Source organism: Portunus trituberculatus, chromosome 35 (genome assembly GCF_017591435.1).
Source record: "Portunus trituberculatus isolate SZX2019 chromosome 35, ASM1759143v1, whole genome shotgun sequence".
Taxonomy (NCBI): Eukaryota; Metazoa; Arthropoda; class Malacostraca; order Decapoda; family Portunidae; genus Portunus; species Portunus trituberculatus.
Genome location: NC_059289.1, coordinates 17,403,304 through 17,547,482, shown reverse-complemented (window position 1 = coordinate 17,547,482; position 144,179 = coordinate 17,403,304). Strand labels below are relative to the sequence as shown.

Below are 144,179 nucleotides of genomic sequence, written 5' to 3'. Positions count from 1 at the left end.
TTATTGTTCTCATTTCTCTTCCTACCAAAAGTCTTCCATCCATTTTAGTAAACTGCCATGCACTCCTCCTACCATTTCAAGTTTCCAGATCAGTCTCCGTGTGGTACCTTATCAAAGGCCTTTTTAAATCCAGATATATTCCATCAGCCCAACCATCTCTTTCCTGTATTACATCTATCACCCTCGAATAGTAACATATCAGGTTTGTCGTGCATGAACGCCCTTTTCTAAAACCAAATTGACACTCACAAAGTATGTCATTTTTCTCCAAGAAGTCTGTCCATCTATTCTTCACCACCCTCTCACACATCTTAGCTACCACACTTGTAAGTGACACTGGTCTATAGTTCAATGGGTCTCTCTTGTTACCTGATTTATAAATTGGGACAATGTTAGCTCTTTTCCAGTCTTGGGGCACTACACCTTCCCTTAATGAGGCATCAATTACTTCACAAACTTTTTCTGCCAGTTGCTCCCTGCATTCTCTTAAAATCCATCCTGATACCCCATCAGGTCCCACAGCTTTTCTCACTTCTAGACTCCCCATCATATTCTTGATCTCCTCCACAGTTACTTGAAACTCCTTCATAATCCCTTTCTGTTCCATTACCAGTGGCTTGTCAAAAGCAGTCTCCTTTGTGAATACCTTCCGAAAGCATCCATTCATAGCCTCTGCCATTTCCCTGGGATCCTCACTGCAAACTCCATTTACTTCTAAACTTTCAATACTTTCTCTATTTTTGATGTTGTTGTTCACATGTCTGTAAAAAAGCCTTGGTTGGTGTGTGTGTGTGTGTGTGTGTGTGTGTGCTAGGGTCTTGCTCTCAGTAAATGCCTTAGCCTTGGTCAGCTTGGCAGCCTCAAGGTCATGATGTGGGCAGACAATTCACGTATGACTGAAATGGGCTGGTCTTGAAATAGCAAGAAAAAAATATAACTTCATGAAGGCAGCATATGACTAGAGAATTAACATTGTGTACTGCAGGAGGAATTACTGTAAACAGTTTATAATTTCAAAATGCATACTGTGATAATGTTTATGCTGGTGATGTTGACAATGTGTGATGATAAGGAGGAGGAGGATGATAATGATAATGATGATAATGATGATGAAAGCAGAACTGTGATGATGATGATGATGATGATGATGATTATATATGACATACTGGGGCAGAAGGATGCTAATGCTAAAAACAATGATGATGATAATGATGATGATATATGGTTATGAGCTTTGTAAATGTAATGATGTACACCACAGACCAGTTTTAGTATCATAAATTTCTAATCATTTGGTGTGCGTTCATTAGGTAAGGTCCAAATGCACACTCTCCCAACCAAATATAACTTCTGCATGCACTCTGCTTACAGAAATCATTGAGGACACAAAGATTAGGAGAGCTCAAACCCTGTATTGCTATTGATGGCATAGCGAAGTTTGTCTCTCAGGGTGCTCTTCCTCTGGTAGTTTGGGAGCTTGAGGAGGTTGAAGCAAGTGGATGAGGTTGGAAGTCTGTTGACTGGATCACGTTTCCTTATTGCAAAGAATCCTCTAATGACACTTCCAATAGTATCTCCTGAGAAAAATAGGTATATCAAGTTAGTCCTCTCTATAACTTTTACTTGTATTTCCCCCAGCTGTTGGAATTAAAGTGAATGAAAATGTGATCAGAATTGCCCAAAAAATTGATTACTTAAGAAAATAAATAGGCCAACAAAATCATCAATTAATAACTAAACACAATTCTGGCACATCCAATTATCAGGTAAACAAAATCCCACTTGCCTGTATCTTCATCATCACCAACTTCAACACATCGGATGGAAAACGGAGGCTCCAAATTTGTAAATCCTAGAAGTGGTGGCTTAGAGCAACTTGTCACAAACTGGAAAAATACCAAAACATCAGATTCTTTGACATATTCATTTAAGAAAAGTATGATTTGAAAAGAGAGAGAGAGAGAGAGAGAGAGAGAGAGAGAGAGAGAGAGAGAGAGAGAGAGAGAGAGAGAGAGAGAGAGAGAGAGAGAGAGAGAGAGAGAGAGAGAGAGAAATATTATAGTAAGGAAGAAATTACAGGAAAATATATAAAAATTTCTTTTATCTGCAGCCTGTAGGTAACTAGAAGAGTACTGGAAACGCTGTTAAGCAACCACCCATTAGTGGCGCAGGCAATTTTATTTATAATGGTACCCATGTTAGGGCCCATATCACCATCCAAGGGCATCTTTGGTGTAACCACCTATATCCTGGGTATCACGATGACATGTAGGTAACTTTAAACCATTCAACAAATGGCAAAGTATCAAGATGATACGTGGTGGGATTCGAATCTAAGCATGGATATCTGCCTGATTCCACACTCACCACCTTATCCACTATGTCACCACCTTCATCTGATTCACCTTCAGGAAAAGTGCCCGTTCTTCCTCCTTAAAGTCTCTCTCAAGGATGTCCCACAGCCAGCAGACAACGCGGTGCTTGTCGTGAAACCCTCCATAGTACAAGGTGTTTTCTCGGAGATCCTTCAAGTCCACAGCTATGTTATCGCCAGAAATCAAACGCTGGAACTGGTTAAGAGAAAATATTAAAAGAATCTCTACTGCACTGTTCTGATTCTCATTCCTATACTGGGACATGTGACCTTCCTACAGAGACCCCTGAAGCTGTATTCACCACAAGGCAACAGAGATTACTACTGCCCCATACCAAAAATTCATTATCATGCAAGAACATAAATACTTCTTACCTCAGGAACTGAAAACAATGAAAGCCACTCAGGGTTAATGATAGATCTGAAGCCTCGAATGAAGGCCTTGGTCTGATCCCTTATCTGTACGTGCATCTTGAAGTGAGCCATCAGGTGAATGTACACGATCTTGTTGTCATTGGTTACAGGGATGGACTTGCCTCCTGGTCTGAGCTCATGAGTAATGATCTCACCCAGGTAGTCCTCATCATATGAGAAGGTTAGATCCAAGTCACTGACATCTCCTTCATAGTGCTGAGGAAATAATAAAAATGCTTTAATCTTGTTTTAAATCTCGAAAAATTATCACATATCGAGGCTCACAAGTTGCAAATTATACTCATTTTAAAACTTTAAACTCTCATTCACATTCCATTGCTGAGCAAAACAGCCCAATAAAATGAAGTACATAGTATTATAACTTAATTTACGTCAGCACATATGTAAAAATTCCACCAACACTACAGAGACTTATATATGTACATTGTATACTAGTATACATGTAAACAAAAACTTCACCCACCTTTATGTAGGTCAATGACTTATACAATTCAGGATCCAATGATGGCAGCTCATCAATGGAAGAGTAGAGAGATGACTGCTGTTCTCCAAGTACTTGACTAAGGAAGAATGAAGCAAATGGGCAGTCAACAACAATAGACTGGAGAGAGAGAGAGAGAGAGAGAAAAAAAAAAAAAAAACATCAGCATCATGAGGACTCTCCTTGCCTTGAATATCTCATCTAGCACCTTCTATACTACATCATGCAATCTTGCAAAGCTCAAAATTATACTGTGCTGTGACTCCTTTATATCACATACGGAAAATATATGAAATTATGAGTTTCAGCAAAGCATTAATTTTGTGAAGAGAGCCACACTAATATTAATGCAAATTACTGCAAAAAATATGTAAACCACAATAAACTTAGAATAGCATAACATTACTTTTGACAAACCTCATAAACTGCCTTCCCTAACATTCCTCCAACAAATTCAAAAAGCTGCAAATGATTCTCTGTCATGAAGGAAGTTGGTGACGGGTAAAGCCGCTCTTCACTTGTCAAGCGGAACAAATTCAGAGATGGATCAAATACCCTCTTCAGTGTCTCTTCAAGGAACTCTGGAATAAAATGTAAAAGAACGATAAAGAAGACTGTTTCTCATAGACTTTCTTATTTGTTTTTCAATAAATATTTTTATATAGCCATCTCCTGTCTACAATGACAGTGACTGAGTGTAAGCAGGAAGTATTTCAACAGGTATCTAAACAAACAGTACTTAAATGTAGATGATGAATTATTGTATGTGCATTGTTATGTACTAAGCCTAAAGATGCCATGAGATCATTTCTGCCTTTTTCAATATTTTCAGATATTCAACCTATTCATTCTCTTTAAGATAAAAGTAAGAGCATAGCTTCTAAAGTGACTAAATATTGGAAGAAGGGCTTGGATATCTTGTGGACAATAAAGACAGAGTAAATAATTGGTAATGATGCATCAGTATCAGTAACCTCACCTTTAAAGACACCATCCTGATCAATGCCAGCCTCATCCAAGCCATGCTCATTGATGAACCGAACTCTGATCATGCCCTTCAAAGCCAGTGGAGAAAGTGAGGCCAGCTGCTGATAGCCATTTTCAACAAGACGAGACCTGCAATACCATGTGAGCCTTCTCATTTATGTTTTCTTCTTTCATCAACTTGTACTGATTTATGGAACACAAATAAAGTATGATGAGGTGGTTAACTATTGGATTAACTGTATTCTAACCTCATCTCTCTGTAATCGGACAAAAGCACTAGACCGGTATCCTACAGGTGATATGATGCCAGATTAGTATTTGGCAAACTGGACTAATGTCACACAATTTTTTAAATATGTAAACTAATCCCTATACACCTAACCCTCCGTTATCGCACCCTTCCGTTATTGCATTTAGGCGTTATCACACACTTATGAAAATCTGCAAAATTCAGTTCTGGCGCATCTGGAAAGTCGTTATCACGCACAAGGAGGAGGAGGAGGAGGAGGAGGAGGAGGAGGAGGAGGAGGAGGAGGAGGAGGAGGAGGAGAGGAGGAGGAGGAGGAGGAGGAGGAGGAGGAGGAGGAGGAGGAGGAGGAGGAGGAGGAGGAATACAAACAGCAACAAACCTCTTGATCCTTTCGAGGCTGTTTGGTAACTACTTCTAACTGGCTACAGATAAGAGAGACAAGACAGTACAGGAGAAGGCTCCTCCCCACCCACCACTCCCTCCAGCTTTTGCTGGCATGGAAAATAGCTTGGAAAAGTACCATGCAGTATGGAAAAACTGACATGGAATTTTCACAGGAAAGGATGAAAGGAGATTCTATTATTCACCCTATAGTGAACTCTACATATCTATCTATAAGAAAGTTACACACAATAATTGCCATACTAATATAATGTTTAATTATTTGGACAAGAAGAGAGCTTGTTGGGGGTTATTCTTTAAATATTTATCAATTTTGTTTTTGAATGATGCAATGGACATAGTTTACTATTTCTGAAGGAAGCTTATTCCAAATGTTAACAATTCTATTAAAGAAAAAGTGTTTTGCCTTGTAGGTTTTGAAGCGTTTTGGTGTAATTTTAAATCCATTATTCCTTGTTATGGTGGAATGATCAATAGTAAAATATTTATTTACATCAAGGTTGTTGTATCCCTGAAAAATTTTGAAAACTTCGATTAGGTCTCCTCTTATCCTGCGCTTTGTTAAGCTGAATAAATTTAATGCTTCCAGTCGTTCCTCATACGGCTTGTTTCTCAATCTCGGAATCATCTTGGTCACTCTACGCTGGATCTTTTCCAGTTTTTCAATGTCTTTTCTGTAATATGGTGACCAGAACTGCACACAGTATTCAAGCTGAGGACGCACCAATGAGTTATATAAAGTAAGGATAACTTTTTCTGATTTGAATTCAAAGGTTCTTCCAATGAACCCAACTAATTTATTTGCATTCTTCACTGCTTCTGTGCAGTGTTTACTCGGCTTGAGATCTTTAGACACCACAACACCAAGATCTTTTTCATTCTCAGCACTTGCCAGAGGTACATTATTCATTACGTATTTTGCATGTACATTATTACTTTACACTTTTCTATATTGAATTTCATTTGCCATTTTTCTGCCCAGCGTGTCAGTTTATTTAAGTCACACTGTAGTTCTTGCCATTGTGACGTTGATGTCACTTTGCTCATTATTTTGGTGTCGTCCGCGAATTTGCTTATTTTACAATTGATTCCTTCATCAATATCATTAATATAAACAATGAAAAGAACTGGTCCTAATACAGAGCCTTGAGGAACACCACTTTTTTACATTGTGCCACTCTGATTCTTTTCCATTTATAACAACACGTTGCTTTCTGTCAGAGAGCCAGTCTTCCAGCCATTTCAGGGTATTTCCAGCTATGCCGTGAGCTTTTACTTTGCTGATTAGCCTCTTGTGAGGGACAGTGTCAAAAGCTTTCTGGAAATCAAGATAAATAACATCCACTGCTTTTGTCTCGTCATACGAGTTAAAAACTTCATAAAAGAAGTCTAGTAAGTTTGTTAAGCAGGATCTCTTGTTTCTGAAACCATGTTGTGAATCTTTCATGATCTTATTTTCTTCTAAAAATTTGACAATCTTATCTCTGATTATCGTTTCCATCAGCTTGCACACTACTGAAGTAAGGCTGATTGGTCTGTAATTAGCTGGGAGTGATTTATTTCCTTTCTTGAAAATGGGCGTGACATTTGCTAGCTTCCACTCCTGGGGGACTTTCCCTGCTTGTAAAGTTTTATTGAATATAATCGTGAGTGGTTTCACGAGCTCATTTTTCGCTTCTTTGAGAAGCCTGGGTGATATCTTGTCTGGTCCAGGCGTTTTGTTTACGTTCATGCTGTTCATGACTGTGAGGATTTCATTTTCTGTAACCATGAAGTCAGGCAGTGTTTTGCCTTGTGCCTGAGGCTCTGGCATGGGCAGGCTGTTCTGGACATCTTCAGTCGTGAAGACTGTTGAGAAGAATCTATTTAGGACGTTTGCCATTTCAACTTCGTTATCTATTTGGTTTCCGTTTTCTGTTATCAGTGGACCAATTGTTGCTTGTAAAGTTTTATTGAATATAGGTAATCGTGAGGGGTTTTACGAGCTCGTTTTTCGCTTCTTTGAGAAGCCTGGGTCTGGTCTGGTCCAGGTGTTTTGTTTACATTCATGCTGTTCATGACTTAGAGGATTTCATTTTCTGTAACCATGAAGTCTGGCAGTGTTCAGCCTTGTGCCTGAGGCTCTGGCATGGACAGGCTGTTCTGGACATCTTCAGTCGTGAAAACAGTTGAGAAGAATCTATCTAGGACGCTTGCCATTTCAACTTCGTTATCTATTTGGTTTCCGTTTTCTGTTATCAGTGGACCAATTGTTGAGGCTAAGACTCTTTTGGATTTTACATAACTGTGAAATTCCTTTGGGTTCGTTTTACAGGAGTTTGCGATCTGAGCTTCTACAGATTTTTGCTGCTTTTTATCAACTTTTTTGCTTCTCTACGCAATCTGTCGTGCTCTAATTTATCATTACTATGTTGTTAATTTGTATTTGTTGTACGCTTCTTTCTTTGCTAGAAGACAGCTTCTAATTTCATTATTCCACCATTTCGGTTTGGTGTTTAGTATTTTTCTTCTGTTTCTTAGTGGTATACACATCTTAGCTGTATCATTTATCTTTTCAGCAAACACCTCCCATGTCTTATCTACATCTGGTGTTTCCAGCAGTATATTCCAGTTAATGGATGCAAGCTGCATACGGAGTCTTGTGTAGTTTGCACGCCGATAGTCTGGCACTTTTTCTTTACTTTCGTTCACTTTACCTTTGTCAAAATTTATGGTGAATTTTAAGGTGCGATGATCGCTGGAACTGAATTCTGGTCCAATTTCAACATCTTTGATAGTATTTTCATCATTTGTTAGTACAATATCAAGGATATTGTTACCTCTTGTTGGATGCTTGATGTGCTGGTGGAGAGCTTTCAAGTATGCTATTGTACAGCTGCTGGCCAGCATGATCAGTCAGTGGTTTGCCCCACCTTGTGACTGGAAGGTTAAAGTCCCCCATAATTATGCAATTGTTTATGCAGCAAATGTCCGTGATTTGTTCATACAATTGTTCATCTGTGGCGGGTGACTGGGCTGGAGGATGATAGACGAGACCTAACTCAGTCTCACACGTGGTATTCTGTTGTTCAGAGCTGGTTTTCATTCGTTTCAGATTGTCAAATGTTAATAACCTACTCCAGTATTAATGGTAGTAAATTTAGGATAACAGGAAATTTTTTTAGGAAATTTTTAGGTTGAGGCACCAATTAATTTCTTTCCTAATTATTCTTCACTTCCATTATTGCGTTTTCCACTATTGCACATTTTTTTAGGCACCAATTTCGTGCGATAAAGGAAGGTTAGGTGTATACATATTAGAACATTTCATTTGGCATTTCACCTTACCTGTGTACAGTGATCAGAGTTGAGTGAGGTGAAGCACAAGCAGCATCACTTAGCCCCAACTTGGCTTTGTTATTAGCTACATACTTTTTGAATAGTAAGACCCGCTCCGTGTGAGGGATGATGTGTGGCATCTTCTGTATCAGTACCTACAAAACAAAACCATCTTCATCACTCCAGACTGTAACTGCACATCCATCAAAGCCATGAATTCCAAATTTAAAAAATCAACAATAAATGCCAACTGGAGAGAAAATATTGTTCAATAAAATGAGCAACACACATATCATCCAATATTTTTTTCTATTGCTGGTGTTTCATACCTTAACATAGGATGTAATTCTGAGATGATAGATCCTACATGATGTTCCATTGTCAAAAGCAAAAGTTTAAAAGATCTAACTTTTAATAAACTGAATCAATTAAAAACAACCAGTTAATTTTATTTCAACTATCACTCCCATTCAAAACACCCACAAAATGTTGTTCTCATCATCTCTTAAAAGTCTTCTAGCTTATCAGCTCCAAGCTTTAGTCACTGAGTTTAGTCCTAAGAATCTACAATACCTGAGCTTGAGCATCTCCCTGCTCCAAATCTGACATGAAGGTTGATATCCGCACTTCTTTGATAAGCCAGTGGGTATCAGGAACATAGTTTCTCCGCGAATTTCTCTTGTACAAGAGAAGTAGAAGTGTATGCAAAGATACAAAGAGGGGACTTCCTTGCACATTGCGTACATCTATCAAACCATTGTGAATCATCTGCCGAGTACGAGAAACAAAACATAAGAGGAAGTTCATGGCACAAATAGCATAACAATCAAATTTACCAACTTTACAAAACTGATTGTTGACTTAAATAAATCCACTACATCACAAAGTTTGTAAAATGACAACTCATGACAATAATGTCCTTCTATAAGCATTGCAGATAATACAAGATAAAATAAAAATTATGGCAATTGTTGAGAAAACAAATTAAAGCTAACCCAAATTTGAAGACATATTACTATACCTTGTAAGTAAAACTATTCAGGAATGATGCCATTATGGCATAATCATGGAGAGAAAATGGCTTCTGCTGTTCATACATCTCCAGGTCATCCAAGACTCTGTAAATAGTGACAGTTATGTGATAAACATGTAGTACATCAATTCAACAATAGTACATAGAATAAAGAAACACCAAATTACTGATATACTCTCTGAATGAGAAATGTTTGACAGAGTGCTAACATTATATCACTACTAATAGTGAAAGCTGAATAAAATAATGTATGTATGACTACTAACATTACTACTAATGATGAAAGTTGAATATGATAACAAATCTTGTGATAAGGTGTGAAAGTGAGTCTATTTTTCTTTTTTCTTAATAATACTGAAAATTATAATGAAATCTTAAAGCATTATATGACAAAAAGTATAATTAAGTGTAAGTAATTATGACAACTCATGCCTATACTACACACTGAGTGACATGAAGACATACGTGACAAGGAGAGTGGTGGCATCACAAAATAGCATCAGCATGTGGAACTCTGGTGCTGTGGCCTTTGTGGAAGCTGAGAGAAGATCTAGAAAACTCTTGAGCCCACAGTTAGGGCCCAACGACTGGAACACTTGCCAAAGTTGTGACACCATCTCGCTTTTGTAGCACAAACCTGAATACATTTTTGCAAATCATTCACATCATTAACCTTTACATGAATGGAATAGTGGAGCTGAAAACAGATGAGTATCAAACATCAAGTACAGAATAAATGAAAGAAAAATGCAGCATTAGTTATTGATACTAAAACTAGCTCCTTGTGATAAGGTGCACTACAAAGAGAGGTTGTCAGATAGGGCAAAGGCAGCTAAAATGCAAAAGTATTTCTTAAACAGCTGAGAATAATTTTATATAACCAGTTACCTTAGAAACCTGTATATATATATATTTTTTTTTCTTCTTAACATTAAGGCCTATAGCGCCTGTAGGCTCACTTGAAGAGTGTGTAGGAAGCACTGTTCAGCTTCCGCCCATTAGTAGCACAGGCAATTTTATTTACAGTGGTACCCATATTAGGGCCCATATCACCACCCAAGCTCATCTTAGGTGTAACCACCTAGAACCTGGGTATGATTGTGACATGTAGGTAACTTTAAACCACTCAACAAATGGCAAAGTGTTTAAGGTTGTACGTGGTGGGATTCAAACCTACGTGTGGACGTCTGCCGAATCCCACGCTCACCACCTTATCCACTGCACCACCGCAATAAGCAAACTGAGGTAGTCAAAATGCAAAATACACTGTATTTGATGGCTCTTTAAGATGCATCTTTTCTCCCAAAAAATAAAAGTTTCAGGAAATGGGCCTGCATCCTATGAGGCAAAGGTTCAGTATTGAGATAGTGGTTGGGGGTCAGTCTATGGCTACAGAGGCTATAAAATCAAATCTCTGACATCCTTGTACATGTAAACAAAGCGGTGAAAGATAGTAGGTACACTACAAAACAACTCTTTCTTTAAAGGTAACAATATATAGGTCATGCATACCAATAATTCACATAGAATGACACCAGTCAGAAAGAATTTCACAGTGCATGTGCTGTTACTCCAAGAGGTAAGACACACTTTCATACAATTGAAATTGCACCTATCTTTTAACATTCTTACTTTTCATATATGTATAAAAAAAAATTTATGGTAAACAAAGAAAAATTATGATTATTAGGCCTGTGGTCTCTCACAGTCAGTGCTAAATGCTAATGCCATATGCCAGATACATATTTATATCTCAGAACAAGATTGGTACATAAGCTACTAGGGAAGCGGTGGCATAGTGGATAAGGTGGTGAGCATGGGATCGGGAAGACGTCCACGCGTAGGTTCGAATCCCACCACGTACAGCCTTAAAACACTTTGCCATTTGTCGAGTGGTTTAAAGTTACCTACATATCACCATGATACCCAGGTTCTAGGTGGTTACACGCAAGATGAGCTTGGGCAGTGATATGGGCCCTAATATGGGTACCACTATAAATAAAATTGCCTGCGCCACTAATGGGCGGAAGCTGAACAGCGCTTCCCATACACTCTTCAAGTGTGCCTACAGGCGCTATAAGCCTTACTGTAAAAAAAAAAATAAACAATAATATATATATATATATATATATATATATATATATATATATATATATATATATATATATATATATATATATATATATATATATATATATATATATATATATATATATATATATATATATATATATATATATATATATATATATATATATATATATATATATATATATATATATATATATATATATATATATATATTAAAGTTTTTAAAAGGGATCTAATAATGATCTAAATGCATATGACAGTCTTCAAATGTCAGGTGAAATCGTTTAACTCATATTCAGGGCTTAAATCTGCTCATTTATCTTTTTTCATTTCAATGTTTGCTAAAAGTGAGTGTCTTATGAACCCATGCGTCTTATGAGTCATCAAATATGATAAGTAAAATCAATAATTATATAATTGAAATACATAAAACTTGCCAGTGAGAATATCCATTTTCAGTTGCGAGAGAGTGGTGATGGCAGAGTAGTACATGGAGCAAACCATTGCCACAGTTGACACCTCACGAGAACCAAGCTTGCGACTGCCCCCGCCTCTTAATCCCCCCGAGCCAGTAGAGGTGCCAGAGGTGAGTCTGCGATCTAGTGCTCTCCTAACTATATTAGATGACACATAGGACCCAATGCTGGCTAAAGAGGAAGCCGTAGAGGATGATGTAATTCCTGAAGTGTTTGATTCACTCGGTGATGGTTCCTGTAAAATAGTTTCAATTCATAAATGTAAAGTTGGTAAATGAATAGTATTTTACAATGCTGAAGTGTATAAATCATTACCATATTCATCTTGCAAATATCTTTGATGATAAACTAAAAATAAGTGTAACCTATTGAAGAAAATACAAAATTAGATTTAAAGAAAAGGGGATCTACATTAACACACATCAACATATCCACATACTGGCAGTTCCCAAAAAAACATCATCATAATAGGATTACAATAATGATTTCCTGATAAGGTGTCTTGCTTAAAAAAAATATCAAAAAAACAATTATATGCAAAAACTTAGACAACACTGACCTGTTCAGCAATCATACTGGTAAGAGCAGAGAACATTACTTTGAGCACAACTCCACACCACAGAAGCTGCAGCTGTGACTTGACTAGAGCCATGGGTTCATTAAGGTGGTGGTCAAGGGGCCGGGAGAACCAGCCCAGCACTGGATGCCATTGGGTCAGGTTGCTACTCTGCTTGGTTGTTACATACTCTCCGCACTTTTCCAGCAGACGCTTCACTACAAACTGATTCAAAGAGACAAAACATAACAATGACCCATTTACATTTCAATCTATTTATAATGAACAGGACTGTAAGAAGAATGCAGGAAAAATAAAAAAGTAAATAAATATTTAAATTAATAAATCTATCTCCAGTGCAGTTTTTTGTTCCTTTTATAAAGTTCATCTGATTTTCTTCCAGAATCTTTATCTATATTCCTTTGGTTATATTCTACCATATGTTCAAGAGCCCTTAGACCAATGAAGAAATATGATCATAACTTTTGAAATAAGGGACACAGTATATAAAAGTTTAATACTTACATTAAATTCTGGGAATGCTAATCTTGGCAGTGCTCTGTCACTCTCTTTGTGAGCCAGATGGACAAGGTTTGCCAGGAGACAGAGTGCATAGGATCCTTCTAGTGTATTGAAGATAATGCGCAAATTTTGTTCTGTTTGTACAAACTGAACAACTTTTTCAAATATTTCATTAGTCTGCAACATTTGTAGTGCCTGTAATAGACATATTTTTAGTTTTACAGCTATCAGGGTTGCTAAAATAACTATTTTTAACAAAAAAGATGGATTTGTCCCATTCTCATATCTTAAAAATCTAAACAAATTATATAACTATCGTGATATGAAAAAACAAAACCCAAACACCCTACAATGAGATACAAATATTAATGTGATGCATTACCAAAAAATGTAAACACCTAGGTTATACAAACATCATGATCTCAGGCTTTTCTAATCCTGATCACAGTGAATACAGAGCACACAGTTTTGGTCATTATATACTTGTCTGTATCTAAATACATAGCATGAAGGAAGCCAGGGGTGTGGAGTCTGAGTCTGAGTCTGAGTCTGAGTCGAGGAGTCGGCTACTTTTGGCCGGAGTCGGAGTCAGAGTCGGAGTCAGAATTGGAGTCAGAGTCATAGTCGGATTCGGAGTCGGTAAAAATACGAGCGACTCCAACTCCTTTATGTGATAAATTTTCGAGTAAAGATTCCACTACATAGAGATTCCTACAAATTGGGAGAAATGGATTTTGTGGAGGATGTGTTCAATCAAGCATTACATATAAAGATAATTTTTTATTAATTTATGATAATTATATAATCGTCAAGTACACTTTTATTATGGATTGACTCGAAAATATGTAAGTATTGATTCTCTTAACTTTCGTCTTTTTTGGGTGTGGCAACTAGTGGGCTTTTTGTTTAATCTTTTCCCTTGGCCACCATCCCTCATGTAAAAAAAAAGTAGACTATATCGTTGTACTGAAAAAAAAAAAAAAAAAAAAAAAAAAGCGAAGTTGGAGACGGAGTCAGAGTCGCAACCTTCAAATTTCCTGGAGTCGGAGTCGGAATCAGAGTTACAACATTTAAATTTACTGGAGTCGGAGTCGGAGTCGGACTTTTGAAAATCCGACTCCACACCCCTGAAGGAAGCAGCACGGAACTATAACATATAAGACTTCACACCACACTGATGTAATTTTTCACCTCAGTGAGTCTGTACAATACACATATACATACCTCAGGAGCTAAAGCATCCAGGTGGTGGATGAGAGCTGGAACACTTAATACATGTATGGTCATGAGGGAAAGTAGTTTATCTGAATAGTTGGCAGCCATGAGGGGACGTTGAGCTAGTGTTATTATGGTAGTGATAGCTGGACCTCTCAGGGCTGCCTTTCCTCTGCACAAACCACGGACAAGAATGTGCTGCAAAAGAGGTCATGTCCTTTGAATATCCTATACATACTCACACCTCCTATGCTAAGCCATGCTGAGCTTTCTTAAATTGACTTTTTTTATTAACACACTTGCACTTTTTTTTTTTCCACCATTTACCAACGGTGTGGCAAATGAAACTTCTGATGTAAAATTGACTAACACTTACTCACATGAGTAAGTTTCTGTGATCATAATAAGCAATATTTGTTTTATAATTTATAATGATCCAAGTTACTAAAACCTAGTTGCAATTAATTGATGAATATTAAAATATTCTTTATATTTAAAGATATTGCATTACACAGACTGCATAATAAATTGGGTACAATTACCTTTAAAGTACTGTAAAGGCCTCTGGATACTAAGTCTCCCATTACATTATCAGTGAGCTTGTTAAGTGATGGTTTGAGTGGCTCAAAACTCTGCACTCGTAAGATTTTCCATGTGCTGGTGCCAGTGAAGGTGAGGAGCAGATGCAAGTACAGTAATAGCAGGCGATTCTCCTTTGATATTTCAGGTTGTAGCTCTTCCAAAATTCCACAACAAGCAAATAAAAGCTGTGAAAGGAGGCAAATTTCATAAAATCATAGCTGCACTAAAACAATCTCAATTCTGATCAGATAGAAAATTTGTGATTGAATTTTACTTGCAAAGTTGAACAGTATTTATATTATAAACATTCTCAGTTACTTCAATGAAAACACAAAATTTTATATGATTTATACACTATCTACAAAGGAACCATCATCTGTACATAGAGATGAGCTCATTTTTATCTATTTCCACTTCAAACTGTTCCCTCAAACTGTTAACTTTTCATTCTGATAAAGAGTTACTACATGCAGTGTCATTCATAGATATTACCTGAGATTTGCATTCCTATCTAAACACAAAACACAAGATGGCATGGATTATAATTATCAAATTTGATAAAATTTCAAATAATTTCTTTTGACCTCAAGACCTAATAGGATAAACTCTGCTTCAGCTCTCTGTCTACCACAGTCCACTCACATCTTTTATTTGATGGATCCACTGCAGTGTTAAATCCTTATTCATTCCACAAGAAACATAGGTTAGCTTTATATTATCACTGTCCATACTTGCCAGCAAGTACCTACAGATAAAACAAAACAATTAGATAAGCATATGGAAATTCTTTGGTTTTGGAATAAATGTACATTTTTGCTTAATACTGAAAACAATCAGAAAATTGAGCTAAGTTTGCACATTAAGTCTATCATGAAATTGTGAAAACTATTTAGTAAAACACAAAAACAAGAATTGCAATTACCTTGTAAGGATTTCAAATCTCTTTCCATCTGTTTTCAATCTAAATATTTTTATGAACTCTGTGATTCTATGAAAAGCATCTATGGCTGGTGGTAAATTAGCTGTCTGGTCCTGACCCATGGGTTCTGTGCCAAAGAGCTCATCAAATTTGTCCCTGAAATGTTTAAAGAGGTAGGTTGTCATGATTAGCAAAATATCAACCATAATTCATTGATACAAAATTTGCTACACACTTTACACTAAAAATAAATAAATAAATAAATAAATAAATAAAGTAACAAGAGTCCATGAAAGCTGCATTTTATAATGATCAAAATAAGCCTTATTATGCCTTTATTACAAAATTAGCTAACAGAGATACCTTTCAGAAGAAATCCACTTGTATTCGAGTGAAGATGTACATCATTGTATATGCAGAGAGTTTTAATAAAGTTATAAATGCCTCACTTGAAATAGAAAAAAAATCATGACAGCTACATGTGAAATCCTTTAAGCAGATCACACTGTATATCATCATGACAACAATCATTCTCACCGGGTCTTTCTTTTGTGTGCAGCCCGAACCAGCCAGCTCCGAATCGCCGCTTGCAATTTAGTGGCAGCTTCATCCCTCCTTCGTTCCGCTGCTCGCTCCTCTCTTGCTTCCCTTGTTGCCTCAAGAAATGCACCTCGGTTTGATTCATTTGTCCCAAACATTGCTACAAACTGAAATCTGTAATACAAGTCAATTGTATTTCCATGATGTTCTGCAATACATCTTTAAGAGTGATCAGCTTCTCATTGTTCATTAATTCCATATATTTTGTATTAGTTTGTCCATTTTTTCTTACTTAGATGGGTTTTTTAACTTTTCAGTGAAAAATACACTCAACCAGTCAGTCAGCCATGTATAACAGTGCAACCAGTTAGTCTGACTGGATTATATGTCTACAGATTCTGGACCTATCTCTCCCTCGCCTAGTCTTGACTGGACTCACGGCAGTAAGGCTCTGCCACTCACAGGTGAGTTACACAGGAAGTACAGGATAACAGATTAACATTATAACAATTTCCACTAAACTCATCAAAATAAAGAACTGAATTCGTACCTGCTTCACTAGGACAGTGACAGAGGTCACACAGTTTAAGGTCACAGACCTGCTGGTGACATACGCAGGGCACACAGGACCCCATCAAGGCACCACAACATTCTCTGTACTAAATTGGCACCACAGTCGCCACATTCCATCCATCCTGCAATTTCTAAACGATGTTCTCTACACCTCAATCATCCTCCTCACGCAGGTGATGGTCAGTGGTGAATAACTATGCAGAAGCAGCGATATGCAGGAATGAAAGACGAGGAACTGATCACGCACTTCACTTTGTTTACGTACTGCGGTGGTGACGGCCTGGAGGAGGGACCACTGGGTCTGTCATTGGTAAGGTGCTTCGCTCCTGTCAGGCTGTCATTGCTGTCTACATCAATACTTTTAGGGGGATTACGAAAATAGTCTTAAAATACTCATTTAATTACTAAGAACTTGATGCTTTTTCAAATTGTAGTTGACAAAACGATGAGATCAGTCTAAAAAATAGTATCAATTAATAAAAAATTAACTAAATTGTATCTAACCTCTCTACTGGATGAAAACACGAATGGTACTTTCTTGAATATCCGTTATCAGTGTGAGAAGGGCACTTTCACACTGGCTGTTTGGTCGCGCGACTCCGCAGCGCGACAAACAGCTGCAAGCAAGACCTGCGACCAGATCCCATCAACGAGCAGCCCCTATGAAAAAAGGCTCGTTGTTGAAACTGGAGAGTTGTTGCAGGGTACTCAGCTTGGTTCATTTGTAATATGGAGTCTGATGAGGAAGCTGTTACCTCTACTTCTCTTTTAATGTCGCCGTTGCCGTCAGCGACTACGATCAGCCAGCTATATATATATATATATATATATATATATATATATATATATATATATATATATATATATATATATATATATATATATATATATATATATATATATATATATATATATATATATATATATATATATATATATATATATATATATATATATATATATATATATATATATATATATATATATATATATATATATATATATATATATATATATATATATATATATATATATATATATATATATATATATATATATATATATATATATATATATATATATATATATATATATATATATATATATATATATATATATATATATATATATATATATATATATATATATATATATATATATATATATATATATATATATATATATATATATATATATATATATATATATATATATATGTTCCCTCCTACTTGCTCTATCCTCATTTTCAATCCAAAGCTGGATGTTGCGCATACGTGCGTAACGACACCACTTGCTCTCGTGCCCACAATCTTGAATCTTCAGAATTTTCTACCATCTGGCTAAGACTTCAATGTCACTCTCTAACTAAATTCATCTGTGCTGTATACCTCTCACCTAATTCCTCTGACTATGTAAAATTCTTTGACTATTTGACTTCCAAGGTGGAGCACATCTTATCTCACTTTCCTTTTGCTGAGATCTCCATTTTAGGGATTTCAATGTTCACCACCAGCTTTGGCTTTCATCTTCTTTCACTGACCAACCTGGTGAACAAACCTTCAACTTTGCTATCCTTCATGACCTAGAGCAGCTAGTGAAGTTCCCTACCCGTATTCCTGACCGCCTTGGAGACACGCCCAACATTCTTGATCTTTTCCTAACCTCCAACCCTTCTGCTTACTCTGTTAAACTTTCCTCTCCGTTGGGCTCCTCCGACCACAATCTAATTTCCGTTACCAGTTCTATCACTCCAGTGCAGCCTCAGGACCCGCCTAAGCGGAGGTGCTTCTGGCATTTTAACTCTGCTAAGTGGGAGGAACTAAGGCAGTACTATTCTGATTTCCTTGGGATGATTATTGTTTTCATGTCAGAGATCCTTCTCTTTGTGCCGAGCGCATAACAGAGGTGATTATCTCTGGCATGGAGCTATACATTCCTCATACTTTCTCTAACCCTAAAGCTAAAAAGCCTTGGTTTAACTCTGCTTGTTCTCGTGCTGTCAATGATAGAGAGGCGGCTCACAAACGGTTCCGTAGCCATCCAACTGCTGAAACTCATGCCCTATATATTTCTGCCCGTAATCATGCCAAATCTATTCTCCAACTTACTAAAAACTCTTTCATCAATAGAAAATGTCAAAGTCTTTCCAATTCTAACTCCTCTCGAGATTTCTGGCATCTAGCCAATAATATCTCTAACAACTTTACTTCTTCGTCTTTCCCTCCTTTACTTCATCCAGATGGCTCTACAGCTGTCTCTTCTTTTCTAAAGCTGAACTCTTCGCTCAAACCTTTGCTACCAACTCAACTTTGGATGATTCTGGGCATATTCCTCCTACTCCTCCACCCTCTGACTACTTCATCCCTAAAATTAAAATTCTTTATAAAGACGTTTTCCTGGCCCTCTCTGGCCTTGATTCTCGGAAGGCTTACGGTCCGGATGGAGTCCCTCCTGTTGTTCTCAAAAACTGTGCTTCCGAACTCGCTCACTGCCTGGTCAAACTCTTTCATCTGTGTCTCTCTACTTCTATTTATCCTTCTTGCTGGAAGTTTGCTCACATTCAACCTGTCCCTAAAAAAGGTGACCACTCCAATCCTTCTAACTACCGCCCTATAGCTTTGATTTCCTGCCTTTCTAAAGCCTTTGAGTCTATCCTTAATAGGAAGATAATGAGGCATCTATCAGCTCACAACCTTCTCTCTGATTGCCAGTATGGTTTCCGTAAAGGCAGATCTACTGGTGATCTTCTTACTTTCCTAACTGAATCTTGGTCATCCTCTTTAGGGACTTCGGTGAAACCTTTGCTGTCGGCCTTGACATATCGAAAGCCTTCGATAGAGTCTGGCACAAATCTTTAATTTCTAAACTACCCTCCTACGGATTCTATCCTTCTCTCTGTACCTTCATCTCCAGTTTCCTTTCCGATCGTTCTATTGCTGCTGTAGTAGACGGTCACTGTTCTTCCCTAAAACTATCAACAGTGGTGTTCCACAGGGTTCTGTCCTATCACCCACTCTCTTTCTATTATTCATCAATGATCTCCTAAATCTGACTCAATGCCCTATCCACTCCTATGCTGATGATACCACCCTGCATTATTCAACAGCGTTCAACAGACGCCCAACCCAACAACAATTAAATGACTCAAGGCGAGATGCTATAGGACGCCTAACTTCTGATCTTTCACTTGTTTCTGATTGGGGCAGAGAAAACCTGGTTTTGTTCAATGCCTCAAAACTCAATTTCTACAACTATCTACTCGACATAACCTTCCAGACAACTATCCTCTCTTCTTCAATAACACTCAACTTCCCTCTCTGATCGACTATGGAGTATGGATGTATATCCCATAACGCCTCAAGGGTTGACAGTGTATATCTTCTATATACTACTGAATTATCAAATTGTGTTCCTTCCTTTCCTTCCACCCTTCTTTATTTTATTTAATTATGCCTTATAACTTCACAATATAACATTCCCTTCACCACTCTCCCATTAATCCATCTCTTTCCTTCCAGTCGCGCGTTCGAGCGGCACAAAATCGGCCGCTGCCCGTGTGAAAAAAGGCCTCATGAACCAGTGTTTCCAATCTCAAAGAAAATTTTCTTGTTTTCAAGAAATTTGTATATACAGAAAGAAATTTCTAAAGAAAATGTAAAAAAATCTAAAGAATTCTAAGGAAATCCGGCGACGCCAAGGAATTATTCTAAGGAAATACCAATGTATGTATGTATATATGTATGTATGTAAGTAATTTTTTTTTCTTTTTATGTTGTGGCCTATAGCGCCTGCAGGTTTACCTGAAAAGTATGGGAAGCGCTGTTCAGCTTCCATCCATTAGTGGCACAGGCAATTTTATTTATAGTGGTGCCCATATTAATTAGGGCCCATATAACTACCCAAGCGCATATTTAGTGTAACCACCTAGAACCTGTGTATCATGGTGACATGTAGGTAACTTTAAACCACTCGACAAATGGCAAAGTATCAAGGCGGTACGTAGTGGGATTCGAACCTACGCATGGACGTTTGCCAGATCCCACGCTCACCACCTAATCCGCTAGGTCACTGCCTCCCTTAATGCATGTATGTATGTATGAGTCGAGCGTGAACCAACTCGAGCGTGACAAGTCGAGCTCACTGGAGACAGGTCGAACGTCAATACAATGGTAGACTGGTAGCTACAATTTAAGGAACTTTCCCTAAACAAAACAGTAGTCGACGTACGTGATAACATTCGGGGAAAAATTCTCAGACAACATAATCAAAGCTGATATTTTTGTGAATCATGATATTGTTGTGTCATGCTTTCGAATGCACTATAGAAGAACATCAAATAAAGCTGTACTACCGTAAAGTAGTACATCAAATAAAGCTGTATTCATCCTCTATAGAATAGTGAAAACTGGAATGGAATGGAGAAAAGGAATGAATGGAAAATCGTCTAAAGATTACAGAAAAACTGAGCTCGGTAAGAGGGAGAAAAGGAATTAATGAAAAATCAAGTCTGAAGATAGCAGAAAAACTTAACTCGTTATGTTAAATGAGGCGTTTTCAGTAGCACTTTGTGGAAGGCGAACGGTCCAGAACCGTTCGCCCACGGTCCAGATAATATACAAGGTTGGCTTATTTTGGTCTCGGCCGCGCATATACGTCACGTGAGCCCCAGTCAACGTTCGCCTGTGGCTGGTGTGCTTGAATTTGAATTTTCATTCAGCTCCCCCTCCTCACGGCCCTTTTTTTGTGGATGAGTGAGCTTACCATTCTGCCCTGTTACTACCTATTATGGGACTTAGAAAACTAATTAGTACACTTAACTCTCGACTATCGCGCGGGGCCGAAATAGCCGCGCTATAGCCGAAAACGCGATAGCCGAATTGATCTTGGCGGGAAGGCGGTATGGCCAATGAGCGCTCAGATATCCCATAACGTCATGGCTGGGCGCGCGATAGCAGGCATCTGAGGTCGCGATAATAAAATTTTAGCAGCTTTTCATGGGTGCGTGATAGCAATAAAACGCGATAGCGGAAGTCGCGATAGCCGAGGGTTGACTGTAATTATAAAGCCCAAATCTCAGTTATTAGTGCCTTTGTGAGGGAGAATAATTGTATTATGGCAGCAACACAGCACAACTATTGGCATTATAAAGAGAAAATCAAAATTGGTCTCAAAATGGCGAGGTCAGATTATGGCTTGGCACATGGATGCTTGGGCGCGTGCGACACGGGAAGAGGTTAGGGTCTGACTGGCTAGCTGGGCCCCTGCATCACACCGACCCAGGGCCCACATGAGTCATAGACACGTGACCATAGATGCGCGGATGGAAGACCTTAAACATTTTCAGTAGCGTCACCACAAGGCTAAACATGTTTGAGTTCACGCTGAACAAGACGGTGCTGGGGACACTGTCGGTGCTGCCAGACTGTGATCTTAATCCTTGGGAGAAGGTATGGTACACATCAGTCGCCTGAGCCAGAGCTGTGGTCAAGACGTAAACACAACAACATAGTGGAAGAGTTTGGAGATTTATTCCTTGATAGGGAGTATTATAGATCACCTGTGTTTCATCATTTGTATATGCCGAGTGCCGAGCAACACAATACTCCTCAAAAACAGCAGGTCTTCAGTCCTTGGAAGACGAAAAGTGATTTGATCTCCACGGGCTTGTTTTGAAGGTGTTCCATTGGAGATGTATGGCTGCGGTTTTCTGACGCTGTAAGGTTGGCCAGGGGTAAGTAAACACGAAGGCAGAGTGGCGGTTTACTAGGTTCTCTCAGAGATGGTGTGGGGATGTGACTGCCTCATGGGTCCACACTGGGCTCCCTTGTTGGTACCGCCAATCCCGGGAAAACATATTGAACAGCAGACGAGTCTTATGAACCCTTACAGGAAAACATATGTACCCACTGACAAAGTAACAACCCTTAACCATCCTTAAACCGTTACACATATGAAACAACCCTTAACCATCCTTAAACCCTTACACCTCCTCTCCAAGATTCAAACAGTATAACAGAATCTTTAACATCAAGAAAGATAAGCAAATCAAATCAAATCATGAAGCCAACTGGGTTGCCGGTGGCTCCTGACAGGGCGCCACTGTGTTGCCTCCTCAGCTGCTGGCGGGTTGACATCCGAAGGTGTGGGAATGGGTAGAGCCTTCCTCACCGCACGCAAATGCCTCCTATTTTTGTAGGATGTCTTGCTGCTGCCATCCAACCGCACCAGATACTGCCGGTGGGGAAGGGCCCCGACAACCACGCCAGTCCTGTTCCACTGCAGTGATGCTTGGTCCTGGATCCTGCCTGCCTGCCCAATATCCAAAGGTGGAAGATTCCTCTTGCCCGCTTCGCAAAGCTGTACCTCCTCTTGATGGGACGCCCAGCGCAACTCCCGTTTGCGTAGCAATGATTTCCAGTGCCGATCCACCATGTAACGTTGTCGGAGAGCGGGTACGCCATCTTGCAGCTGCCTGCCAGTAGCGAGTTGTGCGGGAGACTTGTTGCTACCATGAAGAGGAGTGTTGTGATACTGTAGGAGTGCTTGCGATACCTTGTCTGTTTTTAAGCTTCCTCCCGCACCTGTGTTGCCACATTGTATCCTCTTTGCAATTTTTAACCGTGATCTCAGCTCGGCCATTAGATTGAGGATAGTGGGCCGAAGACTTACGCACGGTCACCACCCACTTTCTGAAGAATGCAGACATCTCTTCGCTGACGAGATTGGTGCCACCGTCTATAGACACTTCCTCAGGAGCATCCCAACGTGTGAAATAGCTCCTTAGCTTCGGCAAGATCTGACCCGACGTGGTGCCACTAGGAAAGTGGGCGATTTCTAGCCACTCTGTCAGTCTGTCTGCGTAGGTCATATACTGTTTGCCATCTAGTTGGAACAGATTCAACACAGATTTCTAGAATGGATATTCTGGTGGTGGCGTGAGGGTGATCGGCTCCTGAGACTGGGAGGGAGCGTGTGTCTCGCAGGCGAGGCAGGTGGAACTGTGATGTTGTAAGTCGCCCTCCATACCAGACCAGTACACTGACTGCCTGGCCCTCCGCAGCATCGAGTCTAGTCCTTGGTGGCCTGCATGTAGATTAGCAGCAACCTGATCCTGCAGCGACTCAGGAATGACCAGCCTAATGCTGCTGTGTCCAAAGGTGTAGGTGACAAGTCCCTCCGTTTTGGCTAGATGGTCCCTCACAGCGTAATAGGGACGCAAACAGGCAATTTTCTCACCCCAGTGTGCCTTTGGCTAGGACTCTCATTAGGAGTAGCTGGTAGCTCGGGTCCGCTACAGCTGCCCGTTGAACAGTCTCTTGGTCCATCGTAATGCCCTCCTGACTGAGTGCAACAGCAACAGCAGACACCATGGCCGCCATCAGGTCCTCCTCCATGTTCAGGTCTTCAGCGTCTGGAAACGCTGCCAGGGCTGGGTAACAGGATAGGGCATCCGCAGCACAATTTTTCTTGCCTGGAAGGTATTTGACATGGAAGTGAAACTGGAGGGTTTTCTCTTTTAATCTGAAGAGTCTTGGGTTGCTGATATCCTTGAGGGCCCTGTCTTTAAACAGCCCCACTAAAGGGCGGTGGTCATTCACCAGCAGAAGATTCGGGCACCTGAGGAGAAAGAGCCTGGCCTTCTGTAGGCACCACGCAACTGCCAACGCCTCCCCTCCACTGCCGCGTAGTTAGCCTCAGCAGGTGAAAGATGCCTGCTTCACACAATGTAAGTCGCCAACCCCCACGGCAGCAAAATGGTGTATTGGCGGACATGCAGGAGCAGTACTGCTGGAGGATGATGAAGCCTAAGCCTTCCTTACTCCAGTCAGTCACAATCGCTGTGGGCCTTGAATAGTCGTAATACACTAATCCGTCACCCACTAGCCGGCAAATGGTGTCCTTGGCCAGCTCGAACTTTCGCTGCAATTGAAGATCCCAGTATATTCTCTTGCCAGCTGGCTTCTTCAACAGCTCCCAGAAAGGTTCCATGGCCGGCGCCGTGTCCATGAAAGGGGCCAGCTGGTTCACCAGTCCAAGACCGGATGTCAGTGATGGTGGGTTGGGACGGCATGGGGAATTGTTTGACGGCTGCCAGCTTGTCATCCAAGTGCTTATACTGCCGAGAGAAAAACCCACAAAGTCCACCTCCCTCTTGGCAAACGGGAACTTCTCTGGTTGCAAGGTTATTCCCCGTTTGGCACACGTCTCCAGGAAGTGGTATACGTGCCAGAAAGCCTGTTCCATGCTTGAGTCAAACAACAAAGTGTCGTCCACACACTTGAACCTGCGGGGAATATCTTCGATAGCATCATTGAAACGCTTAGTATAGGCGTCAGAGGCGGCATAGTGCCCCATAGGGGTGTGGATGTAGCGATATCGTCCACAGAGGATAATGAAGGTGGTGAGGCAGCTGCTGGCGTCGTCAAGCTCTACCTAGTGAAAGCCCAAGAATGCATCAGCCACCATTTTGTAGGAGTGGGACGAAACACTGGAAACAATGTCAAAGGGGTGTGGTGAGTCTCACGGAAGTAGCAGGCATTCAGGCGCTGATAGTTGACTGTCCTTTGAGGACAGTCCGATTTCTTAGTGACAACCACCATCCGCACACACCACTTTGTTGATTCGCCTGCGGGGACAGGCACCAATATCCCTTTCCGCACATCTTCATCAAGTTGTTTCTTGACTTCGTGTTCCCAGTGTTGGGGCACCTGTGCTGGGGTGTGACAGGCGAAGGGGCGCGCGTCTGTGTTCAGATGGATATGGTGTGGTGCACCAACCATAGCCGGGAGTGGTGACCTGTCCGTGTTAAATGTTGAGGCAGAGAAATGTTGTTTTAGTCACTCCTGCAGGCGTTCCACGTTCTTCTCCAGTGGTGGATACGGCATGACCTTGGGTGTAGGTGGTAATCCTGGGTCCGAGACAGGCTCCAGCCCCGTTCCTGCTGCCGTGGGGACGTGAAAGGGGAAGGTGTCGGGCACGAGTCCCAGCTCTTTACACGCCGTCAGAGAAATAAATAAATTCCTGGCAGTCTTCACCATGAACACTTCCTGTCGTGTGCTCCTTCCGTCCAAGGCAAAGCAACACTCAACCGTCCCTAGGCAGGCCAGTGGCAGGTCGGCGACGTCCCTCAGTCCTCCTTTTTTTGGGTAGGCCTGGATGCACTGAAGACCCAGCTTGGCGAGTAGAGCTGGCTCTGCCACGCACACCTGAGCTACTGTATCTGCCATAGCCATGACCGGACATCCCTCCTTGCACCCACGGTGTGATGCCATGACAGCTTCGATCGAGTGGTTGTGGGCCGCATCGCACCTCACCCACATATGACATCGCGCAAGACGATGATAGTGTTTCTTGTCTGGCCGCTTCCTGCTTTTACACATCTGCTTGTAGTGTCCTTTTTTCTGACAGTGGTGACAAGGTACATCCTTCGGAGGACACAAGGATTTCCCCGTGGCGTGGTGGACCACAGTTGCTGCATGGTGGGCGGGAGGCAGCAGCATCAGCGCTGTGTGCACCTACATCTGGCACACAAGCCGCGAGAGACCCGGTCTCCTCACACCACTCTTCATAGCCAGCACCGGCACCACGAACACATAGGGAGTCTCGCTCTGCTGCTTTGTATGACAGACACGAGGCTTGTCTACATCGGAGTACATGGCATACTGCAGGAAAAGCTCTTTTTTCAGGGTTGGGTTGCTGAGGCCCACAATAGCTTTTCTCAGAATCATGTAATCAGACAAATCACTATCACACTCTGGACAACGTAAGTTACAGTCCAAGGCCTGTTGTGTGCATCTCTGAAAATATTCCGCCATGGGTTCAGCACGGCCCTGCTCACCACTGAAAAAGTCACTCCACAGCACTGCCTGGTTCACGGCGCATTGGGGAACGCTGCCAACGGTGTCCAACGCCTCGGATGCACTCAAGACCTCCCACTGTCTTAATGAGTATCTTGCGTCGAGGGCGCTCTGCAGAGAGGGAACACACAGCAAATGGATGTGTTGAACGCACACCTCATCAGGCCATCCATGGAGAGACAGCCACGTATTCACGGACCTCCTCCATGTGCGGAAGGATGCCGATGACATCTCTAGCTCGCACTTCTCCGGTGAAACCGATGATTGTACTTTCACTGTCGTTGCCAGTTGACTCCTGTCCACCAATAGAGAGGCCAAGCTCGGCAGAAGCGCTCGCCATGTTGGGGCTGCAGCACGGCCTCTAGTTACTGCCAGACGTCCCCCTCCTCCTCAGGTGTCTCCCCGTGGCCCTGGGGGTTTCGTCCATCTTGTCGGTAGTATCCTACTCACTGCGCCATGTAGGGTTGGCCAGGGGTAAGTAAACACGAAGGCGGAGTGGTTGTTTACTAGGTCCTCTCAGAGACGGTGTGGGGACGTGACTGCAGTGCTTCCATGAGTTGATGAAATCTTACCCTAGATTTTTGTCAATTTTACCCTAGATTCGAGTGTTTTACCATAGATTGTCGAAGTTGCCCATTAATTGTTGATTAATGCACTCTTATCATACATAAGTTTAAATATTGCCCCCCCACCCCCAAACACACACACACAGGACTACACACTACAGCTACTACTGCGGCTGCTCTGTGTGTGAACTGTGATCTAACCGCGTAGTAGACGGGTGAGTGGAGACTGGGGAGAAAGGGGATGGAGTGGGGGGGTGAAGGGATGATACAAGTCACGGGGATGATTGTGTACATGAATCGAACATGAAAGAGAACCAGCACTGCCACTCCCGGGAAAACATATCGAACAGCAGACAAGTCTTATGAAACCTTACAGGAAAACATATGTAGCCGCTGACAAAGTAACAACCCTTAACCATCCTTAAAGACACCTATATAATTTAATTACGTCAATACTTAGCAGATAATGTATTTTACTATCATTCATTACTTTATGATATAAGTATTTGCAACAATATTATCATTTTACCCACATGATAATATAAAAGTTACTCCACTATTGTATCGAAGTCACGACTAGAAGAATGGAATCAGACAACACCCACAACAAGGACGGATGGATGCGACATGTCACCAGCTACCATCAGCTCATTAATTTATTTCACAGCGTATTTTTTATATCGGTTCTCTCTAGTATGCCACACAATATGTAAACTTAAATCTTCATCTATAGTACCCACTTCTATGGCTTACCACACGTCTTACTATTTAGTTTTATTCGAATTGTAACTCCTTCTTGATCTCATTCCCTGAGATTGGTGGGGTTGTTCCATGCTGATTGGCTGAAAAGCGTTTGCCAAACGCGAGTAAACGCTTTGGAAAGACGTTTGCTTATGTTTGCAAAAACTTGCCTCAGTTTGACTCCGTTTGCCCCAGCCGATCCGCAACTGAAAACGCCTCTTATATATCTGGACCAAGAGAGGAAGTTGTGGTATGGGTTTAAGTTTGGAGGACAGCGATGGTGCTGCCATCTGTTAGAAGCGAGTACTTTCATAGAAAACGTTTTCAGGAGTAACTTAAGATTTCTCTCATGCTTCCTCCAGACCCCTTAATTTTCCCTGCATTCTCTCGTGGTTATGAACTTATAAAGCAAATAAAACATGTTTATACACACACACACACACACACACACATATATATATATATATATATATATATATATATATATATATATATATATATATATATATATATATATATATATATATATATATATATATATATATATTTTCTGCCCGCCTCCGCCTGGGCCACACCATACTCCTCACTTGGACCGCTTATTACGTCTGTCTCATGACCCCTTCTTGTCCCTGGTGTAGGACTACCCCTGATGCTATGGAACATTTCCTGCTTCAATGTTCATGCTTCCACTCTTAACATACTGCACTACGCTCCCGGCTCTTCGTCCTGGCCATCATAACACTGGACATGCCCACCCACCCTCATGGCGGCCTCAGTAGTCCACCCCTCCTGGCAACCTGCTGTCCTTCGCCTTACTTGTGCCTTTTGAGGAAGACCGGCCAGCCACCACACCTGTGATACCCACACAAGACTACCCCAGGGCTCATAAGGATTCAAGAGGCCACGAAGATCTATGGATCCTTATGAGCCCTGAGGTAGTCCTGTATGGGTATCACAGGGGTGGTAGCTGGCTGGTCTTCCTCAAGAAGGCATCAGTAAGGCGAAGGACAGCAGGTTGCCAGAAGGGTGGGCAGGTCTAGTGTTGTGATAGCCAGGGTGGAGAGCCAGAAGCGTTGTGCAATATGTTGAGTGGAAGCGTGGGCATTGAAGCAGGAAATGTTCCATAGCATCAAGGGTAGTCCTACACCAAGGGCAGAAGGGGTCACGAGACAGACGTAGGCGATGCACGTGAGCACCGACTGTGGTGTGACCCAGGCGGAGGTGGGCGATGGCCGATATACCTTGCGCTCCTTCCCGTGACTGACTGACTGTTTGAATCTTGTAACGGCGCTCATCCACCGCTGATGGATCACCCTATCCCTCACCCCCTTACTACCTGAGATCTGCGCGCCATCTGTTAGAAGCTAAGCTTCCTAATCAATTCCTCCAGCCTGCTTATTGAGCCCGCATATCCTTATACTATACAATCCTTGATCTGGACCGTGCGTTCGCCCATACATGGGAACCCCTCTACTGAAAACGACAGTAACACTGCCAGACGAATCTCCCTCGTCACTCGCCGGAAAAACTATACTCTTTAGTCGCAGGATCACGCCAAGCTGAGACAGCCTCATTCCACCATAATATAAAGATATTATTATGGGGATGGGATAACTGAAGGCAAGGCTCAAATAAAACATTACACATTTAATTTCTGCAGGGTATATTTTCTGACGGCCCTGGTACACGCGGCAGAAGCTGGATGCACATGTCCAAATTATTTTTGTAGTACAGATTTGCGTCTACCTTGTTCAAAAACATCTTGTCACAGACGTCACAGGTAAATCTGTTAAGTGTAAAAAAAACTGTTGGTAATTCTTTATAACAAGTCTGTCCATCCCCTCCATCCCCCCCACTCCCCCCAAACAAGCTTGGGGGGCCTGTGTGGAATCGGGAGTTTAGGTGGGGAAAATAAGCACAATATGGGCATCAAAGAAAACAAAACTGGAAATTTTCTATAATATTTCATGTTTTTCCAACCAAGCATAACCTATTCTAACCTAACCTAACCTAACCTAATGTAACTTAACTGGACCCGCCCCCTGCTAGTGCATTAACCTAACCTAACATAACCAAACCTAATGTAACTTAGCCCCTGTGGACCCCTCCGCTAGGGCATTAATCTAACTTAACATAACGTACCTAACCTAATATAACCTAATCGTGGGGGCTGCGCCTCCCCTGGACCCCCAACACTAGGGCATTAACCTATCATAACCTAACCTAAGCTAACCTAAATGGAGGGGGCTTACGGCGTCAACCTAGCGTACCATAACAAGCTAACAAGGAACCTAAAAAATTATAACGTTATGCTTCTTGAGTGGCAGCTCATGATTGGAGGGATTAGCTCTATAGATACCATGAAATCCTTATATGCTGCTACCCATAAATCCCTGTTTATACCCACAAATCTGTTAGAAACAACTGAAAACCATTTCAGTGTTTACTCTTGACTGGTGCAGAGCTAGCTGGACTTAGAAAAATTCCTACTTCGCTGAACTCTCAAGCACTATTACAGCCAAACTAGACGCTTGTTGCTCAATTATTTTTGTTTACGGCAAGGTCACCAAGTCTTCTACATATGTGAGTTTCTTGTTGGACGTGACACAGACTTTTTATAAAGATTAACTAAATTGTTTTTATAATATGGGAGCGCCTATGGCGGTGTTGAGACCAAATAACAGAGGTGAATAGAGCCCTTAAGATCCCAGGTATCACTTCCCATGTCACATTTTCCTACTTTTTAAGGTATTACAGGTAATATACCCAGTATCCATTAATACACAATATGCCAGACAAGATGTTACACCACTAGTGACTGCTTGTCATTCAGTAGTTACATTGGCCGAGACATTTTTGTTGTGTATTCCTTCAAGTTTTTGCACTGGTAGAAGAGGCCATGATGTTGTGTGTTCGTTTGCCCAAAGTTTTCAGAGCACCACCATTAAAAAATATACCCAAATCTTCCGCAATATTGCTATAGCTTTATGTCATTATCAAGCAACAGTGCAAATATCCTATCATCTTTATATTTTACAAGTACTTTCCTTAGATGCATAACCTATGACATTCTCACATAACTGGAAATCAAAGTCGGAGTCACAAGCTTTGAAACGAGTAGCATGAGCTAGAATGCACCCAGCTCCAGCAAGAGTGCGTAGTCCCAGATGTATCGAGAGTGCAAGACTCTGTTTTCATTTAATTCAAACCGCAAGGCCGAGAATTCTTATGAATTTCAATATCACTAAAAAGTTGCAAAATTTATTTCCTTTACATAATAATACTTATCATATCTTCATGTGCCTCATAATAGTGATTTTTATTGATTTATAACTTACAAAGTTGGCAACTCATCTCGCAACCAATCAGCGTCAGTGTTCGCTATCACGTGACTCTGAGGACCGAACAGAAGCAAACACCCTTGAAAGGTGTTCGCCTATGAGGGTGAACGGTTTTGGACCGTTCGCCTTCTGCAAAGTGCTACTGAAAACGCCCATGGTTTACTCTAAAGAGGTTGAATAATGGAAGGCGGCATGCTGTCACAAAAGTGAAGCCGATGCACTTTTTTGGCTCCTACCCCTCTTACATCCAAAATATTATCAGCCACCCATTGAAAATACATAGGAATGCCCAAGTATACGCTCCTTATTTTCTGCCTTGTCCATGTTTTAAGGCCGCCTATACAAGTGACCTTAGAATACTGTTAATAGTCATGGCATACCATGCCACGAAGATTTAAATGGTACATCATACATATAAATTAGATAATACAGTGTTTTTCTCAGCTTTGGTGGACTTTGAGGAAAGGTGGGAAGCTGTCTTTGGGGCAAATGTATGGCTAGACCAGGTCCTGTACACATGTAAATATACATAATTTGAAACATATTCTTGCGATGACGCTGAGTAGGGTAGATAGCGTTGGCAGCGCTATCACGTTGGTAGCATTGCTTTTGTTTGCAGAGGTGGTATTGAGGCTACCTGGATGTGCCGTGACCAGAAGCAGGTGGATATTCCAGCTGTGATTGGCTCGTGGATGAGCCAATAGGAGTGGAGCAGGGGGTATAAAAACTGGTCGCAGCCTTGCTCTGGGGCAAGACGTTGCTAAGACAATACACGACAAGATGCTGTCCTGCCTCCAGTCCCTGCTAGGCTGTGAGATGAGTACTTCCACTCGCCACTGCCCACCACTGTCATTTCACTGCACTTGCATATAACTGTATAATGTAAGTACTCTGTGTGCCACCTTGTACTGTATTATTTTCTGTGCCATTAAACTAAAGGAATTGTGCCAAGTGTTTCCTGTTACCCTGCCTCTTTGAGTAAGTCTGTCTAAGTCTGGGGCAAGTACTTGTGCCTCACTCCCCTTGCTAACCACGAATCTTCACCTAGAAGTATCCCTGTGTCTGTTGCCGTCCTGTCATGTGCGCTCCTGGGCTGCCACTGAGATAAGTGAGTTCCTGTCTCGGCTGTGGTCCTGTGGAGGCTGTGAGGACGTGGGGGCAGTGTAACAATATTAATTTGTGAGGAAATGGAAGAACCTATTATACCATCAATCAGGGAAAATTTTTTGAGGAAAAAGATTGGTTGGTTAAGCTGATGCTTGAATTGGTATGCTGCTCGAGTTGGTGTGCCGCTTGAGTTGATGTGCGCTCAGTGCTGCCAGGTCGAGTTGCCAACTTTACCCTAATTCACCCTTAATATTACCCTGTTTGCTTTAAGATTACCCTATTTACTACTAACCTATTTTTTAAAGATGATTTATTCGCATATATATGTAAGAGATATCAGCATAATATATACAGTGATACAAAATTATACTCACGTGTACTTGCAATGCTACTTACTCGTGTTGCCAGTGTCCATAATGATTACTCCTGCTGGTCGTATATGCGTTCCGTCATCAGGTTCACGTGTGTTGATGTAATTTTGAAATTGTCTGATGTTGAATTTTCAAATGTTCTCTTAGCATGAAGCATTCCAATTAATGTGTCTGTGTTAAGTGAATTTCTTGTTTTTGTTTTCAAAAGATTTATTTGAGAAAAACTTTCTCGACACTGGCGCTTGAATGAGGCAAGCATAGCAAGTTCGTCATGAAGTTTCCCACCTTTGGAAACAAGGGTGTGTCATCACCTTTCTTAACTTTCTTTACTTCCATCCAAAACTTCCAAACACTACTGTCGCTCTGAACATTAATTTCTGTGTTCCGTAGCAAACGCCACTCATTGTCAATGGTGTTCAAGTCATTCTCAGGGACAAGATTTGGAAATTGTGATGCTAATGGGGCAATGGATGGGACGGTTTTCTTCAAAATACACTGAGGATCCAATGCTTTGAGAGATTCAAGTAATGGATCAGTCAGATTAAATCTGTGTAGAAGCTGTGATGCACTCTCAATATAAAAATCAAGACATCTTAACCTGAAGTTTGTAAGATCCTGTTTCTCGATACCATGGCACGAGTGTAGTGATGCAGTTACTCGACCACCCAAGTACATATCTTCTAAGGGAAGAAAATTAGCCGGGTCTCTGATTTTCACGTTTGCTAGTGCTGTTGACTTTAAGTAGCCTGGCTTCAGGTAACACTCGAGTATAGTTGCCAAGACTGCAGAGACTCTACTGCTAAGAGCATAAATCTTTGGATCCTCGGCTTGCATTTCTTTATTAAGATCATTGAAGAAGGGCAATACATAATCTAGAAATTCTAGATATAGTTTATTTAGAGGATCATTAAGTTTTTGTAAGATGGACTGAGATGCTTGCAGTCGATCCTCCATCAGTGCTTGAGCAAAAAACAGCTTCAAAGCTGGGAGTTGTTCTAGAAGTCTTTTCACTACACTGTGCAGCGATAGCCATCGTGTTTGGGATGGATGTAGAATCTTGTGGGGTTTCACATCAGCGAATTCCTGAAACTCCTTGAAAGCCATGGACTGCTTAGGAGATAAGAAGTAATTGTGTATGTCACGTGCCAGATCCTCAACTGACCTAGGTAACTTTTTGCAAGCGTACGAAGCACAGAGATGAAAAGAGTGACAAATGCATTTCATCACAAACAAATTTGGAATATCTTGTTTAAGGAGAGTTGAAAGGGGAATTATTTACCCCCCATCATCACATTGGCACCGTCAGCAGCGAATCCAATCATGTGTTCCTTATATGGTATGTCAGCTTCTCTGAACACAGACTTTATGTGTTCATGAAGGCTGGATGCAGTGGCACTTTCCAAAGGAACAAGCGTTAGAAACATATCCTTCACACCTTTCACAGTTACCACTCTGGCTACAAGAGCTAGATGTTTAATGCAGCCACGGTCAGTTGATTCATCCACTATCAAAGAAAAACAGTTGTTCCTTAGTAGATCAAGCAAATCATCATGCTCCTTCTTACCTAATACATTCTTCACAATTGCTGAGCATTTTGTTTTTCCACACTTCAATTTTTTTGCTATTTCTGAATCTGGACACATTGCCTTTATCACAGGAAGGAGACGATCAACGGCTGAAAAGGGAAGATTCAGCTCACTGACAACAGCCGCTAACCGTATTTCGCCTTCTTTCACCAGTTTTTCTTTCTTGCTGTTTCCACTAACGGATGGCATGTCCAATATGCTCCTTGTGTTTTTCAGGGTTTTCACATTATTCACATGCTTCGTTGTTCCCGCATGTCTTTCAATTTCTGATTTACCTGCTTTTCCATCATAATTGCAGACTTTGCAGTGATAAAAAGCGCACCTTTACTGCTTTTACTCAGCCAGCCCTTGAAGTTCGCATCATCCTCCCACTTTTCACTATACTTTTGCGTGTAGGGTGAACGCTTGCGTTTGGCTGGGGTGTAGTGTACGGAGAATCCATGGTTGTAGCACGTCAGTACGTAAGTCAATCAATCCAATCAGCGCGGGCAGTCGCACCACACGCGTCGCTGAGTAATTACTGACTGCGTCATAGGCCCACATGCTCGCCGGCACCTAGCAGAGGTTGCTAGGCACTCAGTCATGTTCATGGTATTCAACATTATTTAACGGAGCTTTTTTATAGTTTTCTTCCACAAGAAATTAGGCAGATTTTATTGTTTATCTGTAATTTCTAAAATATGATGCCCAATTTGTCACAAAATGCCATATATGACATGACCTGGCAACTCTGGCATGCTGGCTAGGCAAGCGACGCCGCCGGTCCCGTATAGTACACGTCCGGTACAGGTTGATACATACTTTACACGTTCTTGACGAACTTTGAACAGACAACAGTACGCGGTACCCGACCCCCCTCTCTCTCTCTCTTTCTCACACACACAACAAAATGGCTGTCTCAGAGAGTTTACAGTTTAAAGTGATGAAATTACCCTAAAAATAGTTTTTTTTCATTTTCTACCCTGTTACCCTGATAGCGCTCAGATTACCCTAAAACAGGGTAATTACCCTGTAACAGTGCGCTCGACTTGTCCAGGTATGTATGTGTTACACCCCGTTTGTGAAATTGCCCATTTCATGAAGCAATTACTGCAAATACATATGCTATGGCCTTATGTCATTAAGTTACCTCCTTTTGTAAGGTACATTGTGTAAACAGCACATGGTGTAATTAGTTTGGTGAATTGTAGCACAAAATATTTTGGCAATGTTATTTTAAATTCAGCCTCACAAACTTGAAATAATTCATTTGAATGCATAACTTCTTTGCATCAGGAGGCAATGGAGTAGCGAACAAGGTGGTGAGTGTGGGATCAGGCAGACATCCACATTTAGGTTCGAATCCCACCATGTACAGCCTTAGAAACTTTGCCATTTGTTGAGTGGTCTAAAGTTACCTACGTCACCATGATACCAGGTTCTAGGTGGTTACACCAAAGATGTGCTTGAGTGGTGATTTGGGCCCTAATATGGGTACTAATACAAACACAATTGTCTGTGCCACTAATGGGTGGAAGCTTAACAGCACTTCCAATACTCTTCAAGTTACCTAGTCACTATATAGGCCTGGATAAAAAAAAAAAAAAAATATGTAGAACATATGTACTTGCACATTGTATGATTTTTAAAAATGATTTTGTTTACTAATAAGGTATAAAGTAGCCTATTGGCATTACACTTAAGCTACATTCATTGATTACAACACCCATTTTTATTACTGATAAGCACCCTCAGGAAAATGAGTCGGGTAGCTGTTTGTTTACATTCACTTCCCGTCAAGACACCAGCTAGTTGATGCTTTCCAGGTGCTACGTGTGACACTTTCTGACTAGAAGGGATGAGCCGGAAACTCTACATATGTAAAATTTCAGTCGGGAATTGGCATGTGTGAACCTGCCTTAAGTAACAAAAATTCTGAACTGTGGAAGCACTGGCTTCAAGTGGCCAATCACTGTGATAAGTCATTTGCTACCTCAGTTGAATGTTGGTGTGGAAACTGAAAACCCACTGATGAAAATAATGGAAACGTTATGGGCAGCCACTAATTGGTGCCTCAGCAGTGCTGCCGAGTCACGGGTTATTTTTTTAAACACCCGTACACGTAAAGGGGATACTCTGATTATCCTGTACCTCATAAATATTATTCTTTGTTTCCATGAAATCCCAATTACCAGAGAGAGAGAGAGAGAGAGAGAGAGAGAGAGAGAGAGAGAGAGAGAATATGCTAAAGCATACTACTTGTATCGTGCAAGTATTTATTTCATGTTACATATAATACGAAGACAATAAAACTTTTCAATCTTCAAAAGTTGTATCTTATTAAATACATGCCTTTAAAAAATGCTATAATGGTTGCTGCACTTTCAAAATAAATCTGGTTTCACTGTCCCCATACTATTTAGCTCCTGGCACGATACTCAACATCACTCACAATGAAATGAGGCTTGCATTAGGAATGAAAATAAGTTAAACTATAAAAGCTAGAATCCATATTGAAACTCACATTACTGTAGCTTCATGGATAATTGAATAAATAGAGCAAATCAAACATAAAGATAAACTGCAATTTAGAATAAAAAGAATCAAACGTTATTACTGAGATTTGACTTCAATGTGTACATTCCTTACTTGGTGAAATACTACACTTCAAAATACCAAGTAAATGAAGTCACTTCTTAGTAAGAATGTAATAAATATATATATTTATATAAATAATTAAAATAATAATAATAATAATAAAAGTAATGAGACAATGTTAATTATAATAATAATGATAGCAGACTTACAAAATTACTAGCAATTTGCAGAAGCAGATGCTAAATGAAACAAGGTAACTCTTATATTTTCGTGGGGATTTTATTTTTAAACATACGTAAGTATGAGATATTGAAATCCAGCACCCTGATATCCTGCATATTACAAACTGCATCATATACAACTTTATACATACATTCATTGTTTTGTCAACTCTATGGACCCAGTAGAACACGATGTTGGCAGGAGAGAGAGAGAGAGAGAGAGAGAGAGAGAGAGAGAGAGAGAGAGAGAGAGAGAGAGAGAGAGAGAGAGAGAGAGAGAGAGAGAGAGAGAGAGAGAGAGAGAGAGAGAGAGAGAGGGACTATGTATGAGACTTCCTATCATATCACATACAGGGCATCATCAACCAAAGTAAAGTAAATATACAGAAGATTTTCATGCTATGGGACAATGAACCTGAAGAAGTCATCAAAGCATACCAGAGATTATACTCTTTTGCCATACCTCAATGACAAAGTAATTGTTTGTCAAACTGATATGAAGTGAGATAAATTACTTATAATGTAACACTTCAGTTGTGAAATAATTATTAACTCAATGTGAATGACAGAAAATGCTTAAATAAATCAACAGTGCTTAACAATAAATTGTATGCATTATTTTGATCTTTAGAAGAGATTTGGATGTTAACTTGTCTTATCTGATTAAAATTATTCCAACCATACATGTAAGATTTGAAAGAAGTAGTAGTAGTATACTGATGCCCAATCTCAACCCTGTACATACTTACACTCCGAAACCTGTTTTCAAAACTTTACTCTGGACTCACGAGGACTAATATATATATAATATATATATATATATATATATATATATATATATATATATAAAACAAAAGGTGTTTAATGCATGTATGCATGGCATGTAGTAGCACACAGGACATATTTTAATCACTATCTCTGCAATCACTCATACTTCCATTCTATTATGATATCTTATCAAAAGAAAAATAACTTAAATAAATCTCAAAGGAAAGATAACTTATATATATATATATATATATATATATATATATATATATATATATATATATATATATATATATATATATATATATATATATATATATATATATATATATATATATATATATATATATATATATATATATATATATATATATATATATATATATATATATATATATATATATATATATATATATATATATATATATATATATATATATATATATATATATATATATAATCTTAACAAAATAAATTACTGAACTTTTGTAAGAAAGGAAGAAAAAAAAAGTATACTCCATACAATACAAAGCTTCACAGTTCCTTAGTTGCGTACCTTAGTTATCTTCATTGCTCATTACACTCTCTCCTTTGCAAGGTTTGATTTTTCTTTGTATAGATCTTATAAATACAAAACATCTTCCACACTACAGCTGAATGCTGATTTTCACACAACAGCAAAACAGATACAACCATTAGCTTTCCATTGAAGTAAATTCTAGGATTATGCTTCGACAACTTTCATCTCATTCAAATAATTATCCCCAATCACTTTCAATTAATCACTCTGCAATATTTCTGCAACACTTGATGCGTCACATTTGTATTATCAAGGATAACTGTCATTTTCACTTGTTCGTTCTATGATGCCTGTATATATTGAAACACGTCAAAATACAAGAAAAGTTTTCTCTATAAACTTCCCACTTTATTCTAACCAAGTTTTCTGGCCTAGTTTGGGAGGTGTCACAATTTCCTGACCTTTTTTTTTTTCCTGCTTTTTGGGGGGATGTTCTTCTCAAACAAATCCAAAATTCTTTGTCTTGATTGCTAATAGGAGCTTAGAGCGCAAAATAGCACGTGTGGAGTACAATGGGATGTAGAGGCGGCTGATGCAGGTATTCGCAGTGGGCAGGTGAGAGTCATCTGCAGGTCTGATGGTTACTGATGGCATGGGCTGGAACCCTTCTTCTGATGCAGGCAAGGCAGGTGAACCCGTCCAGAAGTATACCTATCAAATTAAGAGAGTGTTAAGTAAGAAATGCTGATACCTAAGCAACCTTGTAAATACAATCATAGGCATTCCCTCACACCTTTGGTTTCTACAGTGTATAGGAGTTAAACTTAAGGACAAACCATAAGGATAAAAGTAAAATTAGAGGACTGGAAGAGTACTGTAAGTCCTCATTATACGGTACATATGCGTTCCTGAAAACCTTACCACAAATCAAAATTACCGTATACTGAACCCATTATAACATGTAATAATAAGGGATGTGTTCCAGCACGTTGAAAGTCATCCCTACAGATGTGAAAATACGTGAAAATAGTCATAAGTAAAGTAGTGAGCAAAAGAAATTAACAAAATGTTTTTATTTACCTTTCACTCGCCAAGTATTCTATCAGATCATGTCCCACGTCCCTCCCGAGGCTAAGGGACAGTAGGGATATCAGCCCTTACTCATAATATCCACAAAAAACACGCCATAAGGATTTCACTTAGTGTTCAGCAGGAAATGTGGGAAGAGACCAATTGTTGTTGAGGTGGCCGCGTGGCATGGTGGCGCTACAGTACATTGTAAACAAAACATAAGCAGATAACGTATCTGTGAATTTTTCTTACCGTAAATAGAATCAAGGGTAGTAATTATCAAACACCGTAACTGTGAATTTACCGGATAACAAAGTACCGTATAAGGAGGACTTATTGTACTGGAGAAAGAAAGGCAACAAGCAAGGCAAGACCATTCAGTGAGGAAATGCTACAACATGGAAAGATGGAGTCTCTTCTGAGGTGGACAACCCCTAATGGGAAGTCACTAGAAGGGGATGAGCCATAAGAGATAGAGATTTATGTCAATGTAAAATTACAATAACTCATCACAAGATAAAATTACAGGTGATGCACCAAGTTAGTTTTTAATGACATACCAGGTCTTGTTTCTCTTGATTGGTCATCTTCTCCACAATAGACCAAAGCCAGCGCTTAAACTTATTAAGGCGATCATTAGATTCAGCACTTTCATCATTAAAAGAAGTATATGATATCAAGGTTGCAACATTAATATCTCCAACACCATTCAGGAGCAGTCGCAGATCTTCAGCAGTGAGAGAGTCAAGGGATCCACCAGGGATGACATCAAATACCCCATCACGCACACTCTGTAACACAATGAGAACAAGAAGATAAATTAACAAAAAATAAATATACACAGTAATTACTTTTCAGTTTTGTAAAATATTACAAATTCTAATAAACAAGACAAGCTAATGTGAAGCAGTGATGAGCAGCTGTATGACTTACCTGCAGGGCCTTTTCCTGTGACTTTACCATTCGATACTCTGCATACTTGCGCACGTAATCATACACATTGCTGGTGGTCACTTCAATGTTGCGGCCTCCACTAATCAGTTCAACATTTGTGCCACCCTCCTCGGAGATTACATCAATGCTGTGAAATACAACAATATCCATAAAAAAAAGTCACACTGATCCTTTCATATGATACTGCTTCGTTTTAAAAAATTTTTATTTAGCAATTCCCTTTCATCACATATTCATCAATTTTGTGTGAAGCATAGACTATTTCAGTCTTTTGTGTCAAGTTTTCTTTACTTACAAATATGTAAACACACACACACAGAGAAACATATAATTTGCTAAGGAATATTGGAGTAGCATTTCACTACATGGACAAAGAAATGATGAAGAAATTGATAAGTACTATAATAAGACCCAGATTGGAATATGCAGGAGTAGTATGGACCCCTCATAAAAAGAAACACATAAGGAAGTTGGAGAGACTACAAAAAATGGCTACAAGAATGGTTCCAGAATTTGAAGGGATGACATATAAAGAGAGACTAAAGGATCTACCAACCCTGGAACAAAGAAGGGAGAGAGATGATCTGATATAAGTTTATAAATTGATCAACGGAATGGACCAAGTGGATAATGAGAAACTGATCCTGAGAGAAGAATATGAAATTCGAAGCACAAGATCGCATAGTAAAAAGCTGAGAAAAGTCTGAGAGATGTTAAAAAATAGTTTCCTGCAAAGATGTATTGAGACGTGGAACAGTTTAAATGAAGAAATAGTGTCTGCAACGAGTGTGCATACTTTTAAAGTAAGATTGGATAAGTGTAGATATGGAGACGGGGCCACACGAGCATAAAGCCCAGGCCCTGTAAAACTACAACTAGGTAAACACACACACACACACACACACGACTATAATGATGGGAGATTTTAATTGTAAAGAGGTGTGTTGGGAGGACTGGTCAATGGAAGGATCAGAGACAACATGGGGAAATACACTATTGACACTGGCAATGGAAAATGTGTTAACTCAGTGGGTCAAAGAAGATACTAGGTTTGGAGGAGAGGGAGCATCGTCAAGACTGGACTTGGTCTTTAGTACAGAGCCAATGGTCATTGAGGAGATGAGGGTGGAGTGCCCTTTAGCAAAGAGTGATCATGCAGTTTTGGAGTTCAAGGTGATAGATGAAGAGAAATCTAGAAGAAATGAAGAATATAAAGTGGGAAGATGGAATTATGCCAAGACAGATTTTGGAAACCTAAAGAAATTCTTTCAAGAGACAAATTGGATGAAATTCAAGAGTGCTAAGGAGCAAATGAAAAGTGGAAGGAATTTATAAAAATATACAAAGAAGGTGAGAAAAATTTGTACCAATAAGACAACATAGAAGTTGGAAAGCAGGACTGGTTTAACGATAGATGTGAAAAGGCTAGAACAAGAAAAGAGGATGCATGGAAGAGGTGGAGAAGGAAAAGACGGATTAAGCAGTGGGAAAGTTACAAAAGAGCAAGAAATGAATATGTGTTGATTAGAAGAGAAGAAAGAAAGAAACAAGAAAAGGATATAATTGATAAATGTAAAGACCAACCAAGGCTTTTTACAGACATGTGAACAACAACATCAAAAATAGAGAAAGTATTGAAAGTTTAGAAGTAAATGGAGTATACAGTGAAGATCCCAGGAAATGGCAGAGGCTATGAATGGATGCTTTCGGAAGGTATTCACAAAGGAGACTGCTTTTGACAAACCACTGGTAATGGAACAGAAAGGGATTATGAAGGAGTTTCAAGTAACTGTGGAGGAGATCAAGAACATGATGGGGAGTTTAGAAGTGAGAAAAGCTGTGGGACCTGATGGGGTATCAGGATGGATTTTAAGAGAATGCAGGAGCAATTGGCAGAAAAAGTTTGTGAAGTAATTGATGCCTCATTAAGGGAAGGTGTAGTGCCCCAAGACTGGAAAAGAGCTAACATTGTCCCAATCTATAAATCAGGTAACAAGAGAGACCCATTGAACTATAGACCAGTGTCACTTACAAGTGTGGTAGCTAAGATGTGTGAGAGGGTGGTGAAGACTAGATGGACAGACTTCTTGGAGAAAAATGACATACTTTGTGAGTGTCAATTTGGTTTTAGGAAAGGGCGTTCATGCACGACAAACCTGATATGTTACTATTCGAGGGTGATAGATGTAATACAGGAAAGAGATGGTTGGGCTGATGGAATATATCTGGATTTAAAAAAGGCCTTTGATAAGGTACCACACCAGAGACTGATCTGGAAACTTGAAATGGTAGGAGGAGTGCATGGCAGTTTACTAAAATGGATGGAAGACTTTTGGTAGGAAGAGAAATGAGAACAATAATTAAGGACAGACCATCAGAATGGGGATTGGTGGAGAGTGGAGTTCCACAGGGATCAGTGTTGGCACCAGTAATGTTCGCAGTCTACATAAATGACATGGTGGATGGGGTGTCCAGTTATGTGAGCCTATTTGCAGGCGATGCAAAATTGTTAAGAAAAGTGAGATGTGACAAAGATTGCGAACTACTCCAGGAAGACTTGGACAGAATATGGAAATGGAGCTGTACATGGCAAATGGAGTTCAACACGACAAAATGCAAGAAAATAGAGTTTGGCAAGAGTGAAAGAAGAATCAGGAGTATGTACAAGATAGGAAATGAAGACATAAAACCAGTCATGAAGAAAAAGACCTTGGGGTGACAATTACCAATGACCTATCGCCAGAGAGACATATAAACAAAATAATTGGAGAAGTATTGAACTTATTGAGGAACATAAGAGTGGCGTTCGTATATCTAGATGAAGAAATGATGAAGAAAATAATTACTGCAATGATAAGACCGAGGCTTGAATATGCAACAATACAGTGGGCTCGAACTTAAAGAAACACATAAGGAAACTAGAGAAAGTACAGAGGGCTGCAACGAAAATGGTGCCTGACTTAAGAGATTTGACTTATGAAGACAGACTGAAAAGAATGCAACTTCCAACCCTGGAAAACAGAAGAAAGGGAGACCTGATAGCAATATACAGAGTGATGATTGGCATGGAAAAAATGGATAGGGAAGATCTGTGTATGTGGAATGGAAGAATGTCGAGAGGGCATGGGAAAAAACTAAAATGGCCACTTATAGGAGAGATGTGAAAAATATAGCTTCCCTCATAGAAGGGTGGAAGCATGGAATAGTTTAGGCGTGGAAGTGGTCAACGCAAGGAATATTCATGATTTTAAGAAAAAGCTGGACATTAATAGATATGGAGACGGGACAACACGAGCATAGCTCTTTTCCCGTATGTTACAATTAGGTAAATACAATTAGGTAAATACACACACACACACACACACACACACACACACACACACACACACACACACACACACACACACACACACATGGTAGCTCAGTGGTTAGAGCGCTGGCTTCACAAGCCAGAGAACCGGGGTTCAATTCCCCGGCCAGGTGGAGATATTTGGGTGTGTCTCCTTTCACGTGTAGCCCCTTTTCACCTAGCAGTGAGTAGGTACGGGATGTAAATCGAGGAGCTGTGACCTTGTTGTCCTGGTGTGTGGTGTGTGCCTGGTCTCAGGCCTATCCAAAGATCGGAAATAATGAGCTCTGAGCTCATTCCATAGGGTAACGTCTGGCTGTCTCATCAGAGACTGCAGCAGATCAAACAGTGAAACACACATGAGGCACCATGCTGACAAGACATCTCTGAGCCATAGGTTCTCCTGCCTCCATAATAAATTAGTTGTGGATCGCATAGACAGATAAAAAAAAAAAAAAAAAAAAAAAAAAAAAAGAGAGAAAGATGGAACCGAGTAGTGCTGCTAGATATATGACAATCAAAACATACGCCATCTTGTGAAAACCAGCAGTACATTGAAACACCTATTGGACTAAGGAAACTAACTGAGGATATGGCCAAAGATTTTCTTGGAATTAGAGACAAAAGAGGTAGTATGAGGAGATTGATCAACGTAGAAAGGGAGTTAAGGGACATGAAAGATGTGATGTCGAGTTTAATGGACAAGCAGGACAGACTGACAATGGAAAACACAGAGCTGAAATTCAGATTAGTAGAATGTGAGGAGGTCAATGTAATCAATCATCAGGGATTAAAGGAGGAGATACAGGAGATAAAGAAACAAATTGATGTATTAAAAGCCACATGTCAAGACTATGAAAACTCCTTAAGGAGCTTCCAGGTAAATGTACATTACAGGGTGGAAGATGTAATGGGTAAAAACAAACTGAAGCAATTATGAAATGCATGGAAGCAGAATAGGAAAAGGAAAAAAGTAAAATCTTCAGAGGTAGTAAACAGACAAATTTAAGAAAACACAAAAGTCGCTGTAATACAAGTTATTAAAGAGAAAGATCTTGTGCAAGATACAGTAAATAAGAAAAAAAGTTCTGTGATTTTGAGAGAGAGAGAGAGAGAAAAAGAGAGAGAGAGAGAGAGAGAGAGAGAGAGAGAGAGAGAATTGGCCAAAACTATTATCAAACAAGTTCAAGACAGCCTATAAGAACTGGACCAAGAGGTGGAGGAAGTGATCAGGTTAGGAAGATACAGTGAAGGGGATAGAAGACCAATGAAAGTGAGAATGAGATCCCAAGTGGCAGTAGGAAATTATGGCTAGGAAAGGGAAGCTGGCAGATGATACTGAACACAAAGATATATGGATAAAAAGAGATATGAACATAAAGGAGAGGGAAAAGGAGAAAGTGCAAAGAAATGAAGCTAAGGAAAAAAAAATGAAAAAGAAAGATCGAGAAAAAGATTTTCTACTGGAAGGTTCTAGATATGAGACTAAAGAAGTGGTACCTACGGAAGAAAGAGGAGATTATGGAAGAAGCAAGAAATAAAGAGTGACATACTAATATAGATGGATTGTTATTTAGTATATTGGAGGTTAGGGATTATTTGAAAGAGAAAAAGCCGGATGTAATGTACATCGTTGAAACAAAACTAAGAGAGCAGATCCATGTTAACTTTAAAGAGGGATATAATAGCTGGAGGAGACACAGGAAGGATAAAGGGGAAGGAGTGCTAATAATATACATATGTGTGGAGGATTTGCAATATGGTGAGGACAAAGTGGAAGTAATTGGAGTAACAATCAAAACAGAGGAATTGAAGAAGAGAAAAATCATAGTTACATATGTACCACTTAAGGCAAATACATGTGGAAGTGAAAAACAAAGTTATGCAGAGAGGTGATTAAGTGCCTAGATAGCATGATAAGAAGAGATGGAAGAATACTTTTAGTTGGAGGCTTTAACTGTAAAAAAGTAAATTGGAAAGAGATGAAAGTAATGGATAATGCTGGACAGTGGAGCTAGGAAGTGTTAAAGTTGGCTACGGTTAATACAATGAATCAGTGGGTAGAAGAGTCCACAAAGTACAGGGGGAAGAAGAACCATTGTTTCTTGACCTAGTATTCACAAAGAAATCAGAGCCCCCTCCAATCACACAATACCTTAGTCCAATGGGAAGAAGTGATCATGGGACATTAGAGATGCAAATACAAGACTAGGATGGGATAAGTTACAAAGATGACTACAAAGGAGAGAGCAATTAAATCATGCAAGAGCAGATTTTGAAAAGTTAAGAATCTTTTTTGCTGATATTGAGTGGAGAAATATTATGTACAAAAAGACAATACAAGGGAAATATGAAATATTCTTAGAAATATAATGAAGAAGTAAAAAAATATGTACCTTTTTATAGAGTAAAGAAAACAATACACACTTGGTACAATACTAGATGCATAGGAGGTAAAAAGGGAAAAGATAAAGCTTGGAAGAAAATCATAAAATAGAGAAATGACAGTAACAGACGGCAATATAGGGATGCGAGAAATTAATATATGAGTAAGAAGAGAGGAAGAAAGAAACTGAGAAAGACGTGGTGAATAAAAGCAAAGACAAACCCAAACTTTTCTACAAGTTTATAAATGGCAAAACGAAGAACAAGGAAACAATAGAAAAATAATTAAAGGAAGGAAGACATACCAAGCAGAGAAAGAAATGTGTGAAATAATGAATGAGACCTTCAAAATGGTGTTCACTGCAGATGATGATTTCACAGAACCTAATAGGACATTGAATTGCCAAGGATTACAGGAAATCACAGTGCACAAGGAGGATATTGGAAGATTATTGGATAAGTTGGATGTCAGAAAAGCAAGCCAGATGGTGTATCAGGCTGGGTGTTAAAAGAATGTAAAGAGCAACTACTGGATCCAATTTGGGAAATAACTACAAATTCAATAAATGAAGGGAAAGTTCCACTAGAATGGAAGAGAGCCAACGTAATGCCGATATCTATAAGAAAGGCAACTGAACCACTAAACTACAGACCAGTGTCACTTACAAGTGTTTTGGGGAAGTTGTATGAAACACTTATCAAAGAAAAACGGGTTAAATATCTAGAAGAGAACAAGTCATATTGAACAGATAATTTGGGTTCAGGACAGGGCGGTCATGTGTATCATACTTATTAAGCTTCTACTCAAGAGAGTTATTGCAGGACTGGAGAACAGAGATGGTGGGGTGGACACAGTATATCTGGATATAAAAAAGGCTTTAGATGAAGTCCCTCATGGAAGACTACTTTGGAAACTAGACAACATAGGAGGACAGCGAGGAACTTTGCTAGAATGGACAAGAGATTACTTGAAGGATAGGGAAATAAGAACTGTGATAAAAGATACATACTCATCTTGGGGTAAAGTAACAAGCAAAGTGCCACAAGGGTCAGTGTTAGCCCCCATTATGTTTCAGATTTATGTAAACGACATTCACATTGGGGTAAACAGTTATATAAATTTATTTGCTGATGATACAAAGCTGCTATGAGTTATCAAACCAGGGAGGACTGTCTGCTGTTACAGGATTATATAAACAAAATCTATGAGTAGAGTAAGAAGTGGAAATTGGAGTTTAATGCCAAAAAATGTCACATAATGGAACTAGGAAAGAGCAAAAGAAGACCAGTATGGAACTATTTGATGGGAGAGGAACAAATAATGAAGGCTAAGGAGAAAAAGATCTGGGAGTGATTATACAGGAAAATATGAGCCCCAAAAAACACATAAGCAAGATATTTAGAATATCATATAAAATGTTGACTAATATAAGAATGGCATTTCATTACATGGACAAAGATATGATGAAAAAATAATCACAAGTATGATACGTCCAAAGCTGGAATAAGCAGCAGTGGTGTGATCTTCATGCTCTAAAAAGGATATAAGAAGATTAGAAAGGATACAGATGATTGCTACAAAGATGGTGCTGGAACTAAAGGACCTAACATATGAAGAACAACTGAAGGAAATGGAACTATCAACCTTACAAGATAGAAGAGAACATGGGGACCTAATAACAATGTACAAGATAGTCAATGGCATTGGAAAGATAGACAAGGAACACCTGGTGCTGGTGACAGAAAAAGATAAAAGGACAAGAGGACATGTAAAGAAGATCAGGATGAGGCAGTGTGTGAAAGATATTGGAAAATAGTTTTCCACACAGAACGGTGAAGTGGAATGCATTGAATAATGAAGTTGTTACAGCACATAATGTGCATAACTTTAAGGAAAAAATTAGACAGATGGAAACATGGAGACAGGACACTAAGAGACCCGCTCAAACCTTGTACAATACAACTAGGTAAATACACACACACACACACACACACACACACACACACACACACACACACACACACACACACACACACACACACACACACACTGTTTTGCAAGTTATCCTATTCCACTTTTATTTGTCACTCATGCATCTTAACTCCTATACTTTCAGATAATATTTACAAAATTATATGGACACACAAAAATAAAAAATTACAAGCTGCCACTGCCAATGTTACCTAAATGTCAAATCCAGTGCTTTGAAGACATCAGTACCAGTATCTTTGTTTTCTGCATCCAGCACCAGCTTACGTAGACTCTCATACATCACAGGATCAAAGAAGGCCAGGTCATGGAAGCGGATTGGTCGTCCAAGAATATACTTAAGGACATGACGGTTCAAGTAGATGGGGCACAATTCATTTTGTAGCAAACACAACCCAAGAAGTCTGTCAGGATAAAAAGAAATATATAAGTATTTTGAGAAAGAGAGAACTGAGAAAATGTTCTCCCAACCTCAATTAAAGACTGACACATAAATAAGACAGAGCAATCAAAAGTGCATGGTATGGAAATGTATTATTTCAGAGGGACATAAAGAAGGACAACAGGAAAATGACAGCAATGAGGCATAAGCACCTATACAATCACTTAATTATACTAACCTTCCAACGTTACGGAATGCATTAAGTCTTTCGAGGCCTGGGCGGCTTTGCCTTGGAGAGTAGAATCCCCTCTTGCCAGGCTGATAGAATAAAGGAGCACTGGCATCCTCAGGCTCTTCTCCACCTTCATCTGTATCTGAATCAAAGGAAAGAGTTTGCTATGCAATCTGAATTTATAAAACCTGCTTGAAAATTTTCCACCATTACACCTTTTAGTGCATAATTCACAAAAATTCTACTGTAAAGCAGGATGTGCTTCAACTTACCTTGATGTGAAGGGGAATATTCTGGTGTGTGATCTCGACCCTGGGCAAGTATCAAGTCCACTGCTTCATCCACTTTTTGGCGTAGTGCATCTTCACTGGCAGACAGCAGCAGCAGTTGTGCATGAGTCAACTCCAGCAACATTCCAGTGATCTTACTGGCTAATGACTAGAGAAAATGGGGAAAATAGGTAGTAAAGGTAGTTGCTGTCCCTAAAAAAAACAATGTGTTTCTTTGTCATTGCTAATATTTATGATCAATTGTGAAAAATAATTGTTAGAATACATAATATGCCTGAGGAAGTCTTCAAATACTCACTGGTCTCAGGTTCTGAACTTTAGGGAAGAGAGCCTCTCCCAGCTGCAGCACATTGGAAGGCAGGTGCTCATTGCTTGTTCCTTCCCCAGTCATGTAAAATGGCCGAGCATCAACAGAAAGAGTCTTTCGGGACTCTCTTCTCTGTAGTAATCGAGACGATGATGCTCCCTGACGGCGATCTCTGTCCCGTCCTTTGTACTGCCCATATAAGCTGTATCTTACCACAGATAAACCAACCTGATGAAGAGCATTTGCTAAATTCAATTAAAGAAAACTTGAACAATGCACATGTAGCAACAGTAATCTAAGATCAAACCTTCATTCAAAGGAATAAAGCTCGGAACAAAAATCTACGGTCAGAAATGTAACTTTTGTTTCAGTAATAATCCTGCACATGTCAGCTAATTGAGTCTAATAAAAAATTACTTAAAGAAAATATCAAATATCTCCATATATATATATATATATATATATATATATATATATATATATATATATATATATATATATATATATATATATATATATATATATATATATATATATATATATATATATATATATATATATATATATATATATATATATATATATATATATATATATATATATATATATATATATATATATATATATATATATATATATATATATATATATATATATATATATATATATATATATATATATATATATATATATATATATATATATATATATATATATATATATATATATATATATATATATATATATATATATATATATATATATATATATATATATATATATATATATATATATATATATATATATATATATATATATATATATATATATATATATATATATATACTACCTTTCACTAATTTGAATCTAATATTGAGACATGAAAAATCCAAAAAATATCTTATAAACTTGGTGTCATATACTTTCCCCTCAAGAATTCTAACTCAGAATAAAATAATACTCATAAAGGGTTATACTATTATTGAAAATTGAAACTCGTCAAAATAAAACTTGATTTACACTAACCATGTGTATATTCTGGAGTACCTTATGTATACATCCCTTACTCTTACCTGACAAGGCTCTAGATTAGGAAGCTTTTCACCAGAAAGGAGAGCTTCAGCAATTGCTGTGTAGAATGACCTGGCCACCCCTGACCCTTCCCCAGGCTCATCTCGGAATGTTACTTTGACACGATTCACAGCTAAGGGTGGGGAAGACTGTGTGCCTCGCCTGTGGTAGTTATTATATTGTGTGTTGAGCTCCTTGAATGTCTGAGCAATTAGCTGTCCTCTTTCACGGTCAATCTGGAGAGTGAGAATAAAAAAATTAATTAATAAAAAAATTTTAAAAATAAATAAACAAATAAACAAAATGAAATAAAATAAAATGGAGAAATGCAAAACAAAATTAGGTGTTCATTATTATTGTTCAATTATTCACTGCATATAGAAAATAATTATATGTGCAAAATTAAATAAAAACAAATTTTCACCTTTGTGAGATTCATGTCTCGTTGCTGGCAATTTCTCAGCTTCTCCATTTCTCTTCTAAACTTTGCCTCCTTTACAGGGAAGCCCCCTAGCTGGGCAATTATGGAGCCCGGCTCAGCACCAACATCATCAATAAACACTCTTCCAAACAACTCCAATGTCAGCCGCCAACGACCCAACAGCAAATCTTGAGTCACTCCATTTCTCAACAAAGTCGGCCTGAAAAGTTACAAATGATTAGTTTCAAAGATACATAACATAACTCAATGCAATGGCAAACTGTTTTCTTTTTATGTAAGGACAACAAAAATTATCAAAATAAAAGGCCCACTTAGATGCCAGTCACCCAGCAGATCCAAGAGAGTTACCCAAAAGAATGTGATAAATGTCTTCAAAACTCCCTCTTAAGTGAATTCAGGTCATAGGAAGATGAAAATACAGAAACAAGCAGGGAGTTCCAGAGTTTACCATCACAGTACAGGCAACCCCTGCTTAATTAACGAACTTTCACACAACGAAATTTAGCTACAACGAATGTTTCCTTTTACAACCATCTGGTCGTATAACGAACACCAAACTTGCTTTAACAAAATTTTATCCAGGTAATTTTTTCCAAGTTTGAAACCCCCGCCGTATCACACAAGCTGACAGGCTTTTGAATACACCAGTGCCTCTCGTGGACAAAACGTGCACCACTCACTCCCCTACCTCTCCCCGCTCTAAGTTCAAAACAAAAACACCAGCACCAGCTCGTCATCTCACGCTCAACATGCCATCGAAACGCCCTGCAACCAACCCTGCAATGTCGCCTAGTGTTGCTAAGAAGAAAAGGAAGTCTCTTACTCTCGAAGTGAAGCTGGATATTATTCACAGACATGAGAGAGGCCAGAAAACTAATAGCATTGCTCGCCACCATAGCTTGACTCCATCTACTGTCTCTACTATTTTCAAGTCAGCAGACTCTATTAAGAAGGCTGGTGAGACCGTATTTTCCTTGCAAGCTAAAAGAACCACCTGAACTCATGACTCTGCAATGGATAAAATGGAAAGCCTTGTGGAAATGTGGTACATAAGTTTTGTATGCGGTACAATGATGCGCCTTTTGTTTACATTCCACAGGTTGCCGGCTAGCGTCTTTCCCACTCCACTCTCCCTCCCTTCATAATTTTAAGATCATCAACATTATAAGTTACTTACATACATACATACATTACTGTACATTATAATGACTTTGTCTTAAATTAAACTGCTTTAATGTTTAACTTCATAATTTTTACTTTCATTAAACCTTTTACTGTGCTATGATGAACACTTGCTTTGTTTACTCTCAATGGAAGTTCAAGTCAGGAGTCAAACTTGTTATAACTGGTTTGCTTAACGAAAATTCGCACAATGAACGTTTTTTAGGAACATAACCCATTCATTAAGCGGGGGTTGCCTGAAATTAGAAATCTTTCATAATTCCAAACTAATAACATCAGGATACACTGCTCACTTCATTTGGTCATGTGTGGTATCAATGGTAACATTTGCTGACACATCATGAGGAGTGTGGACGCCCATTTCAGAGCCACGGCTGCTGCGGCCATCCAAGGGAACAACCAGCAGGTCTGTTCCACCCCGCCCACCGATGCAGCCAGAGGAGTAGGAAGTGGTGGAAGTGGAGGCCAGGTTTGGTGCCAGGGATGAAGATGTGCTTCCCTATCAGACAAAAGTTAAACATTTACCATCATAAAATAAAGATATAAATAAACTGAAAAATAAAGCAAAAATGATAGAGTAATAAAGACTAAAAACACCTCTTGTTTCCTACTAAAAAGAAAGAAAAAAAAAATCCATCCAAGGTCAACCATGATTTACCTCACGTTTCTAAATTGCATTAAGTAATATTTCATCTATTAACCTGTTTATTTAGCATAGGCATAATCTATTTTCTTTGATACTGTTGAATTATTTATAAGGTCAGAAGGAAAATCAGGGAACTGATATAAATATGAAGTTCCCTCAATGAACAATCATGAATAGTAGGAAAATGTAACAAAGTAGAAATAAAATAAATACACAAAAAACAATATTCAACAAGTCATCAGGAAGATCTAGTATACCAAATCAACTTGCAATACTTTTAATAACTTTATCATCAAATTTAGGACTTTCTTCATCATTCATCTTCCCCATACTATATAATACTACATGTTTAGTTCATTCTGCTTACCTCAGACTTGAATGCACTTGACACTGGTGATGATCCAACTCTCACAATGACACTTTTAACACTGGCTCTAGCTGGCGTAGATTCGGAGGAAAAGTGACCAGCAGCATTGTTGGTGTGGTCACTCATACCTTCAGCAAGACTACTTCCAGTTCGCCTTGGGGAAACAATAATTGGAGCTCTCTCTTGTGAAGTCTCTCCACTATCTTCACTCATATCTTCATCCTGAGGAAGAAATGGTAACAAAATCATATCTGATATATCAGACATCTATAATAGTCATATTGAAGAACATAATGACAACTTGTGAAAGGGTGGTGAAGGGATACACGGGTTGTGGATGAGTACTTTATTCCTGACTAGTTTCGCTGTTATAGCTTCTTCAGAGGAAATGATGGCTCACAGGCCAAGCTGTAGAGTTATATAGGATTCCGGAGTATCTCAGACAGTATCGGGTACGGCACGGCTATCGCTGATTGGTCCTTAAATAACGTGGGACTTTCTCTGCCTTCTGCTGCTACCTTGGCGGCTGCCTCCGCCCACACTACGTCGCCTGTTCTCTTGTTTAAATTCTCTTTGTTCAGGGTAATATATATGGCTTCCCATGCCTTCCTGTGTTATTTCGAGAGATTGTCCTTTAACATTTTTGCTTCACTCCACTTTGGTAAATGTTCTTTCTCATCAACATGATTCACTAAAGCGTCAGGCACCACAGAACAAGTAGCGCATTAGTGAATCATGTTGATGAGAAAGGACATTTACCAAAGTGGAGTGAAGCAAAAATGTTAAAGAACAATCTCTCAAAACAACACAGGAAGGCATGGGAAGCCATGTATATTACCCTGAACAAAGAGAATTTAAACAAGAGAACAGGCGATGTAGTGTGGGTGGAGGCAGCCGCCAAGGTAGCAGCAGAAGGCAGAGAAAGTCCCGTGTTCTTTAAGGACCAATCAGCGAGAGCCATGCCGTACCCGATACCGTCTGGGATCCTCTGGAATCCTATATAACTGTACAGCTTGGCCTGTGAGCCATCATTTCCTATGAAGAAGCTATAACAGCGAAACTAGTCAGGAATAAAGTACTCATCCACAGCCTGTGTATCCCTTCACCACCCTTTCACAATAATCATATTGTACATATCTTCATCCTGATGAACACATAGTAACAAAATCATATCTGATATATCAGACATCTATAATAATCATATTGTATTATAAACTGAACAGGTGAAGCATTAGTTATTAGTACCTTGATGTCTCTCATGTGTCCACTCGAATAAACAGAGAGGTCAGTTGGCTGGTGGTCCACAGTTCGCACAGATCCCAACATATGAGCATAAGACTGCGGAGGTGTGGGTGGATAGGGGCCAACCATGTGCAAGTTGTCCAGCACACCAAGACGAGATAGTGGAGTGTCCAATGGTGTTCTTGTTTCAGTCCCTGCAACACATAATGATTTGATACAAAAAAAAAAACACTAATTTAACTGCTATCATTGCAGATTGCAGCTCCCACACCTGTATTCATAACTCTATTCCTATTTCATATGGAGTGATCTTCAAACACATAGGGCATTTTTTTCCCCTTTTTTTCCCATTTGTATGTAGTCCTTTCCAAGAGATCAAAACTTAAGTATATCATCATTTCTACTACCTCCCATTTCATACTGCCTTCCTTACCAGGTATAATGTACTGTCCCTTCTACATCCTTTCACTCATTTCTACAATTCATACATTCATTTCACAGAATCTAGACAGCCCTTACCAGAACTGTGCGAGTGTGCTCGTGGAATGCCAAAAAGTTCTTCTCTGCGAGCATTGGGTTGAAGGAGATGAGGCTTGTCAGCCAGAGGCAGTGCTTCCTGCAGGCTGGTGCTGAAGACATCTGGGCCCAGAGATCCCAGACACAAAGTAGACTGGGATCTCTATAAAGACAAAGCAATATTACATTTCAGTACATCATCCTATTATATTACCTAGTTCTAGCACTCAAAGTAAAAATAATCAGTAATTCAGATCTAATATAATTAGTGAAAGTTGGCACTCAAACTATCTACAACAATGCTTCATCCAATTCAGTGCAAACATGATTTGTACTAAAGTTACCCTTGAAAAAGAAAATGACATGCCTTACCTGAAAGAAGGTGTGTTTCCTTCCTCTTGAATTGGAAAGGTTTGAGTCTTCATCAGTTGACTCACTGTCCCCAGCTGATGGAGTGATGGAAGGGAGATCATCCATGTCATCTTCATTTTCATTTTCATCCCGCTCCCAAGAAAAGCCAGTACACTCTGCTCCACCAGAATCTATGTGGGCACTGCTGTCACTCTCACAGCAGCGAAGGTAACTGATGAGTGCATCGAAGACATATGCTATATGTTTCAGTGAGCCAACATCTATGTCTGGTAATGTATCACAATGTTCATTCTTATGTGCTCTAAGGAGGGACACAACATATGACAGCGTATCCCTTCTGGCATTTTGGGGGTCTGCAGTACTGGTCACAGCACGGGCACCCCTCCTGGCACTCTGGTATCTGGACAAGGGTCCCGTAAGAGGGTCTCTGATGAAGAGTCCTGTCCTGCCGGCACTTCGCTCCCGGGGCCGAGATGCTGGAATCCCTGCAGGGGCTGATGTAGATGTGGATGTGCTTCCTCCACCACTGCCTTCAATCAGCTGGTTCAACTCACGGCCAAATCTGTAAGCAAAATCACAGTTTTAATTGAAACATGAAAATAAAGATCCCAAATAACATCAAAGCATTACATGTCTATCAGAAGACAAGTAATTCCTAACCAATCTAGCACCCGATGATATCCATTCTAGAAATACCACTGAAAAACTCACCTCAGTTGAGACTCTGTTGAGTCCATCAGACTTAGTAACCAGTCCCATGTCGGCTGGAGGCGTGCATCCACCTGCTTGAGCAGAGCCGATATGATGGTGGGCGTCAAGCAGATCTGATTGGCAGTGGTGCTGCTTCCACTGCTGCCAGGAATGCTGCTTGCCCCTGCTCCTCCTCCTGGTGTTCTAGAGGTCAAGACTCCATCTCTTACTAAATCACAAGCTAGACTTAAGAGTGAACTCATTTGCCTAACAACAATGGTAAAAGCTCTGGCCAGAGTGTTGTTTGTGGTGGCCAAGCTGACTGGTTCATGGGAAGAAGGAGTCACAGAGGAGCTGGATGTTGGACCATGCCTGAGTGATGTTGGATCAATATATATCAGACCACTTGATGTTGTACTTGAGGAGCCTGTTGCTGCTGGTCCTCCGGTGGTTCCTCCTGAACGTGAACTGGTATCCCTTGGATTTCTAACCGCCCACTGGAGATTGTGGGGAGCAATGTTACGTGCTGTGGAAGAGGTGTTTCCTCTCCTCTCCAGCTGTTCATCAGATAATAGTTCTGCAGAGTCAAATTCATCAGTTTCAGCTGCTTCACTCTCATCGTCCTCATCTTCCCCGGGCGATGATTCCCCAGAGTCATCTTCACCATCACTGCCAGCTGTCGCACCAGTCTGAACTGACCTCTGTGCAGAAGTGTTATCTACAGCAGATTGGTTGTCATCACTGTCACTGTCAGATTCTGCTAAAAGATCCAGTTCCATGTCTGATTCTCCCCCTTCCACTTCAGCAACACCATCACCTTCTTGTTCAGAACGCTCATTTGCATCATCTCTTTCACTGCCACCTTCATTATCATGATCATCAACTTGAGGAGGGAGGATGTGGTCAGGTCGAGTCCTTCGTGACCTCGACGCAGGTGCTGGTCCAGGTCGTGACATGCTAGGTGCCACCTCCTCTTCACCTCCCTCTTCTACTTCCTCCCCAGGTGCACCACTCATGCTAACACTTCCACCTCTGCTACTGCTGGTCGAGGTGGATGGCTGCTCCATGCTACCTCCCCCAAAGCGATGGTGATATCTTTGCAGTGGTTCCACTTCAAACATCTCCTGTTCAGATGAATATAAGTATTCTTGAACATGCAAAGCAATATTCATCAGTGAACAACATGACATCAAAATGAAGCCAAAATGAGTTGATGATCCCTTAAGGTATCATCACCTCATCATTTTCATGCATTTTATTTCAAGTCAAACCTCAGGCCTTCATTTATCTATTGTGGTGTCACCACCCACACAAATTGGAAGAGGATATTTTGGATTTTGGTCTCCTGATGAGGTGAAATAGATAACCAAGAAATACTAACCTTACAGCCATGATTTGCATCCACATGGGTAGAGGTGAGAGGGAAAGGAGCAGTTGGCTTGACATAGTTGAGGCGCACAGGAAGCATGAGAGCATCAGCAGCATCACAGAGTTCCGTCACTGCCACAGGGATCAGTGACTCAAACACCTGGAAATACACGTACCAATCGGCACAATGATCTCCGGTCAATCTAAATGCAGAAGTTTTGAGAATCTTAGACATATTCTACTAGGTTTTAAGAAACTTGTACACAAGATACTTTCAAGACACAAGTAACTTAATACAGGTAACTCAATTTACGCGTGTTTTACTTATGCGTTTTTGTTATAACGCGACTGAAAAAATATTATAATTAATCTAATTTGCGTGATCGGTTTACTTATACGCGATTTGGCCCAACTGCATTTTCAAACTGAGAGCCAGACGCAATTTCAAACTGCGCGCCAGAGAGTTCTGCGGCTGGCTGATAGTGGGAGTTCCGTTCTTCTTGTGCCTCATTTGCAGTCTGCCAGCACTGAGTACAGACGGAATCTCTTCAATCTGCCTATAATTCACTAAGATGGCCCCAAAATGTCTTTCATCTTCTTCTGCATGTGGGGTTATTTTTGATATGTGGATTTTTGATAAAGTGATAAAGCTCAGAGGAAGATGGTGACCGACTGTGGTGTGAGTAGTGAAGGCAGTGACACAGTGAGTGTTGTGTTTACGTATTCTTTGTTTTGTTGTTCTCTCATATTAATTTTTGCTTTCTCTTATTATTTCTTGCTTTTCCCTTTACTTTAAATACAATTCTAGTACAGTAATACTCTGCTTAATTCTAGTACAGTAATACTCTGCTTAATGAACGTTCATCTAACTAATTTCCGGTTTAACGTACTATATAAAGTTAGACCAAAAAGTCCGCAGAACGTACAACCACATCTGTTTTAGCGAATTTTGTGGGTTTGAATTTGTCGGGTGAGGGACAGAACGTGGCAGCTTCGCTCTGATTGTCTGGCTCCCCGCCTGTCTCTAGCACTCCTGGAACTGGATCCAAGATTCTTTAACAACCTCAGAGCAACCTCCTGCTGTGAAATGGCTTCCATGAACGCTTGGAGGGACGGTGACGAGGTTGCTCTGAGGTTGGTGGAAACACCACCTCTGGAGGTGGTGTTACTGTCTTATATATGCATATATGTTCACAAAACAACATTTCTATTAGCTTTTTATAAACCTTGCCCCCAAGAAAGGATTGTTTTGTATTGCATAAAGTGAAATCTTACATGGAATACCAAAAAAATAAAGCAGAGATGATGAGATTGGCCACAGACGGCGGAGACTCCAGCAACTTGTCCGCTTCTTCTTCTTCTTGTGACCTTTTTAGCTTGGCGTGTTGTCTTTCACCACGATATTAAATTTGTTTCCACTCCTTTATTGCCTCCTATAATGGATATCATATCTTAGTATTCTTATACGCTCATGCCATGAGGATAACCTGGACTCCGTGGTAGTGAGTGATAGTGAATTACTAATGAAATACCGCGGTATTTTATTAGTAATTCATTATCACTCACTGCCACGGGGTCCAGGTTATCCTCATGGCATGAGCGAACAGTGCTTACTCCAATTTTGCGAGAAATGGGACGGCATTGTGAGTCGCAAATTTGGAAATCGCAAAATTGGAAGTATTATTCCTATGGGAAAAATTTAATATGGCGGACCCCTCATCCATGGTCGCCTAATTTTTCAATATTTTCCTAATATTTTGCCCATATTTATATCACATATATATTGACCCAGGTATCTTTCCATATGAATGATCACAGTGTTTGTACAATGGCTACGAGAATAAAAAATCTGTCCACCATAGGTTTTTACAGCTTTTTCAATTTTCTTACTGTTTTTAAACACCATTCTCACAGTTAATTCTCCCACACCAAACTCTCTGGAAATATCACAGTTCCTTTTTCCATCTCTTTTCATCTTAATTATCTTCATCTTCTGCTCCAAAGTTAGCCTAATGTTTTTCTTGGTTGGTGGCGCCATGTCGCACAAAGTCGAGCACAAGGCTTCCTCCAAATTTGCAGAGAGAACTCCGTGGAGGTGTACGTAAACAAATGGAAGGCAGGAGGGAGTGGGGCAGTGTTGCCAGATGAGCTTCGTTGAATTACCGCCAAATTTTTATGAAAACTAGCCAAAAACCACCAAACAATGATAAATATAATATAAATATGATAATAATTTAGTATAATATGATAAATATGAATAAATTAATAAAATATTGCCTATATAATACAGTAATATATAATTTGTGGGAATGCTCTCTCTCCCGCCACCACTCGCAATACCGGGAGAAAGGAGCAAGATGAGGAACTTTTAAATATGGCAATTTTTGGTCCTTGGTCGCAAAATTGGCGTATCGCAAAATTTGAACTCGCAAAATTGGAGTAAGCACTGTATACGGATACTAAGATATGATATCCATTATAGCAGGCAATAGAGGAGTGAAAACAAATTTAACCCTTATGTTCCGGCAATTGTATATCAACGATTGCATCAGTGCGTCTGTAGCGACGCGATCATTCCCGTAATCAAGAATTTTCGCACCTCATGTTTGAGCTCCACGCGCGGTTTCTCGAGTCAGATGGCGAGTGGAAATATCTGGCTTCTTTTTCCACCCGTAGTGTTGCCACTAGCTCTGTATATTTAGGGGTAACGAAGCTATTCTCTCATTTTGAGGGCGACACTTGGCAACCCCAGCGACCTGCCGTGTCGAAAGCACCCTGATAAGAGCGAAGGGACGTCTCAGTTTATAGCTCACTATGGAACAAGACAGATAATTTTTATTCAGCAGTGCTTCTGAGCCTGACTACAGTGACAGTGATTATGAAGGAAGAAACTAAAGAAAGTGAAGACAGCAGTAGTGAAGACTCGGAAAATGATTCAAAGGATCCACCTGTTATCTCAGAACAGAGAGAAGACAGAGATAGTGGTGATGGAGAACAGACTCCAAACATCGTATTGAGAACCCAGAGTGGCTCACGGAGACGCAGGTGTGCCTGGGCTTTATGTTCATGTGGCCCCGTCTCCATATCTACACTTATCCATTTTTTCTTTAAAACTATGTACACTCTTTGCTGACACCATTTCCTCACTCAAACTGTTCCATATCTCAACACATCTTTGCGGGAAACAAAATTTCTTAATATCTCTCAGACATCTTCCCTTCCTCAGCTTTTTACTATGCAATCTTGTGCTTCTGATGTCATATTCTTCTCTCAGGATTAGTTTCTCATTATCCACTTGATCCATTCCATTAATCAATTTATAAACTTGTATCAGATCCCCTCTCTCTTTTCTCTGTTCCAGGGTTGGTAGATCCATTGCTTTTAGTCTCTCCTCATATGTCATCCCTTTAAATTCTGGAACCATTCTTGTAGCCATTTTTTGCAGTCTCTCCAATTTCCTTATGTGTTTCTTTTTATGGGGGATCCACACAACTCCTGCATATTCCAATCTGGGTCTTATTTTAGTACATATCAATTTCTTCGTCATTTCTTTGTCCATATAGTGAAATGCTAATCCAATATTCCTTAGCAAATTATATGTCTCTCTGAAAATTCTATCAATATGGCTTACCGGTTGATTGTTTTCTTCCATTGTCACTCCTAAGTCCTTTTCCTTTTTTCCTTTTTCTAGTTCTACTCCATCTCCCATCTTATAGATTACCACTGGTCGTCTTTCACTTTTTCCCATTTCCAAGACATGGCTTATGTCCACATTGAATTCCATCTCCAATTTTTTACTCCATTTCCAGATCTTGTTTAAGTCTTCCTGTAGTATTTCACAATCCTCATTTTGTTTAATGACTCTGCACAGTTTTGCATCGTCCGCAAACAAATTTATGTAGCTGTTCACTCCCTCTGGCATGTCGTTTATGTATACGAGAAAAGTATTGGCCCCAATACTGACCCCAGTGGCACTCCGCTGTCTACTGTTCTCCACTTGGACTTCATATCTTTAATTATCGTCCTTATTTCTCTCCCCTTCAAATAATTTTTCATCCATCTCAATGTGCTTCCTTTTAAGCTACCCTTCTCCTCTAACTTCCATAGTAATCTTTCTGTGGCACTTTATCAAACGCCTTTTTTAAATCTAAATAAATACAGTCAATCCATCCCTCTCTCTCTTGTACTTTATCAACTATTCTAGAGTAGAAACTCAATAAATTTGTTACACATGACCGACCTTTTCTAAAACCAAATTGGCTATTTGATAACAATTTGTCGTCTTCAAGAAACTCAATCCATTGCTTCTTTATTACTCTTTCACACATCTTGCACATTACACTAGTTAGTGATACCGGTCTGTAATTTAAAGGTTCTTCCTTCCTTCCGCTCTTATATATGGGAACCACCTCAGCTCTTTTCCACTCCACTGGCACTGTTCCATTTTCTATTGAGCATTTTATGATGTTGTATATAGGACTTGCTAGTTCTTCCCTACATTTTTTCAGTATTCTGCCTGAGACTTCATCCGGTCCCATTGCCTTTTCCTCATCTAGTTCCGTCATCAACTTTTTTTTTTTCAAGCTTGGTTACTTTAATCTCTTTCATATGGACAGTCTCTTTATTACCCTGTGGTCTTTCAAATTTGGATTCCTTAGTAAAGACCTCCTGAAATTTACTATTTAACAGTTCTGCCATACTTTTTGGGTCTTCCACCATTTCGTTCTCTCCTTTTAACCTTTCTATTGTTTCTCTTTTGTCTTATTTTTCCATTTATGAATCTGTAGAACAATTTTGGTTGTTCCTTACATTTTTCGACAATGTCCTTTTCATAGTTCCTTTCTTCTTCCTTTCTCACCTTAGCATATTCATTTCTTGCTGTTTTGAAGTTTTCCTTATTTTCTGGATTTCTGTTTCTTCTCCACTTTTTCCATGCTCCATCTCGTTTCTCCTTTTCCCTAGCACACCTTGCTTAAATTAAACCAATCTTTCTTTCCTTCTTCTTTAGGTCTATATTTCGGGACATATTCCTTGAATCCTGTTTTGTATATTTCCAAAAATAAGTTATATTTCTCTTGAACCGTTAATGAGTTTTCCATCTCCTCCCAGTTTATGTTTTTAAAATAGCTCTTGAGGTTCTCAATATCAGCCTTTCTGTAATTTAATCGGTCTCCTTTGTATGATTCATCTCTATCTTCCTTTCCTTCTTCTATATCCATTTCTAATATTATATGGTCACTCTTTCCCAATGGGCACTTATATCTTATGTCATCGTTATTTGTATATCCCTTGTAAAAACTAGGTCCAATCTCGCTGGCTCATCGTTTCCTCTCAATCTTGTGTTTTCCTTTACTCTTTGGACCATCAAATTATCTATCATTAGGTTCAGGAATCTATCTCCCCAGGCTTCTTCCCCCATACCACTTTCATAATTTTCCCAGTCCACCTCCTTACAGTTGAAATCTCCTACTACTATCACTTTTCTCCTTTCTTTAATGATTCTTGTAAGACTCCTTATTGTGTCATTTATCATGTCTTTATCTTCCTGATTAGTCCATGAATTTGTTTTTGGTGGCACATATGTTCCAATGATTGTTAACTCCTTTTTACAAATATGTATCAATGTACAGTATTTCTGATTTTCCTTCCCCAAACTCCACTTGATTTACCACTATCTCCTTCCTTAACATCATCATGACTACTCCTCCTCCTTTACCCACTCAATCTCTCCTCCATATATTATACTTTATATCTATGTCTATTTTTATTGCCTCATTTAACTTTGTTTCCACCAGGCATACAATATCTGGTTCTTTCTTTATGTAATCTCTTAATTCTAATTTACTAGATAAAATCCCATCTATGTTTGTATACATCATTTTTAATCTCTTGTTCTTATCATTTTTAGTTAAACTTGTTCCATTTTTTTCTCTTCCTTCTCTTTTATATACCATTTCCTTATCCTATCTCCTAGAATTCTACAAAAAAAATGCCTCCTTCTCCTCCTCTGACTTTTCGTTATATTTTTCTCTTGCTTCTGCCACCAGTTCGGTGTGTCTCTTCCTTTCCTCTTCGTTTCTATTTTTCTTTATATATATATATATATATATATATATATATATATATATATATATATATATATATATATATATATATATATTTGCAACCTTCTATTTCTCTGAGTTTTGTTTTTCTATATAGTACTTCTTCTGTTGCTGCTTGTGATTTTAGTAATATCTTAATTGGTCTCACTGTTCCTTCTTGATATGGTCCCATTCTATGGATTTCTTCTACTTCCTCTTCTAAGTTCTGTCTATCCTCGTCATTTAGATGTTTTAGTAGGTCTTTTACTGATTTCATTTCGTCCTTTTCCCTTCTTGGTCTCTATTTAATATCTTTTTCTTTCAGTCCAAAAATAATTACACTTTTTTTTCCACAATTTCTCTTACTAAATTTTCTTTTTTCTTCAGGACTCCTATCATTTTGTTTGTCATATTTTCATCTCTTTCTTTTAATTGTTCTTGAAATACTTCTTGAAATGATTCCTTGTCTTTCTTATCTTGGATTCTCCATGCCTGTACTTCTTTTCTTAATCACGTCTTGTACTCTTTCTTCTTCTTTGTTAACTAGATCTTTCAGCTTCTCTTTTTCTTTCTTGGCTTTACCGAGTCCTTCTTCCATCAATTTCTTGTAGTTAGCTACATCAACTTTTAATTCTTCATTTTCTGTTCTTAGCCTCATTTCGTTTTCTTCCACTCTTTTTATCCTTTCTTTCAATTTCTGGAGCTCTTTATCCTGTTGTTCATTCTCTTTCATTCCCATACTCTCCTTTATCAATTTATCTAATTTACGTTCGATAGTCAACACTCTATCAAATAGTGAAGTATGCGCCGTATCAAAGCCTTCGAATGCTCTTTCTCCCTCACCAACATAGTCATCATCAGCTTTCATTCTTTCCCGTGTCTCATACCTGCATTTAGATGGAATCTCTTTCTCACTCATGATTTAGTAATGCAGTATTCATGAAAAAAATGAGTCCACACTAATCGCCCAGGCCACTGCAAACCCAAACAAAGGTAGTGAAGATCAGTTCATTCTCGGAAGCGATGGTATTGCGTCCTTCCTCGACCGCGTCTCTCATGTATTTACCTAGTTTACCTAGTTGTAGTTTCACAGGGCCTGGGCTTTATGCTCGTGTGGCCCCGTCTCCATATCTACACTTATCCAATCTTACTTTAAAAGTATGCACACTCGTTGCAGACACTACTTTTTCATTTAAACTGTTCCACGTCTCAATACATCTTTGCAGGAAACTATATTTTTTAACATCTCTCAGACATCTTCCTTTTCTCAGCTTTTTACTATGCGATCTTGTGCTTCGGACATCATATTCTTCTCTCAGGATCAGTTTCTCATTATGCACTTGGTCCATTCCGTTGACCAATTTATAAACTTGTATCAGATCTCCTCTCTCCCTTCTTTGTTCCATGGTTGGTAGATCTATAGCCTTTAGTCTCTCCTCATATGTCATCCCTTCAAATTCTGGAACCATTCTTGTAGTCACTTTTTATAGTCTCTCCAGCTTCCTTATGTGTTTCTTTTTATGAGGGGTCCACACTACTCCTGCATATTCCAATCTGGGTCTTATTATAGTACTTATCAATTTCTTCATCATTTCTTTGTCCATGTAGTGAAATGCTACTCCAATATTCCTTAGCAAATTATATGTTTCTCAAAAAATTCTATCAATATGGCTTACTGGTTGATTGTTTTCTTCCATCGTCACTCATAAGTCCTTTTCCTTTTTTTACTTTCTCCAGTTCTACTCCATCTCCCATCTTATAGATTCCCACGGGTCGTCTTTCACTCTTTCCCATTTCCATGACATGGCTTTTGTTCACATTGAATTCCATTTCCCACTTTTTACTCCATTCCCAGATCTTATTTAGGTCTTCTTGCAGTATTTCACAATCCTCTTTTTGCTTTATAACTCTGCACAGTTTTGTATCATCTGCAAACAGATTTATGTAGCTGTTCAAACCTTCTGGCATGTCGTTAATATAAATGACGAAAAGTATTGGTGCCAATACTGACCCCTGTGGCACTCCGCTTTCTACTGCTCTCCACTTGGACTTCATATCTTTAACTACCATCCTTATTTCTCTCCCCCTCAAATAATTTTCTATCCATCTCAATGTGCTCCTCTAACTTCCATAGTAATCTTGCACGTGGCACTTTGTCAAACGCCTTTTTTAAATCCAAATAAATACAGTCAACCCATCCCTCTCTCTCTCGTACTCTATCAACTATTCTAGAATAGAAACTCGATCCATTGTTTCTTTATCATTCTTTCACACATCTTGCATATTACACTAGTTAGTGATACCAGTCTGTAATTTAAAGGTTCTTCCTTCCTTCCGCTCTTGTATAAGGGAACCGCCTCAGCTCTTTTCCATTCTACTGGTACTGTTCCATTTTCTATTGACCATTTTATGATGTATATGGAACTTGCTAGTTCTTCCCTACATTCTTTCAGTATTCTGCCTAAGACTTCATCTGGTCCCATTGCCTTCTCTTCATCCAGTTCCTTCATTAACTCTTTTATTTCAAGCGTGGTTACTTCAATCTCTTTCATATAGACTGTTTCTCTATTACCCTGTGGCCTTTTAAATTTGGATTCCTTAGTAAAGACCTCCTGGAATTTATTATTTAATAGTTCTGCCATACTTTTTGGGTCTTCCACCATCCCGTTCTCTCCCTCTAATCTTTCTATTGTTTCTTTTTGCCTAATTTTTCCATTTATGAATCTGTAGAACAATTTTGGTTGCTCCATACACTTTTCAACAATGTCCTTTTCAAAGTTCTTTTCCTCTTCCTTCCTCACCTTAACATATTCATTTCTCGCTGCCTTGAAGTTTTCCTTATTTGCTGGATTTCTATTTCTCCTCCACTTTTTCCATGCTCCATCTCTTTTCTCCTTTGCCCTAGCACACCTTGCATTAAACCAATATTTCTTTCCTTCTTTAAGGTCTATATTTTGGGACATATTCCCTAACTCCTGTTTTGTATATTTCCAAAAATAAGTTATACTTCTCTTGCATCGTCTCTGAGTTTTCCATCTCCTCCCAGTTTACGTTTTCAAAATAGTTCTTGAGATTCTCAATATCAGCCTTTCTGTAATTTAATCGGTCTCCTTTGTATGAATCATCTCTATCTTCCTTTCCCTCTTCTATGTACATTTCTAATATTACATGGTCACTCTTTCCCAATGGGCACTTATATCTTATATCATCATTCATTTGTATACTCCTTGTAAAACTAGGTCCAATCTCGCCGGCTCGTCGTTTCCTCTGAATCTTGTGCATTCCTTTACTCTCTGGTCCATCATATTGTCTATCATTAGGTTCAAGAATCTTTCTCCCCAGGTTTCTTCCCCCATACAACTTTCATAATTTTCCCAGTCCACTTCTTTACAGTTGAAATCTCCTATTAATATCACATTTTTCCTTTCTTTAACGATTCTCGTTAGACTCCTTATTGTGTCATCTATCATGTCTTTATATTCTTGATTGGTCCATGAATTTGTTTTTGGTGGCACATATGTTACAATGATTGTTAACTCTTTTTTATTAATATGCATCTTAATATACAATACTTCTGCTTTTCCTTCCCCACATTCCACTTGGTTTATCACTATCTCCTTCCTTAACATTATCATGACTCCTCCTTTACCCACTCTGTCTTTTCTCCATACATTATACCTATTATCCAAGTCTATTTTGATTGCCTCATTTAGTTTTGTTTCAGCCAGGCATACAATATCTGGATTTTCTTTATTTATGTAATCTCTTAATTCTAATTTACTTGATAAAAGACCGTCTATGTTCGTATACATAATTTTTAGTCTCTTGCCTTTATCATTTTTAGTTAAACTTGTTCCACTTTTTTCTCTTCCTTCTCATTTATATACCATTTTCTTATCCTGTCTCCTAGAATTCTCCAAAAAATGCCTTTTTTTTCCTCTTCTGACCTTTCATTATTTTTTTCCCTTTCTGCTGCCTCCAGTTCATTGTATCTCTTCCTTTCTTCCTCATTTCTATTTTTCTTTATATAGATATCCTTGCAGCCTTCTGTTTCTCTAAGTTTGGTTGTTCTATATATTTCTTCTGTTGCTGCTTGTGATTTTAGTAGTATTTTAATTGGTCTCATTTTTCCTTCTTGATATAGTCCCATTCTGTTTATTTCTTCTCCTTCCTCTTCCAAGTTCTGCCTATCTTCGTCATTTAGATTCTTCAGTAGGTCCTTGACTGATTTCATTTCTTCTTTTTCTCTTCTTGGTCTATATTTTATATATTTTTCTTTTTTTCTGCAATTTCTCTAACTAGATTTTCTTTTGTCTTGAGGACTCCTATCAGAGAGAGAGAATGATACCTACATGTTATTTGCTTGAAACTTGATATGAAAAGAAAATAAGATCTCTCTCTCTCTCATTGGAAGTGTACAATTTCTCTTCCAAGATGAGAGAGAGAGAGAGAGAGAGAGAGAGAGAGAGAGAGAGAGAGAGAGAGAGAGAGAGAGAGAGAGAGAGAGAGAGAGAGAGAGAGAGAGAGAGAGAGAGAGAGAGAGAGAGAGTGTGTGTGTGTGTGTGTGTTTCCATGGTGTCATCGCTCACCGAGCTGTTTCAGCTTGACGGATCACACAGCGGGCGGAGGAATCCTTGATAAGGCAATAACTAAACTTTCAGAGGTCACATCGAGCTAGAAAGTACATCATTGTATTCAGAATAACAAAGAGAAAATAATTATTAGTATTCAAACAGTCTTCTGACAATTTCTAGGTTTACCATTTTTACTCGTCATGGGATATTGGAAAATAGTTTAATCACCAGAACATAAGGGTTAATATCGTGGTGAAAGACAACACGCCAAGCTAAAAAGGTCACAAGAAGAAAAAGCGGCCAAGTCGCTGGAGTCTCCGCCGTCTGTGGCCAATCTCATCATCTCTGCTTTATTTTTTGGCATTTCATGTAAGATTTCACTTTATGCATTACAAAACAATCCTTTCTTAGGGGCAAGGCTTGTAAAATGCTAATAGAAACATATATATATATATATATATATATATATATATATATATATATATATATATATATATATATATATATATTTTTTTTTTTTTTTTTTCTTCTTTTACTCATGTGGTATGTTGGGAACCAGCCCAGAACGCATTCCCCCTATTTCCATTATTTCCTATGGGAAAATTAAGTCCTCTTAACCAATTTCCGCTCTAAGAACAGCTTTGACACCCCCTATCCTGTTCGTTAAGTGGAGTATTACTGTACAGGTAACCCCCACCTAATGAAGGGGTTACGTTCCTAAAAAACCCTTCGTTAAGCGAACCGAGTTTAACAAGTTTAACCCAACTTGAACTTCCATTGAGAGCAAACAAAGCGAGAGTGCATCATAGTACAGTGAAAGGTTTAATGAAAGTAAAAATTATGAAGTTAAATATTTAGGCAGTTTAATTTAAGTCATTTTAATGTACACTAACGTATGTACAGTAATACTCCGCTTAACGAACTTTCGTTTAACGAATTTCCAGTTTAACGTACTATATAAAGCTAGACCAAAAATCCGCATAATGTACAACCACATCTGTTTTAGCGAATTTTGTGGGTTTGACTTTGCCGGGTGAGGCACCGAACGCAGTAGTTTCGCTGTGATTGGCTGGCTCCCCACCTCTGTCTCTAGAGCTCCTGGAGCTGGATCCAAGATTCTTTAACAACGTCAGAGCAACCTCCTGCAGCGAAATGGCATCCATGAACACTTGGAGGAACGGTGACAAGGTTACTATCAGGTTGATCTGATTGCTGAACACACCTCTGGAGGTGGTGTTACTGTCTTATATATGCATTTATGTTCACAAAACAACATTTCTATTAGCTTTTTGCAAACCTTGCCCCAAGAAAGGATTGTTTTGTAATGCATAAAGTGAAATCTTACATGGAATACCAAAAAATAAAGCAGAGATGAGATCAGCCACAGACGAAGTGGGAGACTTGAGGCCACTCGGCAGCTTCTTCTTCTTCTTGTGACTCTTTTGCTTGCGTGTTACTTTCATCATGATGTTTATGTTTTCACTCCTCTCTTATCTGCTATAATGGATATCATATCTTAGTATTCATATACACTCATGCCATGAGGATAACCTTGACTCCGTGGCACTGAGTGATAGTGAATTACTAATGAAATACCGTGGTATTTAATTAATAATTCACTGTCACTCAGTGCCATGGAGTCGAGGTTATCCTCATGGCATGAGCGTATATGAATACTAAGATATGATATCCATTATAGCAGGCAATAGAGGATTGGAAATAAATATCATGGGAAAGACAACACGCAGGCTAAAAGGGTCACAAGAAGAAGCAGCAGCCTAGTCGCCGCGGGAGACCACATCTCTGCTTTATTTTTTGGTATTCCATGTAAGATTTCACTTTATGCATTACAAAACAATCCTTCCTTGGGGCAAGGTTTGTAAAAAGCTAATAGAAATGTTGTTTTGTGAACATAAATGCATATATAAGACAGTAGCACCACCTCCAGAGGTGGTGTTCCCAGCAACCTCAGAGCAACCTGAAAGCAACCTTGTCACCATTCCTCCAAGCGTTCATGGATGCCATTTCGCTGCAAGAGGTTGCTCTGACGTTAAAGATTCTTGGATCCAGCTCCAAAAAGCTAATAGAAATGTTGTTTTGTGAACATAAATGCAAGAATGTGAGAGAATTTTTTTTTTTTTTTTTTTTTTTTTACATTACAAGGGCACTGGCCAAGGGAAAACAAAGTGTTGGAAAAAAAAAATCCCGCTGGTTGCCAGGCCCTGTTAAGAGGAAAGTAGGAGAAAGAGAAAAAACAAAAAAATCTAAAAGGAGGGTCCAGTTAACGTAAGAGGTGTCTTGACACTCCTCTTTTGAAAGAGTTTAAGTCATAGGCAGGTGGAAATACAGACACAGGTAGAGAGTTCCAGAGTTTACCAGTGTAGGGAATGAAGGAGTGAAGATACTGGTTAACTCTTGCATTAGGAAGATGGACAGAATAGGGATGAGAAGAAGTAGAGAGTCTTGTGCAGCGAGGCCGCAGGAGGGGGAAGGCATGCAGTTAGCAAGTTCAGAAGAGCAGACAGCATGAAAACAGCGGTAGAAGACAGATAAAGATGCAACATTGCGGCGGTGACTTAAAGAATCAAGACAGTCAGTTAGAGGAGAAGAGTTGATAAGACGAAAAGCTTTAGATTCCACCTTGTTTAGTAAAGCTGTGTGTGGATCCCCCAGACATGAGAGCCATACTCCATACACGGGCGGATGAGGCCCTGTACAGAGCAAGCAGCTGGGAGGGAGAGAAAATGGACGAAGACGCCACAGGACACCTAACTTCTTGGAAGCTGATTTAGCAAGAGTAGAGATGTGAAATTTCCAGTTTAGATTTTTAGTGAAGGATAGACCGAGTGTGTTTAATGTAGAGGAGAGGGAAGTTGAGTGTTATTGAAGAAGAGAGGATAGTTGTCTGGAAGGTTATGTCGAGTAGATAGTTGTAGAAATTGAGTTTTTGAGGCATTGAACAAAACCAGGTTTTCTCTGCCCCAATCAGAAACAAGTGAAAGATCAGAAGTTAGGCGTCCTATAGCATCTCGCCTTGAGTCATTTAATTGTTGTTGGGTTGGGCGTCTGTTGAACGCTGTTGAATAATGCAAGGTGGTATCATCAGCATAGGAGTGGATAGGGCATTGAGTCAGATTTAGGAGATCATTGATGAATAATAGAAAGAGAGTGGGTGATAGGACAGAACCCTGTGGAACACCACTGTTGATAGTTTTAGGGAAGAACAGTGACCGTCTACTACAGCAGCAATAGAACGATCGGAAAGGAAACTGGAGATGAAGGTACAGAGAGAAGGATAGAATCCGTAGGAGGGTAGTTTAGAAATTAAAGATTTGTGCCAGACTCTATCGAAGGCTTTCGATATGTCAAGGCCGACAGCAAAGGTTTCACCGAAGTCCCTAAAAGAGGATGACCAAGATTCAGTTAGGAAAGTAAGAAGATCACCAGTAGATCTGCCTTTACGGAAACCATACTGGCAATCAGAGAGAAGGTTGTGAGCTGATAGATGCCTCATTATCTTCCTATTAAGGATAGACTCAAAGGCTTTAGAAAGGCAGGAAATCAAAGCTATAGGGCGGTAGTTAGAAGGATTGGAGTGGTCACCTTTTTAGGGACAGGTTGAATGTGAGCAAACTTCCAGCAAGAAGGATAAATAGAAGTAGAGAGACACAGATGAAAGAGTTTGACCAGGCAGTGAGCGAGTTCGAAGCACAGTTTTTGAGAACAACAGGAGGGACTCCATCCGGACCGTAAGCCTTCCGAGAATCAAGGCCAGAGAGGGCCAGGAAAACGTCTTTATAAAGAATTTTAATTTTAGGGATGAAGTAGTCAGAGGGTGGAGGAGTAGGAGGAATATGCCCAGAATCATCCAAAGTTGAGTTGGTAGCAAAGGTTTGAGCGAAGAGTTCAGCTTTAGAAAAAGAAGAGACAGCTGTAGAGCCATCTGGATGAAGTAAAGGAGGGAAAGACGAAGAAGTAAAGTTGTTAGAGATATTATTGGCTAGATGCCAGAAATCTCGAGAGGAGTTAGAATTGGAAAGACTTTGACATTTTCTATTGATGAAAGAGTTTTTAGTAAGTTGGAGAATAGATTTGGCATGATTACGGGCAGAAATATATAGCTCCTCTAACTTCCAATGACTCATATAACATCATAAAAGTAGTGGTAAACCGGTGGTCCAATATGCTGACAAACGTATATATACATATATATATATATATTTTTTAACCCATGTGGTATGTTCGGGACTAGCCCAGAACGCATCCCCTCCTATTTCCATTATTTCCTATGGGAAAATTACGTCCGCTTAACGAATTTTCGCTCTACGAACAGCTTTGACACCCCCTATCCTGTTCGTTAAGCGGAGTATTACTGTATGCACGTAACTTTATAATGTTGATGATCTTAAATTTATGAAGTGAGGGAGAGTGAAACGGGAAAGACACTAACCGGCAACCTGTGAAATGTAAACAAAGGGTACATCATTGTATCACATACAAAACTTATGTACCACATTTCCACAAGGCTTTTCATTTTATCCATTGTAGAGACACGAGTTCAGGTGGTTCTCTTAGCTTGAAAAGAAGATACGGTCTCACCAGCCTTCTTAATAGAGTCTGCTGACTTTGCTGACTTGAAAATAGTAGAGACAGTAGATGGAGTCAAGATGGTGGCGAGCAATGCTATGGTTTTCTCGCCTCTCTCGTATCTGTGAATAATATCCAGCTTCACTTCGAGAGTAAGAGACTTCCTGGTCTTCTTAGCAACGCTAGGCGACATTGCAGGGCATTTTGGCGGTAAGTTTAGCAAGGGAACACGAGCTGCTGCTAACGCTGTTATTGTTTTGAACATAGGGAGTGAGTGCTGCGCGTGTCGTCCACGAGAGGCGATGGTGTATTCAAAAGCCTGTCGGCTTGTGTGATACGGCGGGGCTTCCAAACTTGGAAAAAATTACCTGGATAAAACTTCATTAAAGTGAGTTTGGTGTTCGTCAAATGAGCAGATGGTAGTAAAATGAAACCTTCGTTGTAGCGAAATTTCATTGTGTGAATCTTCGTTAAGCGGGGGTTGCCTGTATTTAGAATGGTAAATAATAAAAACATGTTAATTTAGCCAAATAAATAGAGTATTTTGTACAAATTTTTTGGGACCACATCCCGCATCCCCCCTATTACCTATTGTTTCTTATAAGAATTACATGTTCGTTTTACGCAAATTTTGATGTACGCGATGCCTCTTGGAACGCATCTATCACGTAAATCGAGTTACCTGTATTCCATAAATTATTCTAACACCACTATCAAACCACACCACTTGCTATGAGCTGGATTCACTGAGAAAATTTTTTTGTTCTCCTTTGGCAATCTTTACAACTTATACGTCATATTGTTTAACTAAAAAAAATTATGATAAAATACTGAATAAGTTACATACCTTGATACACTTGGCCAGTGGTTGTGTATATGAACTTCCTGGTTTCTTCTTTCCAGCATTAGGAATCATCTCTATGGCCAAGATAACAAAGATGCGCACAACCGATGCTATGAACCTTCGAACAACCTATGGGACAATTAAGTCATTGCTTGAAAATTAAAATAAAAATGTAAAAAATGCAGTTCCTAAACCTGATATATACATTTGATGAAATAGCTTCCCCTCACTATTTTGAAAACTAACAAACTTCAATCAATTGCCACTTGTAAGAATTGAGGAACTGCATTAAAACAATTTACAAGCTGTAACAGCAAGTCCACTAATGCACAAGGTACACCTCATGTCACTGTTTATATCACTCTTACCTTTTCTGCTTCTTGCTTCCGGCCTGGAACACTGTCATTATGAAGTTCTCTAATGAGTGTATTAATGAGGGCTGTGACCATGGTGTCTGCAATCATCTTGCGTTCATCGTCATCACTGTTTATAAGCTGCTTAAGTTTGAGGTTACGGGGCTCCACCTGGAAAGAAAAAATTAATAATTAATTAAGAGCTGTATATTAAAAATAAAGAATTCTTATTAAAACACCATTAACTGTGAGAGGAATAAAAATGCTTTCTTTCCCTTGATATCTTTCACCCACCCTTTTCAGTCTTTACTGGTAGCTGATACATACCACCACACACACACACACACACACACACACACACACACACACAAAAAAAAAAAAAAAAAAAAAAAAAAAAAAAAGGCACCCACACAATAAATAATAAGGCAAAAAATAGTAAAACAGCCAAATGCTTGACTTACCTGAGTTGCCAACTTCACGAGAAGACAGTAAGTAAACTTGTCTAAATGAGTAGTATGGCCCTGATACTGCATGAAGTTGATTTCATCAGTAGATGCATTGGATGGAGGAACTTCTTCCTTGTGACCCGTCATCACCATGGCCCTCACAGCTGCCCAGTCATTCAAAAGGCGCTCTAAGGCTCGGCGACTAAACTTAGGAGGCTCAAGGTCGTGGTCTGGAACCTCCATGGTCACCTCAGACAGGGTGTTCTTTCGGGCTGACGATGTAGAGCGACTCCTGAATTGGAAAGAAGAAATGCTATACATTCGTACACACTACTTTAAAATATTAAAATACACAATAGAGTGCACATTAAACTCATTTTTTATAAGAGGACTAAATCAATCAACCTTGTTATGGATTATATGGACAGCAAAAGATTCATGTTTTCAGACATGCATATTGAAAAGTGATGATCAAAAGTAAAAGTAATTTTTCCATGGTAATCTGCATTAATAGCAATAATTAGTAATAATTTACCTAGACCACTGCTTCTGTTCTGTCACTTGCCGTCCGACTGTTTGTACAAGGAACAAGAGAAGGTTTTCTCCACGCCCATTTGCAATATTAACAAGATCTGTTTCTGTTATCAAGCGGGACAGGAGATCAAATCTTGCAGTCTGGTGCCCTGATTTAAGTGCCTTACATTTACACTTTTCCCAACAATCACAGTAGGCTGTTGGTGAAGTTTTCTTTAGTTTACAGTCATGACCTTTGTGGCAAACCCTTGCACATTCTGTACAACAGCACAAGGAACCTACTAATCCACAAGTTCTGCACTCAAATATGTCTTGATTGATATGTTCTGCCCCTGTCCAAGTAAAGGAGCAAGTGTCATTATAGCACAACACATGGAGTGGAGAGTCATCAGGATTACTTCCCCGTGGAAATATCATTTGTGTGACTGCTCGCCGCACACTCTCTGCATCCAGAGCACTTTCAAGAGCAACACGGTGAATCACATCAAACAGTATAAGAGCTGCCTGATAAGCTCGTCCAGACACTGCCAGCATGAATGGGGTGAAGCCATTGGAATCTTTAGCAATCAGTAAGTTTCTTAAGTGTGGGGCCAATGAAGGACTGTCACAAATGGTTCGCAATATGGTTAGTGAGAAAGATTTCCGCTCTGTTGGGTCTGAGGTTCCAATGGTGGGCATACTAGGTCCAGGTGCAGTTTTGGAAGATGAAGGGGTGATGAGATCATCATCGGGCCCAGCACCACTAGCAGTGTCACTCAGAGTATCAGAGGAGCTTGGTGGCCAGGCAAAACTGCCTAAAATGGGGTCTTTTTCCAGTACAGACTCTCCTTCACTTTCCTTGCTAGTAACAGGACAGCAGGTGGATATGCAAGCATGGAGGATGTTACGATTACCATCACACTTTTCTTCTACTATTGTCTCTGAAGTAAGATTGGTTAAGGTATCTGAAAAGAAAGAATATCATTAATCAAAAGCATTTCTTAATTTATTTCATTGCAATCTGGCATAATGAAGTTCAATCCCAAGATCTCATGAAAACAGTACAATGAAAAGTTGACTTTTTACCTGGAGTATCATTCTCAAGAAGAGCCAAGACCTGCCTCACACCCTCAGGATCACAGCGAAGAATCTTAGGCATCAATGTTTGAGTTTTGAGTGCAAGGACAAGAATTGCCACGTGATTTTTCTGGTGGGCACCAGCTCCATGAAGGAAGTGTGTGGCTACCCCCAGACAAGACACTGGAGGGAGATCTGGCCAGTGAGGGTCTTTGATAGAGTCAACACAGTCTTTACTCAAGGGGTAGATAGTGCTGTTCCCATCACGCAGAACACCAACATTTTCACTCTGAAGAAAAACATATGCATGTACTTTTAATCTCAAACCACACAATGGAAAACAATAGGTAAATATAATAAATTAAATACTCACAAGATTACATATCTATTATAAATGCCCTATTGATGCTTACCTCACCAGTTATAGTGAGCGAGATACCCGAAGGTTCTGAACCCATAAATGCTGTACTGTCAGTGGGAAACATACATTCTTGCTCTGCCTTGCCTGAACTCAAATTGTATATGGCATAAGTCAGGCGGCTACCATTCTTCACAATGGCGTGTATTCCTGCAGGGAAGGAAATTATGTTCTCAAGATAAATTAAGAGATTATTTTGAAAGAATCTATTAGAAATCCTTTAATGCACTGATAAAGCCAGCACTTTATTAGAACCAGAAGCTAATGATACCAATTCCTCATCAATACTGGATGGTGAAAATCTAAACAAGAAAAATGAACACAAAAAAAAAAAAAATAAATAAATAAATAAAAAAAAAAAAAATAATAATAATAATAATAAATAAATAAATAAAATAATAATAATAATAAAAATGAATAAATAAGTATCAACATACAAACAAAATGACAAGAAATTCCAAATTGTAACCTCAATGTCATGTATTTGGGAAAATAAAGCATTACCTCTACTATCCACAGCCACAGTGAGGATCTGTCCTTGCTCTGAAATAGGAATCCTCTTGGGAGTCTTTTGATAACAGTCAGGCACGCGAGGGTTGCCTCCTGCACGGATCACCTGCAGCTGGTCACGGTGGATCACTCGCAGGTTACCTTTGCCTTCTTTTGTCTGAGGAACAACTACAACCTGCAATGAAAGTAAACTGCATTTGTACCAACTAATAGAACACTCATCTCTTCTCTTCTCAAGGAGTGACTATATCATTAGTAATAATAATAATGCTGACAATAATATTGCTATTACTACTTTTAATAACTATACTATACCTGATTTCCATCAACAGCCAGGACTTCTCCTATTGGCACTGGCCTTGTATCTTCAACAAAGATGACATCTCGCAGTGGCCACTCTTCCTCATCAAACCGTTCCATTTCATCGCGAGGAGCAGGACGCTTGCCCCGCTTGTAAGAAGCAGGGGACGTGATGGAACCTTTCAGGGAATTATACAACACGTGAAACAAATTATAAATCAATTCTAAATATATAAATATACATGAGTCTTGTGAATTAACACCACATCAGGATATATTTGGACTGCACTACAAATCAATTTGCTATTGCTAACCTGTATCTGAGCAGGTGCTGGATGCTGGAGACGGTGGTGGAGGCATGTCCAGCTTGTCAGAGGTTTCTTTACTGTCTCCACATTTCAGGGCCTTGGCTGCTGACCCCAAAACCTCAGATGACAAACTTTTCTTCTCTCCACTCCCACTGCTCCCACTGGTGCTGCCACTGCTCCCACCCCCTCCACTATTAGATACACTGTAGTGAAGAAAAGAAAAAATCATTCACTGATGATTCTAATGAGAAGTCAATCTATACACCAGGTCGGCAATCCAATATAGGATGGAAGCACTGTGCATTCCCAAACCCACTTCCATTTTCTTAACCCTGATAAAAAGAGTCTTGGTAAATGTAACTGGAAAATTGGTGCTGCCCTACACAAATGATTCATGGTAATTACTTGTGAGATGTGAAACCTTGTAATACAGAGAACAGTGGTATTATCATAATAAGACAAATTTTTTCTTACCACTGAGATGAGGAACTGCCACTGTTAGACTGAAAACCTGATGATGAACTGCTGCTGGAACTGGAGGAGCTGCTCCCACCACCACCACCACCACTGCTGCCTCCCCCTCCACTGCTGGACCCACTCATCACTCCTCCAGGAGGAAGAATCTTGAACCTTAAGAGAAGACCATTTAAAAATACATGAATTGTCCAATAAGATACAGCAACAAAAAATAAAAATAACAATATTTGCGCTATAATGGCAAACACTTTAAGGATTACTATCACTGTATTGCAAAACAACCATACAACAATGCTACAAAGGCACAAACCTGCAGGTGTCACTAAGATTCCAGGCAGCATTAATTAACTGTCCAATTTTAGGGACACCACCTGAGGTGGAGAAGGCAAGGGCACCTGGGTGGTACATGGGTGATGATCGCATGCCAACCTGAAATTAAGTGGAAAAAGTGTCTGATTACAAAACTCATAGTTTCAATCCAGTACCACGAATGGCTGCTTCATTTTTTTTTTTTTTTTATTTATTTATTTATTATTATTATTATCATTTATTTATTTCTTTTTTTTTTTTTTTTTTTTTTTTTTTTTTTTTTTTTTGTTATGGTGTATACATCTATAGGCATACTTGAAGAGTATATGTGGGAAGTGCTGTTAAGCTTACGCCTATTAGTGGTGCAGGCAATTTTATTTATAGGGCCCATATTACCACCCAAGTGCATCTTTGGTGTAACCACCTAGAACCTGGGTATCATGGTGACATGTAGGTAACTTTAACTCGTAAAAGTCAACCACGTACATGTACGTGAGTCTGCTTACTATCTGTGGTCAATTACGTACAAGTACGTTAGCCCCTTTCTTGCTTTCTATGCATTTGAAATTCCCTCCAGCTTCAGTATTTATGTTCTTTGAAGTATCTAGCATATATCAGCACAGCTTCCCGCCATTCTGACATGGGTTAGTCACCCCCTTCCCCCACCCCTCCCTGCCACCCCACCTTGACGTGACCAAAAAAACAGAGCAACACTCAGTATTACTGTCATGAGTGTGATGCATCGAGCCTTGTTTTGAAGAATAGATACTGAAAGAAAAATTAATAAACAACATTTTGTGGTAAACTGCTACAATTTAGCAAATTATTTTTCACATTATATTTACAGTATTTATAAATATTTTTTGTATTTTCCATTTCATAAAACATGGATTAACTTATAAATATGTAACCATTATACATATGTCTTGTAGTAGAAAAATATCGAAAAAAAAAAAAAAAAAAAGACTCGTTCAGAAGTCATACATCTGGCAGCATCACTGAGCGTGCTAAACTTAAAGATCCAGCAAGACATCTAAAAATGGCGATTTTGAACTTTAACTCTTATTTTTACTTTTCTATGCCCATTTTGAATTATATGGAATAAAAAAAGAAAAGAAAATTTTTGGTAACCTGGACAAGTATTGGGGAGGTAAATCAATGCTGACCTCTTACAGGTTAAACCACTCGACAAATGGCATAGCTTCAAAGCAGTATGTGGTGGGATTCGAACCTACACGTGGATGTCTGCCCAATCCCACGCTCACCACCTTATCCACTATGCCACCGTCTCCCTACATATATAACAGCACAGCATGATGCACATTAGATATTCAGCATGAAGACAGCACTCCAAGTCAGGGCACTGTCTTGATAACTTAGCTGCTTTGCACACAACGCCCGACTTGTTGGTTCTCATATAATTTTTCAGAAAACTTGGAAAGTGAAAAAAATCAAAACTAACCTGAACTCCTTCTGTGATCTCTGAGCGTTGCTTGCGACTCTTACTGCGAAACTTTTCCCAGAGTTTCTTTCGCTGATTGAAGGGCAAGACACCCCACCAGAAGAGAGAACCAGACTCACACCAGGCACAGGTATACAGCTGACATGTATGGAGGGACAATATGCGCTCATTCTGCAACTGTTGGAAACAAATAAGTGAAAATAAGTTATGACGAAGTTATGTCAGGTAAAGGTAGGTAATGGTAATATTTAAGATCACTAAGAATGCATAGAAATGATGGTAACATAATTTCTAAGGAGTTTACTCACTTCTGGGAATGACTGTGCTGGTTGCTCTAGTTTGGTGGCCACATCAGCTAGAGTCTCATCCAGCCAGGTTGCAACTCTGCCAGATTCTGTAGCCACACTGCACCTCACTCCTGCAGCACTGATAGCCACCACTCTCTCTCCTAACAATCCCAATGGAACAGCCTTGGGATGGTGTACATTTGACAGCTATTTTCATATAGGGATAAAAGACAACACATTAATAAAAAAATAAATAAAATAAAATATTAAAATTTTTTTTGTATCACTGTGAATAATGAATGATTTACAGCAGAAAACAATAGATACATAAGACATAAAGATAACTGATCTACCTCTGGATGGACATAAGGATCTTTATCAGCCCAGCGCCACTGGTAAAGCTGTCCTGTTGTTGACACAGCCACCAGCTCAGAATGAAGGGCAGCAATGTGCGAGAACCGCAGAGCACTAAGATTGCCTTGCCTCTCTGGCCAGTACTGCAGGTTGTCAGCCACATCAATAGCATCTGGTAGAAGTGAATCCTTCTTCTTTCCTGTTTCTGTTTGGAATTTTAAAAAATACACATTGTCATGATTATCAGTTTCAATCAACATAATATTCTAAACTTCTTCATTCAAAGTGCAGAGTAAAAATCAAGCAAGTAGGGTTAAAAACATTACCAAATTAAATTAATGCTCTTCAGTTTAACTTCAAATTACAGAAATACAGAATAAAAGAAGTTAGAGGTAAAACTTTATTTAGATTTTTACATGACCAAAGCCAAAGTTACTAAAAATATTTGAATCCACATTGCATACCTGAGTGGGGTTGTGCTACTCGAACTGAAAGCAGCGCATTTGAGAGCCACTTGCGGGGCCCTGAATAATGGCGGTCCCTCCACCTCAGCTCTCTGTCGGCCCGGTGCTCTGAGGCAGTGGAGCCAGCAGAGCCTTCACGGTCACGCTCTCCTGCCCGTCCCCGGCTCCCTCCAGATCGACTGAAAATAAGGCATTTTGTTTTGTTACTCAAAGGTAAGACAAACATAAGTTTCAAAAATCAGTATACAAACAATTTAAAACTTACCAAGATGCAATGGAAAAGTACAGTAAGTCCTCATTATATGGTACATATGCATTCCTGAAAACCTTACTGCAAATCAAAATTACCATATACCCAACCCATTATAACATGTAATAATAGGGAATGTGTTCCAGCACGTCAAAAATCACCCCTAAAAAAATGAAAATGCATGAAAACAGTCATATATATAAATATATAAATATATATAAATATATATATATATATATATATATATATATATATATATATATATATATATATATATATATATATATATATATATATATATATATATATATATATATATATATATATATATATATATATATATATATATATATATATATATATATATATATATATATATATATATATATATATATATATATATATATATATATATATATATATATATATATATATATATATATATATATATATATATATATATATATATATATATATATATATATATATATATATATATATATATATATATATATATATATATATATATATATATATATATATATATATATATATATATATATATATATATATATATATATATATATATATATATATATATATATATATATATATATATATATATATATATATATATATATATATATATATATATATATATATATATATATATATATATATAAAATAAATAAATAAAAAATCAATATTTTGGGTCCATTATGGAAGCGTCACTGTGCGTCATGATAATACTCATAAAAAACACACACAAGGATTTCACTTGTGTTCAATGGGAAAAGCGGGAAGAGACTGATTGTTGTTGTGACGTCATCCACGTCACACTTCCCACACCACCCCAGCTCGGTGCTCACTGACAGCTGACTTTTGGTGGGACGTTCGGGCATTTTGGCCTGACACCTGAGATTTCCTGTTGTTTATATATTGCTTGTTGACACTGGGTTAGCTGGAGTGTTCGTCAAACTCTACACAGTGCTGTAAACAACTAAACATGCCGTACATATGCTCAGTGTTTGGATACAATAACATGAAAAGAAAAACAGCAGGTTTAGGCATTAAGTATTTCAAGTTTCCCAAGGAAAAAAATCGCAGACAGCAGTGGATTCAAGCTTGTTCTCGAGGTGATGTGTTCAATGTAGACAGTTCCATGCATTTTACAAGTTTTGACTACAAGGATGATTTAAAGCATCACCTCGTAGGCACTGAGACACCCAAGAGTTACAGGCCACTGACAGATACTGCAGTTCCATCCTTTAATTTACCTCAAGGTAGGTTAAATTGATGAATTTTCTAAATGATTATTGTATGCCTCTGTACTGCTTATAGTGCTGTATAGCCTACCTGTGAAGCAAAAGCATTATCAGTGTTATTTAGGTATAAGCCTACTTCAGTTTCAGCCCCAACTTGTTTTCACTGATGATATCATATAATTTTTTGCCAAAATATCTGTGTACTTTAGAATTAGGAATCTAAATAATAACATTAAGACAAATAAGAAAAAAACACAAGTCTTGCAAAGGTCAAAACAGAAAGCTAATTAAACTGACCACATGAATGATATGTAGTTTATTTTTTCACTAGGACTATAATACCTGTTTTCCTTTGTTGTTTATGTTATGATTAAGTGGATTATATTTAATATTGAATATTTATGCTAACATTATGAATGGTGTAAACTTAATTTTTCTTTGTATTATGACTACTGTTTGCCATAATTATTATGAATATATTTCTGCTTACAGTAGACCCTTTACTATTCCATTTATTCATCTAATTAGTAATGCATGTAAGTAATACGTAATGAAGTTAAAAAAAAAAAAAAACGGGGGAGGGGAAGAGATAACAGGCTCGAAGGCTGGTCAAGTTAAAGTCAGTACTGTGACTGCTCTCCCGCACTAGGCCCGTTATCTGTGAATTTTTCTTACCGTATATCGAATCGAGGGTAGTAATTTCCAAATACCGTAACTGAATCTACCGGATAAAGAACTACCGTATAACGAGGACTTACTGTACATAGTTATAAGCCTCACAATTTTCAAGTCACAAGCTCAGAAATCAATCTTACACCACAGTAGATGCAAATTATTGCATCCTTCTTTACAGACAATCTAGATGACTGTCTGGCATCACATGATCCTTTCCCTTTCAGTTTGGCTCACCTGCGCACTGAGGAGTACCCAAACATGTCATCAGAAAACATGGCATCAGCATCTATTATCACAGAGGGATGGTCAGCAGCCACAGATATTCCAGCATCTAAAAGGGAGATGAGGTCTTCTGGCACATATGAATCACCACTCTCTTCTGGTTCCTCTACATCCTCGTCATCTCGTGACAGAAGGTTGTTTACAGCCAGATTCACATCAAGGTTGGTTCTCTATTTGGTGGAAGCAAATTTGAAGAATTATTGTAGACCTCTCATTGTAGTTTCCTCATTAAAAAAAGAACGATGAATCTGCAACTAATTTGATCACCACATACCATGGAAATATATCAAAAGGTGAAAAAACTACACTTCACATTATGAAAAAAATTACATATGCAAATATTTACATTTTACTCAGATGCGAGAAATGAATCATCATTATGACACTGTTAAATAATTATATGTTTTTGTAGATATTTATTCATTCTGACAGCTAGGTGCAAATTCCCTTTACCTGAAGCTCTCTGATGATAAGGTTGCGGCTTCTTCCCTGCAGTACAACTTGTGCCTGGGAGATAAGTTCTTCAGGGACATATTGGGCTGGCAACATGGGGCGAGATGACCCCATTATTACTCCAGCTCCCCGTCCCCTCACACCTCCAGAGCCAGATGTGGTGCGAACAATCCGCCGTCCTCCAGTGGACATGCGTGCTGTTAGCTTGGTGCTACTCTGAGTGCTCCCCTTGTTGCAGTTGCTGTCATTATAAAATTTTATAAACTGTCAATAATTGTATGAACAGAGGCACTGACAATTACATTCAACAGATATGCACTAACACTAAACAAATGAGATTAGTAATATGTAATCATAAAATAGAAATTGGCATTTTTAAATGCAAACATCTTTCCTTATAATAATGCAATGACAAAATAAAACAAGAATGTATAGTATTCTCACCCCTGCTTTTGATCACCCTTGTTCAGATCAAGAGCATCGGTATTGATTGAAAATACCAATCGGGCCACACGACCTTCTTCAGTGAGCACTGCAATGTGTGAGGGGCCAATAGCAACCTGCCGGATATTCTCCCTCAACCCTGCTACTGCACTCACTCCAACACCCCCTGACCAATTGAGCCGAAGGCCCAATTCTCTCAGCCTGAAAAAATAATGATGAAATGTAATCTTTAGGGTCCATACTGAACATGCATAGAAGTGCAAACAGGCATAATCATTACTTCATTACCTTTTTTTTACAATAGATTATTTCTCAAACACTAGGTAGCATTTGAGAAAAAAATTAAAAGACAAAAAATCTTATAATACATATGATATAAGACAAATACCTACAAAAAATAAAGTTTCTCTTCTAATTTTGAATCAAAATTTAAAGCACAGCTATATTACAGGTACTAACTTGTGTAAAAAAAAGAATTAAATATGATACAAAGGAAGCATCATGCCAGAGGTGACTGTCAAACAAACAAAATATTGAAAATGCAACTCCTGCCTTGTGGTATCTCCATTTTTTGCTCCTTGTCAGATATAAAAGAAAAATGCTTACATTACAACTAACTAATAAATGTATCTCAACACAACATTTTACAAATTTACAGTTTTTGCGCTAATTATTTGTTTTGTATAGGCAGAAGTGAATTTTCTGGGAGTGTCTGGCATGTTTTCCTAGAAGGTGCAAGATTTTTAGATACTCTCCAGCTGCCAGAGCTGTCCATACAGTTATGGCGAGTAGACGCTGCCACTCTCTAGATATACCTAGCCCTGTTTTGAAGACAATCACTCTAGTATAATTCTAAGAACCATGAACACTACACAACTTGATATATGTAAATAGAAGTGGTACAAGGAAAAAAAACTAGTGTAGAAATAATGTAAGCAAGTTCAACATGAGATTGTTAAAAAGGTCAATCTATGTTATATCATCATAATCATAATCATCATTTTTGTTTATTTAGGATGGGGTTTGACGGGTGATGACTGCTTTCCACAATTGGCGATCTTGTGCTACATGTACTTCTATTCTCAACAAATTCATATCCTCCGTCACACAGTCATGGCGGTGTGTGTCAATCAGATGAAAGAGAGATATGACAGGAGTAGATAAGGAGACAGGACACAGAGAGCTTAGCTCGGGCCCTGTAATACACAAATAGGTAAATACATTCCTTCCATCTTTCTTTGGCCTTCCCACTGGCCATTGGCCTCTCACCCTCACCTCCTCTACCTTGCTCAATTCCCCTCCTGCTGCCCTACTAACGTGTCCAAACCATCTCAGTCTTCTCTTCCTCAGCTCAACAGAGGTCTTTAACTCCATACATCTCTGCTACCTCACTACTGAACCTTCCATCTTGCCACCTCATTCCTGCCATGTATCTCAGCATCTTGCGGTTACAATGAAGTAGAATATCTGTCAGTCTTTGTCAGTGCCCATGTTTCTGCTCCTCACAGAAGAGCAGATCTGACAGACTTCATATACCCTTACCCTAATCCTCAGTTTTATGCTATGATTTACCAAGACCTTGGCAATTTCTCACCATCTTCCACAAGTAATTGCTACTCTCATCCTTATTGCTCTCTCTGCACCTGCTTCCCAGTCTAACATATCTCCCAAGTAGCAGCACTGTTGTACCTCCTTCAATACACCTCCACCCTGATATCCTTGTCATCAACCACCACTGCCACCACCACCCCCACCATCCTCCTCCCGCACACATCTTGGGCATACGAAGTTCTGTGCCCTTCTCAGATTCCTCAGTCATGAGCATCGTTGATGACACCATTTCTTACACATAGTAACTAATACGGGGTTTGTTATATGTATGATTTTATTTTGAAAATTAGTTTATTCAGTTTATGTACAGTAAGCTACAGAATTTAGCGAAATCCAGCTTAGCGAAACCCTTATTTAGCGACTGTCTGGAAAAAGGCCAAGCCCTCAAGTTTAGCGATTTTCTCTCATATTTAGCGAATGTACCGCGCTACACTGTCCCACCTCCCGCTCGCTCTGAGCCAATCACGTGTCTGTTTGGCCGTGACGTCAGCCCCACAGTGCCTCCGGCATTCCTGCTCAACACTTGAGCTATTGTGTGTGTTAATCCAGCGTGTGAACTCATTTTTTGTGCTCCCATCCTTGCTGTTTAGCGAGTTTTGCTATCACCATGACCTCCACTAGTGGTTCGGGGTGCTGATTCTCGTGAAGGTGGCGATGTTGCAGCTGTAAATGGGGACTCGAAATAGGTACTTTGGGCAGACGAAAGACTGATTGGTATTTTTCCCTATTTAAAGTGGTATTCAAATTTGGCGAAATTCCAATTTAGCGATGGTTTCGGCAGACTAATAGGATTGCTAAATGGGGGGGCTTACTGTATACAGTTTTATAGAATAAACTAATGGTTGCATGTAAAATATGCTGAAAGACAGTGTATGAAAAGCATCAGAAGCGAAGGGAGCAAATGTGGCAACAGCGAGGGTGGGGAAGTCCTGGTCTGGCAGCTTAGCACAGTGATTTAAAAATGACACACTGATCTCTTTAAATGTTTTCAATGTTTCTTGGTTGATTTTGGGTTGTTTGAAAAAATAAACAAATACATAAAAAAAAAATAAATAAATAAATAAAAAAATAAAAGAGTAACTTCTGGGGGTACCCTATATGTAAACTGGTGTAACACTTAATGGGTTAAGCCCCAAAGCAAATGATTGATCCCTTTATATGCCTCAATATTGTACCTTCTGTAGTATACTAATTCTACTACTCTGTGTCTGGTTATTCCTGTTGCCTCCTGCCAACCCTTCATCTTCCTGCTGCCTATGGCTTTAAATGTGATTTGGTGCGCTACTAATATAATGCTAATGCATTATTAATGTTTTTTGCCAGTGCAATTATTTTCTAAATTTATAAATCATAGTCTCACACTTCCAGTGGTACCATAATGTTTTTCTAACCTGTTTTGACATCACAGCCAGTTAGTCTCGTGACTGGTCTGTGTGCGCTCAATGTTCTGGAGTTGAAAATACATTATATTCAATAATTTCCCCTATATCTTAGAAATAACATTCATGTGATTGTACCTCTATTGTGTGTGAAGCTAATGTTCATTGACCATAGTAGTGTAACATTATTTACAGAGCTGGGCACTTCCGTACCTCGGTCCGCTCCTCTGTACCACCAAACGAGGTGTGAGGTCCAAAGTGCGTAAAAATTTTCAAAAGTGCGGAAGTAACAGGTACGGAAAGGCAAAATTTTAAGTCCATACCTCCGCACCTGAGACATGTGCAGAAAGGCAAAATTCTGACTCCGTACCTCTGCACCTGAAATTTTCAAGGAGGGGAGGGGGGGAAATAAAAAATAAATGAATAAAAACAACTAGCAGTTCACACTCCGTAGCATTACTTTTGACAGTTTCTGACAGTCTGTGCTACCAGGCATGTTTTCCCGCCACTAAGTGACGTCACTCATTCAGGTCTAAGCAAGCTACTCTCCCTCTCTCTCTCGGGATTGTCTTCAACTCTAAAAGATTGGCAAAATTTTCCTTTTACATGGTAACAGTGAGAGTCGCTGCTGCTGCTGTGGCGTAGGTTGTCCACTCTCCCCCCCATCCCCACTATTCTCTCCCTCCTCCGTTTGGGTCTATGGGAGGGGTGTATTTACTTTCTTATTCTTGATTTTTATGACATCTGTGCCTATTAGAGAGAGAGAGAGAGAGAGAGAGAGAGAGAGAGAGAGAGAGAGAGAGAGAGAGAGAGAGAGAGAGAGAGAGAGTAGCAGCAGAGTTGCCAGGTTCTTGTAACTAGAAAATGCCAAAAACAAGTAAGACAGGCCAAATTTTATATATATATATATATATATATATATATATATATATATATATATATATATATATATATATATATATATATATATATATATATATATATATATATATATGTATACCGCACCACCCGATATCCAGTAACGCGCCCAGCTCTGATTATTTCTAAGATATAGGGGGTAATTATAGAGTAGAATATTTTTTTTACTCCATTTCACAACGGTTGGTACTTGGCCCATTGTCTCAACCAGCTACTCATGCTTCTCTGCCTCAGTGACTGACTGCAACATAGTGTGACCAAGAGTTTTACTGGCTGGGCCACTGTCCTGCATCATATTTCATCCCATCCACCCTGCTGGCTGATGGTCTAACACCCAGACCTGACCAGTCATGTGTGCAGGGAACTGTCCTGTCCTAGATGTAGTGTTGGCTTTACTTTATTTCTATATAATCTGATCCTTTACATTGTGTATCTTTCACCCTTGGATACATAAGGAATACAGAGAGAGAGAGAGAGAGAGAGAGAGAGAGAGAGAGAGAGAGAGAGAGAGAGAGAGAGAGAGAAATAAAGGAACTGTTGTTCTGGGTCCTTTCTTAGCTGAGTAACTCTAATGAATATCCTGAAATAACCAACCTAAACTTATCCAATGTAATCTAGTAAGAGAACACCAGCCTTTAATTCGACTTGGCCACCAAGCAACCATAATGCCCACACAGTTCCTTACCAAATCTAACATGACTTTCTGCGAATTACTTCCTTTACCTGCATAATGCCAGTTTTTACTTCAAATTTCACTGGGCCTTGGAAATAGCTGGATGCAGTTTAACAAAAAATTTGCCAGCTCAGATTAATCAGCAAATCACAGGCTCAGACGACCTATACAAAAATACTCGTAGGCGAACAACACAAAAAGAAAAAAAATGCCATGGATATTAATGGCATGAGATTCTGGGGTCTGATATACAACGGCCTGTGTGAAAGATATAACTAACAATTTCCTGTGGTGGTGAACAATGCTGGGAATGGCTTGCCAGCACCAGGCGGGGTGAGGTGCCCAGCATCGCAATACATCAGATAAGCCCCTGTGAGCTGCACCAGCACCCTACCCACGTGTGCCTTGATTTAGTGATGACTCCTTACACTTAACCCTTCGCTCTTAATAACTCCAACACATGTGGCTTCTACATTACATTGCCAGAAGGTCCCGCTAGTGAATCACGTCTGGACTGAGTTAGCACGGGGCACGCTGCTTCATCTCCCTTATTCCTGTCTCCTCCAGGGATTTATCATAGAATAATTGGTCATGAGAATCTAGCGAGTGTCCAAGGAGCAACAAGGTGGGTGTGAGTATCAAGGAAGCAGCAAAAGATGGCGATCAAAACATGCGGGTCACATCTGGGAACACCAAAGGCTGAGTCCGGACACCATGTTTTCCCTTGCCTACCTTTCATTTAGCTGGTCCTCGTTACCCGGCAGGGGGTGGATAACACAGTGTAACGACGTCATCACGTATTCACAAGTTGGTCCAAGAAGTGAGAGCAGGAGACAGTAAACACGATCAAAACATCGGCAGGGTTAGCCTCGACTCAACCCTCAGCCGCCATGTTCTCCCAAGACTCCCCCAGCTTTTTCTCAGGAATGTATTTAAAATCATAAACTAAATAATCCGCTTATATGGACTTAATATTAGTTATTAAAGTATTATGAATAATTTAGGTAATGTTTTATCAAGCTATGATGACGGATATTGTTATGTTTACAAATAACGCTACTCATGAATAAATTCGTGTACTCGATTTTTCGCCTATATTTCTCCTTCTTTTACATGTGAACCATTGTAAGTAATTACGTTTATTTTTATTTCATGTGTATGTAATGGATATTACAACAATGATTACAGATGGCGCTGCCACTGAATTAATTAAAGGGTTCGTCTGCAATGCTGCCAGTTTAGCAGAGACTGCTAGAATAAATATATTTATAGCAAACTACTATACTGAAAATGTTTTATAGCACAGATTTCTTAACGTATTAACCTCATATGTAAGCTGTATAAGTAAAGATATTTAGCATATACTTTATTCAGACGGCAGAATCAAGCAAAATGGCACATATTTATAATAAAAAAATATTCCTGCTACATTATCGTATCGCAGTCGTCTGCTCGGATCTCGCCACGAGTACTCGTCCCACACCTTGCAAATTACTGAACCACTAGTGAAGCATAAGGTGGAGGTCTCCACTGCACCAGTGCCTGGTAGAGGAACAAAATTTATAATTGGATAAACGTATGAGGAATTGTGGACACATATTGTGCCACCGGCTTACACTGTAAGTAGCTGAATATCAGAGAAATACGTTTTGTACAAATAGTAATGCACAAAAAAAAACGGCTTTCCTCTATTGTATTCAGTATCTTCTTCTTCTTCTGTTGGCGTTTCCCATTTTGATATATATATATATATATATATATATATATATATATATATATATATATATATATATATATATATATATATATTTTTTTTTTTTTTTTTATAACTATTATACGTATTCATTAATTTTGTTTTCTTCCCTTGAAGGTACCCCTGTCACCAGCCCGGGCACTCCCGGCAGCCACACGTGCAGTGAGGAAGAAACGCTTGTAGAAGGAGTCCTCTGTGCCGACTGTTCTCAAAATGTTTTCAGTTTTTTATCATCCTTTTAACACTTTTGCCTATCCGTTCATTGTGACCATACCAAAACTTACTGTTCCGCGTTCAAATGTATGAATGTATAGAAATGATACGAAGGTTATGTAGCATTGCATGTTTATTGAGTTTAGGTAGCTATGATATGATGTATACAATATAGATAGCTATATACGTACAGTACACACACACACACACACACACACACATAGTTTTAAAGAAAAATTGGATAAGTGTAGATATGGAGACGGGACCACACGAGCATATATAAAGCCCAGGCCCTGTAAAACTACAACTAGGTAAATACACTGTACACGTGCAAAGGCACTGGTCAGTGTTACCTACATATACTTCAAGCGAACTTAACATTCAAGATGGATACAAAGGATACAAAGAATTATTCTAAGTTTTCCTAGATAAACATCTACTCGTAGCATGATTTTGATTCAGAGTAATATAATCTGTACAATTATGTTCAGTTCAGCGGTGTATTTCCTTCACTCAGTGTCTGACATTATTATTCTCGGGGCTCAACAGCCAGGCTGGCCACACTGAACAGTGAAAAATGAACAGTGCTGCTCGCATTACCCACCTCCACAGCTCTATACAAGCACCCGTTTCTTGCAATACTACTTCGCACTAACACGTACCGATATGTCTATGAGAATTCATTAGGTTATAAAAGTAAGGCACATATGCTAAATTAAATGTATGTAATACTGAGGAAGGTTTTGGTGAATAAAGCGGCCGCAGGTGACGTGCCCTAAACTTCCCACCCAGCCAAGATGAAAGCGGAGGGCAGGCTTTGCTTGATTTGAAGACACGTATATTACAGGTGTTTGGATATTCCACCAACTCAATTCACACTTGTGGTCTTCGCAGTCATGGTTTGGAAGTCTAAAGAGATGATCGTTCCCAGACACCTACCCACAGGTTGTCTCGGAATTTTACCTATATATATATATATATATATATATATATATATATATATATATATATATATATATATATATATATATATATATATATATATATTTTTTTTTTTTTTTTTTTTTTTTAAGTTATACACAATCAAAGTATTTCTAAGATAAACTGCGAACCTAGATAAGGCAGTTTAATAATTGAAAGGCTCCGCAGTAAAATTAAGAATGTCATATTCTTGATGTGAGACTTCCCTCTTATTCCAGGCATATTAATCAGCATTACTATTGACACCATTTCAATTGTAAAAATAATGGTAAAGTTATCCCATGAAACCTTGATTAGAAAATGTTAGCAGCAGAAATTCCTGGTGATGATCGACTGACTGACTAGACGCCGCGATAAGTCATGAGGCGCTGCCTCGGATGGAACACTAAAGGAATTCTATGCACAGGACACACTGACTGCTCCCTTCCCTGGCAGGTGAGACATGGTGGCGAGGCAGCGGGGTGGCGGGACAAACAGGCCTGCCGAAGAGAAAAGAGGAAAACAGTTAATATCACAATTATATGAGCTCCAGAGATAATGATTTCATTCAATGTTACAAAAACTTTCTAGTGATATGAATGTCGTTGCTTCGTTGGTTGTTTATATTGATGTATGCAGAATTGTAGATTGAGGTTATGGAGGGTTGCATGGCTCGTGCTTGGTAAATACTGCAGGCCTCGTGTTGCGTTGCGGGAAGGGTCTCAAGTTTCTCAACTCGTTTTTTTTTATTTATTTATTTTTTTTTTTTTTACTATTTACATATTTGTTTTTGAGAGTTACTGAGCCATGCCAAATGCTGCAGGTTGTTCTTCGAGGTGTGATGTGGGGAGCCATCTTGTCCTCCTGGTTCACTTTATTTTTTCTTTGTTCTGTAATACCTACATCTGCAGGTAAGTGAGTGTTGAGGGTAGCCCATACTTACCTCATCACGAAGGGTGGTACGAGTGGGCGGGGTGCTGCAGCCAGGCACCTAACAATTGGGGTTGGCTTCGTAATCTTGAGTCACATGAAAATAGACGAAAAAATGTATAAACAAAGATGAAGGCCTAAGTAAATGGATACAGTACAGTAAAAAGTGACGAAAAGAACTGTAGGAAGCCCTACAGTAAATGTGGGTTTTACCTTTTTCAATCGTTAGATGAATAAAAACCTCACCTTGAATTATTTTTACTACTTTTTTGTTATGGCGCTTGGCGATGTCCAGCGGCGTGCGTCCTGTGGGAGCAAGGAGACTTTGAGCAGCGTCAAGAGAGTCGAATTATAAATGGATTGAAGTTTCAAAAAGGTCTTTTTAAAAATTGCATCTCACTATTTACATTAGGGCTTGAACAAGTGTTGAGGGAACCATCTAGCTTTAGTATTGCATAGTATTATACGGAAGTATCTGAATATATCAATCTCGGAAACTTAGTGTTCTATTTTCACTACTATATGTTAAATAACTAGTGATCATATCCCGAGCGTTTGTAAAAATACAGTTTCCTATGCTACTGCTGCTGCTACATAAGAACATAATAACATAAGAAAATGCGGGAAGCTATAAGAGGCTGCCAGCAGGCCTACATGTGGCAGTTCTTGTACGAGCAAAGCTATCTACCTAATTCCATCTATCATCTATATCCATATATGTATTTATCTAATCTTCTAAAGCTCCCTATCAACTCAGCACTAACAACATGATTACTCAGTCCGTTTCATTCATCAACCACTGTGTCAGAGAACCGGTTCCTTCCCATTCATTTCCTAAATCTGAATCTCTCAAGCTTAAACCCATTATTTTTGGTTCTTTCCTGGCTACTGATCCTAAGACCTTTGCTTGTCTGCTTTTTTATAACCATTTTATCACTTAAATACTTCTCTCAGGTCTCCTCCTAACATACGTTTCTCTAAGGAATACAAATTTAGTTTCTTTAATCTCACTTCATGGGGAATATCCCTCATCCTTTGTATCTTTTTTGACATTCTCCTTAGCAATGATTATATTAGACTTATATTCTACTACCACCGCCACTACTGCAGCCCCTGTTACCACTACAGGTTAGATTTAATAGGCCTCAGTAAAAGAAACAGACTCACCATCTCTGTCCTCAAGTTTGGCGTCAGGGCAGGTCTTCAGCAGGGCTTGCACCACCTCCACCCCTTGGGATCTCGCCGCCCAGTGGAGCGCCGTCTTACCTGTACAAGTAATAATTCATAATTTTTAACGTGATTTATGAAGGACCTATATGCACTCCTCTTGCTACCTCATACCAATTAATCAGAAGGTTATTGTTGTTGTTATTCTTTCCCTTCTGATTTATGCATCGTGCTATTGTAGCTGATCATGGCGGTAATTATTTTCTCATGAATGATTAGACAGCAGTGCCAAGCTATCTCATGCATCACCGGTCACTTATACATACGTAATACATTTTTCTGATGACGCGCTATCATGAAAATTCGAATTCCTGCTTCATTCACTGTAGAGCGTTCCCTCATCCCCACAGCGACACTGACTTTTTTTTTTTTTTTTTTCTATTTACACCATGTTGGCTTTTCACGGGAATTTATGGGCTAAAGGGGATACTTTTTGTGGTACCTCTTATCTCAAAGCCCACCCGCTAGGAAACCGTTGCCCCGAGTGAGGAAGCCCAACCTACACTCGGACCGTGGACAGGATTCGAACCCGTGCGCTTGGAGACCCTTCGGACCCCAAAGCACGCATGGTTCCACTGTACCACGGCGGCCCTTTGATTTTAAGACGTGGCGTTCACTCAAGATCGCTTTCAAATTGTATAAATGTACCATATGATATTATGTAGATTTACCGAGTTCCGCTTGTGAGGAAAACGAACCTCGTTCTTTGAAACACAAGGAATCTGTTTAAAGCAGCGGTTCCCCAAACGAGGCGATGTGGAATGGACGTACAATTCATAATCTTTCACTCACCTCATTCACATAAAAAAGAAAAAAAAAACAGTAGTGAGCGCCAGTAAGAGCAGCGACACACCGCCACCTTTCAATGAGTGATAAGTGTTAGAATGCTGTGTCTTCCCGGGGCGTTACGAAGCCCCAACATACGTGAGATGCTTCGCCAATGATTCAGATATCCACCACCAGATGCCAGGACAGTCGTCACAGTAGTTTGAAAGCTTCCCGATAGAGACTGATGTTACATCAAAATAGTTTACAACTTTATCGCTTGATGGCACTGCATTCAGCCAAGTAATTCATAACTGGCTGCTCAGTAAGGGCGTGGATGTATTTCGTAGATATTGCGTGCATGATGTGCATGTGCAGGTTATGTATTTGTGTACACATGTGCTAATTCATGACGTGATGCGTGTTCACACATGTCAATATGCGGCTGGAAATGCTAGTCGCTAGAAGTATCGACAGAGATAGGAATCCTGCTAGCCGGAACACGTTCACGCACAGCAGCTGGGAAGTATATCGGCTGGTTGGCCTACATTTCTTATAAGAGTGTTCATCTTAACAATTAAAATACTATGCACAATTACGATCAAATTGAATTATCATATTCAATCTTCACCTCCAACAACACCCTGCCGAGAGGGAAAGTCATCGGAGAGTACATGCTATTGTCCCTCATTATATAGTATTATATATTATATACCTAATATATTACATTATATAATATATACATTATATAATATATAATATATTACATAATATACAATATACTATATAATATAAATATATAATATATTATAGTTCTATCATCTTTCTGTATCTGGACACCAACATGGTCAAACCTTCCGTGACGTCACACTGTAATGGCGGGTTCACACGTGTCAATTTGCGACTGAAATTGCAAGTCGCTGAAAGTATCGACTGACCCCTTCTAGTCGGAAAACGTCACGCATAGTGACTGGAAAGTATCGTCTTATTGTCGCCTTGGCGGAAAGTGCATGTAAACAAACAGCTACCAGCCAAGATGTCTTCCTCCAGTGACGATGCAGAAGCTGTGGTTGCTCTTCTTTTGGTGTACTGGAAGTCAACAGAAAAGAAAATGCATGTGGATATGTCCCTGGTTAAGTAGAAGGAAAGAAAGGAGTGTCTACCACACACTAATCTTAAGAAGACTATGCACAATTGCGATCAAATTAAATCCTGTCGTGTCTTCAATCCTCACCTCCAACAACACCCTGCTGCATTGAGGGACACAGTTCTTGGAGAGTGGCAGCTGTTTCGTGGAACGAAGATTTGCGCAAGCGTTTTTTTTTTTTTTTTTTTACTTTATAATTAATTTCTGGGGTCCCAAATGTGTTCTTTTTCCCTCACCAACTCCAACATCTTCTCCTCTACATCGACACCACATTTTCAAAGCTTACTCCGTGACGTCACAATGTAAATAAAGTCGCAAATCGACTGAACAAGACCAACTTGTTGGTCTTGCTTTGCTTTTCCGATATTCAGTCGGAAACTCTAACGATTTGCAATTTAACTCGCAAATTAACACGTGTGAACCCGCCTTAAACAAAACCATTAGCGGCTTGACAAGACCAACATATTCTTGTTTGCGGTTGGTTTCTTCACCCGCTAGGCACCGAAATCCAACTGAAAACTCTAGCAGCTGGCAATTCCAGCTGCATATTGACACGTGTGAACCCGCCTTCAGTCCACGAATATAACAGTTAAGACCCAATTGAATAAGGATTAGTTGATTTTGACTGTTCCTGTTCCGCCATTACATAGTGTCTTACCTGTCTTTTCCTTTAAGTCAGGGTTGGGCTTTGCGTCCACTATTTTTTCAACCATCTTGACCCTGCCGCTGCGTACAGCCTGGATGAGAGCCGTGTACCCTGCAGAAAAAAAAAAAAAAACGTCCACCGCTCATAAAGCTCATCAAAAAGATACAAGTACTGCGCATCTCTCTCTCTCTCTCTCTCTCTCTCTCTCTCTCATTAACAGCACTCATTCACATTCATTCTCATTCACATTCAAGCCACAGCATCACAAAACCGTCCAGCGAGCAAGAGAACCTCCTACACACTCCTGTAGGTGGAACTGCTAGGCGTTTGTGGCTAACCGTTCTTGCTCTGTGTGTCGACCTTCGCTCCTGCCCCCAGCGCTAGATCCACGATGCCCGGGTAGTTGTAGTAGACAGCCTTGTGCAGCATCGTGTAGCCTAGGAAACAACACATTCGTCACTTGGCGGGGAAGAGATACGTCCATCTTCCTCAACAGACACATTCTATTTACCAGTTGCTACTCTGTTGTTTGTATTCCCTCTAGCTGTCCGTGTTACTATATTCGTCATCTTCAATCAAGACAGATATTACTCGTGTTACCATACCTAACTTGCTCTCACTGCCCTTGTCTTTTCTACCTTCTATTTTTGCTTTGTGTCCTCTCGCTGTCAGTACATAACTCACAACCTTTATCACTGTCAAGAAGGGAAGATAATGTCACTCTATGTTCCTTGCTCTCCCAACGCATTATTCACTCTTCCTACCCGTCCATTCACTTCTTCCCGGCTGAATGGGTGGACGGTAGAGGCACAAGTGGAAGGGAGGGGAGGGAAGAAAACGGTGGTGCCACATGCTCTATTAATTAATGAGAGTGCTTCAGCCATGTGTGAAATTTCTCTTCATCACTGGTTATCTCCGACTTCATAAAAATTCATTCTGGTCGTTGAATATTTGTGTCTTGCTCCTCAGAACTGTGGATTTCAGACGTCCCTGCATTATGATTACTATGCTAGAATTTCGGCTTATGACTTCTCTAGTTAAAGTTCGGAGGAAGGAGTGGAGAGGCGAGAGTTAAGAGGGAGAGCTAAATTACAAGTAGAATTAGGATCTCTAGAAACTGAGAGGAGGAGAAGGTGGAGTTAAGGAGGAGGAGGTTGAGGAAGGAGGCAGTTGTTGGAAAGCTGGGCGGAGCTAAATAGGAGGAAAGAGTTGAGTTATGAGGTGGCATGTAAGAGGCGGTAGCAGAAAGCAAGAGTAGGACGGCAGGAGGTATGAATAAGAAAGGTAGAAGCTTGTCAGAAGTGTTACCACAAGACCCGCTAATTCCTATAAACGAGTCTTCCATGTGGTAGAATCGCCAAATACGTTTGTTACAAAGGCTTGTCTCCTCCACAGGGGCGGATTTTCTTCAACATGGATTGCCTGCAGTAGAGCACAGGAATCCCCCTCCCCCACACACACATATGGTCACTGGGGATCAGCTCGCCTGCTCCTTCTCGAAAGGGGGAATGTCAAGCAGGTTAATGAACAGGATGTGAAAGAAAAGCAAAGAAGAGAGAGGAAAATAATGGCAGCAGAAGCAGCAACAACAACAAGAATAATAATGATAATATGTGTAATACTGCAGGGATTGCTCTACCCCGCGCGGCGCCGAGCATTCTAAATTACAGTAGCTACATCTGAAGCACACTCATTTCCCTTGTCTTTCTCGTTGACATCCTGCTCACTCGGCATACATGAATCGCTCTACTTGAAGTCCTTCATCTCGAGGAAAAGCGAACGTACTGAGCACAGATAGCTGTTTTGTCACCGCTCTTCCCCAGTGGGTTCTCCGCACTACTGTAGGGGAGCCTATCGAAGAAAAAAATGTCAAAACGCCTCATCGAAGCCTTCCTCTATGCATAAACCACCCCGACCAGACTCCTGTGCGGCAGAATTTATATAATAGAATAGAATTTCACAAGCACTACATTATCATTATTTTTTCTATTCATAAGCAAACTCTTATTATTGCAGAGTGGGGAGCAATATAACCAGACTCAGACGTAGATACAAATGCCATATAAGAAACAGAAGTGAGACCCTTGTGTGTGTGTGTGTGTGTGTGTGTGTGTGTGTGTGTGTGTGTGTCTGCCCATGTATTTGTGACGGGTGCATGTCCCAATACCTGAGGGGCGTGACCCAGTAATTAAGTGGCCGATAAAAAGTGTGTGTGTGTGTGTGTGTGTGTGTGTGTGTGTGTGTGTGTGTTTCAGTTGAAGTAGTGTGCTAAACATCATATACCGCATTTCGCCACACTGAAGGTTACGCATGTAGAAGTTGTAGAGATATACTAATGATAAAACAAAAACACCATCAACAAACCCATGAACTATAAACCACCTGTCTCTCGATACTGAACAGGCAACAACTAATAAGCACACTGAGGAGAGCACGATCACGTTAACCCTTCACTGTGACATGCGACAATACAGGATACTAAAGACAGTACACAAACTGGCTATTACTTACAAGAAAGATGAAGAGGGAGAAGTGAATATATTTCCTGATCATGAATAAAGATGGTTATAGAAAAGTGGTTTGTGATAAAGGAAGGATGTCGGATAGAGGTTAAGTGTTAAGTAGAATAAAGATTTAATTACCTATATACGAGAAATTGCACAGGGAAGCTTCCGGATGTAGTACTTTCCAACTAATTCTTAATGAAAAAATATTAGAATGTTCTCCAGTGGAATATTAAGTAAGTGGTAATAGGAAACGACTAAATCCTACTGATGCAATTGTCGTAAATTTTCCACTTCCCTTGATTAACGTGACTCGGTTTCAACTTTCAAATGTGTGTGTGTGTGTGTGTGTGTGTGTGTGTGTGTGTGTGTGTGTGTGTGTGTGTGTGTGTGTGTGCGTTAGTGTGTTTATGACTTCTGTAGTCTAGACAAGTAGCAGTTCCGCCAAGTTCTTTATTGCGTTCTCTAATTTCATCACTCATAAAATTATCTCCACGGATGCTTAACATAACTACACCATCCTTCACGGGCACTTAACTAAACATACCATCCTTTTCCTGAAGGTTGGGATCGGCGCCGCTATCCAGGAGATGTTTTACTATCTTCTCGTGGCCCCAGTAGGTGGCGACGTGTACAGGAGTCACATCTGCAGCGAGAAACACGAGGGGCGTCAGTATGTCTTGTACTGACTTAGATTATACGAAGATAACAGTCAGGTAAAAGAAGCACCGGAAGAAATAAAAGGGTGTAGTGCAAAGGGAAGACATGCATGCGTGTGTGGAATAACAGGGAGCGCCGGGATGAAGACAGGCAAACAGGGAAGGGCAACAGAAAAAAAAAAGATAAAAAGAATGTGAGAGGGAGAATGACGAGCGGAGGAATGCAGTATAATAAGGACGAGTAAGACAAAAGACACGAGACTGCAGAAGGATAAGGAGCAAAGAAAACAAAACAGTATTGCTGGGAATGATGATGATGATGATGATGATGATGATGATGACGGAGGTGAGGCGGAAGGCGACGACGACGAGATTATGAAATTAAAGGAAGTGATGAAGGAAAGAATAATAATAAGAAGAAGAAGTAGGAGGAGGAGGAGGAGGAGGAGGAGGAGGAGGAGGAAGAAGAAGAAGAGGAGGAGCTGGAGTAGGGGCAGAAGAAGAAGAAGAAGAATGATGATGACGATGATGATGATGATGATGATGAGGAGGAGGAGGAGGAGGAGGAGGAGGAGGAGGAGGTTACTGTGATGATGCAAGGTAAAAAAAAAAAAACGAGAAGGATGAGGAGGAAAAAAAAGAAGAAAAAAGTACAAAAAGTACGAGATAAGAGAAGTTTATGCAAAAGAGAAAGGAAAGCAAGAAAAGACAAAAAAGATAATGATGCAAGATGGATAATAATGAGGTCGAGACGCAAGAGGAAGGAGAGGAGCAGCTAGGGAAGTAGCAACAGGGGGAGATCTCTCGCTAACCCCAAGAGGTGACCACGTCGAGATAAGCTTTAGCCTCCGTCAGATACTTCACGATGTCCAGGTCTCCGTTCCTCGCAGCCAGGTACAGCGCTGAGTAATCTGTGAACGAGAGAAATCGTCTTAGCTGTGTGACGGCGGTAGGTCCTAGGAAGCTGTAAATATCACTGTACAACCAAAGAAATAGAACCGATGAAGAAGCTCAAAGGATTAATGTGTTTTCTCTACTTTCAATGATGAGAGGATCTCCTTAGCTGTGTAGTGGTGGTAGTATATCCTGGGACGCTGTAAATATCAATCCACAACCAGAGAAGTAGAAACGATAAAGAAGCTCAAAGGATTAATGTTTTTCTCTCTCTCTCTCTCTCTCTCTCTCTCTCTCTCTCTCTCTCTCTCTCTCTCTCTCTCTCTCTCTCTCTCTCTCTCTACTTCCGATGATGAGAGGATCCCCTTAGCTGTGTAATGGTGGCAGTATATCCTGGGACGCTGTAAATATCAATCCACAACCAGAAAAGTAGAAACGATAGAGAAACTCAAAGGATTAATGTGTTTTTCTCTACTTCCAATGATGAGAGGATGCCCTTAGCTGTGTGGTGGTGGCAGTAGATCGTGGATGCTGTAAATATTAACGAAGGGCAACCATAGAAGTAGAAACGGTAAAGATACCCAAAAGACTCATGTGTTCTTCTTTGATTTTAACATGTTTTAGATATTAGAGTTAAATATAAAGTGAGGTAGCAAGATAGCACAGGGATCCTTTGAGAGTGTTTGGGGGTGAGCGGACCGACCAAGGCTAGTCCTCTAGGTTTGGTTGTTGAAACACTCTATAGCTTCTTATCGGAACTGTTTAATTAAAAAGTCGTGTTTCTGTAAGTATTGGGTTAGATTATGCTGAAGTTCTATAAAATGAAAAAAAAAAAAAACGTATTTCCGTAAATGTTTTTTTTTTATGTTTGATGATGCAGAATCCTTGCTAAGTTTTTTTTTTTTTTTTTTTGTGTGTGTGTGTAAAAGAGAGACTGGCAGGAAACTATTGTTAGGTGTCTCTAGTCTGATCTTATGGTTGTATAACTTCGCTTACAAGAATAAAACAGCGCTATTGAATTGGATTGCTGACAACTGTTGAGAGAGAGAGAGAGAGAGAGAGAGAGAGAGAGAGAGAGAGAGAGAGAGATTGTTATATTTATATTGCATGGTGTAGGCTTATTATCTTTCGTCATCAAATAATTGAAGGGGTAAACATCCTTCCTCGCCCCTTCTCCGCACCGCCCACTCACACGCACACACACACACACACACACACACACACACACACACACACACACTGGGGGCTGAGCTGACGATCACGAGTACAACATGTGATCCTCAAGACAGTGGTGAATGAACTGCACACACACACACACACACACACACGCCCGGTAGCTCAGTGGTTAGAGCGCTGGCTTCACAAGCCAGAGGACCGGAGTTCGATTCCCCGGCCGGGTGGAGATATTTGGGTGTGTCTCCTTTCACGTGTAGCCCCTGTTCACCTAGCAGTGAGTAGGTACAGGATGTAAATCGAGGAGTTGTGACCTTGTTGTCCCGGTGTGTGGTGTGTGCCTGGTCTCAGGCCTATCCGAAGATCGGAAATAATGAGCTCTGAGCTCGTTCCGTAGGGTAGTAACGTCTGGCTGTCTCGTCAGAGACTGCAGCATATCAAACAGTGAAACACACACACACACACACACAGAAAGAGTTTAAAGAAACAATGGATCGAGTTTCTTGAAGACAACAAATTATTATCAAATAGCCAATTTGGTTTTAGAAAAGGTCGGTCATGTGTAACAAATTTATTGAGTTTCTACTCTAGAATAGTTGATAAAGTACAAGAGAGAGAGGAATGGATTGACCGTATCTATTTAGATTTAAAAAAGGCGTTTGATAAAGTGCCACATGAAAGATTACTGTGAAAGTTAGAGAAGGGTGGCTTAAAAGGAAGCACATTGAGATGGATGGAAAATTGCTTGAGGGGGAGAGAAATAAGGACGGTAGTTAAAGATATGAAGTCCAAGTGGAGAACAGTAGACAGTGGAGTGTCACAAGGGTCAGTATTGGCACCAATACTTTTTCTCATATATATAAACGACATGCCAGAGGGAGTACACAGCTACATAAATCTGTTTGCGGACGATGCGAAACTGTGCAGAGTCATAAAACAAAAAGAGGATTGTGAAATACTGCAAGAAGACTTAAACAAGATCTGGAAATGGAGTAAAAAATGGGCGATGGAATTCAATGTGGACAAAAGCCATGTCATGGAAATGGGAAAGAGTGAAAGACGACCAGTGGGAATCTATAAGATGGGAGATGGAGTAGAACTAGAAAAAGTAAAAAAGGAAAAGGACTTGGGAGTGACGATGGAAGAAAACAATCAACCGGTAAGCCATATTGATAGAATTTTCAGAGAGACATATAATTTGCTAAGGAATATTGGATTAGCATTTCACTATATGGACAAAGAAATGATGAAGAAATTGATAAGTACTAAAATAAGACCTAGATTGGAATATGCAGGAGTTGTGTGGACCCCCATAAAAGAAACACATAAGGAAATTGGAGAGACTACAAAAAATGGCTACAAGAATGGTTCCAGAATTTAAAGGGATGACATATGAGGAGCGACTAAAAGCTATGGATCTACCAACCCAGGAACAGAGAAGAGAGAGAGGGGATCTGATACAAGTTTATAAATTGATTAACGGAATGGATCAAGTGGACAATGAGAAACTAATCCTTAGAGAAGAATATGACATTAGAAGCACAAGATCGCATAGTAAGAAACTGAGGAAAGGAAGATGTCTGAGAGATGTTAAAAAATATAGTTTCCGGCAAAGATGTGTTGAGACTTGGAACAGTCTGAGTGAGGAAGTGGTGTCAGCAACGAGCGTGCATAGTTTTAAAGAAAAAATAGATAAGTGTAGATATGGAGACGGGGCCACACGAGTATAAAGCCCAGGCCCTGGAAAACTACAACTAGGTCAATACACACACACACACACACACACACACACACACACACACACACACACACACACACACACACACACACACACACACACACACACATACATACATACACACACACACACACACACACACACACACACACACACACACACACACACACTTTAGAAAAGGTCGGTTTGGCTTTAGAAAAGGTTGGTTTGGCTTTAGAAAAGGTCGGTCGTGTGTAACAAATTTACTGAGTTTCTACTCTAGAATAGTTGATAGGGTACAAGAGAGAGAGGATGGGTTGATTGTATTTACTTGGATTTAAAAAAGGCATTTGATAAAGTGCCACATGCAAGGTTACTGTGGAAATTAGAGGAGGTTGAAAAGGAAACACATTGAGGTGGATGGAAAATTATTTGAGGGGGAGAGAAATAAGGACGGTAGTCAAATATATGAAGTCCAAGTGGAGAGCAGTAGAAAGCGGAGTGCCACAGGGGTCAGTATTGGCGCCAATACTTTTTCTCATTTATATAAATGACATGCCAGAAGGAGTGAAGAGCTACATATAATTTGCTAAGGAATATTGGAATAGCATTTCATTACATGGACAAAGAAATGATGAAGAAACTGATAAGTACTATTACAAGACACAGATTGGAATATGCAGGAGTAGTGTGGACCCCTCACAAAAAGAAACACATAAGGAAGCTGGAGAGACTATAAAAAATGGCTACAAGAATGGTCCCAGAACTTGAAGGGATGACATATGAGGAGAGACTAAAGGCTTTGGATCTTCCAACGTTGGAGCAGAGAAGGGAGAGAGGGGATCTCATACAAGTTTTAAAATTGATAAACGGAAAGGACCAAGTGGACAATGAGTATCTGATCCTGAGAGAAGAATATGCCAGTCGAAGCACAAGACCGCATAGTAAGAAGCTGAGGAAGGGAAGATATGTAAGAGATATTAAAAAATATAGTTTCCTGCAAAGATGTATTGAGACGTGGAACAGTTTGAATGAAGAAGTAGTGTCTGCAACGAGTGTGCATACTTTTAAAGTAAGATTGGATAAGTGTAGATATGGAGACGGGGCCACACGAGCATAAAGCCCAGGCCCTGTAAAACTACAACTAGGTAAATACACACACACACACACACACACACACACACACACACACACAGAGAGACTGCAGCAGATCAAACAGTGAATTACACCTCGTAGTGTAGTGGTTAGCACGCTCGACTCACAATCGAGAGGGCCGGGTTCGAGTCCCGGGCCTCTTAATGCGTGGCCCCTGTTCACCTAGGAGTAAATAGGAACGGGATGTAACTCAAGGGGTTGTGGCCTCGCTTTCCCGGTGTGTGGAGTGTGTTGTGGTCTCAGTCCTACCCGAAGATCGGTCTATGAGCTCTGAGCTCGCTCCGTAATGGGAAAGACTGGCTGGGTGACCAGCAGACGACCGAGGTGAGGTGAAAAAAAAACACACACACACACATAAACAAACACACACACACACACACACACTGTAGAAGAGACTTACGTGAATCGGGCGTGGTTGTGTTTGGGCTAGCTTTGTTATCCAGTAAAATTTTCACGATGTCTGGGAATCTGTTCCACACGGCGATAAGGAGAGCTGTGTAACCTGCAGGGAGACGTTACCAGAAGCGATGACAACTATCACGCCAACAAAATTACCTTTAAAATCCCCTTCACTAAAAATACTAAGAGGTGCGGCACAGTGATAATAAGGGCCGTGTTCAGCTTCAGGGAAATAACAGAACCTAAGACAACATACTCCAATGAAAATAACCTCGAAAATAAAACAAAACAAAACAATAACTAACACTAGCGAAGTTCAAAGCATGAGGTGAGGCAGGGCGATGATGAGGCTCGTGTAACCTAGAGGGAGAAGTTACTAGAAGAAGGTAAACTTAGAATAATTTCAAAGGTCACATATATTAACCAGTTTCTCATCAATATTTTTCTTTTCGAGTTAAAAGTAAAGGCTATAAGACTAGTGAAAGGATCATAAATGTATCATGAGGAATATTTTCAAAGACCACATGCAGAGATGATAGCTCAGTCTTTCAAGGATGTATTTTTCTTCCCCATTAAAAAGTAAAAGATACTTGTGAAATCTGACGAGGAATCGTAAATGTATCCCTGAAAACCGGCCCGTATCTTTCACTAGAATGTTAAAACTGGTCGACAGAACCTACCGACATTATTGTTTTGAGAATGTTGTCTACTGTTATTTGAGGGCGACGAAGCGCAGCTCTTGGGAAACTATAACCAAAATCCTTAAAACATCTTTGAAAACCTTATAGTGACTGCCATTGGACTCAACTTAGCCCTCAAATGGAAACACTGATATTCCAATATCATCCAGCGATGGCAGTGAAGAAGACCTGTAGATGACTTTATGCAGCGGGGACTATCTTATCCTGCCTTCCCTGACTCCTCTCCTCGTGTCTTTAGTGTGCACATAAGTGACAACTGGCATGCATCTCTCCACCATACGCACCTGACTCGGTCTTCAGGTCTGGCTTGGCGCCTCTCCGCAGCAGCATCTCCACACACTCCATGTTTCCATTCCGAACGACGAGGAAGAGTGCCGAGATACCTGACGGGGACACCACAGCGACACCACGGGGGGGAGGGGAGCAAGGAAACATTGATGTTATCCTAAACACACACACACACACACAGAACCATCATTTATTCATTATATTTTTTTTCCTACATATGAAGAGCACTGGCTAATGGCAACAAAAAGTTACAAGCTTCCAAATTTCGTATACATATAATGGTGTTTGTCACATATTGTTCTTGATGTACCTAGCTACATTTGCAAGTTTGATCTAACAGGCAAGTTTAGACAACTGGCATCTAAGTGAGCATTTTTTTTTTTGTCATTTTTTGTTGCCCTTGACCAGATTTCCCTTCTTACATAAAAAAAAAAAAAAAAGAATAGTGAAACATTATTTTTAAGGTGGTGGAGTGAAGGCCCATATTCTGAAACACTTCCGCGCCGCACCTTCACTATTTTCAAAGGCCTCTGATTAAAGTGACACGGGTTTTTAAGGATATTTCTATAATTCTAGTGACAAGTTAACAAGTTTTCTACATTATCAACATGAAAAAAATACTCTTTAGAACTCAGCTAATCGTCTATGTGGTCTCTGAAAATAGTCGTGGTGAGAGAGGAAAGAATTTATGGCGCTTAAGAGATCCGTATTCAGAAATGCTTTGCTCTCTCACCATGGCTATTTTCAAGAGCCATATAGATGAATAGCGGGATTTTCAAGAGTGTTTCTCCAGTTAAAAATGCAGAAATCTTGACACTTTCTCTAGAACCACTAAAACACCTTAAAAAATCATGTAAATTTAAATAGAGTCTTTTGAAACATAGGAGGTGAAGCGCTGAAGTGTCTATGAATACGGTAGAGTCACCTGAGGAGCTCTGGTGGTTGACTCTGGAAGACGCGTTGAGCAGCATCTCCATCATCACAGTGCTGTTCTTCTCCGCAGCCCACAACAACGCCGTGTACCCCTGCCTCTTGCCTGCACGCATACACGCACGCAGACACACATACACACACACACACACACACAAAAAAAAAAAAAAAAAAAAAATCAGTCATATCTAGTACACACTTTATTTTCTTGTTTACTTATTATTCACCCTTTTATCATTACAGTATCAACTGTTTACCTTTAGTACTGATACCATTAGATGTTTTTCTCATTTCTGATCTAAGTTTAGGATGTTATTATTATTATTATTATTATTATTATTATTATTATTATTATTATTATTATCATTATTATTATTATTATTATTATCATTATTATTATCATCATCATCATCATCATTACTGTAGACGTTAACAATTCTCATCTAGTATAATTTGACATGACTTTCTCAAACTGTGGAACGAGATGAGAAGGTTAGAGAGAGAGAGAGAGAGAGAGAGAGAGAGAGAGAGAGAGAGAGAGAGAGAGAGAGAGAGAGAGAGAGAGAGAGAGAGAGAGAGAGAGAGAGATGAATAGAAAGACAAAACATTAATCATTGGATTTGTCGAAGTAATAAGTGAATGCTGAAATGCGTGGTATGAAAAAAGATTAAGTGGAGCGAGAGGGAGCATGTCTTACCTGACTTTACCATGAAGGTGACCAAGTAATTATTGTCAGTGGCATTCAGACTCAGGATTTTTTCTATTCTCTTCAAGTTTTCTTTCTGTATTTTGGACAGCAGCATGTTTCCTGAAAGTGAGGGCACCGTGTTTTTCTTCCACCCAATAGACACTTACCAAACTATCTACATTCTTTTTTATGTTCTTTGTTTAATTTTCACCCATTCACTACTTCCCTTCAGCTTACCGTAGCAGACTTTCTTCTTGGGGCCTTTCTCTATCTCACAGGGGTCGTCACAATCTTTCCCAGGGCATTTCTTCTCTTCCACCTTCTTTTTCTTGGCTTTGCAAGGTCCTTCTTTCTCCTTGTCTTTCCCATCCTTTCCCTTCTTTGGCGGCGGTTTCTCTGCCTCCGCAGCGATGATCACCACCACCAGGAGTAACACCGCCAGTTGTAAGTACACTTTCATGCTGTCTGGATCTCCTCTGCTGGCAACATGTATAGTTCATATCATAGAGAGAGAGAGAGAGAGAGAGAGAGAGAGAGAGAGAGAGAGAGAGAGAGAGAGAGAGAGAGAGAGAGAGAGAGAGAGAGAGAGAGAGAGAGAGAGAGAGAGAGAGAGAGAGAGAGAGAGAATGCTAATTCTTCATCTCGAAAGAAGTGGAGGAGGTAGACTTGTACCACGGTCTTGTCCTTCCTAAACGTACACACACACACACACACACACACACACACACACACACACACACACACACACACACACACACACACACACACACACACACACACACACACACACACACACACACACACACACACACACACACACACACACACACACACACACACACACACACACACACACACACACACACACACACACACACAAGAGAGAGAGAGAGAGAGAGAGAGAGAGAGAGAGAGAGAGAGAGAGAGAGAGAGAGAGAGAGAGAGAGAGAGAGAGAGAGAGAGAGAGAGAAAGGGTGCTTGCAGGTGTCTGGCGTGCTTGAGGGTCCTTCATGTAACACTTGCGTGGCACTCACCATCTTTTTGACCTTGAGTTCTGATGTAAACCAGGACACATAATTTTCAAGCCAGGAATTAAACTTGAGTACGTATTACTTCCCCAGTTTAAAAGAGGTGCGGCAGGTCGTTGTAAACAAGTAAATAAGTAAATAAGCGAGTAAAATGTGGGTTAAGGGCATGTCTGAAAGTCCCCCATATTGTGACACAAAGAGTATTTTTTATCCCCATCATCGTGGTCTGCACTAGTAACGAGGTAACTGGAATCTCACCACTAGTAATCGTCATATAACAGTAAACCCCACATTACCTAACTATCCTTTCCTTGATTAACCTTAGCGGGTAGACATTTGTGGCTAATAATTCACAAACTCGAGGATGACTGTTCCCTGAATATTTGAGTGTGACAGTAAAGATTGACTTGATGGTTTGACACTGTATTCGAAATGCACAACAATTCAAACGCTTAGAGACGTGACTAAGATTTGCCCCTAAAAATATAAACTTTTCAGGACTCACTGGTGGAGAGAAAACGAGAGTGGACATATTATGACGGGAAGAGGGAAGTTGCACGTTATTTATTTGCTGTTGTTTTTTTTACTCTGCAGGATATCCTGAACTAGGTTTGGTAATATTAGTACCACCCCTTTTCTTGCCCCTTTGTTTCCGTGACGCGCTGCCCCGGGGCGAGGCGTAGTTCCCCAAGGTGTTCCGCAGAATGCAAGGCTAAAAGACAAGGTAGCAGTAGCAGCAGCAGCAGCAGCAGCAGCAGCAGCAGCAGCAGTAGTAGTAGTAGTAGTAGTAGTAGTAGTAGTAGTAGTAGTAGTAGTAGTAGTAGTAGTAGTAGTAGTAGCTTGCAAAATATAAGAAGATATATGTCACTTTCTAAGCAAAACTCGCGCGCGCACGCACGCACGCACGCACGCACACACACACACACACACACACACACACACACACACACACACACACACACACACCACTGTCCATCTAATTATCAAATGCATCATTAACACTCCAGTTCAAAATTTACGCAGGCAACATCTCACAGAGAAGATTGGGACCCTTCTTTAAACATACATACACACAGATGAATACGTTGACAAACACGTGGGCGTAGTACTTCCAGGCATGTCTGTGATGGTGGACCGTGGATGAGCCGCAAGTCATGCCGCAGAGATCGTGGAGGTCTGTGCTGGTGTATTCTGAGCGGTTGCAGTCACGCCTCTTCGTTCAAAAAGCTCTGGACTGAATGGTGGAAATTCCTGTGTTCTTCGTTGCTAGTAAAAAGTTGTAATTGCATGTACAGGAAGAGACAATGCTATTGAATTTAAGGGCCTGTCCATCACAATACAATGGCTTTTGTTTTTGCTCGTCTCCATCCCTTCGCTGACTGCCCCAGCCCACCTATGCGATCTAACTTGTGGATCTGTATTTTGGAACGTGTGTTTTCTCATCAGGACTATCCTCAAACGCCACAAAGTTGATTAGCCGGAGTGCCATGGGTGATTTTTTGTTGGTGATGCAGACTCTTCAATCATAGAAACACCCTTGAAAATAACCATCACAAAGCAGTTGGTATAAGATGCCAAACTATTTGAGGATGCCGTCTAAAGATGCTTATAAGGGTTCTGTAGATCACGACATATAGATGGAGGAAAAGGTATGAATATTGTGATAAAGAATAAAGAAAGAATTAAAAACAAAACAAAAAGAACACAACACTATACGTAGTCTGTCTTTGAACGCCACGAAGCAAGCAGACTCGTGAGCTTTCAAAGTTGGCCGCAGATCCTTAACACAGAATCATCCATCAGTAAGCCCCCATTATAGGCTGCAGACGTGCAAATACACCTTCAGCAACTCTTACTGACAACCAAAAAGTTTTCTCCTTCTTTTCCGTCAATTAATTAGTTACCGCCTTACATGGATCGTTCAGTAGCAGTGGTTGTGTAATGATGCGGCAGTACCTTGGCCTTTGTGTGACGCTTGCACCTGTGGCCGGGAGGAAGACATTGTTCATAGCACTTGTCCGCGACGTTAAGCTCTATCTGGAAGGTTGCTACCACTACCAATCGCTACTGAGGCGGTGGCACGAGAACACCTCGCCAAGAATAGTGAAGATAATGAACTTTTGTAATAATGAACACTGAAGGCGAGGGAAAGTTTGAACCGGAAGTCATGGGATGAATTATTTTCGAAGAATAGTGGTAGGAATATTTCAATGAAATAACAGAAAAATCAGGAAAAGAGAAGGATTCCTGCCGTGATGTTGAGATTAGTGGAAGGAACAAGTGTAGAGCGGAAGAGTGAATAATAGAGGTAAATATAGAAACAAATATCCTCCTTATAAATCAACAGCTCTCTCTCTCTCTCTCTCTCTCTCTCTCTCATCAGAATCAAGCTCAGCAGGAAGGTGCTAGCAGCCAGCAGTTCCCCTTGCTCGTGGTGCCTCAAACAAGTAGCAGTGCCGCGGCGTTTCATCTGACACTGAGTGATGGCAGGGAGGCACGTGCACTCATGTACATGCAGCGGAGGCCACTTTCTATTGTTTAATGACCCAAAAATCGTGTTTAGGTACACTTCCCTGTAGTTAGAAAGTTAAATTAATGTAACAAAAGTGACACATTTTGTGCTTCTTTTCTTCAAAGAATGAAGGAAAAGACAAATTTCTGCGTTGAATTATTGTTTGAAACGTACATTAATTAGTAAATGTATTTCATCAAGACGAAGGTAGAAATGCGAATGGAGGAAGTTCACAAGGAGGTATACAATGAACAACAGTCGTCTAGGGTGAGAAGACATTGTGCATAACAGGCAGAGTGGGGAAGAAGGCTGTGCGGAGGGTGCGAGCCAAGGACGAGGGAGTGGCATGTGCAGGGCCTCTCATCAGAGGACATTCCGATGGGTCAGAATAGGCTAGTTCCACACGTGTTGGAGCTGATGCTACCCAATCGTACACGGGAGAAAGCGGCAGATTTGAAGAGAACGAACACTTGCAGCTGTTGCCCAGGATATGTAGAAAATGTGTTTTATGATTCCTTGCTCTTTTGGCGAGGGTGTTCCTCTGCCAATCAAGCATTAGCGCCGGGAAGTGAGACAATCCCGCACCGAGGGTTGCTGTGCTTTATGAGGATAAAACTTCCTTTTATGTCATGCATCTACTTGAACTTTTGGATGACACTTTATTTTAATTATAAAAAATACATAAATACTTAGAGAAATATACCGGATTGTTCAGACTGAGAGAAGACTGAAGATTTATTCTATTGGCTGGGTTGAGAAGAATGGAGAAAAGAGAAAAAAAATAAGAAAAAGAAACAGTGTTGATTGGGCAAAATGACTAAACAAGGGAGAGCTGGGTCGATGTAATAAGAAAAGGCGTGACACATCCATCTATAACTATACGGCCCTAAAAAAGCTTGCGTGCTGACTTTACGAGGTTTAATAGCTCACTTTACATTACATTATATTAAATTAAGTTGACATGATAAAAGTAGTATTACAAAAGTTGCATTTCGCCTAAGGACATCATTTTCTTCTTGCGCAATGAATGAGTGTGAGCGTGTTAGTGGCTGCGTGAATATTGACTGTGTGAATATCAAACATGAAACAATGCGATAATCGTGCTGACAGTTTGAAAAGTTCATGTTATATAAACTATATACAGTAATCCCACGTATTTCACGAGTTCACAACCTCTGAAATGTGCGTCAGATAAGCAATTGATTTCTTCTCATAGCACTTAGCGATGAAGCTGCATGAAATAGATGATATACAAATACACGTAAAATTATCAAGATTCATCGATCATGTGCTGGTATTTTCACTGTCGTCACCGCCGCCACCACCACCATCGCCAGTACCACTTGTACGCAAGGCTTCGGCGGAGTGGATGTGGCCTCGGCAGCGGCCAGCATGTGCTCGTCATGTGTCATCCGCAGCCCGAACATCGATCTCCTCGTAACGAACCTCGCGCCACGGGAGACAACAATGAACAACTCGTTACTTACTAAAGAATTAAGAGATGATGGAACTGCTACCCACCTGCACATTTCCCTGCCCCACTCACGACGGATACACTGATACATTTAAATTACCCCCTCCTCTCTCTCTCTCTCTCTCTCTCTCTCTCTCTCTCTCTCTCTCTCTCAGGCACAAGACTGTTGTCATCACGTCAACAGTCGCAACCCGCGAGACGCGAGTGATCACCTCGAATCAACCGAGAAAGGAAATAGTTTATTGAAAGTATGCTGTAGGGGACCACCCACCTTGCAGGCTGTGGGCGGGAGGAGCGGGCGGGCGTCGGAACAAGCTGCCTCTCACAGTGTCCACGCTGCTTGCTGCTGGCGGTGCAAGGAGCCGAACACTGAGCACCACTGTTCGGATGTGCCCCGCTGTGTTGCCACTCACACCGCCAACTAGACCCAAGCAGATCTCGGCGAGCACTAACCACGGCACCCAGTCCCAGCGGCTCCACATTGTTTACATGCATGGTGTGGCTCCACCCCCTTCATGACGCCACCAATTTTATTATTTCCGCCCATATTAATATTGCGTGGCTGACTAGGCTACCGTGTAACATTTTCTGCATGCCCTTGGCGCAATGGAAACAACCTAGCCGTCAAGTAGTCAAGCAGTTTGTGTTCGCGGCACAAAACATCGACACGCTAGATGCTTATTACCTCATTAAGAAAGGACAGTAAGAAGACGCTCGCTCACACCATCCCCATCACCTCCCACAGGCCTCCTGCCGCGCCGCCCCAAACCCCACTGCACCACTCGCGATGTCCATTTCACTACTCCTAGGACACGTGTTACATTCCTGCCTGGTGTAGTAATTGTTCCCTGAGTCAACCGCTGTGCTACAAACTCCCGAGATGAAAGGAAGAGGAGGCGCCTGCACAGATTCATTGGAGTGCATTGTGTGGGAGAGCGTGGGTATACATAAAATTTGTCATTTACTTAAGCCGTGTCAATTTGCGACTCTTTTTTTTTTTTTTTTTTTTACGTACGTACGTGGAGTTTCTGTCTCGTTATCGGCGCCTAGCGACTGCAGAAAGCAGTCTCAAATCAAGACCGACATGTTGGTCTTTTAGTCGATTTGCGTCTTTATTTACGTCATGACATCACGGAGTAAGCTTTGAAACTGTGGTCTCCAGATGTAATAGAAGATGGACTTGGTGAGGGAAAAAGAACACATCTGGGATCCCAGTAAAAAAAAAAAAGCTTGCGCAAATCGTCGTTCGACGAAAAAGCTGCCACTCTACAAAAACTATTTCCCTCAATCCAGGGTGTTATTGGAGGTGAGGATTGAACGACTTCTCAGGATTTAATTTGATCGCAAATGTGCATAGTCTTCTTAAGATTAACAATTTTCTTATGTAGGCTAATTTAATGTGTGGTAGACACTCCTTTCTTTCCTTCTACTTAGCCAGAGACGTATCCACAAGCATTTTCTTTTCTGGTGACTCTTCCAGTATACGCCAAAAGAAGAGCAACCACAGCTTCAGCATCGTCACTGGAGGAAGACACCTTGGCAGGTAGCTGTGTTCACTTTCTGCCAAGGCACCAACTAGTCGATACAGGCGCTACGTACGTCTGACACTCCGACTAGAAGGGACAAGTCGGAAACTCTACGTACGTAAAAAAAAAAAAAAAAAATCGCAAATTGGCAAGTGTGAACCCGCCTTTATGGAAGGAGCTGCTGCTCTACCCTGTGCTTCCTGGTAACACTCAACCTTCATCTAATGGAGTATAACTATTTATACATGTATACATTTCTATTCATTTATTTTTTTCTTTTCGAAATACATCTATCCTTGTAGTGTTGATAAGCGAGCAGCGGCAGCACACACGGTCACGGCAGCTCAAACGCTTCCGAGTTATCAGTGGCTAATAATCAAGGAGCTTTAAAAGAAAATTAGACAGAGGATGGTAGATAGATAGGTAGGCACACAGTACACTGTGGTTAGGCATGTGTCTTGTAGAGACTGCCATGTTCTGTCTGATGGCCCCCAGTAGCTTGTATTATTTTATTTATTTATTTTTAAGTCCTGTGTTCTAATAACCTAAAGTAGATGAAAAGCATATGCTGCAAACTACAGAAAGAAATGACTGGGCTTTGCTGGATATCTACATTATAAGCACAAAAATTATACGATATATATATATATATATATATATATATATATATATATATATATATATATATATATATATATATATATATATATATATATATATATATATATATATACATATACATGCATATATCATATTCTTTCCAAGAAATAGCTATAGGGAGTTAATGGCGCTTTTTTTTTTTTTTTTTTTGTTAGAAAGGCAACAAAATTTTGAAAAAAGGCCACTCGAGTACGTACACACACATTACACGTACGTACAATACATACCCACGGTCTAGCGAGAAGTTAGACTGTGGGTGTATACCCCAAGGTAAAATAAATACGATATCGTATTCATTTTAACTTGGGTGTACCCAATATAAAATAAATACAATATCGTATTCGTTTTACCTTGGGTGTACCTACCGAGACCGTGAAGTCGAACAAACTTGGGCCCGACTCACCAATACTATTCCACGTGAACGAGTCTCTTCTCTCATGGCCGACAAATTCTGATAGGTTGCATTTCCATTTGAATATTGAAGGAATCGACGCCCATGTGTGTGTGTGTGATTGGAGAGTAGAGGTATTGGGTTGGTAGAAGAGGAAAGAGGGGCAGCAAGTCGCCAGTAGTAGTAGTAGTAGTAGTGGATTCTCAACTATGAAACGTCATTGAAAAAAAAAAAAAAAAAAAAAAACCGCATTTTGATCATATAGTGCGTGGCTCTGTGATAACCCCACATGGCTAGTATGATGTAATCACTAATAATGCAACGTGTAACTGTGTTGATCCACCCCACAGCTAATGACACGCTCCCACTGCCACGGGATAGATGGGTGAATGTGTGGGTAGATAGATGGGTGTGAATGAGGCTCAAGAAAAGTCGTGTAGATGGATAGACGGGTGCTTGGGTGGATAGATGAGTGGCTGGTTGGAAAGATGGATGTGCGAGTCGGTGGATCGTAGAGCAACTAGGGAAGTGGCGGGTGTGTATGAGGTATGATGATTTGGGTGCTCGGAAAGAAAGTATCAGGAAAAAAAGTAACGGAAAAAAAGAAACAGTTTTTGCTAGGAAATAAAGTATCAAGAAAAAAAGTAACAATACTAATTTCATTACGGAAAAAAAGTAACAGTGGTTAATTTGACCATAATGTACACAAATTAAAAACATGAAATAAATTTAAAACCACAAATTAAAAAGAGGTCATTCTTGAAGATAAGTTTAAAAACAATAAATAGATTTAAAAACACGAATCAAAAAGTAAAAAACAGTGGTCATTCTTGAAGATAAGTTTAAAACAATAAATATAGATTTAAAACACGAATCAAAAAGTAAAAACAGTGGTCATTCTTGAAGATAAGTTTAAAAACAATAAATATAGATTTAAAACACGAATCAAAAAGTAAAAAACAGTGGTCATTCTTGAAGATAATTTTAAAAACACTAAATAAATTTAAAAACGAATTGAAAGTAAAAAAAACAGTGGTCATTCTTGAAGACAATATACATGAATTAGTATTTGAAAACACGAATAAAAAAGTAAAAAAAATAACATTAAAATACAAGATGTGTATTACTGTATTGTCCGGGTAGCTTCTGTAGCTACCTGAGACGTAGGTCGTGTCAAAATAGTCCACCAGTTCAGTAGCCTCGGCAGGAGTAACGGTCTTGAGGTGCTCCATACCTTCTTTCACTTCCTCAGTGGGCAGGAAGGCGAGTCCATCCAACATGCTGCAGAACCGGCGGAACTCCAAGTCTGAGTGGTAATTATCTCTTAGACCAAGCTGCTGTATTTTACGCCAGGTACACTGTGTAAGATGGTAGAAGCAGCACTTTGTCTCGACTTCTCTACCAAAGCTGGCACTCACTGCACGCAAAACGGCATCTTCAAAGTCTGTCACAACTGTTTGTACATGAAGGTTTATTCCCAACTGCGTGATACGGTCCACAACGACATCAAACAGCTCTGAATACACCGCTCTTGTCTTATTCTGTAATAGAGCATAGACACAGGAGACATGTATAGTCTTAAATGGAACTCTAATCACGTACACTTGAGTAAACTGTGGTGGTGCCATCTTGAAGTTACCGTCCATATAGATGGTCTCTGCAGCTGACAGACGGCGCAGGTCCTCTAATGTGGCAAAGGCAATAATACGACTGACTGCCTCTGGCCCATTGTCGTAAAGAAGGAATTGCTGAGGGTTGGGTCCCAGTGTATCCTTCCACTCATCTGGCAAAGTGAAGTCGTGCAGGTGTTCGGGCATTGGTGGGGTGCGCCTGTGGTATCTGAGGGATCGCTTGGTGTTCTCACACGGAAAACGCTTCTGCACAGCATGGTCTTGGTTTGCCACTGCCTGGGCAAATATCTGGGATGGCTTGTCTAGGGAGCTGGCCGCCTGCTGCCTCATCAAGTTACGACATTTTGTGTATGTCACGTTGATGTGGTCAGCAGCGTGGTTGTGGGGTAGGCCTGGCTCTGGATGATCCAAGTCGGGCGTAGTGCTGAGACTTCCTCTACAATCTCGATTTCCTTTCTCAGAACACTTCCACCAGATTTTTTTTCTTCCGTGTGCACGACCGTGTGTACATATATCCCTCGAAACAAATTTTATTGCCGCCCTTGTTGCTCTGTGTGATCTCCATGCTGCTGGTTGTGTGTAGCTGCACTGAATCTTGTTCTTCGATGAGGAAGCCTTGGAAACTGGAATTGAAGCAGACAATTCGTCTCTGAAACTCTGAAACAGTAACCGAATCTTGTTCTGAATTGAGGAAATCTCAGAAACAGAAACAGCAACATTCAATTACTCAGCTGAAGCAGGTTCTTATCCTGTGCCTTATCTCGGTGTTACTTTTTTTCCTGTTACTTTTTGTCTTGTTACTTTTTTTCTTGTTACTTTTTTCCGTTACTTTTTTTCCTGTTACTTTCTGTCCTACAATCGATGATTTGGTGTAGGTAAGTAAATGAGTAGATGGATGGATGTATTAAGTGGATGAGTAGTGAGTATAGGTTGTTGAGTCAGTGGAAGTGATGGATTATTGAGTGGTCGAAAGTCACAACCATGGAGAAGAGAAAGGAGGCACTTCATTGTAATCCTTGGTAGTGGAGCACACGTAGAAAATGGATGAGAACCACTGATAAGCGACATTAAGAACAGTTTTCCCACAGAAACATGAATAATTGTTTAGATGAAAAGTGATCCATAGGGCCAAACAGCCATGACTTTTAAGAAAAAGTTGAATGATAGTAATCATACAGATAACCATATATATATATATATATATATATATATATATATATATATATATATATATATATATATATATATATATATATATACTATATCTTTTTTTTTACCAAGGCAATGAAAATAATAATAAAAAGAAGGCCTGCCTGAGTGCCAGTTCCCAACACATGGTCAAATAGAATATTTAACTAAATACTGTGGAATAAATTTCTTGAAATCAGTCACTTTAAAGAATTTTCATAAAAAGGTGAAAGTACAGAAGCAGTCACAGAGTTCCAGAAAATACCAAAAGAAAAGAATGAATGATTTGACTCTTGCATGAGGTGGTTGGACAGAATAGTATGAATATAGTTACTTTCCTTAATGTCATAACTATAAATAAAACTAGATAAACACACACATAGTACACACATTAAAATATATGTTTTTAAAAATTCTTTTATTTAAATTGAAAATGTATAAAACTCCATCCTCACCCATAAAAACATTGGCTTAAATTACTTCAATAAACATAATACATAATCATTTTTTAACTATGACTGCAATTTACATAAAAATAGATGTGTGATATAAAGTTTATGTAGAAGTACAATCTACACTGCTGCAAGGTCTATCTCATGAACACAGGTTGCATGGTGCCACAAGAAGGCCCCTTTTATTGTAGAAAGCTATCACAGTGGCATAATTCCTGAAATAGCTGTTCTGCACAACAAAGGAAAGAAACATGCTCATGAAATGCAAAGAACTAAAGTAATCAAATGTTAGGGATTAGGTTGAAAAAAGTCAATAAAAAATTGAATAAAAAAATAATGAAAAATAAATGACAGGGACTCACGACTCCTGAAAGACAAAATAATAGTATTAGTGAAGGGTGTGCAGATCCAAGAAAGCTGTTGCATCTCATGTATTACAATGAAGTGGCTAAAAAATAATCAACTGCAGTAAAAGAAATGAAGTTTCACTACAGTTGTCATTCAGCATGCACTACTGTAACAAAGTAACAATTTTTGGCATATGACACTGAAACATCTGAGGATCATGCACCTCCTGAGGTTTGAGATCTTTGATTTCTGATAAAGAAAAAACAATATATTGTTAACCAAAAGCTAAGACATTATGCATTGTAAAAGAAGACTATCAATATATCTTTGGCAAACTGTTCTTGCTACATGTTACTGAATATCTTAGTGATCCAATGTGCATTCACTAACACCATTCTCTAAGTGATCACTAATAATGCAATCATGTAATGACAAACAACTTAGAACACGTGAACTATTAACAGGACTAAAGATCTGAACACAAATGCATTGTGGCTTTATACAGTTTGTTCCAGCAGACATGATACCAGTACGGTCTGGATGAAGATTATCTGTTGATTGTATTTGGATCATCATTACATCACTATCACATTAATTTTCTTGATACATAAAATAAAAATATATAGTTTCATATTCTCAAAAATAAATTCTAATATCACTGTTGATAATTAATTACCTTTACATTATTATGTTTATTACTATAGATACTATGCCTAGCCACACAGCAGAAGCTAGAGACATCTACCAATGGCCTTCTGTGGTCCACTTTCAAGTGTGCAGCACGTGGAGCAGCCTCCAGCTGGGTTCACTGATTTATTTCCCCACAATGTGTGGAGATAAAAAAAAATTGCTTCTTAATCCTTATCCTCTCTCTCTCAAGGAACCTGATACTCCTTTACTAGGATCATCACATCATTCCACCTTCCTTCTGTTGTCTGTCAGCCTTCACTGATATTAATTTCTTAGATCTTCCTGATAATCACACAAATATATTCAATACTGCAAACTTTCCAATGTCTTGTCATGTACCTCATATTCCATTATTACTTTTCACTCTTCGTCACTTTTCCTTTCCAACTCCACATTTCCAATATTTTCCATGCTTAAATGTCATATTCCTAATAAAGTACAGCACATAACTCTGGTGACATTTTCAACACTGTAATTTGATAAAACAGTAAATAGTATACTGTAAAATATTTGTAGTTCCAGACTTTACTTCCTGAGATAAATTCATGTGAAAATACAGTGTAGTATTTACAAGCATAACCTTGTGCATGGTACATCACATACTTATATATAAAATATATACTCCTTACTAAGCTTACATAATATCCTCTATCTTTATATCAATTGGACACTCTAAAGTAGAACAAAACGGGTTTTGCTGCCCTTGATGGTGATGGTGATGGTGATGGCGATGGCGGTGATGGTGGCAATGGTGGTGATGCAGGTTTGAATCACTTTCATTTTGTTCCTCATTTTCTTTAAGGTGCTGTGGTAACTGTTGATTATGGTGATGATTATAATGACAATGACAATTCTCTGTTTCTTCTTGGCCCTGATGATGATGTAAGCTGTGATCAAGTTCATCACGGTCCTTTATGTCAGAAGGAATGTGACTAGGATGTTCTTGAAGGTGTACATTCTGATTACTGTTTTCACTGTTGGGGAGATGGTGGTGATGCAAATGTTGGCTTGACAGTGATGATGATGATGACGTCTTGAAAAACTGTCCTTGTACAATGAGATCAATCTGGTGATCATCAGGTTGTGGCTGTGCATGAATTTGTTTGAGCTGGAGATGATGAACAGGATTTGTATCATGAGATGACTCAGGCACCTCGGCTTCCCTTAAACTAATAATTTGTGTTCTTGTGTCTTGGTGTGGTGAGTCTTGATGTCTTGGAGGTGGTGAGAGGTGACTGTGTTCCTTTAATGGGTGTTGCAGGTGAGTGTACTGTCTTGGTATCAGGTGTGAGTGATCCTGCTCTGTGTGGTCCTGCATTGGATCATGAATATGAGCTTCAGGTTGTGGTGGCTGCTGATGAAGATGGGCAGATTGCTGAGAATTGTGATGAAGATGCTCAAAACTCTGTGACAGAAGAATGTGACTTGAATGGTGATCTGAAGATTGCATGTGAGAGGAGTGTTGTACATGGTCCTGGGACATGTGTTCCAGTGAGAGATGTGAATGATCTAGCTGATTGTGATCCTGAGATGGCTGATGCAATATTCTGTCTGGGGGCTGAGGTGACTGTGGCAAGTGTGATGGATGTTGTGGGGAATGATTCAAATGGCTGTCCTTGAAATTAATATGTAGGTGTTCTGCATAAGACGGATCACACGCAGAAAAGAGTCGAAGTGATTCATGGCGATCATGGTGTTCCTCTACATTTGAGGTGATGGTTGATGATGAAGAAGAATGTAGAGATATTGTGGGAACAGAGGGTGGATTTTCATTACTAGAAGATGAACTGTGAAAGTCAGAAACTTCCCCTGTGTTGTTAGTGGTTGCTGCCAGTACGGCAGTCAGCAACTTCATAGCATCAACTTCTCTTGTATCACTTTGCGCCATCATTGTTACCTCTGCCTTCTCTGGCAAGTCAACCTGATAACTCGGGCATCGGCACGGACAGTATTTCTTGTGGGCTTTCAGCTGGCGCTTTCTAAAGAAAGTTTGATTACAGTCCTCACAAATATATTTGTCTCTAATGTGTTCACTACTGTCATCAACATCCTGGTCAGATGCTGTGTTTTCTTGAAGACTTTTGCTGGAGGAATGATTTGACCTGCTATGTTGTATTAACTCCCTCTGACTGGGAAAGTGAAGGCTACAAATTGAACAATTAAATGCTACCTCTCCATCTTCCTTTTCACCACGTGGTGTCTGGTCATCTGCATCTGCTTGATCATGATCAAAAGATTTTGTTTCAATGTTCTTGCCTTGATTATTAATCAAAGCCTGACTACCATGAACTCTGATGTGCTTAGTCAGAGTTCCTCGCTGATTGAATGCTGCCCCACACTCCTCGCACACGTAAGGCCGCTCTCCTTTGTGTATCCTCATGTGAGAACGAAGAGTTTCTTTCCTTTTGAATGTCCCATTACATTCTTCACACCTAATTGCTCCCTTCCTATCATGAACGCGCTTTTTGTGCTGTGTCAGATACTTGGGATTAGTGAAAGTGGACGGGCATTTATTGCATTTGTAGGGTCGGTCCCCTCCATTGTGAAGCATCTTGTGAGTCTCTAACTTCTTGGCCTGATTGAATCCAGCACCACAAATGTCACACATATGCTGTAGTTTTATTTTGTGGAGAGCAACGTGTTTTCTAAGATTTTCCTTTTCCCTGAATTTATATCCACACTGCCCACATTCCCATGGCTTTTGATCTGAGTGGATTCTCTTGTGTCGCTGCATAGCTGCCCTCTGTGTAAAAGATGACCCACACAGTTCACACACAAAGGGTTTCTCCCCAGTGTGTCTCCTCCTGTGACTTTTCAAGGTCGACAACAACCGAAATGTCTCACCACACTCATCACACATGTAGGGTCTCTCCCCTGTATGTTTCCTCTTATGTGTAGCCAGCATCCCTGCACCATTGAATGCCACATCACACTGATCACACTTGAATGGTTTCTCTCCACTGTGCAGGCGCTTATGAACCTTCAAGCTACCTGCCTCAGTAAAGCATGTCTTGCATATATCACATTTGTATGGTTTCTCACCCGTGTGAACCTGAGAAAGAAAAGAAAAGATTACCATGAATTTCTGAAGTTATTTTTAAACTACATATTATCATTAAAAGATGATAAAAAATAATATTAAAATTAATTTATAACCATGCTAATTTTGCTTCCAAATGCTACTGAAATACAATATTGAGCTGCAAGAAGACAATATGAGAGGGAGGAAAAAAAAAAAAAAAAAAATCTATAGAAAAATTGAACTAACTACACTAACTTCAAATACTGACAGGCACAAATATTATTAATTTTAGTAATTATAAATGCAAAGATCCTTTTTAATACAGCACATGATTGGAATTTATTTCAATTCAATAACCACTGAAAAAAAAAAAAAAAACTATTACACACAAAATAAATATATTGGTAAAGTACTCAAATAAAATAATAACAAATATACAAAAGTAAATAATAAATAAATGCATGAATGTATAATTAATAAAAATAAAATCAATACATTATAATTATACATTACATAAACATATAAAAATAACATTCTTACTTTTTTATGTCTAATAAGCATTGCTTTAGCAGGAAAAGCTGCACCACAGTCATTACAACGGAATGGGCGGTTGCCTGAATGCTTCACCTCGTGAGTCTGTAAGTGAGAACCAAATGACATCAACTAGCAAAACTAGACACAAGGAACGCACAAGCTTCAATATTTCAAGATCATCTCAGTGTTCCTGTGATGCATCATGTATATACATAAACCCTTACTAAGTCTGACCCATTCAAGTCAGATGTCAGTTATGCTGGACATTGTTAGGGGAAGAAGGATCTGTACAAAAAGTTTCACAAATCTGTCCACATATGGTGAATGCAAGAAAGAGCTGAAAGGGTAACAGTGCTTGGCCTGGACATCTAGCTGCTAAACACCCTTAGAACAAAGATCTCTAAGAGCAGTGCAGAGCTCTGATAAGTTAGATTTTCAGTTGAGTCAGACTGTTCTTTCCCATAATTAGCCTGACTTATGAAGTTTTATTGCATTGTGACTGAGTCAAAATAAGAGAACAAACAAAACAAACCTTGAGTTTCTCAGCTCTAGAAAACTTTTCCCCACAATGCTTACAAGGGAATACTTTTTCAGATGATTGTACTCTGAACTTGGAATTCGATGAGTCTGTTGTAAAGTCTTGTTTATCAGATTTCTCCACTTCACCATGAATCTGTGTTAAAGAGAGAGAGAGAGAGAGAGAGAGAGAGAGAGAGAGAGAGAGAGAGAGAGAGAGAGAGAGAGATAATTACAAAACGTTTTGAACAAAAAGCAATTTTGGTAACTACCATCTTTCACATTTAATTCTTCTTGGTCTTTGCAGAATTCTTAATACATACAATACAATATATTCTTCCTGCATGGCTACAGTGTGTGATCAGGCCATCCCCACTTACAGTGGTACCCTGAGATACGAGTTACCTGAGATACAAGTTTTTTCTGAGATACGAGCTACAATTGTCCTTTTATTTTTTTTAAGATACTAGCGAAATTTTGAAATATGAGTCATGCTTGGGGATGTTACTGCAAGTTGGCATCTCAGTGCATCAGTCCAGCCTCAGTAGAGCTAGTATCATCATGTTTCCCGCAGATCTCGTGCACTATGATTGCTCTTTCATCATTTTTACACTTTTTACTGACTTTTTTTCTTTTCTTTCTTTTCTTTTAAAGTACGTGTAGTTTTAATTTACGTTAAATGTTTAAGTGTGAATGGTGCCTGCATCCCTTCCTTTCTTCCTCCTCCTCATTCACCATTCACTACCATTAGCTGAAAATGTTTGTCTCCAAGGTAAGAATACTAAATAAACTTATGCTTTTATTTTATATATTCTTATGCATTGATAAAGTATGCATGTGTATATAACTGAAAAGGCTAAACAAATTTCTCCTATCTCTGCCTACCTCCTCCACCAACGCTTATCAATGAGAGGGGGGAACAATGTAAACAAACCTGCAGCGACAGTGGTGCAGCCTCTATCCCCTCTCTTTCTTCTACTTAAAACTTAATTTATTCCATGAATAATGATTACAGGATCATCAATGAGCTCTTTTGTGATTATTAGAGCAGCCAGTCTTCTGTAGGTGGGTATATTTGTATACTCCAACTAATAGACAGATGCAGTAGGGCAACGTTCCGTGGAATACACCCTTTCGAGATAAATATAGCTACTTTACAAGAGTAGTTTATCTATTTAAATTCTCTTTTGTTATATTTTATCATGTTTCTATACAATTATTATTACTTATAAATATCTGTTTCTACTGAAAAAAAAAAAAAAAAAAAAAGTAATGCTCTTTTTGGGGAGGCTGGAACATATTAATGGTATTTCAATGGGAAATTTTTTTTTGAGAAAAATAAATCTAAATGTTATCATGAAAAAAGAAAAGTATCTATATGACCATACTGCAGTGTAGAGATTTTAATGCCTAAAAAAATAATCACCTACACTAAGAACAACATAATGAATATTCTTTATATTACCTTCATATGATACTTCAGGTGAGGCAATCGTGAGAACACAGCCCCACACTCTCCACACTCAAACTCTGGCACTCTCTCATGACTTGCAGACTCTTCTACCCCCACCAGGTCTAATGTGTTATCCAGAGTGTCTTGGGCTGAGAGTGCTTGTGAGGGTATTTCTAAGGAGATGAGAGAGGGTGGGAGATTAGGGAGTTGGTGTGTTGAGGGAGGGACAGAGCCAAGAGTTGTCATGTGTGTTGAGGCTGGAGTCAGTAGTGAAGGCTGCAATGATGGCAACTGGTGTGTTGTTGATGGTGGACCAGGTGAGAGATCTAGTGCAGATGAGGTCAACGCAGAAAGTGGTGGTGGTGGAGGTGGTGGTTTCTGAATCTGGGAGGGAAAAGATTACAGTAAACTTTCAATTCTTAAAACAAGCTTTGCATTAAATACAATATGTAATGATAATAAAGGAAGTCAGATTGTTCATAATTTTTTCTTTTATGTGAGAAGAGAAATTATTACACAAAAAGGCCCACTTAGATGCCAGTCCCTAAGCAGATCTGTGAATGCAGTTGTAATTAAACCAAGTCTAACATATGATGAATTATACAAAAATTAAACTCTTTGCTTAAATTGCTATACATAAACAAAGGTCCAGTGCAAACAACATTCAAAGCAGCACTACAAGGAATCATCTTTATGTTTATATACTCTAATGCTTGTTCTTTCTCAATGAGATGATCACAGATGTCTCCATTTGGTCTAGTCCAAACTCAACCTTAGGACAACAAACATTTCTACTATCATGTCATTTATCTCTGCATGCTTTCTTTCACAAAAAATCCACAACTACCTCTAAGAACCATTCACATCACCACCACTCACTGATCACATTAATTAGTACAAAATTTTAGGGCAAATATGAGACTTAGCCACGCTCTGTTAACCTGTTAATATTATTTTAATTTATCTTTCTTTCTTCTTTTTTTTAATGGTTATTTTTTATGTATTTATTATTTTTGAGTAAAATTTTCCTAGACTTACAGGTGAGCAGTTCGGGACGGAGGTGGGTGACTGGTTGACAGACACTGGTGGCAGCGATGATGAGAAGGCATCTGACATGAGGTGTGGTGGAACATTGTACTGCAAGGAGTTGATCACAGTCTCATTGGATGGCACAGTGCCTGTAAATAAGCTGCCACCATTGTGCCCACTGAGGGTCTTATCATCTGTTGAGCTGCGGCTCCAGCACCAGTGAGGTGTATCTGCAACTGTAAAACATTGACAGTCACAATATTATGTTCTTCTAACTTGTGAAATATACATAACTTGTATTCAGGATTTGCAATAATCAACGTACATATATAGTCTGTATGGGCTGGAGCATCTGAAGACAAAGTATAGTTCCTGTAACATCCAGGTGGCAAAGATGAGCTGTATGGTTCAAAAGTCTCAGCAACATGAGTGATTTCCTGCAGCAGCTGCCCCTTGGCTCGAGCATCCTCAGCAGCCTCAGCACAAGAAACAGGAGTTTCTGACAAACTGCTGCTATTGCCAATACATAGACCACTAAGGTTTTCTGGATCACTCTTTACTTGAATAAGGTTGTGTGGCACAGATTCCACTAAGTTGAGGGGGTCAGGCGTATCCTGTTCCTGGAAGTGAATAAGAAGACATTTCAAATAAACCAAACTAGATTATACTATTTACCAATATATATTCCAGCACTACCATAAAACAAAATCATTAAAAATTCTATTCAATATAGTGGCTAGACAAGAAAATGTCAAACATAAATGACACAGCTACAGTTCAATCATATCAAGTTAATTGATGATGTTAGAAATTTATAAATTACATATGCTATAAATAAAACATATACTAGACAGTACATAACACAAGAGTTTCATGCTTAAAACTTTGTACAAGTGAATATTTCAAAGTAGATCTAAAAAACTCTAAAAACCAACATTAAGAACATTAGAAAATGAGAGACGCTGCAGCCTCTTGCAAGAGGCTATCAGGGTTACATGTGACAGTCCCTTTATGAACATACCTATCTAAATACATATTAAGTTAAAATAGTCCTATTGCACTCAAACTCTAAAAATCAACAAAAATAGTAGGATCTCGCATCTAACAAGTTCACATCCAACAACATTATTGGATCTCTACCCAGACAGATGCTGTCTGCCAAAACCTATCTATTTATTTTTCTGGCTGGGATTTTGTGAGCTGGATTGTAATATTACTGCCAAGAGAGGTGATAGGCCCGACACTAAGGTTGCCCACCCCTGGTATAAACAAAGCAATAAATTTGAGCATTTGATATTCTAATCTAGATTTCTTTGGGTTCTCCTGCATTGTCCTCTTCACTAAAAGAGCTCAAAAACATTTTCTTATAACTTATAGAACTTAAGCAATGTAGATACCTGGAATGTGGACCGCCAGGAGGCAGGGCGTGACACAGGGTGAGCATACCCAACTGAAGATATCGGGGGCAAGGGTTCCTCAGATTCCTCAGCACTTGCATTCTGTAAATGCTCCCTGGCTCCCCCACCCAAGTCCACCATCATGGTACATCAGCCACAACTTGTGGAACACACTCAAGCTGAAAGTCAGGTGCACGACTGTACAAACACCATTTTCTCTCAAATACACTTGTGATCTAAATATATATATATAAAAGTAAATAAACAAAGTAAAAATAAAACAAATTTTTTGAATGAATTCTCCATACTGTTCCTATCAACTGGATAAAAAAAAAGATAAATAAAAAATTCAATAAACACAATACAAAGGCACATTCTTTCAGCTAAGTTTTGTTTAAAACAGTCATGTAACTTGAATCAAGAAAACTTGTACTACGATATCAAGACACTATTAATAAGAAAGGCAGCCTAAGTACCCCTACTGTACAATGCCTAGCCTGCAGGCCTGATCTCGAGTTATTGATGGAAGGCACCAAGTCAGGCCACTGGTGTATGATGCCACCAGCCCAGACTTAGACAACTCATTCTTTATCCTTTAAGTCATAAGGTAATAATTTAAATACCTTTCTTTCACCCCGTCCCCGAGGTCATTTCAAGGTGTTCTGATTCTAAGATAGAACATAAGGTAATGCTACTAGTCATTAGGTGGTTATAATTGTAGTGTGGCCTTCGACATGCTTGCCCGTGTTCCCAAAGTCAGGAGGTTATCTTGTGGTGACCTCGGCCACACACTTCAAGGCACTGACTGCCCAGGGAGCTCCGTTAGTATCGTGCCCGTACGTACTGTGTTTCATATGAGCACGTTTATGTCTCAACGTCACCGCATAAGGCAATTAGAAGCCTCAACACAGTACCTGGCGAGGGCGGCTCAACACACCCCCGAGGAGGAAGTGCGGGAATTATTGGCCGGCGGTGCCACCACACTGATTCACGCCCGCCCCGCCCTCTACCCGCCCCTTCTTGGACATATTCAACACCAAATAATGCTAAATATAATATTCAAGCCTAAATTCTACTAACACAAGTGAGCTTTCTGCTCACATCTTACCTTAGAATAGGGTATATATTTTTCAGTGAGCCGATCACGTATCGTATGTTTGTTTACAAACTAAACCCTGAGCTGAGCCCTCCACCGCGCCGCCATGGATCTCCTCGACTCAATAATGAGCAAAATGGACAAGCCGCCCAGTATAAATAACAAGCAAAAGAAAATAATGAAAGGTAAGTTTATGATAGGATAAATCATTGTTACTGTAGCTAGTTAAGCTCTCACAATGCCAGCCATCACAGAGTCAGTGGTGGAGAGGGGCCAAGGCTCCGAGCCAGGTAACGTGGTGGACGAGCCTCGTCATAACATAACATAACATAACATAAATAATAGGATAACAAAGGGCCACCAGGGCTCATCTAGGTTATCCTGTATCAGTCGCACAGCGACCTCGTCATCAGTACTTAAAGATACACTTACAAGTACACAAATACATTATATACTAATTCTAAATATTTGGCCCATTAACAGGGCTAAGTCCTGCAGCGAAATCCTTTACAATTTGTGGTCCCCATACATGGGGATCATGTCTTGTTAAACTATAGTAAATTTCTTATAAAAACTATCATGCAGTGCTATACATAATTATAAATCTAATAAATTTAAGTACTTATCTAATCTGTTTTTAAACATTGTCAAACTAGTGCTATTTACAACCGTCTCTGGCAATGCATTCCAGAAGTCTACCACCTATGACTAAAGAAATATTTTCTTATATCTAACCTGCAGCCTTGCTTTCTAATCTTCCTGCCATGATTTCTAGTCCTACTTCCTCCTCTAAGGTAAAGAAAGATCTCACATCTATGTAGTTTGTATCTGAGAACATTGTAAATAACTCTATCATATCCCCTCTTATACATCTCCTCTCAAATGAAAACATGTTTAATTCCTTTAATCTATCTCTATACTCCAGGCGCTTTAATGCTGGTATCATCCTAGTTGCTCTTCTCTGAACTGCTTCTAACATGTTGATATCCTGCCTATAGTGGGGTGACCAGGCCTGTATGCAATACATGCAATAACATAACATATAACATAAATAATAGGATAACAAAGGGCCACCAGGGCCCATCTAGGTTATCCTGTATCAGTCACACAGCCACCTCGTCATCAGTACTTAAAGATGCACTTACAAGTACACAAATACATTATATACTAATTCTAAATATTTGGCCCATTAACAGGGCTAAGTCCTGCAGCGAAATCCTTTACAATTTGTGGTCCCCATACATGGGGATCATGTCTTGTTTAACTATAGTAAATTTCTTATAAAAACTATCATGCAGTGCTATACATAATTATAAATCTAATAAATTTAAGTACTTATCTAATCTGTTTTTAAACATTGTCAAACTAGTGCTATTTACAACCGTCTCTGGCAATGCATTCCAGAAGTCTACCACCCTATGACTAAAGAAATATTTTCTTATATCTAACCTGCAGCCTTGCTTTCTAATCTTCCTGCCATGATTTCTAGTCCTACTTCCCTCCTCTAAGGTAAAGAAAGATCTCACATCTATGTAGTTTGTATCTGAGAACATTGTAAATAACTCTATCATATCCCCTCTTATACATCTCCTCTCAAATGAAAACATGTTTAATTCCTTTAATCTATCTCTATACTCCAGGCGCTTTAATGCTGGTATCATCCTAGTTGCTCTTCTCTGAACTGCTTCTAACATGTTGATATCCTGCCTATAGTGGGGTGACCAGGCCTGTATGCAATACATGCAATAACATAACATATAACATAAATAATAGGATAACAAAGGGCCACCAGGGCCCATCTAGGTTATCCTGTATCAGTCACACAGCCACCTCGTCATCAGTACTTAAAGATGCACTTACAAGTACACAAATACATTATATACTAATTCTAAATATTTGGCCCATTAACAGGGCTAAGTCCTGCAGCGAAATCCTCTACAATTTGTGGTCCCCATACATGGGGATCATGTCTTGTTAAACTATAGTAAATTTCTTATAAAAACTATCATGCAGTGCTATACATAATTATAAATCTAATAAATTTAAGTACTTATCTAATCTGTTTTTAAACATTGTCAAACTAGTGCTATTTACAACCGTCTCTGGTAATGCATTCCAGAAGTCTACCACCCTATGACTAAAGAAATATTTTCTTATATCTAACCTGCAGCCTTGCTTTCTAATCTTCCTGCCATGATTTCTAGTCCTACTTCCCTCCTCTAAGGTAAAGAAAGATCTCACATCTATGTAGTTTGTATCTGAGAACATTGTAAATAACTCTATCATATCCCCTCTTATACATCTCTCAAATGAAAACATGTTTAATTCCTCCCAGCTCTAGCTAGTTTTATCTCTGCCTGCCTTTTACTTTTTTTTATAACCTTACTCAAATCATCTCTGACCTGTCTGTACCTAATCAAATCTACATCTTCCCCACTTTTCTGCAACTCTCTGTACGCCCTCTTCTTCTCTCTGATCTGGCTACCTATCTCATGAGTCCACCATAATGGCTTCCTGTTTCTCTGCCTTATATCTTTGTAAGGGATACACTGCATCACTTTACCCTTCACTACAACCTTAAAAATATCCCACATCTCCTGTGCAGTTTTATTTCCAAAACTATCTTCCCAGTTTACCTCTCCTAATAACTGATGTAACCTACCATAATTGCCTTTCTGATAGTTTGGGACTCTAGTCTTATTCACTATATTATCCCTACTGGAATTAATGATAAATCTAATTATATGATGGTCACTGTTTGCTAAAGTCTCTCCTACCTCAACTTCCTTTAAACAATGCTCAATATTTGTTAGTACTATGTCTAAAACCTTCCTCCCCCTAGTAGGTTTATCTACCATCTGCACTAAATAGTTATCCTGAAAACTTTCCATAAACTTATTTTCACTAGCATCTCCTACCATCCTCTCCCAGTTTACTGACTTAAGATTAAAATCCCCCAAGATAATTGTCTGACTAGTACACCCCTATTTATCTCATCTACCATAAGGTTGTCTACATCTGCTGACTGGTTAGGTGGTCTATAAAAAGCTCCTACTCTAATAACCTTACTTTTGTTTACTCTAACATCCAGCCATAAGGACTCTACTCTGTTATCTACCTTAATACCATTAACCTGACTGGAAATGAAGGATTTTTTTACATAAATAACTACTCCTCCACCTATCCTACCAATTCTCTGGTGTAAATACATAATGTATCCATCTACTTCATATTCTTTCCTATTTTCCTAAACTTTTCCTCATTTACCCATGCCTCTGTGACACATACAACATCTAAGTCCTCCTCAACTATATAACTAGATAACTCGTCCTTCTTGTTCCTAAGACTCCTGGCATTTACATAAAAACATTTAAGTCCTGCTACCTTCCTAGATGCTGTCTCCTTATTTGGAATCCTAATCTTATTCTCTCCTATTTGCACCTGGAAATCTTTCCTAATCTTTTCACTATCTCTGTTTATCCTATCTAATTTATGTCTAGCATCTTTCTTCTGGAATGCATTTGCTACCTCACCCCCTACACTCCATCCCAACTCCCCCTTCCAGACATCCACTCAGCACATCCACACCCTTCCTACTCAGATGCACACCATCCCTAGCATACAAATCCCTTTGCCCATAGAACCTATCCCATACATCCACAAAGCTGACACTCACATCCTTACACATCCCTTTTACCCGATCATTCACACCAATGGCTCTAGACAACCATTCCCTGCTAACATACACACGAGGCAAGATTCCTGACACTACACACCTCCTACCACTCTCCCTTATCTTGCCTAACATTTCCCGAAATCTTGCCACTAACTCCTCCGACCCACCTGCTCTGACATCGTTCCCACCTACGTGCAAAACTACTACACCCTCTCTCTCCATCCCCCCAACCCTCTTCTGCACCTCCTCACTCACTGCCTTCACACCTGCACCAGGCATACACATGTTTGTCCTCCTATCCCTGTCTTTCCCACAGAAAGTGCTATCTAAATACCTAACCTGAGAGTCACCCACCACACACACCTGAGGTGTGCTAGGCACAACCCTCTTCCTCCTCTCCTCTACCCCCTTCTTTCTCCTTTCACTCACCACAACTACTTCATTCACTCCACTCTCACTCTCACTCTCCCCCTCCCCCTCCAACAAACCGAACCTATTTTCACCCTCAACAGGTTTAGTCCTATCCTCCCTAACTGCCTCCGCTTTCCTTCCCCTCGCAACCTGCCATCTCTGCCCATCCTGACTACTATCTTTCCCAGTCTGGCTCGCCTGCTCCCTCTTCCCCACTCTGCTCTTCCCAACAGAGGGCCAAGCCATCCTGTCGCCCTCAGTAGGTCCAACCTTCGGCCTAACACTGATCTCCTGCCTAATTTTTTCCACTGCCTCCCCTCGTCAGGCAACCAGGACCATTATGAATTGATATGTGGACCGTTACTTCAACCTTCTGAAGTCATAAACTTTGCTAATTTGAGAGTGCCAGCCCCCATATCCCTCCACTGTGCTAGCTTAGCCGATTGAATTGCAAGTTCTTCTTTCCACAATCCTCAACAAGTTTGAAGGTCTGAATGGAAAGTATGGTTCTTGGGTTCTACTACAGTTTCGTACAATAAACTCTAGATGGTTATGGCCACCCTTAGGTTGTTGTTCTTACTATTTACATTTCCAATAAGTACTCTACTAGCCGTAAATGAATAATAACGCTGCATTAGGTCAGGTAATATGTGGTGTCTGTCGAGTTTTAAGTCCAGCAAGCTGCGGCGAGCTACGGAGCTCCATCACACTCGGAAATGAGCAGTACACTGACTTACATTTGTTTATAGCTGGGGTTTGTGGGTTAGGTTAGGTTAGGTTAGAGATGTACCGATGCATCGGTATCGGAATCGGCAGTATCGGCCCATTTTTTGGGTATCGGTATCGGCTTATTTTATGCCGATACTTCTGATACCTAAAAGGAATTTACTACTTAGTGATATATTCGATATAAGATATTGATGATACCAAATTAATATAATACGGCGTATTAAGTTTCCGTGGTGATTACCGTATGTCATAGAATACTGCTTTCTGTGGTAATAAGCCACAACCTCTAAATTGGACGTGTATGAAACGCATATAGGCTGAACTCCGGCATCCTGTCACACGGTCGGTCATGAGTCACCACGCATTCTCACTGTCTCTCAGTCAGACACTGCTCCTCCACCCACACAAAGTTCACACAGGTGAAAAACTTATGTTTTTGAACTATAATCTAAGAATGTCAAACTTCAGATATTAAGAATCCAACAAAATGATTTGGTATATATATATATATATATATATATATATATATATATATATATATATATATATATATATATATATATATATATATATATATATATATATATATATATATATATATATATATATATATATATATATATATATATATATATATATATATATATATATATATATGTATACATATAGTTAGGCATTTTGCATTATTGTAAATAACAGCATATTCTTATTTGATTTATAATTAACAGTGCTAGTGCTAGCCTTTTCCAAGATATCATACTGGAATAGGTGGAAGCTCGAATTATATATGTGTATTAATTTTAATGCAAGTGTAATTTTTGAGTTACTTATGTTAATCTAAGGATGTAAATATTCTGTAACTAAGAAAGTAATGATTCTGTTTTGTAATCATGTGCATTGTGTATAATATGTTGCATATTAATTATTTAAGATCATAGCAATACACTAGAAATTTAGAATAAACTAAACTTCTTTCTATTTAATTGAAAAGATTAGGTGAAAGCTCATTTTTCTGAATTGGTCTACTAATGTGTAATGAATTAATATCAAAGGATGTCAGATTTAATTAAAGAGAAACATACACAACAAAATGAGTTTCTTTTGCTAATATTTTGTGTCTGTTTTACAATTTTAATAATTTTTAAAATATTTTTGATCGCCAAAATATTGTCAATAAAATTAATAATGAAAATGCACAAGACCAAATGGTCGCTAAAGGAGTAACAAGTAAGAATTTAAAATAACTGACAAGAATCAGAAGACTGAGGAAATATTCATTCCAATTACTGAGTAATTTACCTTTGCAAATGGCATCAAAATGTTCTCAGAAGGACTTAGAGCATCCCTCAAAACAAAGCCTCCCATCTGATAACGCTTGCTGTCCACCAACTCATCCTGGTGTCCAGTGCAGTAATCACTATAAGTAGTAGTATCGGTATCGGTGGTATCGGTATCGGTAGTAGTATCGGTATCGGAATCGGCCAAAATTTTGGTATCGGTACATCTCTAGGTTAGGTTATGTTACATTAGGTTAGAGATGGAGGATATTGTATTAAACCATGAATTTACCAGTTCTTGGTTAGGGGGAGCCAAATCATGTCAACTTTTAACATTCAATGAAAATGTGTTACCACACTTTTAAAAAATGGAACTTTCTAAACTAACCTAACCTAACCTGGACACCACTATATGATCACTAATCTAAGCTAACCACAGGAGTGTTGTCCTGTCTTGGACCTTCACCTTAAGGACACTGACATGACCTATCCTGGGAAACTCTCCCCTAGATCCCCTGAAAAACAATAACTTAACCTAACTGAGTGTTACCATGATTTTTTTTTACCAACAAATCATGAAATTTTTTTTATTGATAATTGTGACTGTCCTGGCTAATCTAGGATATATCATAGCCTTAGACTTAAATATACTTCACATTATTACTAAACTGTACTGTTTCATCCAGTAAGCCTTCAAACACCTGAACCTTGGTCTTTGGCCAAGAAACCTGGAGTCCTAGGGGCTTTGCCTCCTTGTCCAGTGCCTCTAGAGCTATTACCAGAACTTCCAGTGACTCAGCAAAGCTTACTGCATCATCGGCAAAAACAAGATCTGTAATTTCAGTATTGCTGACAGATGCTCCACAATGACTTTGGTCTACAACTCTGCCTAGTACCGAGTCCATGCAAATTTTGAAAAGTGATGGAGCAAGCATGCATCCCTGCCTCACTTCCATATTCACAGGGAAGAAGCTGGACATGCCCCCTCCACACTTCACAGCACTCACAGCCCCGGAATAGAGGCCAATTAATAGACCAATAATCCTTGCAGAAATCCCATGGAGATGCAGAAGATCCCAGAGTGTCTCTTGATGCACTGAGTCAAACGCCTTCTTGAGATCGACATAGGCTGCAAGCATCCCCTGTCGAAACTCACGTCGGTGCTCCACCAGTACATGAAGCGCTAAGATCCGGTCAGTTGTTGACGAACAACTTGTCATTTGTTGGGCATGAACCCAGACTGTTCAGGTCTCTGGTGTTTCAGCAGGTGACTGTGGATATGCATCAACAGCAAATGGGCAAGCACCTTGCCTGGTATGCTGAGCAGTTATACTGTGGTAGTTGTTGCAGTCCTGACAGGCCACCTTTTCCCTTCCAGATAGAGATGACCAATCCCTTTTTCCAGTCAGGGGGGAATGATACTAAATGCCATACAGCAGTCAAGACAGCATGCAACCTGCTGATCATTTCCTCACCCCCAGCTTTGAGCAGCTCTGCACTGATGTTACAGATGCCAGCTGCCTTTCCACCCCTCAACTTTGCCACAGCCTCTTGACATCATTAATGGAGGGTGCAGTTTCGTCAATAGGTTGATCAGCATCCAGCATCTGTAACCCTGCAGTTTGGAGCTGTCAGCTTGGAGGATCCACTGTGAACAGCTGCTCAAAGTCCTGAGCCCAACGAGCCATCTGCTGTTCGGATAGCGCTCGCCTGAAATGTAGACTTGGAACGGAGTCTCTTCAGGATTCAATAGGCAGGTTGGAGGTCATTAGCATTTAAATGACACTACATCCTCAGCGAGATCCCTGATATACCTCTCCTTGTCTCTCCTCAGGAGAGCTCTAGTCCTACATGACAGAGCCCTGTTCTGGTCGCGGTTTCCAGCAAGTTTGGCAGCGTGACTCTCCTCAATACTGTCCAGTGTCTCTACTGAGGCAAAGCCGCTCCGTGACCTTGGGCGCTCCCCAACGCCCTTGGCAGCCTCAAGAGTCTCACGTTTGAAGGTATCCCATAGCTCCCCCCCGGTCCTTGATGGTGTTGAGCACTCCAAACCAATTGGAGACTCACTGTTTACTCCTGGGCACATGTCAAGTTCTTCAGTTTCTCAAAATGAAACACAGTGTGGTCACATCTTGGAGGCTTTCTGGACTTGACATGCAGCTTGAGTGAAGCAACAACATACATATGCATAGAATATTATCAACTTGAAATTCACAGGAATTTTCTGTGAAATGAGATGGCGATGGTTGATGATGATAGCACCAGGGCGAGCAGGAAGGCTGGTTGGCCAGCTTCTCATGCCCAATACCATCCAGCCTGCAAACCATCATGTCAAAGCATCAGCTTAGCAGCTGATCAGCACTTTGTCCACCCCCCCCCCTCTCTCTCTCTCTCTCTCTCTCTCTCTCTCTCTCTCTCTCTCTCTCTCTCTCTCTCTCTCTCTCTCTCTCTCTCTCTCTCTCTCGGGGAAAATGACCAACCAGGCTGGACACTGGGACAGAAGTTCAAAATCTGGACTCTCCTGGTTGATTTGGGACGTATGGTAACCGTAACCTAACCTAAAAGAATATGGTGTTAATGAACAGCGCGTTGTTTTATAAGGATCTGCTTTTCTGTTTCATATTTCTGTGGTTTTATTGTTAATGGAATTTTGTTGTATCAAGTCTCATGAGCTAATTTATAATTTCTACCATTTTTTACAGAACAACAAAAAGCAGTTGAGGAAGCAAGAAATAAGGAAAAAGAAAGACTAAATCAGTTCAGAAAACATGTAAGTGTATGACCATATATTGATACTAGTTAGTAGAGTGTATAGAAATAATGATTTCCTTGGGAAAGGTAAATATGTAGCATTATTTATGCATCTTGTTACTAGCATGGCTAGTAATTATATATGTATATATATATTTTTTTTGTTAACTAATTACAGATTGAGGAACGCATCAACCGATTCATTCAGAACGTCACATTGATGAAGAAGAAATTTGAGCCAATGGACCGAGTGGCAAGGAGTATCGTGTAAGGCAACACTTTGTGGTGCTGTACCTCACAACAAATTTTGGAAAATATTTTAGAAATTTATTTCTTAACCTCCTGAATTCCAAGTTTAAGTGACATTGAACTTAATTTTCTTTGCAGGAGAGACGTTGCTGATGTAGCAGGTCTCACCACGTATGCCTTTGGCACTGAGGATGTTGACAGGCATGTGATGGTGTTCAAGAAAGAGTATCTGCTGACAGAGGAGGAGCTGGACGCATACAGGAATGGCGAGGAATGGGATCCAGAGAAAGCGAAGGAGGCAGCATTACTTGTATGAACAAATTCTGCATTCATTATGTAGATTCCTATGTATAGACAACCTCCCGCTTAACAAAGAGGTTATGTTCCTAAAAAAACCTTCGTTAAGTGAATTTTTGTTAAGCGAACCAATTATAACAAGTTTAACCCTGACTTGAGCTTCTATTGAGAGTAAATAAAGCGAGAGTGCATCATAGTACAGTAAAAGGTTTAATGAAAGTAAAAATTATGAAGTTAAACATTTAAGCAGTTTAATTTAAGATTAAGTCATTAAATTGTACACTAATGTATGTATGTAAGTAACTTTAAAATGTTGATGATCTTAAATTTATGAAGGGAGGGAGAGTGGAGCGGAAAAGATGCTAGCCGGCAACCTGTGGAATGTAATCAAAAGGCGCATCATTGTACCACATACAAAACTTATGTACCACATTTCCACAAGGCTTTCCATTTTATCCATTGCAGAGTCACGAGTTCAGGTGCTTCTTTTTAGCTTGCAAGGAAGATACGGTCTCACCAGCCTTCTTAATAGAGTCTGCTGACTTGAAAATGGTAGACAGTAGATGGAGTCAAGCCATGGTGGGAAGCAATGCTATTAATTTTCTCGCCGCTATTGTGTCTGTGAATAATATCCAGCTTCACTTCGAGAATAAGAGACTTCCTGGTCTTCTTAGCAATGCTAGGCGACATTGCAGGGCGTTTTGGTGGCATGTAGAGCGAGGGAAGACAAGCTGCTGCTGACGCTGTTATTGTTTTGAACAGGGGGGGTGAGTGGTGCGTGTTTTGTCCACGAGAGGCGCTGATGTATTCAAAAGCCTGTCGACTTGCGTGATACGGCGGGACTTTCAAACTTGGAAATAATTACCTGGATAAAATTTCATTAAAGCGAGTTTGGTGTTCGTTAAACGAGCAGATGGTAGTAAAAGGAAACCTTCGTTGTAGCGAAGTTTCGTTATGTGAACCTTCATAAAGCGGGGGGTTGCCTGTATTTCATAAAAATCAAGCCAGTAGTATAGTTTGAAACATAAAAAAGACTAATTCAGTGAAACATAAAAAGACTAATTCAGTGAAACATAAAAAGACTAATTCAGATTGTGTGGCATGACTCATATCTGACTGAGTGGTACCATGCTTGTGTATGAGAAAGCTGCATAAACTGGTCCATATGATAAAAACTCCATAACATTGTCTGATGCTTTGCTCTGTCTTTGCTGATATCCAACAAATTCCTCCTGCTGACTTAGGGCCTTTCATTTCCTCCCCTTCCTCTCTCTAGAGGCATAAACAGGATTGTATCAAGGAGGTGCTGCTGCAAGGGCCAAACCTCCCGACCTTTAATAGAACCAGAATCAACACTCATAGCATAGCATCATAAGCTACACTCTGACTATTGTTGTATACTGTGAGGGCCACCGCATTATTTCCCCTTTATTTAATTATATTATATGTGTAGCCTCTGGCGGCCCCAAGTACGGGCTGTCGCTGTTCCGCTGTGCGGCCAACCACCCTCTCTTTGTTTCCACCATTTTGTGTGTGTGCGAGCCTCGCCTCAGTACCGGCCAGTCTTCAGCGGAGTTAACATGTACGTTTTCGGCACAGTAAGAGACACGTGTGGCTGGACTGTGCGTTACCAGTACTCATTAGTCATCGGTCTGGGAGTTGTGCCCTCCTGTTGAGTAGCTGGCTTGTTACTGGGTAGACCGTGACTGTTAGAGCAACGGGCTTGTTGCTCTGGGAGAGGTGTAGTAAGTTTGGCTACATTTCCTGTTGTACGTTTGTCCACTCGGGTGTGGCGATGCGGAGACACGCGCTTTGTCTCGTCCTGTTTGTTTTGTTGGTGGCCGTGGTCACCAGTGTGGTTTGGTGGGCAGCTGTGTGCCCCCACCATTGTTTGTGTAGTATCAGTAGTATACTGTTTATAGTCTCAAGGTAGCCTTCAGCGGAGATAGACATGCACTCTCGTCGGTCTGGCAGTGTGGGGAGATTTGTGTTGCTGGGCTTTTCTTGTTGCTCATTAGTCATCGGTCTGGGAGTTGTGCCCTCCTGTTGAGTAGCTGGCTTGTTACTCGGTAGACCGTGGCTGTGTAGAACAACGGGCTTGTTGTTCTGAGAAAGTGTGGCCGGTTGGGGCTACATTTCTCGTGCGTTGTCCACTCATGGGGTAGCGGCGCGGAGGAGAGACACGCTTTGTCTCGTCCTGTTTGTTGTTGGTGGCCGTGGTCACCAGTGTGGTTTGGAGGGCGGCTGTGTGCCCCCACCATCTTTTGTATAGTTTCAGTAGTATACTGTATTGTAGTGGTAGTAGCCACGCACACTATTGAATGCTGAGAGGCTTCATGTCGGCCAGTGGTGCATAGTTGTCGTCCGCCAGACTTGTCTGCGACGAGTATTTGGACTCCATGTATAGTGGTTGTCACCCGTAGGTGGTGTCTGGGCTTGTGTGTACATCACCGGATGTGCTGTACACATCCTATATTGTAGTAGATTGTAGGCTAGAGGTGTCAGTCTGACAGGTGTTAGGAAGCACTTGTAGTAAGATAGTAAAGTAATATACTGCGCGTGTTGTTCCAGTCTGTGAGTTATCACAGTCTGTGGACAAGGCGTGTGGAGAGGCATTAATACTTCATAGAGAAGTGGGTGGAATTGTCCTTGTGGGCGGTTTCTCTAGGGGGTATTAAGGCCTCGCCCTGTTACACATAACATCTACCATTTATAAATTCTACTTGGTTGGGTAAAGGAGGAGAAGGAGTTACTGAGGAGATTCCTTTACAGTGGGGGAAATTATACACTGTTGGCGACCTTGAAAGAACCTGAGGGTTACTGCGGCTGTGAGTTATAGTAGTGGGGACTCTGTGGAGTGTTTTATAATCCCCGTTGTACTGACCGTAACGAAGTTGGCGATTTTGCCAGAATAACACTCTAGTGAGCTGTAGCAGTTAACCGCAGCCGTGTGGCGTACGTAACAATACTCATAGGTTATACTGAGTTTGGACTGGCTTGACTCTGTTAAGTCAGCAAGATACCAACTTATAAACAATTGTAGTTTTTTTTTTTTTTTTTTTTTTTTTAATACTGTTGACCCTCGCAAACTTGGACTAATAAGGGGGAAGGTTGGTCCGAAAAACGGGAATGTCCGACTTATACGAGTTCTGTGCCACCCCCACATCCCCCAAAATAAATAAAGATAAAAATGGGCTGGCAGTTCAGTTTGGACTTAAGGGGACAATGCAGGATTTATTTATTTAACTTGGTGGGGATTAAAAATTTTGGGATTACTATTGTCTCTGAAACCTTCAGACCCTAAATTACCAGATGGTGTAGTTTATTTTTTAATGTCTCGTACGGTTGCTTCATAGCATGACTCAAGCCCTACACAGGACGTGCCCAGGCGTCAAGGAGGGGTGGCGTCATTTAGCTCTCTACTTTTTCAGAAATAACATCCTTACAGGCATAAATTGACAAGAATTAGAATCAGAAACTTCAGGAAGAAGAGAAAACAAGAAACAAATGTTTCATTGTGAGACAGCTGTTGGTGACAGCTGGACCTTGAATTCTGCCTCCCCTGTCACCCTTGTTATCTTTGTTATCTCTTTCTCCAAGACCCTCTTGCCTCACCCCATGCCTCACTGTCAGGCTTCTTCACCCTATCTCTATATCATAAGACTGCTATGATCTTTTCAAACAATGTTTTTCTCATCTTCATCATGACAACTATACATCACATAACTCTCACAATAACATTATTACAAAAGATTATTTTGAGACAAAGGCATAAAGCTGGAGCAGACAAGTAATAATTACTTCACAGTATCATTATCTCACTTCAAAGCATTAGTAACGACTCAGAGGGTGTCCAGTTCAGTGGTAAAACAGCAAATTGCCATGATGCTGCTGATGGCTCCTTCTGAACCCTCAGATACAAGTGAATAATATTTTCTAGAGAAGTAGGGATCTGATGCATTATCATCCTATCATGCTCCAGGAAGTCACCATTGTATACACAATCATGTGTGAAAATTTCATGTTAATCAATTAAATACAACTAGCAAAACAAGGACAAAATTATGAAAAATCTTTAGGAGATAATATCTTGAAAATTGTTTTTTACACCAACAATTTTCACAAAATTGATATAAACTCTGATCAACTTTTGTTTGGTATCATTTTAAACTACAATTAAAATGCTATTGTTTGTTGGAATTAAATTTTTGATAATGTGTATAGAAAATGAGATACAGGAAAACAAAAAAACTTTTGAAAAAAAAAAAAAATGGACGGACAGTTCAACTTGGACTTTAATCCCTGGGTGGGTTAGAGATCAACATTGCAAAATCTGAGTTATTGGGATCAAGGTTCAGCAGTATAAAATTTTTGAGTCTATATGCCTTGCCATTTTATGTGGGATTCCAACTTACAGAATGCTAACTTGTAGAGATTTTTCTATGCCTAGTTAATTGAAGATTGTTTGTATTTGTAGGAATAGTGATTGATGATTATTTGTTGGTTTTATGTTTCATTACAGAAAGAAAAACAGGAACATGAAGATGAATTGAGAGCACAGGAACTGAAAAAGAATCCAGGTTCCAACAAGTTTCTTGAGAAATATGACCGCTTGGTTGGCAAAGAAACAGGCAAAGAAGCAGCGCGTATTCTAGAAGTCAACAAGCAGTTTGGCTTTGGTATGTATTTGTAACTATGTGTATGTGTACTGCCATATCTTAATTTGCATGTGTATGTGTACTGCATATCTTAATTTGCATTTCTGGTGCTACAGTATTTTGTAATGAAACCCCTATACTAAGTGCAAGTATATACAATCACACTGCGTGATTCAAAAGTTCTTCAATTTGAATAGGGTTGGTGGACAAATTTTGTCGTATTCAAACACAAACACCCACTCAAGCCATACTATCAGTCAACTTTTCTTGTATTCATCCTACTTCCTTTTCCCTTCCCTGCCCTTTGCCCCAATCTTTCTCCATTTCCTCTTATACAGGTAACTCTCGATTTATGCAATAGATGCATTCCAAGAGGCATTGCATATATCAAAATTCGCATAAAACAAGCATGTAATTCTCATAAGAAACAATGGATAATAGGGGGGATGCAGAATGTGGTTTAAAAAAATTTGTGCAAAATGCTCTATTTATTTGGCTAAATTAACATGTTTTTATTATTTACCATTCTAAATACTAGAAGTGTATTTAAAGTAAAGGGAAAAGCAAGGAATAATAAGGGAAAACAACAAAACAAAGAATACGTAAACACAACACTCACTGCAGCACTGCCTTCACCACTCACACCACAGTCGGTCACCATCTTCCTCTGAGCTTTACCATTTTATCAAAAAATCCGCTTATCAAAAATAACCCCACATGCAGAAGATGAAGGACATTTTGGGGCCATCTTGGTGAATTATAGGCAGATTGAAGAGATTCCGTCTGTACTCAGTGCTGGCGGACTGCAAATGAGGCACGAGAAGAGCGGAGCTCCTACCTATCGGCCAGCTACGGAACTCTCTGGTGCGCAGTTTGAAATTGCATCTGGAACTCAGTTTGATAATGTGGTTGGGCCAAATCGCATATAAGCAAACCAGTCATGCAAATTAAATTAATTGTAATATTTTTTTGGTCGCGTTATAACAAAAACGTGTAAATCGAGAGTTACCTGTATATGTATGTCATAGTTTATATTATATTATGCTAGGGTATGATTCATTTACTATTTGTTTTTGTAATTCATTAATGTTATTGAAATATCTTTTCAGTTCGTAGTGAACTTAAAAAAGATAAGCGTACAATTGAAGAGACGCTGGCTGACATCAGGGCAAAGAAGCTCAAGAAAGGTCATGAGGAAGCAGAGGAAGGCAGCGACAAAACTGAACCTGAAAATGAAGACTCTGCGTAACGATTATTGGTTTTAGTGTGTTGTTACCTCATTAAAAGGAATCAGTATAAGTTAAATTTTTATCTCTTAAGTATTCCATGATTTATCCCTAAGAATTTTTACTGACAGATTTCACAGTTTGAAAGAGAAAAGGAAAGGCATACAGGAAAGATGACTACATTTCAGGGGATAGGATTTAGTTGTAAGTTTTAAGTGTTGGTAAGAATACAAAATGGGTACAATCAGAATTGTATTTTTACCATTTATGTTAATGTGATATTTTGTTAAGCTGTAGAAAAGCTTTATTTATTGATAGGTTTATTTCTATAAAGTTTCCAGTTATCATGATATATTAAATGTTACATTAATGGTGATTCTAAACTTATTTCAATGTTTTTATAATAATATAGTTGAAAACAGAAAACTCACTGCTCATGTCATTTATGTAGATTGAGGGAAATATTAATCACATGCAGATCATAATGTACAGTTGGTGGCCACAGGATCAGAGGGTGTCATCAGAAAGATCTCTTGAGAGTCATTGCCAAAACAGGAATTCTTTTCTTTCAATTCTGTTGTTATTAGGTGAGGATTACAATCTGTTGCTCATTTCATAATATTCAAGA

The 144,179-nt window shown here is 39.5% G+C and overlaps 5 protein-coding genes and 1 long non-coding RNA gene across 10 annotated transcripts; 2 read left to right on the top strand and 4 right to left on the bottom strand.

The window, feature by feature from the left end:
* Nucleotides 1-688: 688 nt before the first annotated feature.
* LOC123513228 (ubiquitin-protein ligase E3B-like) lies at nucleotides 689-17,041 on the bottom strand. Its single transcript, XM_045270295.1, has 20 exons — nucleotides 16,732-17,041; nucleotides 16,179-16,355; nucleotides 15,645-15,797; nucleotides 15,365-15,467; nucleotides 14,683-14,907; nucleotides 14,150-14,338; nucleotides 12,929-13,120; nucleotides 12,407-12,628; nucleotides 11,809-12,082; nucleotides 9,746-9,917; nucleotides 9,269-9,365; nucleotides 8,821-9,015; nucleotides 8,257-8,402; nucleotides 4,270-4,406; nucleotides 3,708-3,871; nucleotides 3,273-3,410; nucleotides 2,750-3,004; nucleotides 2,406-2,570; nucleotides 1,787-1,886; nucleotides 689-1,577 (listed from the first exon to the last, which is right to left on the bottom strand). The coding sequence occupies exons 2-20, from the start codon at nucleotides 16,337-16,339 to the stop codon at nucleotides 1,393-1,395; spliced, it is 3,273 nt and encodes a 1,090-aa protein (XP_045126230.1). The 5' UTR covers nucleotides 16,340-16,355; nucleotides 16,732-17,041; the 3' UTR covers nucleotides 689-1,392.
* An 11,768-nt stretch (nucleotides 17,042-28,809) lies between these two features.
* On the top strand, nucleotides 28,810-32,205 carry LOC123513227. Its single transcript, XR_006677292.1, has 2 exons — nucleotides 28,810-28,944; nucleotides 31,879-32,205. It is a non-coding gene; the product is annotated as an uncharacterized LOC123513227 (long non-coding RNA).
* Nucleotides 32,206-38,466: 6,261 nt separating this feature from the next.
* LOC123513225 (E3 ubiquitin-protein ligase hyd-like) lies at nucleotides 38,467-89,490 on the bottom strand. 2 transcript variants are annotated; one of them, XM_045270294.1, is made up of 35 exons: nucleotides 89,314-89,490; nucleotides 84,001-84,201; nucleotides 83,557-83,797; nucleotides 83,056-83,273; nucleotides 80,632-80,810; nucleotides 80,167-80,372; nucleotides 79,835-80,020; nucleotides 79,527-79,703; nucleotides 78,066-78,184; nucleotides 77,753-77,908; nucleotides 77,285-77,481; nucleotides 76,986-77,149; nucleotides 76,665-76,845; nucleotides 76,156-76,310; nucleotides 75,752-76,031; nucleotides 74,688-75,630; nucleotides 74,168-74,444; nucleotides 73,722-73,877; nucleotides 73,357-73,482; nucleotides 57,279-57,425; nucleotides 55,919-57,021; nucleotides 55,208-55,769; nucleotides 54,839-54,998; nucleotides 54,323-54,513; nucleotides 53,078-53,299; nucleotides 52,358-52,563; nucleotides 50,865-51,081; nucleotides 50,443-50,676; nucleotides 49,361-49,597; nucleotides 49,045-49,210; nucleotides 48,779-48,914; nucleotides 48,353-48,562; nucleotides 40,414-40,561; nucleotides 40,187-40,271; nucleotides 38,467-39,120 (listed from the first exon to the last, which is right to left on the bottom strand). In XM_045270294.1, exons 1-35 carry the CDS (start codon nucleotides 89,373-89,375, stop codon nucleotides 39,032-39,034), a joined length of 8,337 nt encoding a protein of 2,778 aa, XP_045126229.1. In that variant the 5' UTR covers nucleotides 89,376-89,490; the 3' UTR covers nucleotides 38,467-39,031. The 2 variants fall into 2 exon arrangements, with proteins under 2 accessions (XP_045126229.1, XP_045126228.1); XM_045270293.1 differs by having other exon boundaries at nucleotides 40,041-40,271; nucleotides 89,314-89,489.
* Nucleotides 89,491-90,665: 1,175 nt separating this feature from the next.
* Nucleotides 90,666-112,854, bottom strand: LOC123513224 (ankyrin-1-like). 2 transcript variants are annotated; one of them, XM_045270291.1, is made up of 14 exons: nucleotides 112,616-112,854; nucleotides 107,568-107,809; nucleotides 107,340-107,450; nucleotides 106,638-106,748; nucleotides 105,709-105,807; nucleotides 104,725-104,826; nucleotides 100,198-100,296; nucleotides 99,274-99,372; nucleotides 96,561-96,659; nucleotides 96,235-96,333; nucleotides 93,605-93,703; nucleotides 92,684-92,743; nucleotides 92,451-92,524; nucleotides 90,666-92,007 (listed from the first exon to the last, which is right to left on the bottom strand). In XM_045270291.1, the coding sequence occupies exons 1-13, from the start codon at nucleotides 112,837-112,839 to the stop codon at nucleotides 92,499-92,501; spliced, it is 1,470 nt and encodes a 489-aa protein (XP_045126226.1). In that variant the 5' UTR covers nucleotides 112,840-112,854; the 3' UTR covers nucleotides 90,666-92,007; nucleotides 92,451-92,498. The 2 variants fall into 2 exon arrangements, with proteins under 2 accessions (XP_045126226.1, XP_045126227.1); XM_045270292.1 differs by having other exon boundaries at nucleotides 107,568-107,806.
* Nucleotides 112,855-118,143: 5,289 nt separating this feature from the next.
* On the bottom strand, nucleotides 118,144-128,154 carry LOC123513222 (zinc finger and BTB domain-containing protein 11-like). Of its 3 annotated transcripts, none has more exons than XM_045270287.1 (8): nucleotides 128,096-128,154; nucleotides 127,182-127,360; nucleotides 126,110-126,404; nucleotides 125,794-126,020; nucleotides 124,768-125,139; nucleotides 123,319-123,459; nucleotides 122,793-122,888; nucleotides 118,144-122,282 (listed from the first exon to the last, which is right to left on the bottom strand). In XM_045270287.1, the coding sequence occupies exons 2-8, from the start codon at nucleotides 127,323-127,325 to the stop codon at nucleotides 119,865-119,867; spliced, it is 3,693 nt and encodes a 1,230-aa protein (XP_045126222.1). In that variant the 5' UTR covers nucleotides 127,326-127,360; nucleotides 128,096-128,154; the 3' UTR covers nucleotides 118,144-119,864. The 3 variants fall into 3 exon arrangements, with proteins under 3 accessions (XP_045126222.1, XP_045126223.1, XP_045126224.1); XM_045270288.1 differs by having other exon boundaries at nucleotides 127,805-128,153; XM_045270289.1 differs by having other exon boundaries at nucleotides 128,026-128,114.
* A 161-nt stretch (nucleotides 128,155-128,315) lies between these two features.
* LOC123513223 (sperm-associated antigen 7 homolog) lies at nucleotides 128,316-143,624 on the top strand. Its single transcript, XM_045270290.1, has 6 exons — nucleotides 128,316-128,462; nucleotides 137,073-137,140; nucleotides 137,300-137,388; nucleotides 137,509-137,680; nucleotides 142,190-142,346; nucleotides 143,435-143,624. The coding sequence occupies exons 1-6, from the start codon at nucleotides 128,384-128,386 to the stop codon at nucleotides 143,572-143,574; spliced, it is 705 nt and encodes a 234-aa protein (XP_045126225.1). The 5' UTR covers nucleotides 128,316-128,383; the 3' UTR covers nucleotides 143,575-143,624.
* Nucleotides 143,625-144,179: the final 555 nt, after the last annotated feature.

Coding starts and splice junctions, on each gene's coding strand:
- LOC123513228 (XM_045270295.1), bottom strand. CDS start 16,339: ATGTTTGGGACAAATGAATCAAACCGAGGTGCATTTCTTGAGGCAACA. Junction 15,798..16,178: donor GCACACAAAAGAAAGACCCG/GTGAGAATGATT, acceptor TAAACATTTCAG/GGACAAATTTGATGAGCTCT. Junction 1,578..1,786: donor TGGTGATGATGAAGATACAG/GCAAGTGGGATT, acceptor TATTTTTCTCAG/GAGATACTATTGGAAGTGTC.
- LOC123513223 (XM_045270290.1), top strand. CDS start 128,384: ATGGATCTCCTCGACTCAATAATGAGCAAAATGGACAAGCCGCCCAGT. Junction 137,389..137,508: donor CGAGTGGCAAGGAGTATCGT/GTAAGGCAACAC, acceptor TTTTCTTTGCAG/GAGAGACGTTGCTGATGTAG. Junction 137,681..142,189: donor CGAAGGAGGCAGCATTACTT/GTATGAACAAAT, acceptor GTTTCATTACAG/AAAGAAAAACAGGAACATGA.
- LOC123513225 (XM_045270293.1), bottom strand. CDS start 89,375: ATGACGTCGTTACACTGTGTTATCCACCCCCTGCCGGGTAACGAGGAC. Junction 84,202..89,313: donor GAGGACCAGCTAAATGAAAG/GTAGGCAAGGGA, acceptor TTATTTTTTCAG/GCTGAGAGAATTGGGCCTTC. Junction 48,563..48,778: donor GCATTCCGTAACGTTGGAAG/GTTAGTATAATT, acceptor TTATCCTGACAG/ACTTCTTGGGTTGTGTTTGC.
- LOC123513222 (XM_045270287.1), bottom strand. CDS start 127,325: ATGATGGTGGACTTGGGTGGGGGAGCCAGGGAGCATTTACAGAATGCA. Junction 125,140..125,793: donor CCGTCCCGAACTGCTCACCT/GTAAGTCTAGGA, acceptor TTTCCCTCCCAG/ATTCAGAAACCACCACCTCC. Junction 123,460..124,767: donor ACCTGAAGTATCATATGAAG/GTAATATAAAGA, acceptor TCTTTAACACAG/ATTCATGGTGAAGTGGAGAA.
- LOC123513224 (XM_045270291.1), bottom strand. CDS start 112,839: ATGCATGTAAACAATGTGGAGCCGCTGGGACTGGGTGCCGTGGTTAGT. Junction 107,810..112,615: donor TCCCGCCCACAGCCTGCAAG/GTGGGTGGTCCC, acceptor ACATGTTGCCAG/CAGAGGAGATCCAGACAGCA. Junction 106,749..107,339: donor CACCTTCATGGTAAAGTCAG/GTAAGACATGCT, acceptor GTATGCGTGCAG/GCAAGAGGCAGGGGTACACG.